General features: G+C 42.5%; 2 protein-coding genes across 2 annotated transcripts; one reads left to right on the forward strand and one right to left on the reverse strand.

Annotated features, from left to right (window-relative positions):
* Positions 1–24685: 24685 nt before the first annotated feature.
* Positions 24686–42758, reverse strand: LOC129841930 (stonustoxin subunit beta-like). Its single transcript, XM_055910302.1, has 5 exons — positions 42177–42758; positions 37149–37247; positions 27736–27852; positions 27368–27414; positions 24686–26830 (listed from the first exon to the last, which is right to left on the reverse strand). The coding sequence occupies exons 2-5, from the start codon at positions 37229–37231 to the stop codon at positions 26298–26300; spliced, it is 780 nt and encodes a 259-aa protein (XP_055766277.1). The 5' UTR covers positions 37232–37247; positions 42177–42758; the 3' UTR covers positions 24686–26297.
* Positions 42759–65930: 23172 nt separating this feature from the next.
* Positions 65931–94457, forward strand: LOC129841938 (NACHT, LRR and PYD domains-containing protein 3-like). Its single transcript, XM_055910310.1, has 8 exons — positions 65931–66045; positions 66329–66413; positions 66543–66771; positions 67888–69685; positions 76653–76826; positions 92520–92693; positions 93145–93191; positions 93709–94457. Exons 1-8 carry the CDS (start codon positions 65978–65980, stop codon positions 94233–94235), a joined length of 3102 nt encoding a protein of 1033 aa, XP_055766285.1. The 5' UTR covers positions 65931–65977; the 3' UTR covers positions 94236–94457.
* Positions 94458–126536: the final 32079 nt, after the last annotated feature.

Consider the following 126536-nt stretch of genomic DNA (forward strand, 5'->3'; position numbering starts at 1 on the left):
TGCAGCACGGTGGCCAAGACCATACAGCGGTTGAACTGGACAGGTTCCACTCAGAACAGGCCTCGCCATGGTCGACCAAAGAAGTTGAGTGCACGTGCTCAGCGTCATATCCAGAGGTTGTCTTTGGGAAATAGACGTATGAGTGCTGCTAGCATTGCTGCAGAGGTTGAAGGGGGGTCAGCCTGTCAGTGCTCAGACCATACGCCGTACACTGCATCAAATTGGTCTGCATGGCTATCGTCCCAGAAGGAAGCCTCTTCTAAAGATGATGCACAAGAAAGCTGAAGACAAGCAGACTAAGGACATGGATTACTGGAACCATGTCCTGTGGTCTGATGAGACCAAGATAAACTTTTTCAGACGGTGTCAAGCGTGTGTGGCGGCAACCAGGTGAGGAGTACAAAGACAAGTGTGTCTTGCCTACAGTCAAGCATGGTGGTGGGAGTGTCATGGTCTGGGGCTGCATGAGTGCTGCCGGCACTGGGGAGCTACAGTTCATTGAGGGAACCATGAATGCCAACATGTACTGTGACATACTGAAGCAGAGCATGATCCCCTCCCTTCGGAGACTGGGCCGCAGGGCAGTATTCCAACATGATAACAACCCCAAACACACCTCCAAGACGACCACTGCCTTGCTAAAGAAGCTGAGGGTAAAGGTGATGGACTGGCCAAGCATGTCTCCAGACCTAAACCCTATTGAGCATCTGTGGGGCATCCTCAAACGGAAGGTGGAGGAGTGCAAGGTCTCTAACATCCACCAGCTCCGTGATGTCGTCATGGAGGAGTGGAAGAGGACTCCAGTGGCAACCTGGGAAGCTCTGGTGAACTCCATGCCCAAGAGGGTTATTTCATTGCTACCAACCCCGGATCCGGGATCCCCCCCATCACAAAAGCTGACTAGCATAGCCTAGCCTAAAGCTACAGGGATATCATATAATCAAATGTTCATGAAATCACAAGTCCAAGACACCAGATGAAAGATACAGATCTTGTGAATCCAGCTATCATTTCTGATTTTTTAAATGTTTTACAGACACAATATGAAGATTATAAGACACAATTATAAGACACAATATGTAAATCTATTAGCTAACCACCATAGCAAAAGCCACCACTTTTTTTACTCCATCAGTAGCTATCACTAATTCGACTAAATAAAGATATATATAGCCACTAACCAAGAAACAACTTCATAAGATGACAGTCTGATAACATATTTATGGTATAGCATGTTTTTTTAGAAAAATGTGCATTTTTCAGGTATAAATCACAGTTTACTATTGCAGCCACTATCACAAAACTCACCCAAAGCGACTAGAATAACTACAGAGAGCAACGTGTATTACCTAATTACTCATCTTAAAACATTTCTGAAAAATACACAGTGTACAGCAAATGAAAGCCCAACATCTTGTGAATCCAGACAATATTTCAGATTTTCTAAGTGTTTTACAGCGAAAACACAATATATCGTTATATTAGCATACCACATGAGCTAACATCACCCCAGCATTCATTCAAGGCAAAGAGACCGATAACGTTATCGCCACCAAAATATATACATTTTTTCACTAACCTTCTCAGAATTCTTCAGATGACAGTCCTGTAACATCATATTACACAATGCATATAGAGTTTGTTCGAAAATGTGCATATTTAGCATCACAAATCATGGTTATGCAATGTAATTAGTCAAAACATTGCATGCATTCTGGCCGGCGCCATCTTGGAAAGGCACGTAAGTTTACGATTATCTATCGATTAGATTGACTAAAAAAATACAGGTTGGACAGCTAATGAAAGATGCATTAGTTATTAATGCAACCGCTGAGTTAGATTTTTAAAATTAACTTTTCTAGACATACAGTGTGCGTTACAGCCAGACTAGTGCCGCAACAATGGCCGACAAATGCGTTTACATTTTTCCACATAAATACGGAATAAAATCATAAATAGCTCTTACTTTTGGACGAGCTTCCATCAGTATCTTGGGCTTGGTGTCCTTTGTCCAAAAGAATCGTTGCTTTGTTGTAAAACGACCTCTTCAACTTCGGAACTAGCAGCTAACGATAGCTACACGGCACACACATGTCCAAATCCTCAAACGCAATACTAAGGAAATTCCGAAAAATAGCAATATACTCTCATAAACTGATATAAATCGGTTTCAAATAACTTCGTTATGATGTTTCTAACACCTATATCGAATTTGTAAGTCGCTCTGGATAAGAGCGTCTGCTAAATGACTTAAATGTAAATGTAAAACACAGACGGATATATCTTAGCCCGATAACGAGAGCTTTTGAGCATGCCATTCTGATATCCTCTCTTGCGTCCTGGCGAGCGTCCAAAAGAAGGGACATCTCACTCCATTGCCTTTTATAAACTCTGAGAAACACGTAGAGACGCCATTCCACTTCTCATTGGTTACTGACATCCAGGGGAAGGCGGGTGCAGTTAATTTCGATCCATAGGGCACACACAGAGCTTTAAACTGATTCGAGATCAGAGACTATTTTTCAGAGCTTCGCATGTCCTGTCATGATTTTCGCTGTAGAAAGAGTTCTGGTTCACCCACAGACATAATTCAAACGGTTTTAGAAACTAGAGATTGTTTTCTATCCAATAGTAATAATAATATGCATATTGTACGAGCAAGAATTGATTACGAGGCAGTTTAATTTGGAGACGCAAAATGTCGAAGTTGAAACAGCACCCCCTGTAGTGACAAGAAGTTTTAAGGCAGTGCTGGGAAATGATGGTGGCCACACAAAATATTGACACTTTGGGCCCAATTTGGACATTTTCACTTAGGGGTGTACTCACTTTTGTTGCCAGCGGTTTAGACATTAATAGGTGTGTGTTGAGTTATTTTGAGGGGACAGCAAACGTACACTGTTATACAAGCTGTACACTCACTACTTTACATTGTAGCAAAGTGTAATGTCTTCAGTGTTGTCACATAAAAAGATATACTCAAATATTTACAAAAATGTGAGGGGTGTACTCACTTTTGTGATATACTGTATACACCTGTAAGAAATTGTAATAGATACTGGCAACTTGTTTTAACAACTTCTCAACACAAGCTATACTTGACACAACATGCACCCATCCCCCTCTATACCCCCACACTTCGTACCCTTATAATAACCACAGACCCACACACACTCCCCTCCCCCATGAACAGGCCCCTGCTAAAACAAACGCACATGCATTCTGCTCGAGGTTGAGACTCTAAGACAAAGAACTATGTTAAGAGCCAATGGAACTTCGACATCAGGCCCGAACAGGACTACCCACGACCCAGATCGACCAATCGGAAGGCCAGACTACAAGATCAACCTACTTCATTTATTGCATATATAATCAGCACAATATGTTTAGGGGTCTCTTTTCCGACGATTCCATACGAGTCAGACAGAACGGGACCGTGCTGCACGATTACTAAGATATTTTTACCTGTGAATAAACTGCCTTATTATACAAAATCCACCTCGTCCTATGTCTCAACTTGATCTCCTGTCTCCAGTAAACGTTTTATCAACAAAACTTGGTATGCAGAGGATGGTTTGTTAAAACCTTTGAATTCGGTCCATAGAAAGTTGATGAGACGGGAGACGAGTTGGAGAAAGATTCTAGAAGGAGGGGTGACCTGTCCGCAGGAGACATCGGCGATTCAACTCACCCAGGAAACTGATCAAAGAGCTCGAAATTATAAGGTAAGCAGAGCCTGTTTAATCAAAATCTGTATATTGTATTATAGCCAATATCTAAATTGAGATCAGGAGTACTGGCGTGAGTATGAATTGCTGTTAAATTTATGTGAAATTGTTTAGAATCTAAGGCATTGTGTAAAGATATCTAAGTAATAATAGGTCAAAGACTTGTTCACATAGTCTGGCACTAGTCGATATGTTGATCGACTAGATGTACAGTGAGGAATAAGCTTTATAAGGATTCATATAGCCGGGCCATAGGTGAGAGTTGACCACCTAGGGGTTACCGTGAGGAATCCACAAAAAAAAAAAAAAAAGGGGATTCATATAGTCGGGCCATAGCTGATAGTTGACCAGCTAGGGGTTACCGTGAGGAATCCACAATTAAAAGAAAGGATTCATATAGTCGGGCCATAGCTGATAAGTGATCAGCTAGGGGTTACCGTGATGAATCCATAATTAAAAGAAGAGATCCATATAGTCGGGGATTAGTTGATTTGGCAATCAATTAGGTGTTACCGTGAGGACCCATAAAAAATAAATAAAAATAAGATTCATATAGTCAGGGAATTGATTGATCAAATAGGTGTTACCGTGAAGAATCTAATGTGATATTGTATGTTCAAGTTTTGTTAGCAAATCTGGGCCTAGCGGGAATGGCATTCCACTAGAAGCATCAGCAATAAGTCTGAGCTGGACATTTCGAGATTAATGATAGAAGGTATTAAACCTGAAACTCTCCAAATCAATGTGACTGATTGAACGTTCCACGAGACTGATTGCTACTAATTATTGATATGCTAAATTGAGGCTGTGTTGAAAGTGACCGCCGAGTCAAAATGTTTAGGCCGTTGTTAAGCTACCGCGCTGAAAGTTGACTTGATTTTTCCCTCTTGTGATGCTGGTTTTGCCTTAAGGACTAGAAATCATTTGATAATTATTCTAGAAGCGCTAGGATATACTAATATATTGTCCCAAAAGGACACGTTTGAAATACTTTGGGAAAGTATTTAATTAATTAGTTGAATATGTGATAATAATATTTTTTGAGAAAAATTAGTCCTAGAATTAATTAAATAATTATTCTAGAAGCGGTAGGATATACTAATATATTGTTCCAAAAGGATATAGCTGAAATATTGTTGGAAAACGGAAAAAATAATTCGCTAAATATACGGCAATTAAATTCTTTGTGACAAGAGGGTGGGACACCAAAGATAAGTCTGTGTCGGCACCAAGAATACATCGCTGGGCGATCAGTGACGGGCTAAGAGCACCAAAAATAGTATTAGACCCAGACATAGCTTAACGACAAAATGGCCACGACCACCGTCCCCAAACACAAATTCAATGAATACTTAGATCAGAGAATAAAAGACAGAGCAGGGGGAAAAAATACAGTATAAAATAATAAAAAAGGTGTGGGAAGAAGTGAGGCTAAAATGGACACAGGCAGGTTACCTTAGTGGAGCTGCCCCATCAAAAGGGCAACTCCTCACTATGGAGAAAGAATTAGAGGAAGTAGTGAAGGAAGGGATAGAAAGTGAAGTTGAAAGGAATAAGAACCACTTATTCACAAAGGAAGGTACAAAACATAGGGAGAAAGCAGAGGCAGAACTAAAAATAGGCACGTGGGCGATTGAAGAAATCAGAAGGGCACTCCCATACAGAAAACCTGACATGATGGGGGTGGTCACTGGAGCCCCAACTGACACCAAAGAGGGCATGTCCAACAATAATGACGCCCCACCTACCACCACAGCCGCCCCATCGGCCCCAACCCATCTATACCCAGAACTGCCACAGGGAGAGAAAATAACACCACCTCCCATCCTTTTCCAGAAACAAGAGGGGGAGAGAAGAGTGTTGATGTATCACTCCTCCAAACTGGACCACATTGAAGTGGGACAAACCACATGCTCTAGGTATGTGGCTGCAGTGGCAAAAGCTATTGAAAAAACAGCCCACCTGGTAATGTGCCATCCATTGGAAATCCACACCCACCATGGGGTTGCAGCATATCTGATGAACAAAGAATTCACGTTCAGCGCTGAAAGAAAAACATAAATCCAGAATAAATGCACACAATCACACATCACTTTTGTCAATACTGACAAAAACATGGCAGACGCACTCAATGCTGAAGAAGGTCTACCCCACTCCTGTGCAGAAAGAGCTGCAGAAAGAGCTGCACAAGAACTGAAACTGAGATCTGACCTGGGGAACGAACCACTCACTAACCCGGACCTATGGTTATACACAGATGGAAGCTGCTATAGAGGAGAGGAAGGGAACATAGCAGCATACGCAGTGGTACAACAGCTTCCAGACGGGTCACACATGACCTTGGAATCTGCCATCATCCCACAACCTGCATCGGCCCAACTGGCAGAAATCATAGGTTTAACACAAGCTTTGGAAAAGGCTGAAGGAAAGACTGTAAACATCTACACCGACTCAGCGTATGCTCATGGAGCAGTCCATACTGATGGACCACAATGGGTTAGACGCAACTTCAGCACCACAGGAAACCTTCCAATCAAACACAAGGCACAGATGGAAAAACTGATTAAATCGGTCTCACTACCTGAAAAGGTGGCCATCATGAAGTGTAAAGGACATCAACAACTGAAAAAACAGAGTCAGCGAGGGAAATGATGCAGCTGACAAAGCAGCCAAGAAGGCTGGTGGATACACCCCGAGACAAATGATACTTCAGATCCAACCAGCTCGGACTGAGCTCACAGGGCAACACATAAAAGAACTCCAGTTTTCAGCAGGACCCTATGAACACTCAGTATGGGGACAGAAAGGGGCCACCAAAGGACCTGATGAACTGTGGAGATGCCATGATGGCAGACTAGTGGCCCCTGCAAACCTCTGTCCAGAACGAATACGAGAAGCTCATGGGCCCACACACAAACTGAAAACTTTACAGAAGGTGTCCCACATCTGGTGGCACCCCCACATGAAAGACATGACAGATTTGTTTTGTGACAAGTGTAGCATTTGTGGTAGCCACAATCCAAAGAAACCATATCAAACGCCCATGGGTTCATACCCAGTCCCAAATGCTTGTTTTCAGGACATCAACATAGATTACACAGATATGGGGCAAGACAATGTGACAAATGGAAAAAGGTACCTGTTAGTTATGGTAGACAGGTTCTCTAAATGTGTTGAGGCAATACCAACAGCAAGGGAGGATGCAAAATCGGTCATTAAGTGGCTGCAAACCGAACTCATACCAAGGTATGGAGTTCCAAGGCAAATCCGATCCGACAAACGGGTCCCATTTCAGTAACCAACACCTGAGACAGGTGGAGGAAAGATTGGGTATTGTGCACAAGTTTGGGTTAGTGTACAGGCCACAATCTCAAAAGTCTCGTGGAACGCGTCAATCAAATGTATGTGCAGGTTTGAAGTTGATTTGGGTTGAAGTCCTGCCCCTGGCGTTGCTGGCCATGAGAGCCTCTCCAGGTGTAGGCACCCATCTCTCTCCTCATGAAATAATGGCTGGAAGAGTCATGCTTGGTCCACCAAGGGAGGGAGGTCATATGCCCGCCCTTGATGTACAACAAATTGTAATGTCTGATAATTGACGGAACTTTCTGCAGCTCTCTCCACACAGATTCACAAGGTCCATATGGGGGAGCTGACGGGAGATCCGCCATCACTGAAGGTAAAAAAAATAAATAAATTGGTGACTGGGTGGGGTAAAAGTCCACAAGAGAAAGTGGCTAGAACCCAGGTGGACTGGACCGTACGAAGTGAGGGAGGTTACTTCACACTCAGTCCAGGTCAAAGGTAAATCAGGCGCACCTTGGCACCACCTCACACATTGCACTCCAGCCCCAATCCCTTCTAGAACACTGACAGAAGTCAGAGCTGATTTATACAGCTAAATTCGATTTTAAATGAAGACATTCCTGACTCAGGAGATGCGGCATCAAACTCCGCCTCCCCTGCAAAAAGAAACCTCGCCCAGTTAGAGGGACATTTCTCCCTCCCTGGGCAAGGCTAGGGATATCTGGCCCCTTATTTGTGATATTCCTACTGATATTTGGGGTGTCCCTGGGCACTTTCACATGGTTAATAGAATAACTATAACCGGATCCCCATGGATGTATGTCACGAACACTCTAGTATAACTAGGTAATAACAGATCAAAAAATAAAAAAAAATAAAAATTTGTAAAACAACAGTTAAAATAAGAAACTAATATGGCTCAAATTGAGAAGGTTGAATAAGAGCGGGTGCAGAGAATGGACAGAAGATGGCAGTATTGCAGCACTCAACGGTCTCCCAGCTGACGGGGAGCCTGGTTGAATGCTGGTGACATAATTTTGTTTTTTGGAGTAAACATTAAGGTTAAGGGTTTCCGTGTTCCCAGAGACAAGATATCTTAAAAGAATACACTCATATTGGAATAGGAGTTTTACTTTCTGAGTTTACTTAGGCAAGGGACTTAGAGAAGATAAAGGGTTCTTTTGGTATGTCTAGATATGGTATGGAACACGAATGTAGGTGAAACCTTTTGACCTATTTTCTGTTTTTGTTGCATTTTCCGGTGACTTGATCACTCACGGGGAAATGTAGTGAGAATAATGAATTTGTGTCATTTGGGATACTAGTTTTGAGGTAAATTGATTATAATAGAGTTTATAACTCTTGACCATAAGGTAAGCATTTGTATTGGCCATTAGAAGATAGAGATAGGTTTATTAAGGTTATGTAAGGACTTTAGAGATTGACACTATAAGACATGTTGTTGTTATTAAATCCATGATTTCAGATAAAGTCAAAACAGTGAGACACTTAGTTAATATTGCAAAGGAACACATAGTTGTTATTGACTATTATTAGAAAAAGGGCAGACAGAGGGGTCTACCCCGCAATGTTGAGACCTTGAAGGTTTGAGAGCAGAGTGGGGAGGGTGGACCAGGAAATGAGCAAGGTAGGCTGTGAAATAAGATAGGAGAGAAAGGGGTTAACATATATAAGCAGCACAGATACATTTCAGAGTAGATAAGTCACTTGACAGAGAATTGGAAAAGAATAGATATGAATGTACGCCCAAGGGAGAATTGGATATGCGGCGAATAAAAGGGACGTTCCTATAATATGATGTACTAAGTCATTATTTAGAGTAGGTAAGGTTGATACCTGGCCAGAGCCAGGTATCAAACGGGGGAGGGTACATTGTGGTCTAGGATAGGATGGGGCCTATTGGATAATAAACTTATTTAAAATTAAACATTTCTAGCTAAAAAATAGGCATAGAAGTTAAATATATAATCAGATAGAACAAATGAGAAACTGTTTGTTAACCAAACCTGTATGTCCAAGATTTTATGCATTGCAGGTGAATTAACTTCTTGAGAATACAGGGGGTGCTATTTCGCATTAGCATAATTGCCTCTACAGACTAAACTGCCTCTTATTCAATTATTGCTGTTACTATATGCATATAACCATATAGCATTGGATAGAAAACAATCTATGGTTTCTAAAACCGTTCCAATTGAGTCTCTGAGTCAAACACAGGTCATTTCACAGCACTTTCCCTGAGCCTGAAAAAGATTGCAAGATGTGTATGCTCGCTTCAAAGCTCTGCCTATATATGGTCACGCCACCTATGACCCGAATGACACTTCCTACTTCTTCCTATGGGTGTTTGGAAGACGTCAGAGGAGAAATTTTTTGTTTATCTTGTACTGACGTGAAATAAGACTTATTTCTTTAGCGTGACCGACAACTTCCGGTTTCTGAGATGCGCGTTTTCAGAGGTGGCATTGTCTTTTGTTATGCTGACGTTATGGATGAAAACTATCTCCGTGTCGAAGTTTGTTTGCTACATGTGACCATATCACCGTAATGTATGTTTTTTCAATATAGTTTAATCAGATTATTAGAATTTTTTCGGGAGTTTTGCCGTGTTCCGTTCTTTGAGTTTTTTAACTTTGGGAATTGACCGTGCCAGTCGACCAGTACCCAGGCTGAATGAAGAGGGGAGGTTGCCATTGTGAATGGATTGAACGACTCATCAGGACTAAGGACACCTTGATCAACATTCTGATGAAAGACCAGCAATAGTAAGACCCAATTTACGATGTTATTTCATATATCTGTCGTGCATGTGAACTGGTCGCGCGCGTCCAGCTGGTTTTGGCTGGCCTTGTTATGCTAATTAGCGATACATTTTGTTTTCGCTATAAAACATTTAAAAAATCTGAAATATTGTTTGGATTCACCAGATGTTGGGCTTTCAATGTCTGTACGCTGTGTATTTTTTCTGAAATGTTTTAAGACAAGTAATTAGTTATATAACGTTGGTCTCTGTAATTGTTCTAGCTGCATCAGCACTATATCAGATTGCAGCTGCAATGTAGAACTGTGATTTATACCTGAAAAATGCACATTTAAAAAAAAAAAACTATGCTATACCATAAATATGTTATCAGACTGTCATCTTATAAATTTGTTTGTTGGTTTGTGGCTATCAATATCTTAGTTTAGCCGAATTGGTGATAGCACCTGATGGAGTAAGAAACTGTTGGAGTAAGAAAATGGTGTCTTTTGCTAACGTGTTTAGCTAATAGATTTACATATTTTGTCTTCCCTGTAAAACATTTAAAAAATCTGAAATGGTGGTTTTATTCACAAGATCTGTGTCTTTCATTGGGTGTCTTGGACTTGTGATTTAATGATATTTAGATGCTACTATTTAATTGTGACGCTATGCTAGCGATGCTAATCAGTGTGTGGGGGGGGGGGGGTGCTCCCGGATCCGGGTTAGGTACTCTGTAGAGGTTAATCAGATTATTGTAACTTTATTCGGGAGTTTTGCCGTGTTCCGTCGTATGACTGTGTTTACGTTGGGCCACGGCTACTGGAAACGCTAAATGAACAGGGATATTTCTCATTCTGAATCCAAACAACGACTCATCAGGACAGAGGAAGCCTGTTTCAACATTCTGATGAAAGATCAGCCAAAGTAAGAGTCATTTTATGATGTTATTTCATATATCTGTTGTGCATGTGAACGGGTCGTGGGCGCCCAAATGTGTCTCTCTATTGTGGCTACGCTAATATAGCGATACATTTTGTTTCCGCTGTAAAACATTTCATAAATCGGAAATATTGTTTGGAATCACAAGTTGCCTATCTTTCAATTGCTGCAAACTATATATTTTTCGGAAATGTTTTATAATGAGTAATTAGCTATTTGACGTTGGTGTCTGTTGGTGTCTGTAAATATTATGGCTGCTTTCGGTGCACTTTCTGATTTGTAGCTGAAATGTAAAATATGATTTATACCTGAAATATGCAAATTTTTCGAAAAAAAATATGCTGTACAATAAATATGTTATCAGACTGTCATCTGACGAATTAGTTTCTTGGTTAGTGGCTATTTATAGCTTTATTTGGTCGAATTTGTGATAGCACCTGATGGAGTAAGAAACTGATGGAGTTAGAAAAGTGGTGTCATTTGCTAACGTGGTTAGCTAATAGATTTACATATTTTGTCTTCCCTGTAAAACATTTTAAAAATCGGACATGTTGGTTTGATTCACAAGAAGTTTATCTTTCATCTGGTGTCTTGGACTTGTTAATGTGTGAAAGTTAAATATTTTTAAAACCTAGCTTTTGAATTTCGCGCCCTGCACTTGAGCTGGATGTTGTCATAAGTGTACCGGTGTCGGGCTTGCAGCCCAAACAGGTTAAACTATATTGAAAAAACATACATTACGATGATATGTTCACATATATCCAAAAAAAATCGAGCCGGAGCTGTTAGCCGTTCGTTAGGAACGCGAAACAAAAGTCCATCCGACTTCCTCCAGAATACCGGAAGTGGGTGCTCAGGTCAAAGAAATAGGTTTTTTTCCACCATAGACCAAGAGGAGCAAAAAAAATTCTTCTCTGACATCCTCTTTACACCAATAGGAAGGCGTATAGACTGTCAGCAGACTCCTAGATGATACGACCATGTATAGGCATCCGATTGAAAAGAGCAAAGATTTCTGACATTTCACTTCCTGGTCAGGAAAAGTGCTGCAGAAGGTCTTCTGTTTCACTCAGAGAAATAATTCCAACTCTTTTAGAAACTAGAAAGTGTTTTCTATCCAAAAAGAATAATAATATTCATATTGTATAAGCAAGATTTGAGTAGGAGGCCGTTTGAAATGGCCACCTCTTCCAGGTTACTCAGTGCTGCCAGTTGCAGCCATAAGAGGTTTTAAGGGAGAAGGTGATTCACTCGACCTGGGGGCATATCGCACTTGGAGGGTGAGACACACTGACACTGCCGAATGATCACAGAGTTAAGGAGAAGAACCGTTACTAATAGAGTTCGGGGATCAACTCCTTAATGAAGATTTCCTGCCCCCGACCTTTCCTCACTGTGTACGTCAATATAAGTGAAAGTGTTGCTTGATCTCTGGCTGGTGATGTGTTCTCTGGGAGAGGATGGGGCTTTACAGGACTGCTTGTGGTTCTGAGCTGTCTGTTTGGGATACGATGGGGATGATACTATCACAGTACCGCCAGAACCACCACCAGTTCCAACAGACCAGGGTTCAGCCGGCCTCCTCCACCACTTCAAGACCAAGTCCCACGCCATCACCTAAGCTCTCCAATCTGGTACAGGTAATAAATGTAAAAAACATCTCAGATAGTGACCAATTGGGGACTGAAACTGGTTATGAGGGAAGGGAGAATATGTGGTTGGCCTACAAAACACTTAATAGAAAGGACTGTGTCGTATGTGGACATGCCAGACCTATTCTGGCTGCTCACCCATTTGTCCTAAGTAATGGGGAAGGTTGGATGTGCATATTGGAAAGCTTAAGCCAAATTCAACCCTGTGTAAGACTCTGAGTCTTGTGTTCCCAGAAGTCCCTCCCCAGAAGGCACCGTGGGGAGTTAAGGCATATGGGGGATTTTACAGCTGTATCACTGGTACAGGTAGAGGTATAGACTATGGGAGGCTCCCTACTACTACCTGCATCACTAATGCCACTATTAACTAGAGGTGTTGCTGATGTATGGTGGATGTGTGGACCTGCCAGGCGGTTGACCCCATTTTGAAAGGAAATTGTCATTGCACATGTGCTTTGGCCAGTCTGATACCACCATTGCCTATTATTGAGGTTATAGCTAATCAACTTCTGGGAGCTGCACATGACACAGAGGCTTGGGACCAACCCAGGAGACGGCAGAAACGTGACGCTCCTTGGTCCGAGGGTACAGATAACATTCACACCAACCTGTTGGGGGTCCCAATAGGGGTCCCCCACGAATTCCAGACATTAAACAGGAAAGATGGCCTGTGGCATCTGATGCCCATCATTGGTCCAGCTATTGTTGATGCTAAAACAAAAGGTCTGGATCAATTATATCTACTATAATTAATGATGATTTGTTAAACACACCCACACAGCACTTACAGGGATGGCTGAACAATTGGATGCTACCTCTCAAACCAGTAGACACAATAGACTAACACTGGACATAAGTCTGGCCAACCAGGGAGGTGTATGTAAAAAGATTGTAGAACAGTGTTGCACGTTTGTTCCTAACAATACTAGTCCGGATGGGAGCATTTCAAAAGCTCTGAGTGGGTTGGCAAGGTTATCAGTGGAGATGAAGGGTCTTGCAGGTGTGGAGGAGAGTGGACTGTTCCCCTGGCTGGGTGGTTGGTTTGGTAAGTACGCTGCAATGATGAATACTGGATTTCTGACACTAGTTGTTGTTTTTCATTTCTGTGTTGCCTGTATCATACCTTGTTTGAAGAAGTCTGTTACAGATGTGTAAGGGGCCTCTGGTATGATGCCGTTGCTTGATGCTCCAGTTGGAGAGGCTGATACGAAAACAAGCTTCCGCAGGAGAGTGGGCTTGACAGAGGAGGACCCTTGGTTTGCTGTAGTTGATGTTGTCGAATGAATAAAAAGTGATGTTTGTCCTCCCTGTTGTGAAGGTTTGAAGTTCCCGGGTGGCGACGAGCCCACCTGGTACAGGTTGTATAGAGGGATGGACCTGAGGGTTTAACATATTCTCGTTTTTTGGGTTACTAATGTGTGGTTGGCCACTCCAGGTGTAGTTATTGGAGTGGTCTCCTTTTTGGTCCTTGCTCATTTACGACTCAACTTACATTGATGCTATTGGTGTCCCTAGGGGGTGCCAGATGAATATAAACTGGTGGACCAAGTGGCAGCTGGGTTTGAATCTTCTGTCTGTTGGTGGTGTACAGTTAATAAAAATGTGGACAGAATTAACTACATTCATTTTAATGTCCAGAAACTGGGCTTCGAGGCGGTCCATGGACAATTGGCAGCCACATCCCTGATGGCATTTCAAAATAGAATCGCAGTTGATATGTTATTGGCTGAACGCGGGGGGGGGGTCTGTGCAAAGTTTGGTGAGCAGTGTTGTACTTTCATTCCCAATAACACAGCTACGGATGGGAGTCTGACTGTAGCATTGGAGGGACTTCGTACCCTTAACTTCTTGAGAATACAGGGGGTGCTATTTCGCATTAGCATAATTGCCTCTACAGACTAAACTGCCTCTTATTCAATTATTGCTGTTACTATATGCATATAACCATATAGCATTGGATAGAAAACAAGATATGGTTTCTAAAACCGTTCCAATTGAGTCTCTGAGTCAAACACAGGTCATTTCACAGCACTTTCCCTGAGCCTGAAAAAGATTGCAAGATGTGTATGCTCGCTTCAAAGCTCTGCCTATATATGGTCACGCCACCTATGACCCGAATGACACTTCCTACTTCTTCCTATGGGTGTTTGGAAGACGTCAGAGGAGAAATTTTTTGTTTATCTTGTACTGACGTGAAATAAGACTTATTTCTTTAGCGTGACCGACAACTTCCGGTTTCTGAGATGCGCGTTTTCAGAGGTGGCATTGTCTTTTGTTATGCTGACGTTATGGATGAAAACTATCTCCGTGTCGAAGTTTGTTTGCTACATGTGACCATATCACCGTAATGTATGTTTTTTCAATATAGTTTAATCAGATTATTAGAATTTTTTCGGGAGTTTTGCCGTGTTCCGTTCTTTGAGTTTTTTAACTTTGGGAATTGACCGTGCCAGTCGACCAGTACCAGGCTAAATGAAGAGGGGAGGTTGCCATTGTGAATGGATTGAACGACTCATCAGGACTAAGGACACCTTGATCAACATTCTGATGAAAGACCAGCAATAGTAAGACCCAATTTACGATGTTATTTCATATATCTGTCGTGCATGTGAACTGGTCGCGCGCGTCCAGCTGGTTTTGGCTGGCCTGGTTATGCTAATTAGCTAGTTATGCTAATTTCGCTATAAAACATTTAAAAAATCTGAAATATTGTTTGGATTCACCAGATGTTGGGCTTTCAATGTCTGTACGCTGTGTATTTTTTCTGAAATGTTTTAAGACAAGTAATTAGTTATATAACGTTGGTCTCTGTAATTGTTCTAGCTGCATCAGCACTATATCAGATTGCAGCTGCAATGTAGAACTGTGATTTATACCTGAAAAATGCACATTTAAAAAAAAAAAACTATGCTATACCATAAATATGTTATCAGACTGTCATCTTATGAATTTGTTTGTTAGTTAATTGCTATCAATATCTTAGTTTAGCCGAATTGGTGATAGCACCTGATGGAGTAAGAAACTGTTGGAGTAAGAAAATGGTGTCATTTTGCTAACGTGTTTAGCTAATAGATTTACATATTGTGTCTTCCCTGTAAAACATTTAAAAAATCTGAAATGGTGGTTTTATTCACAAGATCTGTGTCTTTCATTGGGTGTCTTGGACTTGTGATTTAATGATATTTAGATGCTACTATTTAATTGTGACGCTATGCTAGCGATGCTAATCAGTGTGGGGGGTGTGGGGGGTGCTCCCGGATCCGGGTTAGGTACTCTGTAGAGGTTAACCTCTACAGAGTACCTAACCCGGATCCGGGAGCACCCCCCCCCCCCCCCCACACACTGATTAGCATCGCTAGCATAGCGTCACAATTAAATAGTAGCATCTAAATATCATTAAATCACAAGTCCAAGACACCCAATGAAAGACACAGATCTTGTGAATAAAACCACCATTTCAGATTTTTTAAATGTTTTACAGGGAAGACAAAATATGTAAATCTATTAGCTAAACACGTTAGCAAAAGACACCATTTTCTTACTCCAACAGTTTCTTACTCCATCAGGTGCTATCACCAATTCGGCTAAACTAAGATATTGATAGCCACAAACCAACAAACAAATTTATAAGATGACAGTCTGATAACATATTTATGGTATAGCATAGTTTTTTTTTTTTAAATGTGCATTTTTCAGGTATAAATCACAGTTCTACATTGCAGCTGCAATCTGATATAGTGCTGATGCAGCTAGAACAATTACAGAGACCAACGTTATATAACTAATTACTTGTCTTAAAACATTTCAGAAAAAATACACAGCGTACAGACATTGAAAGCCCAACATCTGGTGAATCCAAACAATATTTCAGATTTTTTAAATGTTTTATAGCGAAAACAAAATGTATCGCTAATTAGCATAACCAGGCCAGCCAAAACCAGCTGGACGCGCGCGACCAGTTCACATGCACGACAGATATATGAAATAACATCGTAAATTGGGTCTTACTATTGCTGGTCTTTCATCAGAATGTTGATCAAGGTGTCCTTAGTCCTGATGAGTCGTTCAATCCATTCACAATGGCAACCTCCCCTCTTCATTTAGCCTGGGTACTGGTCGACTGGCACGGTCAATTCCCAAAGTTAAAAAACTCAAAGAACGGAACACGGCAAAACTCCCGAAAAAATTCTAATAATCTGATTAAACTATATTGAAAAAACATACATTACGGTGATATGGTCACATGTAGCAAACAAACTTCGACACGGAGATAGTTTTCATCCATAACGTCAGCATAACAAAAGACAATGCCACCTCTGAAAACGCGCATCTCAGAAACCGGAAGTTGTCGGTCACGCTAAAGAAATAAGTCTTATTTCACGTCAGTACAAGATAAACAAAAAATTTCTCCTCTGACGTCTTCCAAACACCCATAGGAAGAAGTAGGAAGTGTCATTCGGGTCATAGGTGGCGTGACCATATATAGGCAGAGCTTTGAAGCGAGCATACACATCTTGCAATCTTTTTCAGGCTCAGGGAAAGTGCTGTGAAATGACCTGTGTTTGACTCAGAGACTCAATTGGAACGGTTTTAGAAACCATAGCTTGTTTTCTATCCAATGCTATATGGTTATATGCATATAGTAACAGCAATAATTGAATAAGAGGCAGTTTAGTCTGTAGAGGCAATTATGCTAATGCGAAATAGCACCCCCTGTATTCTCAAGAAGTTAATGGTAAGATGAAACAGCATTCTGGAGTGGACACTTCTATGTGGAACTCATGGATGGATGCTTTTGGTAAATATAAGACGCTGGTTTCCTCTATCCTAGTATCTATTTCCGTTTTTGCGGGCATTCTTGTACTTTGTGGATGCTGTTGCATTCCATGTGCGCGCACACTTGCTAGCCGTGTTATCACTGCCGCCATAGACCCTGATCAGGAAAGGGCCCAAATGTTCCCATTGCTTGATGATGGGGAAGCTGGACCTGTCTATCCATTTGAGGACTAAGAAACTTTTATGTCACGTCTCTTGTGAGACGTGAAGAGGGGGAATTAAAAAATTTGTCTTCTGACAAATTTTATCCCATAGTTTTGTTTTTTTACTTTGATTCCCCCTCAGCCAAGAGGGGGAATCAAAAATTTGTCTTCTGACAAATTTTAACTAGTTTATTCACGTCTATAAGACGTGAAGAGGGGGATTTGTAAGAAATTGTATTAGATATTGGTAACTTGTTTTAACAACTTCTCAACACTAGCTATACTTGACACAACATGCACCCATCCCCACTATACCCCCACACTTCGTACCCTTATAAATAACCACAGACCCACACACAACTCCCCTCCCCCATGACAACCACAGACACACACAACTCAAGGTTGGAGCACAAGACAAAGAACTGTGTGAAGAGCCAATGGAATGTCGACATCAGGCCCGGACAGGACTACCCACGACCCAGATCGACCAATCGGAAGGCCAGACTACAAGATCAACCTACTTTGCTTGTTGCCTATATAATCTGTATGAACTGTTTAGAGCGCTCTCTTTTCCGACGATTCCATACGAATCAGACAGAAGGGGCCGTGCAGCACGATATACTAAGATATTTTTACATGTGATTAAACGGCCTTATTATACAAATATCCACCTCGTCCTATGTCTCCACTTGATCTCCTGTCTCCAGTAAACGTTTTATCAACAAGGGCGATAGAGAGAACGGGTTGAGCTGCCACGAAGAGCAAAAAGGAGCAGCTTGGACAAGACACTCCGCGGACGAAGGAGAAACTCAGGCCAGCCAGAGATAGGGTTACTTTGGTAAACTTCAAGTAATGAAGTTCCGAGTTGAGGAGGACCCGTGATCTTTACACCAGCAAAAATAAAATAGTTTGCACTACGCAACAACGAAGTTACGCAACCATAAATAAATAGATTATTAGTAGGTTAAAATGTACTAGTCACAAACAAACGACTTGACATGCTGCCATCTTGGATTTTGGATTAGTCATCATCGCTAGTGTGAACAGAGTCACTGGAGGAACTTGTGTTGCTTTCATCTCCGCTATCATCTGCACCGGGTTCTGTAGGTACTTTAGCCCCGATTCCACTGCTGGAGTCATCGCTTTCATCTCCGCTATCATCTGCACCGGGTTCTCTAGGTACTTTAGCCCTGATTCCACTGCTGGAGTCATCGCTTTCATCTCCGCTATCATCTGCACCGGGTTCTGTAGGTACTTTAGCCCCGATTCCACTGCTGGAGTCATCGCTTTCATCTCCGCTATCATCTGCACCGGGTTCTATAGGTACGTCAGCCTCCTCATTGGTATCCGTCACATGGTTTTGAACCTCAGATGTGATATTGTCTACATTGTCACTGTTGTTCGGTCTCCTGTTGAACGTCCAGGCCCTCTTTCTGCAACCACTTTTAACGCGCGACTGAGAAGCAGGCTGATTGTAGGACATGTCGACCGATCTCTTCTTAACTTCTTATGGCTGCATGCCCGACGTCGGTACACTTATGACAACAGCCAGCTCAAGTGCAGGGCGCGAAATTCAAAAGATATTTTTTTTAAATATTTAACTTTCACACATTAACAAGTCCAATACAGCAAATGAAAGGTACACATCTTGTGAATCCAGCCAACATGTCCGATTTTTAAAATGTTTTACAGCGAAAACAGCACGTATATTTATGTTAGCTCACCACCAAATACAAAAAAGGACAGACATTTTTCACAGCACAGGTAGCATGCACAAAGCCAACCTAACTAACCAAGAACCAACCAAACTAACCAAGAAACAACTTCATCAGATGACACTCTTACAACATGTTATACAATAAATCTATGTTTTGTTCGAAAAATGTGCATATTTCAGGTATAAATCATAGTTTACATTGCAGCTACAATCAGAAATTGCACCGAAAGCAGCCAGAATAATTACAGACACCAACATCAAATACCTAATTACTCATCATAAAACATTTCTGAAAAATACATAGTGTACAGCAAATGAAAGACAGGCATCTTGTGATTCCAGCCAATATTTCCGATTTATTAAGTGTTTTACAGCGAAAACACAATATAGCGTTATATTAGCTTACCACAATAGCCAGAAACACAAGCCATTTCCCAGCAGCAAAAGTTAGCGATCGTAACAAACCAGTAAAAGATATATAATGTTTGACTAACCTTGATATTCTTCATCAGATGACAGTCCTATAACATCAGGTTACACATACACTTATGTTTTGTTCGAAAATGTGCATATTTAGAGCTGAAATCAATGGTTATACATTGTGCTAACTTAGCTACTTTTTACACAACGTCCAGATATTTTTCTGACACTTTTTCTGACACACATATTCTGACCAAATAGCTATTCATAAACATAACTAAAAAATACATGTTGTATAGGAAATGATAGATCCACTAGTTCTTAATGCAATCGCAGTGTTAGAATTCTAAAAAATGACTTCATTACGACATCCAGCTTCGGTATAGCTAGAGTACCCAAAAGTTGGGCGCCGACGACTACTACACATGTACGACAGATATATGAAATAGCATCATAGAATGGGTCCTACTTTTGCTGATCTTCCATCAGAATGTTGGACAAGGGGTCCTTTGTCCAGAACAATCGTTGTTTGGATTTAGAACGGCCACTTTCCCTCTTGAATTAGCAAGCACACTAGCCAAGTGGCACGAATCTCTCCATGTCAACAAACGGAATAGAAAGGAACACGGCAAAACTCCCGAAAAAATTTCAATAATCTGATTAAACTATATTGAAAAAAACATACTTTACGATGATATGGTCACATGTATCAAATAAAATCAAAGCCGGAGATAGTAGTCGCCTATAACGACAGCTTTTCAAAAGGCAAATCCATGTCCCTCTTCGCACCTTCCTGAAAACAGGAAATGGAGGATACGTCATTCCATGAGCTGTAATTCGACTCCGGATCAAGTTACACAGTCCATTTCTTCTCTCACTCCTTGTCGACATCTAGTGGAAGACGTATGAAGTGCATCTAAACTAATAAATAACATGGACTTTAATAGGCAGCCCCTGGAACAGAGCCTCAATTTCAGACTTTCCACTTCCTGCCAGGAAGTTTGCTGCAGAATGAGTTCTGTTTCACTCACAGATATAATTCAAACGGTTTTAGAAACTAGAGAGTGTTTTCTATCCAATAGTAATAATAATATGCATATTGTACGAGCAAGAAATGAGTACGAGGCCGTTTGAAATGGGCACCTTTTATCTGGCTACTCAATACTGCCCCTGCAACCATAAAAAGTTAATATTGTCCACAGTCACAGGTTTCTGATGTGGGCCAGTGGGCGATCTATGCGATCTAGGCATGCTGTTGCGTTGTGAAGCAAACCTGTTTTCATATCTGCCAATCTTTGCTGATGTGACGCTGCTACCAAGACCACCATTGCGGCCGCTGCTACAGGAGACTTCGGGACACAACCTTTGAGCATTAAGGCCTGTATTGGGTTCTTTGCTTCGCCTACTGTTGACAGAATTATCGTTCATGTCTCTGCTGCCGCTGGTGGTGTGAGCTCGGCTGTGGTCCCTGGGAGACTGGGCCCTGATGCTGTCCCTTGGGGGGTGGGACCGACGGCTGCCCCTGGTGGGCTGGGGCCGGCTGCTGACATTGTCATGATGTCCGTGTCTTTCACCAGTCTTGCGTTGTGTTTTGGCAGGTTGTCCTTCACAGGGATCCATTCCAGAGGTATACGGCGTTTCACCTTTGCTGTAGTAGGAGCATGACAAACGTTTTGTGGCCGTTTGTTGTACCGAGTTGGCGGTCCATCGTAACCCTTGGTCTTCGGTGACAGAATAAACGTCATGTGATATTCTATCTTTTGTTTCTAATTCTTGTTGTTTTGTAAAGTACTTCACACCATCTTCATGGTTCAGCTGCAAAATATACACTGGAGTTAGCACTGTCTGTGTAACTGATCTTTATATATAGCTGAGGCTCCTCCTAAAAGCTTCAAGGCCATTTGAAGAAATCACCACAATGTGTCATCAGGTAGACTATATGTATCTTTATATGACTATATGTAGCTTAGGTGTCAACCTGAGGTGACCTAGTTTCAATGTCTCACTGTGGGTTGTGTATCCAACCACTGCACAGGTAACTGGTCATGTTGAACATGTTCCTTCAGCACTTTTTGCAGGTCAGTTGGTGTTTCTGATAAGCTCAGCCGTGCTGCTTGGTAGTTTCAATGTCCATATGAACCTTTTCAACTGTCCTCTGTCAAGGTCGCAAAGTATATTCAACACCTTCTCTGTCACCTTGATGTTTATTGATAACCTTGCCGCGTGTAGCGAAGGCCACAGGTTGTAGCTGACTTGAGGTGTGAGTACAGTCACTGTCTTTGACCTGCTTCACCAGGTCATTGCGACTGATTTTCTTGAGCAGGGTGTTCATCCCTGCCCGTGCTCCGTAATGCAATGCCATAACATCTGCTAACCCGGTTCTATCTGTCACATATTGCAGGTCCAGAGCACTGATGCGGTGTCGATGCGTGATCTCTATCTCGCTCATAACAAACTTCATCTTCTCAATATCATCACGGGTTATATTGTCCCAAAAAATGTAGACTATTTCCTTAGGTGACATAACATTACCATTACCTACTGAGGATGATCCAGGGTAATTTTCCCATGTTGCCATCAAGCTATTACTAGTAATACCTCCCTTACTTCTGGCAGTGTCAATCAGGGCCCGGCCCTTGTCATGAGTACCTCCTATAGACTGGATACTGTCCAACTCTCCATTGTTTAGCATCCTTTGTGCAAAGAGAACATCTGCAATATGGTCCAACATCTTCATCTTAGCAGCATCTATGTAGCTGAGTCTTTTCTTGTAAAGGACATTCATGGTATCGGCTATTCGGTATGTGACACAGGAACAGCTTGTTGAAATATACAACTGCACGTTGGCTTTGCTAGACCTCTGCTTATGACCAACTTTAGTGTTCTGTGTTTCAGAGAAACATGACCAACTTTAGTCTTTACTGTTTTAGAGAAACATCATGACCAACTTTAGTGTTCTGTGTTTCAGAGAAACATCATGACCAACTTTAGTGTTCTGTGATTCAGAGAAACATCCTGACCAAGTTCTGACCTTGAAGCAGTTCAGACTTTCTGCCCCCCTCTCTCTCTTTCCCTCTGTTCTGACTCTCTCTCTTCCCTCTCTCTCTTTTTCCCTCTGTTCTGACTCTCTCCCCTCCCTCTCTCTCTTCCCCTCTGTTCTGACCCTCTACCCTCCATCTCTCTCTCTTTCCCTCTGTTCTGACTCTCCCTTCCCTCTCTCTTTTTCCCTTTGTTCGGACTCTCTCCCCTCCCTCTCTCTCTCTCTTTCCCTCTGTTCTGACTCTCTACCCTCACTCTCTCTCTCTTTCACTCTGTTCTAACTCTACCCTCCCTCCCTCTCTCTTACCTCTGTTCTGACTCTCCCCCCTCCCTCTCTCCCTCTGTTCTGACTCTCTACCCTCCCTCTCTCTCTCTTTCCCTCGGGGCTCCAGATCCTCTATCTGTTCTGACTCTCTACCCTCCCAGTATAGTATACACAGACTGGACAACAGGACAATGATCCTAAGCCCGGACTTGAACCCGATCGAACATCTCTGGAGACCTGAAAATAGCTGTGCTCCCCATCCAACCTGACAGAGTTTGAGAGGATCTGCAGAGAAGAATGGGAGAAACTCCCCAAATACAGGTGTGCCAAGCTTGTAGCGTCATACCCAAGAAGACTCAAGGCTGTAATCACTGCCAAAGGTGCTTCAACAAAGTACTGAGTAAAGGGTCTGAATACTTATGTAAATGTGATATCTAAGTTTAAAATAAAAATGTGCACACATAAAATAAACAGTTTTTGCTTTGTAATTCTGGGTTATTGTGTGTACATCGATGAGGGGAAAAAACAATGTAATCCATTTTAGAATAAGGCTGTAACGTGACAAAATGTGTAAAAAGTCAAGGGGTCTGAATACTTTCTGAATGCACCTGTATATCAGTATATTAGACTCTCTCTCTGCAGTGATGTTGTTTTCATCACTTCTTGTTTAACACTGACATCAAGTGGCGATTGTCCAAACTGCACCCCTGTTAAGATATTAAAAGCGAGAGATGCAGAGAGAGAGAGCAGAGAGCAGAGAAAAGAGAGAGCAGACAGCAGAGAAGAGAGCAGAGCACAGAGAGAGAGCAGACAGCAGAGAGAAGAGAGCAGAAAGAGGCAGAGAGCAGAGAGAGAGCAGAGAGCAGGGAAAAGAGAAAGCAGAGAAAAGAGAGAAAGCAGAGAGGGTGAGAGCAGAGAGAGAGCAGGCTGAGAGAGCATTAGAGAGGAGAGAGCATTAGAGAGAGAGGGAGAGACCGGAGAGCAGGCTGAGAGAGCAGAGAGAGAGGAGAGAGAGAGAGAGAGGGTAGAGAGCAGACAACAGAAAGAGAGCAGAGGGAGAGAGAGCAGAGAACAGAGAGAAAAGAGAGAAAGAGCAGAGAGAGTAGAGCAAGAGCAGAAAGAGCAGAGGACAGAGAGCAGAGATAGACAGCAGAGAGAGCAGAGATAGACAGCAGAGAGAGAACAGAGAGGGCAGAGAGAGAGCAGAGAGTGCTGAGAGAGAAGAGAGAGCAGAGAGAGAGCGAGAGCAAGCAGAGAGAGCAGAGCATAGAGAAAAGTGAGAGCAGAGAGAGATAGCAGGGAGAGCAGAGCAGAGATAGCAGAGACCAGAGAGAGAGAGAGCTTAGGGAGAGACAGAGAGCAGATAGAAAAAGCAGAGAGAGAGCAGAGGGCAGAGGGAGAGCAGAGAGAGAACAGAGCGTGCTGAGAGAGCAGGCTGAGAAAGCAAAGAGAGCATAGAGTGAGCAGAGAAAAGAGAGAACAGCAGAGCAGACAGAGAGCAGGCTGAGAGAGAAGAGAGAGCAGAGAGTGAGAGATAGAGCAGAGAGAAGAGAGGGCAGAGAGAGCAGAGAGAAGAGAGAGCAATAGAGGGCAGAGAGAGCAGAGAACAGAGAGAGCAGAGGGAGAGAGAACTCTGTTGCTATAGTGACCCTGCATCACAACACTCTGTTGCTATAGTGACCCTGCATCACAACACTCTGTTGCTATAGTAACCCTGCATTACAACACTCTGTTGTACAATTTGTTTAATTCAATTCCACATATTTAATTGTTTTGTATTTCATTTCATATTAGTTTCATGTTTCAACCAGTCGCAGGTTAACGTCAACCTGACAGAGGAAACGTAACATCAATAACCAAACTGTTTTCACAATTAACATGCTTTTCTTGTTTCAACTATGTTTTATTATGAAAAGTACAATATATCCTTGTATACTTGTACAACTATGGAGCGTATGTCCATATATAATTATACAATTTGTTATTCAACATAAAGACAACAAATGATCACATTGGTATTTTAACGATGTTATTGTCAGAATTATAGGAAGACACGCATGTGTGTGTGTGTGTGTGTTTCTACAGTGTGTGTGTGTGTGGGTGTGTGTGTTTGTCCAGTGTGTGTGTGTGTGTGTCCAGTGTGTGTGTATATCTGTCCAGTGTGTGTGTGTGTGTGTGTGTGTGTGTGTGTGTCCAGTAAGTGTGTGTGTGTGTGTGTCCAGTGTGTGTGTGTCCAGTGTGTGTGTGTGTGTGTGTGTCCAGTGTGTGTGTATCTGTCCAGTGTGTCTGTGTGTGTGTCCAGTGTGAGTGTGTGTGTGTGTCCAGTGTGAGTGTGTGTGTCCAGTGTGAGTGTGTGTGTCCAGTGTGTGTGTGTGTCCAGTGTGTGTGTATCTGTCCAGTGTGTGTCCAGTGTGAGTGTGTGTGTTTGTCCAGTGTGAGTGTGTGTGTGTCCAGTGTGAGTGTGTGTGTGTCCAGTGTGTGTGTGTGTGTCCAGTGTGTGTCCAGTGTGTGTGTGTCCAGTGTGTGTGTGTGTGTGTGTGTGTGTCCAGTGTGTGTCCAGGGTGAGTGTGTGTGTCTGTGTGTGTGTCCAGTGTATCTGTGTGTGTGTCCAGTGTGTCTGTGTGTGTGTCCAGTGTGTCTGTGTGTGTGTCCAGTGTGTGTGTGTGTTTCCAGTGTGTGTGTGTGTCCAGTGTGTGTGTGTGTGTCCAGTGTGTGTGTGTGTGTGTGTGTGTGTGTGTGTATGTGTGTGTTTCCAGTGTGTGTGTGTGTCCAGTGTGTGTGTGTGTGTGTGTGTCCAGAGTGTGTGTGTCCTGTGTGTGTCCAGTGTGAGTGTGTGTGTCCAGTGTGTCTGTGTGTGTGTCCAGTGTGAGTGTGTGTCCAGTGTGAATGTGTGTGTTTTCAGTGTGTGTGTGTGTCCAGTGTGTGTGTGTGTGTCCAGTGTGTGTGTGTGTGTGTGTATGTGTGTGTTTCCAGTGTGTGTGTGTGTGTCCAGTGTGTGTGTGTGTGTGTGTGTGTCCAGTGTGTGTGTGTGTGTGTGTGTGTGTCCAGTGTGTGTGTGTGTGTTTCCAGTATGAGTGTGTGTGTGTGTGTGCATCCAGTGTGTGTCCAGTGTGAGTGTGAGTGTGTGTCCAGTGTGAGTGTGTGTCCAGTGTGTGTGTGTCCAGTGTGTGTGTGTGTGTCCAGTGTGTGTGTGTCCAGTGTGTGTGTGTGTGTCCAGTGTGTGTGTATCTGTCCAGTGTGTGAGTGTGTGTGTGTCCAGTGTGAGTGTGTGTGTGTCCAGTGTGAGTGTGTGTGTGTGTCCAGCGTGAGTGTGTGTGTGTGTACAGTGTGTGTGTGTGTCCAGTGTGTGTGTGTGTGTGTGTCCAGTGTGTGTGTGTGTGTGTGTGTCCAGTGTGAGTGTGTGTGTGTGTGTGTGTCCAGTGTGAGTGTGTGTGTGTGTCCAGTGTGAGTGTGTGTGTGTGTGTGTGTATCCAGTGTGTCCAGTGTGTGTATCACTGACAGAGGGACACTGAGTCACCATCATCCCAAAGCCCAAACCCTGGATAGAGGGGCTCAGTGAATGTGGAGGTGAATGTGTACAGGTGGGTCAGTGTGTCAGAGAAGGCTCTATAGAAGGACAGAGTGCCGGCTGGCCAGTCCAGATACACTCCTACTCTGTGGGAGCCGGAGGGGTGGACGTCTATGGTAGTGGAATTATTATTGTGCCAGGCAATGTAACCGTTGTCATAGCAGAACAGACTCCAGGACTTGTCATTGTGTCCAAGACCACAGTCATTACCCCCTCCACTCCTGCTGATTCCTTCATATGTCACTCCTATATTAGCCCCTCCCCCACTCCACTCTACCTCCCAGTAACAGCGCCCAGTCAGACCCTCTCTACACAGCACCTGTCTCCAGTACTCAAATCTCTCTGGGTGATCAGGATACGGCTGCTCCTCTCTCCTACATGTCACCTTTCTGTTCTCCTCAGACAGAGAGAAGAATCTGTTTACTGTGTTTGGGTCCAGTGTGAGATCACAGACATCTGATGGATGAAACCAGACACAATATTAGAAATCATCATCATTCACATTAGAATGTTAACTCACTTTTCACTAATTCATTTAATGTAGATGTTTCTAGGTATCAAAAGGAGAAGTTAAGGTAACTTGAGACTTGTTGAATGATCATATGTTATACTGTATGGTAATATAAAACACACTTATTCCCATTAATTACACACACACACACACACACACACACACACACACACACACACACACACACACACACACACACACACACACACACACACACACGTCACACAGACACACAGACACACACACACACACACACACACACACACACACACACACACACACACACACACACACACACACACACACACACACACACACACACACACATTGTCAAAGCAACTCTTTGTAAACCTTGGTGTCCCTGATTTCTGCTTCTGTAGAACCACAGCTGATATATGGTGATATATGGTGGTCTTTGACTTTGACTTAACTTGAATTAAGACTTATTCTTAGTCATATTCTTCACAGCAGTCAACACTCACATTTTCTAAGCCCAGGTTTCATTCTGTTCTCTCCACCATGTTCCACACTGTAGCGGTAAACAGAAGAACAGACAGTCATTGAGTGATACACCTGAACACACACACACACACCACCACCACCACCACCACCACCACCACCACACACACACACACACACACACACACACACACACACACACACACACACACACACACACACAGGGAGGGAATACTGTGTGTGTTTAATATTGTTTTAGGACTATGAAAATGGACAAAATGATTAGCCTATGGATTATGAAAACAACAAAAATAAATGTGAAAATGGGAGAGGAGAAATGACTAGACAGTGTTGTTTAACTCACTGACCATGACCCATGAGTTCTTCTTACCTTTGTTCAGTAGAAAAGTCTCCCTCTCTAAAGTGTATAGGTTGACTCATAGACCAGTCACTCTTCATGGACACACAGCTGGGTACAGGGGAGGCTGGTCTCTCCTGCTTGATTGGACTTCAACACAACAGAGACAAACATTACACCTCTCATTTACTCTGAGCTCAGATGGGGAAACATAAGAACAGTTTCATTCCAAAACTCTATATAACCATTTTCAGAAATGTTTGAGAATTTGCTTTTATTGTTTAAAGAAATTATGAAAGAGATTGGTGTGTTTTTCACTAGCTCATCATGGAATGCGATTGTTCAATGACAGCCATTTATTTGCATAAAATCTTTCAATTGATGTTTTCATTTCAGAGGGACAAATCGTCATGTTTTTTTTGCTAAATGCTATATATCTGCCTAACTCTCAGAGGAATATGTAGTACTGCTAGGTTTTACACAGTAATACTATATATCTGCCTAACTCTCAGAGAAATCAGTAGTACTGCTAGGTTTTACACAGTAATACTATATATCTGCCTAACTCTCAGAGGAATATGTAGTACTGCTAGGTTTTACACAGTAATACTATATATCTGCCTAACTCTCAGAGAAATCAGTAGTACTGCTAGGTTTTACACAGTAATACTATATATCTGCCTAACTCTCAGAGGAATATGTAGTACTGCTAGGTTTTACACAGTAATACTATATATCTGCCTAACTCTCAGAGAAATCAGTCGTACTGCTAGGTTTTACACAGTAATAATATATATCTGCCTCACACGAAGAGAAATCAGTAGTACTGCTAGGTTTTACACAGTAATAATATATATCTGCCTCACTCTCAGAGAAATCAGTAGTCCTATTAGGTTTTACACAGTAATAATATATATCTGCCTCAGCCTCAGAGGAATCAGTAGTACTGCTAGGTTTTACACAGTAATAATATATATCTGCCTCACTCTCAGAGAAATCAGTAGTACTGCTAGGTTTTACACAGTAACAATATATATCTGCCTCACTCTCAGAGAAATCAGTAGTACTGCTAGGTTTTACACAGTAATAATATATATCTGCCTCACTCTCAGAGAAATCAGTAGTACTGCTAGGTTTTACACAGTCAAATATGACCGACCGGTTCGCTTCAGTCTTATGTAGCAACATTTGAAATTGTGTTTTTCAGATTGGATAAAAGTAGAACCTCACGGCAAAAAATGGTATATCACACACTACAGTTGAGGAACAATGGGAAAGAAATTCTACTATGAAAAATGATAAACTTGTAACCTAACTTTTGAGAAAATGGCCTGTTCTTTGTCTACAGGGCTGAATGTGTTGGTTCCTACTGGAGAGCTCTTCTTTGTCTACAGGGCTGAATGTGTTGGTTCCTACTGGAGAGCTCTTCTTTGTCTACAGGGCTGAATGTGTTGGTACCTACTGGAGAGCTCTTCTTTGTCTACAGGGCTGAATGATTTGGTACCTACTGGAGAGCTCTTCTTTGTCTACAGGGCTGAATGTGTTGGTTCCTACTGGAGAGCTCTTCTTTGTCTACAGGGCTGAATGTGTTGGTACCTACTGGAGAGCTCTTCTTTGTCTACAGGGCTGAATGATTTGGTACCTACTGGAGAGCTCTTCTTTGTCTACAGGGCTGAATGTGTTGGTTCCTACTGGAGAGCTCTTCTTTGTCTACAGGGCTGAATGTGTTGGTTCCTACTGGAGAGCTCTTCTTTGTCTACAGGGCTGAATGTTTTGGTACCTACTGGAGAACTCTTCTTTGTCTACAGGGCTGTTACTTTGGCAGATAATGTCACTATCTACATAAATATATTTTGATATATAATTAACTAAATGTATGATGTTTTTAGTTTAACCTCTAACACCTCCCAAACCCAGATCCGGGAGCACCCCCATCAGTAGAAAAGCTACTAGCATAGCCTAGCATAGCGTCACAAGTAAATACTAGCATCTAAATATCATTAAATCACAAGTCCAAGGCACCAGATGAAAGATACACATCTTGTGAATCCAGCCATCATTTCTTATTTTTAAAATGTTTTACAGGGAAGACACAATATGTAAATCTATTAGCTAACCACGTTAGCAAAAGACACCACTTTTTTTTACTCCACCAGTTTTTTACTCCATCAGTAGCTATCACAAATTCGACCAAATAAAGATATAAATAGCCACTAACCAAGAAACAACTTCATCAGATGACAGTCTGATAACATATTTATTGTATAGCATATGTTTTGTTAGAAAAATGTGCATATTTCAGGTATAAATCATAGTTTACCATTGCAGCCACCATCACAACTCTCAGCAAAGCGACTAAAATAACTACAGAGAGCAACGTGTATTACCTAATTACTCATCATAAAACATTTCTTAAAAATACACAGCATACAGCAATTGAAAGACACAGATCTTGTGAATCCAGACAATATTTCAGATTTTCTAAGTGTTTTACAGCGAAAACACAATATAGCGTTATATTAGCATACCACAATAGCAAACATCACAACAGCATTGATTCTGGCCAAATGTAGCGATTACGTATAAACCACCAAAAGATATTAATTTTTTCACTAACCTTCTCAGAATTCTTCAGATGACAGTCCTATAACATCATATTACACAATGCATATAGAGTTTGTTCGAAAATGTGCATATTTAGCGGCACAAATCGTGGTTATACAATGAGAAAAGTAGCAAAGCTGCCCAGAAAATGGCAGGAGAAATCTTTGAAGAGGCACCTATTCTAATCAGTAACTATTCCAAAACTTGACTAAAAAATACAGGTTGGACAGCAATTTAAAGACAAATTAGTTCTTAATGCAATCGCTGGGTTACATTTTTTAAATTAACGTTACTTCAAGCATACAGCGTGCGCTAAAGCGAGACCGCACCATAATTCATGGCAGAATAATTATTTGACATTTGTCAACATAAGTACGAATTAACAGCATAAAGACTGCTTACTATTAGCTGGGCTTCCATCAGAATCTTGGGCAAGGGTTCCTTTCTCCAGAACAATCGTCTTTGGGTTGAAAGATGTCCACTTGTCCGGTCGAAATAGCCGCTAATGTTAGCCACCAACTGGAGAGGTGTCCAACTCGTGAACGCGCATGACAAAGAAATCCCAGAAAATCGCAATAAACTGCTATAAGTCGGTTTAAATTAACTACCTTATGATGTCTTTAACACCTATAACGAATAAAAACATGACCGGAGATATAGAACTACTAAAACGAAAGCGTTTGCAGGACGCCATTGTGATGTCTTCTTGCGTCAGGCGCACCGCTGAAAAGGACGGTACTTCCGTTCCACGGTCTTATAAAGGGCCCCAGATTGCGCAATCCACTCCATTCAAAATCTCCCCGCTTACTGACATCTAGAGGAAGACGTATGCAGTGCATGTTTTCATTGTTTGTTATGCTATAAATGGTTATTTTATGGCTGTAAGTGGTAAAATGAACTAGAAAATGTTATATTTTGCAATTCTGAGAAATTACTACTTTAGTAAGGAATTACACATTATTCAGTACTACTGCAGTTACAACATAATTCCAATAGATGGCAGCTTAAGACCACAAATGACATTTCAGAAGATTAGTTTAGTTTTCTCCCTGGATACACCACCACTCCCCCTCACAGGAAAACTCCTGTGTGCTTCTTTCTGTCCCTTTCCACACTGCTAACGCAAGAGGAAGGACTGAAAAAGCATTTAACAGATTACTGTGAAGTAATATAATGATGATTCATGTTTATTATCACCTGTTTTTATCTGAAAGCGAAGGGCATGTTGAGGTAAATTTATTAACCGGGAGGGTTGAATTATGTAATTTATTGGTGGGCTGGAAGACACACTCTTGTCTTTTCTATTCTGAGGTTGTTTAATCGCAATATCAGATATTAAAATATATTTTTCAATAATGTATGTATACTGAGGTTGAGGTTCTGACTAGTGTGATTATTTACCCAGGGTTCAATACCTGCTATAGTCACTATTTCTTTGCTCTCCCAAAAGCAACACAGCCCTAATACGAGATATATAGCTGACTAAAGTAATGAGTGACCATTTTAGAAAATCATGGGACATATAGTCTGTGGTTTCATGCTATTTTATGTCAATCATATTGCTGCTTGTAGCCTATAACTGATGCTTTGTGGTCTTATGCTGCCATCTATTGGAAATATTTAGCAATTAAAAGTTATTAATTCACCTACAGACATTGGTGATGCAGCTGAGGAAATAAACTGTTTTTTTCTTGTTAATTCCTTAGATAAGTCTCAAACCTGCCCCATCTATCCCAAGACAATTGCTGGACTTTCACATAGAGGTTTCCAGGTCACCCAGTTCAAAACACATTTGAAAAATATAACTAATTTGGCTTGTTTATCAAGTGTTCTGCCTTGCAATAATAAATATCATAAAAGGGCCCTAGAATTAGGGTTAAGGGTTAAGGGTTAGGGGTTAAGGCTAAAATAGGTAATACATAGGGTTAGAGTTTCTGTATAGCACTTTGTGACATCTGCTGATGTAAAAAGGGCTTTATAAATACTTTTGATTGATTGTTAGGTTTAGGGGTTTTAAGGCAAAAAACAGTATGGGTTTATAGCTCTCTTGCTATAGACCTGTGGCCTTCTGTGGGTACTACATAACTCATTTGCGACACCTGCTAGGCTCATAATCTGAGGTAGCAACTGAGTCAGATCTACAAATCAATGAGCTAGACCTGTCCATTTGGTTTGTACCTCAGTGAACCTGCGCAGCATTTGCTCAATTTGATGCCTACAAACGAACATTTCGATACATATCAAATTACCCAGCAGCCATTTAGAAACAACAAGTCGTCAAAAAGAGCGTAATTTCTTCATTAAAACATTTCTTCAGGCTGTTTAAATCTGCCACATCTTGAAAAATACGACATGTGTTTTGTTTTGATTGTTCTGAAAACAAATATGGTTCAAATGCTTAATGTTTGATGGCGCCAGGCATCACAACTGGGTTACCTGACCCTTTAAGGGAACGAGGGCAGTATTAAAAAGTTTGGATGAAAAGCGTGCCCAAAGTAAACTGCCTGTTACTCAGGCCCAGAAGCTAGGATATGCACACGCATGGTAGTATTGGATTGAAAACACTCTAAAGTTTCCAAAACTGTTCAAATAACTGTTTAAATAATAAAACACTGATATGGAAAACCTGAGGAAAATCCATCCAGGAAGCTTATGATTATTTTGATGTGAGTGTTTTTCCATTGAAAGCCTATTGACCATATACGTGGATAGGACCCAGATTGCAGTTCCTATGGCTTCCACTAGATGTCAACAGTCTTTAGATAATGTTTCAGGCTTGTATTCTGAGAAATGAAGAAGAATGACAGCATTTCATGAGTGGTCGGGTCGAACTAGAGCTTTTTTCGTGCGTAACTGGGAGCGAGACCGGGAGCGAGACCTCTTCTTTTTCCTTTGTATTGAATTTTTGGGGAGGATATAAAGAAGGACTTTATCGGAAAAAAACAACATTTATTGTGTAACATGGAGTCTTGTGAGTGCAACCATATGAAGATCATCAAAGGTAAGTGATTAATTTTATCGCTATTTCTGACTTTCGTGACTCCTCTACTTGGCTGAAAAATGATTGTATGCTTTTGTATGCGGGGCGCTGTCCTCAGATAATCGCATGGTGTGCTTTCGCCGTAAAGCCTTTTTTATCTGACAAAGCGGCTGGATTAACAAGTTCATCTTTATTTTGATGTATGAAAGTTAAATATTAATATTTCTGTAATTTGAATTTCGCGCTCTGCAATTTCACCAGATGTTGTCGAGGTGTCCCACTAGCGGGATGCCTATCCCAAAGAGGTTTTAACGTGTACACAGTTGAACAGGGAGTTCTCACAAAGTAGCCTTGTTTAACCTTGTTAATAATAAGCTGAGGTCAATGTTCACGGTTAATGCAGACAGGTTTCATTGCCAACAATAGCAAAGCTGCCATTGTGATGCAGAACAATGATCTGGGAATAGAACGTTCAGAAGGTGAGTTGGTGCCACGGTGCTCAATACAACTAATAGGAGCTGGCAGGGTGATAAATGACCTGAAATAAGGTCTGTTTTTTCACAATTACCTCATAACTAGGGACATATGGTAATGTTATGAAACTGGGCTCCATGGCGGATGCAATGAACTAGTCATCAGGAAAAAAAAGTAATGTGTCCAGCCTACTTGAGGCACCCCGAAAATAATATCAAAAAGTTTGGTCCTTGGACACAGAGGGGTTAAACACTAAAGTTACCGTCCATTTAGTGAAGAGAGGAGAACCGGACAGAGGTAGCCAGCATTCGTCAACGAGAGAGGCAGAAGCTCTCAATGGGATTTAACAGGTGGAAGAAACAACCGGGGAGCTCCATCGGTCCACAAGAAATGCAGGCAGCCAGAAATGATGTAGTGGTAGCTTGGATAACTAGGATGCTGCTGGTATAGTAGCTAGCTAGCTTATCTAGCTGTACTGACTAACTTGGCTAGCTAGCAGGTCTTTCGGCCTACCCTCGTCTCGAGGATGATGACGAATCCAGTGAACCACAAAATGAAACAAGGATAGAGAGTGAAAAGGATCTGGCTACACTCATACTGTCCCTGACTGTAAAGCAAAAAGCTAATTGAACAATAGACTTCACCGTCTCAACACTGTAGTGAACTCCGTCGTTATTCTGAGATCTGGGACCATGTCCACAAAGCGTCTCAGAGTAGAGAATTGGTCGTATAAGTGCTGAGAGTAAAGACATTTTACACTTATGGGTATAAATTAAAGCTATGCATGAAGTCTCTAGTCCCACCTAGTCAGCAGATATTTGGATACCTTGTGAGCTGTCCTAAGAAGTTAAGAGTTAACAGCAGGTGTCTTGATAATACTATAGAATAATGCAGCGAGTCAGTGGTTCCTGCGCCACATGTAATTGCTCTCTGGGATATGTGGGACGCTACCTGGCCAAAAGCCAGTGAAAATGCAGAGCGCCAAATTCAAATAAATTACTATAAAAATCAAACTTTCATTAAATCACACATGCAAGATAGCAAATTAAAGCTACACTTGTTATGAATCCAGCCAACATGTCAGATTTCAAAAAGGCTTTTCGGCGAAAGCAAACAATGGTATTATCTGAGGATAGCACCCCAGTAAACAAAGAGAGAGAAGCATATTTCAACCCTTCTGGCGCGACACAAAACACAGATATAAAAATATAATTCATGCCTTACCTTTGACGAGCTTCTTTTGTTGGCACTCCAATATGTCCCATTAACATCACAAATTGTATTTTTGTTCGATTAATTCCGTCGATATATATCCAAAATGTCAATTTATTTGGCGCGTTTGATCCAGAAAAACACCGGCTCCAACTTGCGCAACGTGACTACAAAATATCTCAAAGGTTACCTGTAAACTTTTCCAAAACATTTCAAACTACTTTTGTAATACAATTTTAGGTATTTTTTAACGTAAATAATCAAAAAAATTGAAGACGGGATGATCTGTGTTCAATACAGGAGGAAAACAAACTGTAGCTAGCTTTCTGGTCACGCGCCTCTATCTAACAGTACACTTGAAGTTACCCTCGTTCTGAACAGTGCTACTTCTTCATTACACAAAGGAAAAACCTCAACCAATTTCTCAAGACTGTTGACATCCAGTGGAAGCGGTAGGAACTGCAAGAACGTCCCTTAGAAATCTGGATTCCCAATGAAAACCATTGAAAAGAGAGTGACCTAAAAAAAGAAAAATCTGAATGGTTTGTCCTCGGGGTTTCGCCTGCTAAATAAGTTCTGTTATACTCACAGACATGATTCAAACAGTTTTAGAAACTTCAGAGTGTTTTCTATCCAAATCTACTAATAATATGCATATCTTATCTTCTGGGGATGAGTAGCAGGCAGCTGAATTTGGGCATGATTTTCATCCAAAATACCGAATGCTGCCCCCTATCCTAGAGAAGTTAAAAATAATGTTTTGTATATCTATATGATCAATCCATAATTAAAAAAGACCTACATGCAACAGTATGTCTTGTGCTTTTGGCAATGATTTATGTATAATAAGTGATACCATTTTGTCTTAATTTTGGCAGATTAACTCAGGTTTTCGCCCAGCGGCTAAGGAGTAGGAGCTGTGGCAGGAGTTGGACTTGTGGTTGAAAGGTGGCTGGTTCGAATCCCTGGCCGGGTGTCGTAAAAAACAGGCGAAATTGATCTAACCACTGTAGGGCTGCTGGGTTCACATCCTCAAAACATTCACCTTTCGTTGATCAGAACTCTAGAGGTTTTTCTTCACTGAACCCAAAAATATTATTAAGGAAGGGATAGAAGCCTTTTTGGTTCTATAAGGAACCTTCTTTTCTAAGAGTGTAAAATAAACACGTTTTTCTTTTGATTATTTAATTATCTACATCATGTTATTTCAAGTTCTCCCTTTGGAGCGCAACATCACATTGTTAAAAAATAATCCTAAATTGGGCATGGCTATAAATTGGGAGATTGAAGGCATCTAAGGTGTAATATGTGTTCGATGAAAATGAACATTGTTGCAACGTTGTAGACCACATTATTGGCAAGGGACTTGATGCCTACTATGCCAAAGATATTTAGAGTTGTTAAACGGGTGTGAAGAGTGTGTTGATATAACGGTTATATTGTCAAAAGTCCCCAGATTGAGAACCCCTGCAGTACCTCCACAGACCCCGGATTGAGAACCCCTGCAGTACCTCCACAGACCCCGGATTGAGAACCCCTGCAGTACCTCCACAGACCCCGGATTGAGAACCCCTGCAGTACCTCCTCAGACCCCGGATTGAGAACCCCTGCAGTACCTCCACAGACCCCGGATTGAGAACCCCTGCAGTACATCCACAGACCCCGGATTGAGAACCCCTGCAGTACCTCCTCAGACCCCGGATTGAGAAGCCCTGCAGTACCTCCTCAGACCCCGGATTGAGAAGCCCTGCAGTACCTCCTCAGACCCCGGATTGAGAACCCCTGCAGTACCTCCACAGACCCCGGATTGAGAACCCCTGCAGTACCTCCACAGACCCCGGATTGAGAACCCCTGCAGTACCTCCTCAGACCCCGGATTGAGAACCCCTGCAGTACCTCCTCAGACCCCGGATTGAGAACCCCTGCAGTACCTCCACAGACCCCGGATTGAGAACCCCTGCAGTACCTCCACAGACCCCGGATTGAGAACCCCTGCAGTACCTCCACAGACCCCGGATTGAGAACCCCTGCAGTACCTCCACAGACCCCGGATTGAGAACCCCTGATTTAGCAGATGCTCTTATCCAGAGTGATTTACAGTAAGTGCATTCATCTTAAAAAAGCTATTTGTTTTGGAAATAAACTTAATCAAATCTTCATAAAATTGTCATCTTACCTCTTAGCTTTGGTGTCATGTCCCCCAGAGAGATGCATTTTAGAGGCAGGGCCCCCCTCCTCTCTCTCCCCAGAGAGACTCATTTTAGAGCACTGTCCCCTAAACAGAGATCCAGCATGTTGATTGTGGTTAACATGGTGACAACTAATTATTGATTGTCAATTGTTCTTATTTATTCATTATCTCTTTGATAAATAAAACATTTACTAACAGACATATCGAAACAGTCAGGTGATTTAATGCATCACATGAATATGTAGTTGTGACATTTCATCTCCATGGTAACTGTCAATAATAATAATAATAAGTCACTGTTTGTTAAGGTAGTTATAGACAGTACAGCAACAATAATAATAATAATAATAATAAGTCACTGTTTGTTAAGGTAGTTATAGACAGTACAGCAACAATAATAATAATAATAATAATAAGTCACTGTTTGTTAAGGTAGTTATAGACAGTAGAGCAACAATAATAATAATAATAATAATAATAATAATAATAAGTCACTGTTTGTTAAGGTAGTTATAGACAGTACAACAACAACAATAATAATAATAATAATAATAATAATAATAAGTCACTGTTTGTTAAGGTAGTTATAGACGGTACAACAACAATGATAATAATAATAATAATAAGTCACTGTTTGTTAAGGTAGTTATAGACAGTACAGCAACACAAGGCCATGTCTCACAATTATTTGTATTAATTAAAAGTAGGATATTTATTGTCTTTCAATCTGTTATTTTCTAAATGTATCTGAGAATGTAGACAGAAGGGCTAAAACGGACATGAATGATCTGAGGGGGAAATCATTGATCCATTCAGAAAGGTTTTTTGGAACAAGTAAGAGATTTTATATTATGTAAAGTAGACTAGGTTATAATGTATAGTAGTGGGTTGTTAGTGATATGTAGATGTTATATTATGTAAAGTAGACTAGGTTATAATGTATAATAGAGGGTTGTTAGTGATATGTAGATGTTATATTATGTAAAGTAGACTAGGTTATAATGTATAATAGTGGTTGTTAGTGATATGTAGATGTTATATTATGTAAAGTAGACTAGGTTATAATGTATAGTAGTGGGTTGTTAGTGATATGTAGATGTTATATTATGTAAAGTAGACTAGGTTATAATGTATAGTAGTGGGTTGTTAGTGATATGTAGATGTTATATTATGTAAAGTAGACTAGGTTATAATGTATAGTAGTGGGTTGTTAGTGATATGTAGATGTTATATTATGTAAAGTAGACTAGGTTATAATGTATAGTAGTGGGTTGTTAGTGATATGTAGATGTTATATTATGTAAAGTAGACTAGGTTATAATGTATAGTAGTGGGTTGTTAGTGATATGTAGATGTTATATTATGTAAAGTAGACTAGGTTATAATGTATAGTAGTGGGTTGTTAGTGATATGTAGATGTTATATTATGTAAAGTAGACTAGGTTATAATATATAGTAGAGGGTTGTTAGTGATATGTAGATGTTATATTATGTAAAGTAGCCTAGGTTATAATGTATAATAGCAGTTGTTAGTGATATGCAGATCAAGGTCTATACCTCGGCTATAGCCTACATATCATAGATGACCAGTCTAAACCTGTTCAGACCAGTTCACATAATGTTATAGTCCTACCAGTAGCAGGACAGAAAACGTACTGTATATAACCTACATATCATAGATGACCAGCCTAAACCTGTTCACGTCAGTTCACATAATGTTATAGTCCTACCAGTAGCAGGACAGAGAATCTACACTATATATACAAAAGTATGTGGACACCCCTTCAAATTAGTGGATTCGGTTATTTCAGCCACACCCGTTGCTGACAGGTGTATAAAATTGAGCAGACAGCCATGCAATCTCCATAGACAAACATTGGCAGTAGAATGACCTGTACTGAAGAGCTCAGTGACTTTCAACGTGGCACCGTCATAGGATGCCACCGTTCCAACAAGTCAGTTCGTCAAATTCCTGTCCTGCTAGAGCTGCCCCGGTCAAATGTGAATGCTGTTATTGTGAAGTGGAAACATCTAGGACCAAAAACGGCTTAAACCGTGAAGTAATAGGCCACACAAGTTCACAGAACGGGCCTGCCGAGTGGGGAAGCGCATAAAAATGGTCTGTCCTCGGTTGCAACACTCACAACCAAGTTCCAAACTGCAACGTCAGCAAAATAACTGTTCGTCGAGAGCCAAGCATCGGCTGGAGTGGTGTAAAGCTCGCTGCCATTGGACTTTGGAGCAGTGGAAATGTGTTCTGGGTTTGGCGGATGCCAAGAAAACGCTACCTGCCCGAATGCATAGTGCCAACTGTAAAGTTTGGTGGAGGAGGAATAATGGTCTGGGGCTGTTTTTCATGGTTCCGGCCCCCAAGTTCCAGTGAAGAGAAATCTTAACTCTACAGTATAAAATTACATTCTAGACGATTCTGTGCTTCCAACTTGGTGGCAACAGTTTGGGGAATGACATTTTCTGTTTCAGCATGACAATGTCCCTGTGCACAAAGTGAGGTCAATACAGAAATGGCTTCTCGAGATCGGTGTGGATGAACTTGACTGGCCTGCACAGAGCCCTGACCTCAACCAATCGAACACCTTTGGGATGAATTGGAACGCCGACTGCGAGCCAGGCCTAATCGCCCAACATCAGTGTCCGACCTCCCTAATGCTCTTGTGGCTGAATGGAAGCAAGTCCCTCCAGCAAGGTTCCAACATCTAGTGGAAAGCCTTCCCAGATGAGTGTAAGCTGTTATAGCAGCAAAGGGGGGACCAACTCCATATTAATGCCTATGATTTTGGAATGAGATGTTCGACAATCAGGTGTCTACATACTTTTGGTCATGTTGTATATATAGCCTAATCTAAATAAAATAAAATAATATAGTGTAATCTAAATCAAGTCAAATGTTAATTGAGTCATTTTCTATTACGGTATCTTTACTTTTACTCAAGTATGACAATTCAGTATTTTTTCCACCACTGTTCTAACGTTCCATATGAGACACAGTTTCAACAGACATTCTGGAACTGCGTCGGATACAAAGTTACTTTACATTTCATATCAGGAACTAAAGTAACGGTCACTGGGTGAATTAGTTTTGCATTGCCCGGTTCCCCGGGTGAGCAGAATTTGCGCATTTTACACCATTCTATTGGTCCTTAAAATAAATGTCCACTCCCCTGTAGCACCGGGCCATGCAAAACGAACTTCCCACTGTCGCAGCGCACTGAGACACAGAGTTCTGAACCCAGACGCGTTTCTTCAAGACATCCCTCTTACATTATTTTTGATAAACATATAATTTACTCGAAACCAAGTTTAGCTGTGTTTTTTTCCTCCAACATGTGAGTTACTGTCGGACTTTAATGATTTATTAACAGCAGTGGCGTGCCGTGGGCATGGGGCCTAGGCCTTCAGTGAGGTACTACACAGTCCCACCCGAATTAATCCACCTCTTATTACCATCATTATGATACCATGGCTCTAGACACTATACATTTAGACAGAAACGCAGTATAACCAGGCGTTGCGTCACCTTGAAATTGACAAATTGACATTTTTGGGTAAACAGTGTTTAACAGACAACTCAAGTTTGCAAAGCCAGTGTGGCTCCAAACACCAAATCGATCACTTGCAAATAATAGGCATTCCCAGCAGTACAGTTTGCAGTGCTTCTCAGAGCCTGTGAGCCATTGACAGCGCTCGTAGTTGAAACTTTGAAAGTGGCGAGCGAACGAACCCCTTTCCCGCCTGTGACAGGCTTTGTGGCGTCGGGCGACCTCTCCTTACAATGTCGAACTTTTCTTGAAAAGTTCGTCTTGAGAATGGCGTTATAATTATATCCTAGACCAAATCGATATCTTCTCCTCCTTCCGCCATTGGGTTGAAAAAACAGTTTAGTAGAACGCGAATTAATTCGTTTATCAAATTTAGTTTCCTAGATCTGCATAGACCTGCCCATAGGACCTGCCTCTCAATATTGGTAATCCAATCAAAAGACGTGCACGCACTACGCCTGCTAGCTGGCTCCTGTGTAACACTGGAGCCAGCCAGCAGGCGTACAATAGCCAACTCTAAAGCTGATTGGTTGACACAAAATTTTTATTTCCATTCACTTTAAGCTACAAGCGCCCGCACTGTTGATTCTGAAGGCCTGAGGGCAGATTTTAGACCCCTGGCAACACACGATGGCTGAATATGATTGGATAAAAGATCTAACATAAAGACCAGCCCTCCAAATCTCAACCTGGGGCTGGAAGCAGTGCAACCAAGAGGAAAGCTATGAAATGAAGAGTATAACTCTTACTCTGGGGAATAATTTAATACATATTTGTGGGAAAATATATTTAAAAAATATATATATTCTGATGATGTTTAGGCCAGCAGAGAAGGCCTTGCAGGCCCTGGCGGCCCACCACTGATTAACAGGCCTAAAAACCCAAAAGTTTTTAATTTGAGAATGTTCATTTGTATGCCTCAAATATCAAACTGTCTTAAAATATGTGATGATTAGTTGAATCAGGTGTGTAAGTGCTGGTAAGAACAAAAGGATTGAGAAACCCTGAGATAAACATAAAACCATATAATTGAAAAGCTCCTCCACCATCTTTACCAGACGTTTTACTGATAACATGTCGGCCTACTGATTAGTTTACACTTTGAAAACTGCTGTCTGTCAGCAACTCAGCTCAAGTAGCAGTTCTACTAACTAGTAATATCTCATTCCAGGTATTCATTCTCTTACTCTGTCCTTTAGAATTCATTATTGTTCAAAGATACTTAGAGATCGTTTACGCATCTTTTAATTTGTAAAATATTGTTTACTCAACTTTGTATTTTGATAATTATCGTTTTCCCACTTATTATTCGTTTCCAACGTTAAGTCTAAATTCCATCGTGGAAACCGGGTCCAGGTTGGTCAGCATGATAAGAATCATATCTCAAACCTACTCTGTCTATTGAATGTCTGACGACAACCTAACTTTATAATAGTTATATGTAGCCAAGACTTACCAGAGTCTGTCCGTCTGTGCTTCAAATCAACACATTTATCCTGCTTCTAATGTTGCCGAGAAACGTGCGCTACAGTTTCAACAGCTGTTTTATAAAGGCGTAGACCACACCCTTACTTTCACTTTCATCTGAGGAAATCACGTCCCTTCTGACGTCACTGGTGTATGGTAAAATAATGACGACAGAACCCTGTGAGATCTACTAACTAGTAATAAAATGTCTTTCCAGGTATTTATTCTCTTTCTCTGTCCTTTATTGTTCACAAATACTTTATTTGTACTTCTCTCCATACAGTGTTTTCTGCTCTGTCATCTCACCATGGATCCTGCACTCAGCCATCTCCCCACCCTGATAATAAAGGGTTGTATTGGTATCTTCCACTAGATGGCAGTAAATACCTGCTGTAACTAGACTTTACAACAGCATTCCTTATTCATACAGGCAGTGTCTCAGATGAGGAGTGCTAATCTAGGATCAGGTCCCCCCTGTCCATGTAATCTGATTCATTATGATCTAGGATCAGGTCCCCCCTCTCCATGTAATCTGATTCATTATGATCTAGGATCAGGTCCCCCCCCCTGTCCATGTAATCTGATTCACTATGATCTAGGATCAGGTCCCCCCTCTCCATGTAATCTGATTCATTATGATCTAGGATCAGGTCCCCCCTCTCCATGTAATCTGATTCATTATGATCTAGGATCCGGTCCCCCTCTCCATGTAATCTGATTCATTATGATCTAGGATCAGATCCCCCCCTGTCCATGTAATCTGATTCATTATGATCTAGGATCAGGTCCCCCTCTCCATGTAATCTGATTCATTATGATCTAGGATCAGGTCCTCCTCTCCATGTAATCTGATTCATTATGATCTAGGATCAGGTCCCCCTATCCATGTAATCTGATTCATTATGATCTAGGATCAGGTTCCCCTCTCCATGTAATCTGATTCATTATGATCTAGGATCAGGTCCCTCTCTCCATGTAATCTGATTCATTATGATCTAGGATCAGGTCCCCCCTCTCCTTGTAATCTGATTCATTATGATCTAGGATCGGCAGGTAGCCTAGTGGGTAGAGTGTTGGGCCAGTAACTAAAACGTTTCTAGATTGAATCCCCGAGCTGACAAGGTGAGGGTGTCATGGTTGGGATGGCCTGAACTCAGAGCCTGATAGAATACCAAGGAAAAGGACAGTAAATTACAGCAAATTTGACCCTCCAGTTTCCCTGAAACAGAAGGTAATTGAACCAGGAAACTTTGTCCCAAGATATAACAGAAGGTAATTGAACCAGGACACTTTGTCCCAATATATAACAGAAGATAATTGAACCAGGACACTGTCCCAAGATATAACAGAAGATAATTGAACCAGGACACTGTCCCAAGATATAACAGAAGATAATTGAACCAGGACACTTTGTCCCAATATATAACAGAAGATAATTGAACCAGGACACTTTGTCCCAATATATAACAGAAGATAATTGAACCAGGACACTTTGTCCCAAGATATAACAGAAGGTAATTGAACCAGGGCACTGTGTCACAAGATATAACTGAAGATAATTGAACCAGGACACTTTGTCCCCAGATATAACAGAAGATAATTGAACCAGGACACTTTGTCACAAGATATAACAGAAGATAATTGAACCAGGACACTGTCCCAAGATAAACAGAATATCATTGAACCAGGACACTTTGTCCCCAGATATAACAGAATATAATTGAACCAGGACGCTTTATCCCAAGATATAACAGAAGATAATTGAACCAGGACACTGTCCCAAGATATAACATAAGATAATTGAACCAGGACACTGTCCCAAGATATAACAGAAGATAATTGAACCAGGACACTGTCCCAAGATATAACTGAAGATAATTGAACCAGGACACTTTGTCCCCAGATATAACAGAAGATAATTGAACCAGGATACTTTGTCCCCAGATATAACAGAAGATAATTGAACCAGGACACTGTCCCAAGATAAACAGAATATCATTGAACCAGGACACTTTTTCCCAAGATATATCAGAATATAATTGAACCAGGACACTTTGTACCCAGATATAACAGATACTAATGCTGGTTTCAGTCTGACCTCGTCTTTGACCAAATGTGTAACAGCAGTTTGTAACTGTATAGCAGAATAACTGTGTACATAATCCTAATAGTATGGACTACATTTAAACACTTAAACATTGTCTTATTTTAGGGAGTGGACTGGTGTGGTCAGATAGCCTAGTGGTCAGACTGTTCAGTAAGCCGTTTAAATCTGTCGGTGCCCTTAACTTAAGCAAGGCACTTACACCTAATTTGCTCCATGGGCACCGTACTACTATGGCTGACCCTGTAAAACAACACCTATCATACTACTATGACTGACCCTGTAAAACAACACCTATCATACTACTATGACTGACCCTATACAACAACACCTATCGTACTACTGTGACTGACCTTGTAAAACAACACCTATCATACTACTATGACTGACCCTGTAAAACAACACCTATTATACTACTATGGCTGACCCTGTAAAACAACACCTATCATACTACTATGACTGACCCTGTAAAACAACACCTATTATACTACTATGGCTGACCCTGTAAAACAACACCTATCATACTACTATGACTGACCCTGTAAAACAACACCTATCATACTACTATGACTGACCCTGTAAAACAACACCTATCATACTACTATGACTGACCCTGTAAAACAACACCTATCATACTACTATGACTGACCCTGTAAAACAACACCTATTATACTACTATGACTGACCCTGTAAAACAACACCTATTATACTACTATGGCTGACCCTGTAAAACAACACCTACCATACTTCTATGACTGACCCTGTAAAACAACACATTACACTGCACCTATCATACTACTATGACTGACCCTGTAAAACAACACCTATCATACTACTCTGACTGACCCTGTAAAACAACACCTATCATACTACTATGACTGACCCTGTAAAACAACACCTATCATACTTCTATGACTGACCCTGTAAAACAACACATTACACTGCACCTATCATACTACTATGACTGACCCTGTAAAACAACACATTACACTGCACCTATCATACTACTATGACTGACCCTGTAAAACAACACCTATTATACTACTATGACTGACCCTGTAAAACAACACCTATTATACTACTATGTCTGACCCTGTAAAACAACACCTACCATACTTCTATGACTGACCCTGTAAAACAACACATTACACTGCACCTATCATACTACTATGACTGACCCTGTAAAACAACACCTATCATACTACTATGACTGACCCTGTAAAACAACACCTATCATACTACTATGACTGACCCTGTAAAACAGCACCTATCATACTACTATGTCTGACCCTGTAAAACAACACCTATCATACTACTATGACTGACCCTGTAAAACAACACCTATCATACTACTATGTCTGACCCTGTAAAACAACACATTACACTGCACCTATCATCCTACTATGACTGACCCTGTAAAACAACACATTACACTGCACCTATCATCCTACTATGACTGACCCTGTAAAACAACACCTATCATACTACTATGGTTGACCCTGTAAAACAACACATTGCACTGCACCTATAATACTACTGTGGCTGACCCTGTAAAACAACACCTATCATACTACTCTGACTGACCCTGTAAAACAACACCTATCATACTACTATAGCTGACCCTGTAAAACAACACATTACACTGCATCTATCATACAAATCAAATGTATTTATATAGCTCTTCTGACAGCTGATATCTCAAAGTGCTGTACAGAAACCCAGCCTAAAACCCCAAACAGCAAGCAATGCAGGTGTAGAAGCACGTAGTCTAGGAAAAACTCCCTAGAAAGGCCAGAATCTAGGAAGAAACCTAGAGAGGAACCAGGCTAAAAGGGGTGGCCAGTCCTCTTCTGGCTGTGCCGGGTGGAGATTATAACAGAACATGGCCAAGATGTTCTAATGTTCATAGATGACCAGCAGGGTCAAATAATAATAATCACAGTGGTTGTAGAGGGTGCAACAGGTCAGCACCTAAGGAGTAAATGTCAGTTGGCTTTTCACAGCCAATCATTCAGAGTATCTCTACTGCACATGGTGTCTCTAGAGAGTTGAAAACAGCTGGTCTGGGACAGGTAGCACGTCCGGTGAACAGGTCAGGGTTCCATAGCCGCAGGCAGAACAGTTGAAACTGGAGCAACAGCACAACCAGGTGGACTGGGGACAGCAAGGAGTCATCAGGCAGGTAGTCCTGAGGCATGGTCCTAGGGCTCAGGTCGTTCGAGAGAGAGAAAGAAAGAAAGAAAGAGAGAATTAGAGAGAGCATACTTAAATTCACACAGAACACCGGATAAGACAGGAGAAATACTCCAGATATAAAAGACTGACCCTAGCCCCCCGACACACAAACGACTGCAGCATAAATACTGGATGCTGAGACAGGAGGGATCGGGAGACACTGTGGACCCATCCGACGATACCCCCGGGACAGGGCCAAACAGGCAGGATATAACTCCACCCACACCCTGTAAAACAACACCTATCATACTACTATGACTGACCCTGTAAAACAACACCTATCATACTACTATGGCTGACCCTGTAAAACAACACCTATCATACTACTATGACTGACCCTGTAAAACAACACCTATCATACTACTATGACTGACCCTGTAAAACAACACCTATCATACTACTATGACTGACCCTGTAAAACAACACCTATCATACTACTATGACTGACCCTGTAAAACAACACATTTCACTGAACCAATCTGATGTCTGTGACAATCAAACATGTTAAAAACTAACCAACATAAAGAAAATTTCAGCATTGATTTATTTTATGACAACAGTTAATAGAACAATGCTGTTTATAAATCTAGTTGACCTTCATCCAATGACACCTTGACATGCATTACCCTCTCACTGCAGAAACATATTCTCATGAAATCACATGACTTCTAGTTAGAGAAAAGGACTCCTGTAAACATGGCCTGCTACAAGCAGGAAACAAGTTATGGACGAACCAGAAATGTCACATGTCTGTTTGACAGTTACCCTGAAAGATGCATGTGTGAACTATCTTGTCATCTCTTTGGTTAACCACATTGGAACATTCTAGTCTTTAAGGACATGAACTGGCAGAACAGGTTTCAGCAAAGGATGGAGTCAATGTTTTCAGGAAGGTGTAACCATGACGATAGGAGCGACAGACTAAGGGCAAGGGCAACCACCTGAATTACTGCCCTATAAATGCAAAGAGCAGTCTACACAAACAGTTACCTGAACTACTGTCCTACAAAGACAAAGAGCCACCTGAACTTCTGTCCTACAAAGACAAAGAGCATCTACACAAACAGCCACCTGAACTACTGTCCTACAAAGACAAACAGCCACCTGAACTACTGTCCTACAGAGACAAAGAGCATCTACACAAACAGCCACCTGAACTACTGTCCTACAAAGACAAACAGCATCTACACAAACAGCCACCTGAACTACTGTCCTACAAAGACAAAGAGCATCTACACAAACAGCCACCTGAACTACTGTCCTACAAAGACAAAGAGCATCTACACTAACAGCCACCTGAACTACTGTCCTACAAAGACAAAGAGCATCTACACAAACAGCCACCTGAACTACTGTCCTACAAAGACAAAGAGCATCTACACAAACAGCCACCTGAACTACTGTCCTACAAAGACAGCCACCTGAACTACTGTCCTACAAAGACAAACAGCCACCTGAACTACTGTCCTACAAAGACAAACAGCCACCTGAACTACTGTCCTACAAAGACAAAGAGCATCTACACAAACAGCCACCTGAACTACTGTCCTACAAAGATAAAGAGCAGTCTACACAAACCGTGAATCTGAGAAAAATGGCTTCAAGTTAGTTTTTAGTCCATGCATATCAACCATGACCACTGATCTGACCTATGACCCCTAAAACGCAAAAGAAAAGGGAAATATCTAGAAATCTGAATGTGTTTATCCAGCTTTCTTGTTGTTTTTCTGTTTGATGGTACCATAACAAGTTGTCATTTACAACTGGGACCTGGCCAAGATAGAGCAAAGTAGTGCGACACAAACAACACAGAGTTACACATGGGATAAACAAACGTACAGTCGATAACATAATAATAAAGTATATATACAGTGTGTGCAAATGAAGTACGATTATGGAGGTAAGGCAATAAATAGGTAATAGTGGCAAAATAATTACAATTTAGCAAATAAACACTGGAGTGATAGATGTGCAGAAGATGAATGAGCAAGTAGAGATACTGGGGTGCAAAGGAGAAGAAAGAAAATAACAATATGGGGATGAGGTAGTTGGGTGGGCTATTTACAGATGGGCTATGTACAGGTGCAATGATCGGTAAGCTGCTTTGACATCTGATGCTTAAAGATAGTGAGGGAGATATAAGACTCCAGCTTCAGTGATTTTTGCAATTCGGTCTAGTCATTGGCAGCAGAGAACTGGAAGGAAAGGCGGCCAAAGGAGGAATTGGCTTTGGGGGTGACCAGTGAAATATACCTGCTGGAGCGCGTGCTAGGGGTGGGTGCTGCTATGGTCACCAGTGAGCTGAGATAAGGCGGGGCTTTACCTAGCAAAGACTTATAGATGACCTGGAGCCAGTGGGTTTGGCGACAAATATGAAGCGAGGGCCAGCCAACGAGAGCATACAGGTCACAGTGGTGGATTGTACATGGGGCTTTGTGACAAGGTGGATGGCATTGTGATAGACTGCATCCAATTTGTTGAGTAGAGAGTTAGAGGCTATTTTGTAAATAACATCACCGAAGTCAAGGATTGGTAGGATAGTCAGTTTTACGAGGGTATGTTTGGCAGCATGAGTGAAGAATGCTTTGTTGCGAAATAGGAAGATGATTATAGATTTAATTTTGGATTGGAGATGCTTAATGTGAGTCTGGAAGGAGAGTTTACAGTCTTACCAGACACCTAGGTATTTGTTGTTGTCCACATATTCTAAGTCAGAACCATCCAGAATAGTGATGCTAAATGGGTGGGAGGGTACGGGCAGCGATTGGTTGAAAAGTATGCATTTAGTTTTACTTGCATTTAAGAGCTGTTGGAGGCCACAGAAGGAGTGTTGTATGTCATTGAAGCTCTTCTGGAGGTTTGTTAACACAGTGTCCAAAGAAGGGCCAGAAGTATACAGAATGGTGTCGTCTGCGTAGAGGTGGATCAGAGAATCACCAGCAACAAGAGCGACATCATTGATGAATACAGAGAAAAGAGTCGGCACGAAAATTGAACCCTGTGCCACCCCCATAGAGACTGCCAGAGGTTCGGACAACAGGCCCTCCAATTTGACACATTGAACTCTATCTGAGAAGTTGATGGTGAACCAGGCAGGGCAGTCATTTGAGAAACCAAGGCTGTTGAGTCTGCCGATAATTTAAGGGTCCTTTGTGTAGCTGGTGTAGAGAGTCAGGCGCAGGACAGCAGAATTGAGTAATCAACGTACTTTACTCAAAAAGACAAATATACAAAGTAACATTATGAGCCCACAAAGACGGACCGAATTACAATAAACAATCACTCACAAACACAACATGGGGAACAGAGGGTTAAATAATCAACAAGTAATTGGTTGAGTGAAGCCAGGTGTGTGAGACAAAGACAGAACAAATGGAAAATGAAAAGTGGATCGGCGGTGGCTAGAAAGCCGGTGACATCGACCGCCGAACGCCGCCCGAACAAGGAGAGGAACCGACTTCGGCGGAAGTCGTGACAGATAAGAATGCCAGAGTCGAAAGCCTTGGCCAGGTCGATGAATACGGCTGCACGGTATTGTCTTTTATCGATGGCGGTTATGATATCGTTTAGTACCTTGAGCGTGACTGAGGTGCACCCGTGACCAGCTCGGAAACCGGATTGCATAGCGGAGAAGGTACGGTGGAATTCGAAATGGTCGGTGATCTGTTTGTTAACTTGGCTTTTGAAAACTTTAGAAAGGCAAGGTAGGATAGATATTGGTCTGTAACAGTTTGGGTCTAGAGTGTCACCCCATTTGAAGAGGGGGATGACCGCGGCAGCTTTCCAGTCTTTAGGGATCTCAGACAATACGAAAGAGAGGTTGAACAGGCTAGTTAAGTAGTTGTGTTTTAATGTTTTGAATGTTGTATTGTAGTAGGCCTAACCCTCACCAATTGTTCTGGTTATGGAGAGAGACACCAGACAAGACACAGAGACAGAAACAGAAGAATAGGATATGATGGAGAGAGACACCAGACAAGACACAGAGACAGCAACAGAAGAATAGGATATGATGGAGAGAGACACCAGACAAGACACAGAGACAACAACAGAAGAATAGGATATGATGGAGAGAGACACCAGACAAGACACAGAGACAGAAACAGAAGAATAGGATATGATGGAGAGAGACACCAGACAAGACACAGAGACAACAACAGAAGAACAGGACATGATGGAGAGAGACACCAGACAAGACACAGAGACAGAAACAGAAGAATAGGATATGATGGAGAGAGACACCAGACAAGACACAGAGACAGCAACAGAAGAATAGGATATGATTTAGAGAGACACCAGACAAGACACAGAGACAACAACAGAAGAACAGGATATAATGGAGAGAGACACCAGACAAGAGACGGAGACACCAAGGAGGGGAGGGGAGAGCACACAGTAGACTGTATTACTTAATGCTGCTATAGGGATTCTAAATACTGCACTGTTTGTGTGTGTGTGTGTGTGTTTGTGAGTTTGTGTCTGTGTGAGTGAGTGAGTGTGTGTCTGTTTGTGAGTTTGTGTCTGTGTGAGTGTGTGTGTGTGTGTGTGTGTGTGTGTGAGTGTGTGTGTGTTCGGGTAATGTGGGATTATTTCATTGGTTTGGCTCATTGGACAGGTCAGAGTCTGTTTGAAGATGTTGAGGGTATTTGGCAAAACACTGGTGTTGTATTCATGGGTTTAGCTGGAAATTCCCTCCCGGACCACTGTACTGGCTATGGGCTAAGCCACCAATGTCTTCAAATCCTAGGGGAGAGAGGAGCTGCTACCCCTGGGGAGAGAGGAGCTGCTACCCCTGGGGAGAGAGGAGCTGCTACCCCTGGGGAGAGAGGAGCTGCTACCCCTGGGGAGAGAGGCGCTGCTAACCCTGGGGAGAGAGGAGCTGCTACCCCTGGGGAGAGAGGAGCTGCTACCCCTGGGGAGAGAGAGGAGCTGCTACCCCTGGGGAGAGAGGAGCTGCTACCCCTGGGGAAAGAGGAGCTGCTACCCCTGGGGAGAGAGGAGCTGCTACCACTGGGGAGAGAGGAGCTGCTACCCCTGGGGAGAGAGGAGCTGCTACCCCTGGGGAGAGAGAGGAGCTGCTACCCCTGGGGAGAGAGGAGCTGCTACCCCTGGAGAGAGAGGAGCTACTACCCCTGGGGAGAGAGGAGCTGCTACCCCTGCGGAGAGAGGAGCTGCTACCCCTGGGGAGAGGAGCTGCTACACCTGGGGAGAGAGGAGCTGCTACCCTTGGGGAGAGAGGAGCTGCTACCCCTGGGGAGAGAGGAGCTGCTACCCCTGGGGAGAGAGGAGCTGATACCCCTGGGGAGAGAGAGGAGCTGCTACCCCTGGGGAGAGAGGAGCTGCTACCCCTGGGGAGAGAGGAGCTGCTACCCTGGGGAGAGAGGAGCTGCTACCCCTGGGGAGAGAGGAACTGCTACCCCTGGGAAGAGAGGAGCTGCTACCCCTGGGGAGAGAGGAGCTGCTACCCCTGGGGAGAGAGAGGAGCTGCTACCCCTGGGGAGAGAGGAGCTGCTACCCCTGGGGAGAGAGGAGCTGCTACCCCTGGGGAGAGGAGCTGCTACCCCTGGGGAGAGGAGCTGCTACCCCTGGGGAGAGGAGCTGCTACCCCTGGGGAGAGGAGCTGCTACCCCTGGGGAGAGAGGAGCTGTTACCCCTGGGGAGAGAGGAGCTGCTACCCCTGGGGAGAGAGAGGAGCTGCTACCCCTGGGGAGAGAGGAGCTGCTACCCCTGGGGAGAGAGGAGCTGCTACCCCTGGGGAGAGAGGAGCTGTTACCCCTGGGGAGAGAGGAGCTGCTACCCCTGGAGAGAGAGGAGCTGCTACCCCTGGGGAGAGAGGAGCTGCTACCCCTGGAGAGAGAGAGGAGCTGCTAGCCCTGGGGAGAGAGAGGAGCTGCTAACCCTGGGGAGAGAGGAGCTGCAACCAGGAGAGACAGTGACCCTGTTCGGGAAGAGCTTGACGATTGGTGATTGTTGGGGCGCGTTTGGCAGGAGCTTCAGTGATGAAAACTACTCAACTTGCTGATGTTTTACAGTATGTCATGTCTCAGTCACCAGGTCTCAACACAATATGGCATGTCTCAGTCACCAGGTCTCAACACAATATGCCATGTCTCAGTCACCAGGTCTCAACACAATATGTCATGTCTCAGTCACCAGGTCTCAGTCACCAGGTCTCAACACAATATGTCATGTCTCAGTCACCAGGTCTCAACACAATATGCCATGTCTCAGTCACCAGGTCTCAACACAATATGCCATGTCTCAGTCACCAGGTCTCAACACAATATGTCATGTCTCAGTCACCAGGTCTCAGTCACCAGGTCTCAACACAATATGTCATGTCTCAGTCACCAGGTCTCAACACAATATGCCATGTCTCAGTCACCAGGTCTCAACACAATATGTCATGTCTCAGTCACCAGGTCTCAACACAATATGTCATGTCTCAGTCACCAGGTCTCAACACAATATGTCATGTCTCAGTCACCAGGTCTCAACACAATATGTCATGTCTCAGTCACCAGGTCTCAACACAATATGCCATGTCTCAGTCACCAGGTCTCAACACAACATGTCATGTCTCAGTCACCAGGTCTCAACACAATTCAACTCTTTTGGGAGATTCTGAAGTGGCACCTGAAACAGTGTTTTCCACCAGCCAAACACCAAATTATGAATTTTCATCCCTCTAATAGAGTACCAGACAGTTGTAGAATGTATTCCAAGGCACATTGTAAGAGCTGTAAAGAGAGAGGGAGGGGAGAGAGAACAGGCAGAACCTGATATGTAAATGAGCAGAGCAAACAAAAGTAACTTTCGACGACCGAATGATCATTCAGACTCTGTTTCTATTGAGAGATAAAAGGTAAGACGACGATTGTTATGTGTATTCATATAGTTGATGATATTGTTATGTGTATTCATATAGTTGATGATATTGTTATGTGTATTCATATAGTTGATGATATTGTTATGTGTATTCATATAGTTGATGATATTGTTATGTGTATTCATATAGTTGATGATATTGTTATGTGTATTCATATAGTTGATGATATTGTTATGTGTATTCATATAGTTGATGATATTGTTATGTGTATTCATATAGTTGATGATATTGTTATGTGTATTCATATAGTTGATGATATTGTTATGTGTATTCATATAGTTGATGATATTGTTATGTGTATTCATATAGTTGATGATATTGTTATGTGTATTCATATAGTTGATGATATTGTTATGTGTATTCATATAGTTGATGATATTGATATGTGTATTCATATAGTTGATGATATTGTTATGTGTATTCATATAGTTGATGATATTGTTATGTGTATTCATATAGTTGATGATATTGTTATGTGTATTCATATAGTTGATGATATTGTTATGTGTATTCATATAGTTGATGATATTGTTATGTGTATTCATATAGTTGATGATATTGTTATGTGTATTCATATAGTTGATGATATTGTTATGTGTATTCATATAGTTGATGATATTGTTATGTGTATTAATATAGTTGATGATATTGTTATGTGTATTCATATAGTTGATGGTATTTTTGGTGGACAGTGTTATAATAGTCCTACTCTCCTTAAAATGTTTTCGATATTAATTAGATGCGTGGGGTGAATTCATTCTGTGCCCATCTGTGTGCCCCAGGGTGATTGCTCCTACACTATCTAGAATCTAAAAGGGTTATTTGGCTGTCCTCATAGGAGAACCCTTTGTAGAACCCTTTTGGGTACTAGGTAGAACCCTTTTGGGTTCCATACAGAACCCTTTCCACAGAGGGTTCTACATGGAAGCCAGAAGGGTTCTCCTGGATCCCAAAATAATCTCCTATGGGGACAGCCGGAGGACCCGTTTGGAACCCTTTATTCTAAGAGTGTACTGTATCATAGGTCTATAGACTTGTCTTCTCAAAACAGACTTAAAACACAACAAGCAACAAACAAACATTTTCTCTTTCTAATCTACTGTTAAAGCTTTTCACTCAGGAAGGTATGTTGTGTGAAAGAGACAAATAAATATTGTGGAAAGCCTAACAACAAATTACACTTCCTCAAAACAGGTTGTGTGTATTCATTAGTGCCCATCGTAGCAAAATGTTTGGCAACAGAAACTGTTTAGGTCACGTTGTACAGAGTTTGGAGTAAACTGTTTCTGTAACATTTTAAAACTGTTGGCTGTGGAGTAAACTAATGAATACAACCCAGGTTGTAGCCTACGACTCGGCATGTTTATACCTGCCTGATGCTGAAACCTGAACGTACTATGATACAGGCTTGATATACTGGTTTTCTAAAAATAGCCAGCTTCAGTTAGCTTCACATTCCAGCTCAGACCTCACCCGTAAGAAAATACAGAGCAGAACAGAAAATATCTCAATGACTTGACATGTTCTGTGTGTGAATTCAGGCTACAAGGTAAGAATCCTGCCAGGGATTATTGTAAAGTGTGTAGATAAATTAAATGTATGGTGTAATGTTAGTATAGTGAAGTAGAACACTCCTAACAGTAGATAAATTAAATGTATGGTGTAATGTTAGTATAGTGAAGGAAAACACTCCTAACAGTAGATAAATTAAATGTATGGTGTAATGTTAGTATAGTGAAGTAAAACACTCCTAACAGTAGATAAATTAAATGTATGGTGTAATGTTAATATAGTGATATAGTGAATATAGTGAAGTAAAACACTCCTAACAGTCTACTTCTACTGAGACAGGTTGGTGTCAGTTTAATCAAACAACATGGAGCTGACTGGACCTGGTCAAGTCAAATTCAATACATCAATATTCAGATATTATAGTACTACATTTAACATTTCATATGATAATGTAATTGTACCATAGTTCCTCTATAGTGTAGTGATCCTCTACATTTCATATGATAATGTAATTGTATCATAGTTCCACTATAGTGTAGTGATCCTCTACATTTCATATGATAATGTAATTGTATCATACTTCCTCTATAGTGTAGTGATCCTCTACATTTCATATGATAATGTAATTGTATCATAGTTCCTCTATAGTGTAGTGATCCTCTACATTTCATATGATAATGTAATTGTACCATAGGTCCTCTATAGTGTAGTGAGCCTCTACATTTCATATGATAATGTAATTGTATCATAGTTCCACTATAGTGTAGTGATCCTCTACATTTCATATGATAATGTAATTGTATCATAGATCCTCTACATTTCATATGATAATGTAATTGTACCATAGGTCCTCTATAGTGTAGTGAGCCTCTACATTTCATATGATAATGTAATTGTACCATAGGTCCTCTATAGTGTAGTGAGCCTCTACATTTCATATGATAATGTAATTGTATCATAGTTCCTCTATAGTGTAGTGATCCTCTACATTTCATATGATAATGTAATTGTACCATAGTTCCACTATAGTGTAGTGATCCTCTACATTTCATATGATAATGTAATTGGATCATAGGTCCTCTATAGTGTAGTGATCCTCTACATTTCATATGATAATGTAATTGGATCATAGGTCCTCTATAGTGTAGTGATCCTCACTATATGAGCCACGTCACAATTCCAACCAAGTAACCCAATTGGTGCCAATGGCGCGATGCGTAGGTTGTTTGCCTTTAACACATGCAACCTGGGTTCGCTTCCCTGCCCCACTGTTTGCTACATTGGTGTCTGAGACATGCTCTTATGTGAGCCAGGTAACAATTCCCACCATGTGGGTTAACCCTATTGGTGCAATACGTAGGGTGTTAACTTCCCTGCCCACTGTTTTCAACTACATTCAGAGCATAGGCTGCCCGACATTCGTTGAACAAAGAGACACAATAATATGAGGTAAAGGATGTCAGGATAATATCAGTAAGTGTTGATTTAGAGTTGTCTTCTGGGTTCAGCCTCTTTTATCAACAATAATAATATCATATACAACCTGTTGAACAAAGAGATACAATAATATGAGGTAAAGGATGTCAGGATAATATCAGTAAGTGTTGATTTAGAGTTCTGGGTTCAGCCTTATTTTATCAACAGGTTGAAATGTAGTAAATGACATCACAATGACATCTCCTCAGAGTTCTGGGTTCAGCCTCTTTGATCAACAGGTTGACATGGAGTAAATGACATCACAATGACATCTCCTCAGAGTTCTGGGTTCTTTGATCAACAGGTTGACATGTAGTAAATGACATCACAATGACATCTCCTCAGAGTTCTGGGTTCTTTTATCAACAGGTTGACATGTAGTAAATGACATCACAATGACATCTCCTCAGAGTTCTGGGTTCTTTTATCAACAGGTTGACATGTAGTAAATGACATCACAATGACATCTCCTCAGAGTTGAGATCATCTGTTCACATTATTTAACATGGTGACATGGTGCTGCTAGTGATAGAAAACATTAAGAGACAGGATACAGGCGGTGGAGTTTGCACAAAGTTTACGTACAACATTATATTGAACTAGGTAGAGTGAGCATAGAGCTAAAAGCTATAAGCACGGGGAAGAACATTTTCAGATGGGGGTCTATAACATCCAATCACTTAGGTTTACAGCAGCTGACAGTTGTAACTTCATCGATACTAACTCAAACTGCCTTTTTCAGATTAAGACATCATCTCTGTACAGATGTAGGATCTGAAATTGATCACTCTGTTGCAGGAAAACTAAAATTTGTAGTGTATTTGATGTTTTAAAAGGCTTCTGAAGTTTGTCATTTCCACTTTCCACTTTAAAATGTTAATTATAATCCACATAATTTTTATGCTGTAGTAAACTGTCTCAAATTAATATCCTACATCTGTAGCAAATACCTGTCTTTCATGTATTCTCCTTTGACCGTTTGACATCTTTTATTTACTGTTGTTTAGGCTGGTTGAATGAGTTGTCTATGAAAGCTACTTCATCTGCCAGAAAACAGGCGGCTGCACCAGTGACTGTAAGTTATGTGATTTCCTCATATGAAATTAAAAGTATGTTTGTAGCCTACGCAGTTACAAAATGGCTGTTGAAACTGTGGCACATATTTCTCTGTAACATTAAATAAATGTGTTGGTATGTAGGAAAGACGGGCAGACTCTCGTACTGTAGGTCTAGGCTACCTACAAACTATTATAAGGTTAGGTCGACGTCAGACATTCAATAGTCAGAGTAGGTTGGAGCTATAATCACCTACAAACTATTATAAGGCTATGATCACTTATCATGATGACAAACCTGTTGGTCTCTGTGAACTGATCTGAACAGGTTTAGTCTGGTCATCTATGATATGTAGGTTATATACAGTACATTCTCTGTCCTGCTACTGGTAGGACTATAACATTATGTGAACTGATCTGAACAGGTTTAGACTGGTCATCTATGATATGTAGGCTATAGCCGAGGTATATACCTGATCTGCATATCACTAACAACCCACTATTATACATTATAACCTAGTCTACTTTACATAATATAACATATACATATCACTAACAACCCACTATTATACATTATAACCTAGTCTACTTTACATAATATAACATCTACATATCACTAACAACCCACTACTATACATTATAACCTAGTCTACATTACATAATATACCATCTACATATCACTAACAATCCACTATTATACATTATAACCTAGTCTACTTTACATAATATAACATCTACATATCACTAACAACCCTCTATTATACATTATAACCTAGTCTACTTTACATAATATAAAATCTCTTACTTGTTGCAAACCTTTCTGAATGGATCAATGATTTCCCCCTCAGATCAATCATGTCTGTTTTAGCCCTTCTGTCTACATTCTCAGATACATTTAGAAAATAACAGATTGAAAGACAATAAACAGCCTTCTTTTAATTAATATAATTAATGGTGAGACATGACCTTGTGTTGCTGTACTGTCTAGAACTACCTTAACAAACAGTGACTCATTATTATTATTATTATTATTATTATTGTTGCTGTACTGTCTAGAACTACCTTAACAAACAGTGACTTATTATTATTATTATTATTATTATTGTTGCTGTACTGTCTATAACTACCTTAACAAACAGTGACTTATTATTATTATTATTATTATTATTATTGTTGTACTGTCTATAACTACCTTAACAAACAGTGACTTATTATTATTATTATTATTATTATTATTGTTGTACTGTCTATAACTACCTTAACAAACAGTGACTTATTATTATTATTATTATTATTATTATTATTATTATTATTATTATTGTTGCTGTACTGTCTATAACTACCTTAACAAACAGTGACATATTATTATTATTATTATTGTTGCTGTACTGTCTATAACTACCTTAACAAACAGTGACTTATTATTATTATTATTGTTATTATTATTATTATTATTATTATTATTGTTGTTGCTGTACTGTCTAGAACTACCTTAACAAACAGTGACTTATTATTATGATTGACAGTTACCATGGAGATGAAATGTCACAACTACATGTTCATGTGATGCATTAAATCACCTGACTGTTTCTATGTCTGTTAGTAAATGTATAATTTATATATTTATATAATTATCTGTTAGTAGATGTTTTATTTATCAAAGAGATAATGAATTCATGAGAACAGTTGACATTCAATAATTAGTTGTCACCGTGTTAACCACAACCAACATGCTGGATCTCTGTTTAGTTGTCACTGTGTTAACCACAACCAACATGTTGGATCTCTGTTTAGTTGTCACTGTGTTAACCACAACCAACATGTTGGATCTCTGTTTAGTTGTCACTGTGTTAATCACAACCAACATGTTGGATCTCTGTTTAGGGGTCAGTGCTCTAAAATGAGTCTCTCTGGGAAGAGAGAGGAGGGAGCCCTGCCTCTAAAATGAGTCTCTCTGGGGAGAGAGAGGAGGGGGGCCCTGCCTCTAAAATGAGTCTCTCTGGGAAGAGAGAGGAGGGGGGCCCTGCCTCTAAAATGCATCTGTCTGGGGGACATGACACCAAAGCTAAGAGGTAAGATGACAATTTTATGAAGAATTTATTACGTTTATTTCCAAAATAAATATCTATTTTAAGATGAATGCACTTACTGTAAATCTCTCTGGATAAGAGCATCTGCTAAATCAGGGGTTCTCAATCCGGGGTCTGTGGAGGTACTGCAGGGGTTCTCAATCCGGGGTCTGTGGAAGTACTGCAATGGTTCTCAATCCAGGGTGTGTGGAGGTACTGCAGGGGTTCTCAATCCGGGGTCTGTGGAGGTACTGCAGGGGTTCTCAATCCGGGGTCTGTGGAGGTACTGCAGGGGTTCTCAATCCGGGGTCTGTGGAGGTACTGCAGGGGTTCTCAATCCGGGGTCTGTGGAGGTACTGCAGGGGTTCTCAATCCGGGGTCTGTGGGGGTACTGCAGGGGTTCTCAATCCGGGGTCTGTGGAGGTACTGCAGGGGTTCTCAATCCGGGGTCTGTGGAGGTACTGCAGGGGTTCCACGGCACCCTGACTGTACTCGTTGCAATGTAAGACATTTGATAGAATTTTCACGACACGACCACTTTTCCTACTCTTAATTATTGACTAATATAATGGAATGCATATTTTTTTAATCAATTCTGATCGTTGTTACAAGCAGAATTTGGACAATATTACCGTTATATCAACACACTCTTCACACCCGTTTAACAACTCTAAATATCTTTGGCATAGTAGCATCAAGTCCCTTGCCAATAATGTTGCCTACAATGTTCATTTTCATCGAACACATATTACACCCTAGATACCTTCAATTGCCCAATTTATAGCCACGCCCAATTTAGGATTATTTTTTAACAACGTGATGTTGTGCTCCAAAGGGAGAACTTGAAATAACATGATGTAGATAATTAAATAATCAAAAGAAAAACGTGTTTATTATACACTCTTAGAAAAGAAGGTTCCTTATAGAACCAAAAAGGCTTCTATCACTTCCTTAATATATGGAACCACTAAAAGTTATATATATGTTTTGGTTCAGTGAAGAAGAACCTCTAGAGTTCTGATCAACAAAAGGTTCATGTTTTGAGGATGTGAACCCAGCAGGCCTCCAGTGGTCAGATCAATTCCGCCTGTTTTTTCCAGCGCCGGCCAGGGATTCGAACAAGCCACCGTTCAGCCACAGCTCCAACTCCTTAGCCGCTCAGCAAAAACCTTGAGTTAATCTTCAGAAATAAACATGAGTTAATCTGCCAAAATGAAGACAAAATGCTTTAGGTACATACATGGTATCACTTGTTATTCATAAGTATTATACATAAATCATTGCAAAAAGCACAAGACCTACTGTTGCATGTAATGTAGGTCTATATTATGTATGGATTGATCATATAGAAATATTTAAACATTATTTTTAACTACTACAAAGCAATTACATGTGGCGCAGGAACCACTGACTCACTGCATGATTCTATAGTATTATCAAGACACCTGCTGTTAACTCTTAACTACTTAGGACAGCTCACGAGGTGTCCAAAATATCTGCTGACTAGGTGGGACTAGAGACTTCATGCATAGCTTTAATTTCTACCCATAAGTGTAAAATGCCTTTATTCTCAGCACTTATACGACCAATTTTCTACTCTGAGACACTTTGGCGATATGGGCCCAGATCTCAAAATATTGTTTAAAAAAAACTTAGAATGTTTCTTTAATATAATAATAAAAAATGAATATTACTAATGTAACCCACTGTAAAGACTGGGTTTAGTTGATTGTGTTGCACTGCTCATGTCCGCGTTCTGGAACTGTCCGCGTCCACGTACAGAACTGTCCGCGTCCCCGTACAGAACTGTCCGCGTCCCCGCACAGAACTGTCCGCGTCCCCGTACAGAACTGTCCGCGTCCCCGTACAGAACTGTCCACGTACGGTGTGGCGCCAAGCATATTGTCCGGTTACGCGCAGAGTTGGCTGAGGTGCTCTTGGGGAATAACGACGGAGTTTGTTACAGTGTTGAAACGCCAAATATTATTGGTCAATTTGCTTTTTGCTTAATGGTCAGGGACAGGATAAGTGTAGTCAGATCCGTTTCACTCGCTATTCTTGTTTCATTTTGTGGTTCACCGGATTCGTCATCATCATCGAGACGAGGGACAGACGAACGACCTGCTAGCTAGCCAAGCTAGTTGGTACAGCTAGGTAAGCTAGCTAGCTACTATACCAGCAGCATCCTAGTTATCCTATCCTCCCTCTCTCGTTGGCGGATGCTGGCTACCTCTGTCCGGTTCTCCTCTCTTCACTAGATGGACGGTAACTTTAGTGTTTAACTTGTTAACTTGTTGTTGGCTAGCGGAACCCCTCGACAACATCCGCTGAAAAGGCAGAGCGCGAAATTCAAAAATATATTTTCGAAATATTTAACTTTCATACATTCACAAGTGCAATACACCAAATTAAAGCTTGACTTATTGTTAATCTACCCATCATGTCCGATTTCAAAAAGGCTTAACAGCGAAAGCACACCATATGATTATGTTAGGTCAGCACTTGGTCACAAAAACACATACAGCCATTTTCCAGCCAAAGACAGGAGTCACAAAAAGCAGAAATAGAGAAAAAAATATTCACTAACCTTTGATCATCTTCATCAGATGACACTCATAGGACTTCATGTTACACAATACATGTATGTTTTGTTCGATAAAGTTCATATCTATATCCAAAAATCTTTGGATTTTACATTTGCGCGTTATGTTCAGTAATGTTGTGCCTCGAAAACATCCGGCGAATTTGCAGAGAGCCACATCAATTTACAGAAATACTCATAATAAACATTGATAAAAGATACAAGTATTTTAAACATGGATATTTAGATAAACTTCTCCTTAAGGCAACCGCTGTGTCAGATTTCAAAAAAGCTTTACGGAAGAAACAAACCATGCAATAATCTGAGTACAGCGCTCAGACACAAAATCAAGCCATACAGATACCCGTCATGTTGTGGAGTCAGTAAAAGTCAGAAATAGCGTTATAAATCTTCACTTACCTTTGATGATCTTCATCAGAATGCACTCCCAGGAATCCCAGTTCCACAATAAATGTTTGTTTTGTTCTATAAAGTCCATCATTTATGTCCAAATACCTCCTTTTGTTAGCGCGTTTAGTTCATAAATCCAAACTCACGAGGCAAGGTAAGTCCAGTCGAAAGTTCAGACGAAAAGTCAAAAAAGTTATATTACAGTTCGTAGAAACATGTCAAACAATGTATAGAATCAATCTTTATGATGTTTTTAATTTAAATCTTCAATAATGTTCCAACCAGACAATTCCTTTGTCTTTAGAAATGTAATGGAACGCAGGTCGCTCTCACGTGTGCACGCGTGATCAGCTCATGGCATTCTGCCGGACACCTGGCTCAAACAGCTCTTATTAGCCCCCACTTCACATTAGAAGCCTCAAACAAGGTTCTAAAGACTGTTGACATCTACTGGAAGCGTTAGGAAGTGCAATATGACCCCAAAGACAATGTATATTCGATAGGCAATGAGTTGAAAACCTACAAACCTCGGATTTCCCACTTCCTGGTTGGATTTTTCTCAGGTTTTCGCCTGCCATATGAGTTCTGTTATACTCACAGACATCATTCAAACTGTTTTAGAAATTTCAGAGTGTTTTCTATCCAAATCTACTAATAATATGCTCTGTGTCCATGGACCAACCTTTTGAATATTATTTTCGGGGCGACTCAAGTAGGTTGGACACATGATATTTTTTTACTTTCTCAGCTGCCTCACCAATGTCTGTAAGTGAATTAATAACTTTAATTGCTAAATATTTCCAATAGATGGCAGCATAAGACCATGAAGCATCAGTTATAGACTACAAGCAGCAATATGATTGACATAAAATAGCATGCAACCACAGACTATATGTCCCATGATTTTCTAAAATGGTCACACATTACTTTAGTTAGCTATATATCTTGTATTAGGGCTGTGTTGCTTTTGGGAGAGCAAAAAATAGTGACTAGCAGGTATTGTAAATAATCACTAGTCAGAACCTCAGTATACATGCATTATAAAAAATCATCTTAATATCTGATATTGCGAGGTAACAACCTCGGAAAAGAAAAGATGAGAGTGCGTCTGCCAGCTCACCAATAAATGACATAATGAAATCCTCACTGTTAGTAAATTTACCTCAACATGCCCCTCATTTGCTCGAGAAGGCAGAGTGGGTCGATGCTGGTTGATGAATTTGACAATGAATATGCAAGGAAAATACGTTTTTCTCGACTGAATTAATGTTCAGTATAATTTCAAAACATGAGCATAAAAACAGGCAATAATAACCATGAATCATATTTATATTACTTCACAGTAATCTGTTAAATGCCTTTTCAGTCCTTCCTCTTGCGTTAGCAGTGTGGAAAGGGACAGAAAGAAGCGCACAGGAGTTTTCCTGTGAGGGGGAGTGGTGGTGTATCCAGGGAGGAGACTAAACTAATCTACTGAAATGTCATTTGTGGTCTTATGCTGCCATCCATTGGAATTATATAGCAACTGCAGTAGTACTGAATAATGTGTAATTCCTTACTAAAGTTAAGCTGGACAATAGAACGAGTCAAAGTTCACCCAAGGCTGAGAAAACGGCCGCAGAGCCTGTTTTGACTGGAGTGATGCTAAGCTGGAACACTAGTGCGAGCCCATAGCAAATGAATGGAATCGAACGTTCGCAGAGCCTGTTTTGACTGGAGTGAAGCTTGGAATTCCATTTAGCCTAAATGGCACCAAAAAATGAATCCCTCTTTATTTTACCCAACAATCTGTTTTTAGGACGAAACTGAAATATAACAACTCGTGTAGAAAGTTAACATCCGCACCTCGATGGTGCCAAGTGTGCCTATGTCTGCATAACGAGGACGTAGGGAAAAAATGTCAACTTCTGACTATTTCTGGTTTTGCGTTTGATGACAACGAGATACACTGTCCAGCCTTCATAATCCATCATTCGAAAGAGGAGATTCTCATGATCTAACAATCTAAATATACACATTGGGAGATATTTGGCGAAATATACCAGCATGCTTCTCCATAGGAAATCAATGGGGGGAGCTCAGCATTCCACTGGTTGATCTGGTCCTGTAGAAGCTCTGTGTCTGGGCCGGTGGTGGTGTAGCTGGGGGACAGCTCCTTCTCCATAGGAAATCAATGGGGGGAGCTCAGCGTTCCAAGGGCAAAATAAATTTCTGGCGTTTGATGACAATGAGATACACTGGCCAGCCTTAGAAAGACTAAAATGGTGTCCAATTTTAAAAATCTAAATATACACATTGCGAGATATTTGGCAAAATAGACAGACATACCCATTTTCCCTATAGCAAACAATGGGACGACCCCAGAGTAACATGAGTCATTTGTTGTTGTTTACATTTTAACTATAAACAACGTGAGCACGTCTCCATTGCCAACTATAGCGAAGCTGCCATTGTGACATAGTACAATAAACTGATATTAGAACGTTGAGAAGGTGAGTTGGTGCCACGGTGTTCAATAAAACTAATAGGAGCTGGCAGGGTGAAAAATGCCCTAAAATAAGGCCTGTTTTTTCGTGATTACTTCCAAACTACGGCAGGCAGCTGGGATATATGGAAATATTATGAAACTGGGCTCCACCGCGGTTGCAATGAACTACTTTTTATTAGAAAAAAGAATTGTTAAAAATATAATCTGTCCAGCCTACTAAAGTAGTAATTACTCAGAATTGCAAAATATAAAATTTTCTAGATCATTTTACCACTGACAACCATGAAATGACCACATATTTTAACTTATTAACAATGAAACATACTTAAACCAAAACACCATACATTTAGTTAATTAAATATAAACAATGTATTTAGATGGGTGACATTATCTGCCAAAGTAACAGCCCTGTAGACAAAGAAGAGCTCTCCAGTAGGTACCGAAACATTCAAAGGCCATTTTCTCAAACGTGAGGCTACAAGTTAATCAACTTTCAAAGCAGAATGAGCAACTTTCCCATTGTTCCTCAACTGTAGTGTATGATATACTATTTTCTATCCCTCAGTCTCTACTTATATCCAATGTAAAAAAACACCCTTGCAAATTTTGCTAAACAAGACTGAATCGAGCCAGTAGGTCACATTTGAGAGTCAGGCAGATATATTATTACTGTGTAAAACCTAGCAGTTCTACTGATTTCTCTGAGAGTGAGACAGATATATATTATTGAACAACCCCATGCCATGATTAGATAGTGAAAAAACACACCAGTATCTTTCAAAATGTCTTTAAACAATAAAAGCTAATTTACAAACATTTCTGAAAATTAACAAATAACGTTTTGGAATGAAACTCTTATGTTTTCCCGATCTGAGCTCAGAGTAGATGAGAGATGTAATGTTTGTCTCTGTTGTGTTGAAGACCAATAAAGCAGGAGAGACCAGCCTCCCCTGTACCCAGCTGTGTGTCCATGAAGAGTGACTGGTCTATGAGTCGTCCTATAAACTTTAGAGAGGGAGACTTTTCTACTGAACAAAGGTAAGAAGAACTCATGGGTCATGGACAGTGAGTTAAACAACACTGTCTCTAGTCATTTCTCCTCTCCCATTTCCCCATTTATTTTGCTTGTCTTCATAATCCATAGGCTAATCCTTTTGTCCATTTTCATAGTCCTAAAACAATATTAAACAAACACAATATTCCCTCCCTGTGTGTGTGTGTGTGTGTGTGTGTGTGTGTGTGTGTGTGTGTGTGTGTGTGTGTGTGTGTGTGTGCGCGCGCTCCCTGGATGAGGAGATGTAATCTCATGTTTTGTCCACAGAAACCAACAGGAGAGATCAGAGTCAGAGATTCTCAGTGGTCAGTCTTCCCAGAGTCATCAAACAGACCTGGCCTCCATATTCAGTGTATGTGATCCTGTTATGTACATTTGTTTTTGTTTACCTCAAGTAAAGTTGATCTGTCAATCATTCATTAATGTGTTAATGAGAAAGCATTTCTTCTCTTGCTTAACTTATTTACTTTATTTATTTCAGTTGCTTGAAGAGAATATTATTACATTTGTGAAGAACGAGCTGAAGATGTTCAAGAGGATTCTTAGTCCAGAACTCCCAGAAGGCTTTGAGAGTCAGAAGCAGGATAAGGAAGTGGTCGATGCTGAAGATGAGAAGCAGGAGAGCAGTGCCAGAGAGGGGGCTCTGAAGATCACACTGCACGTCCTGAGGAAAATGAACCAGAAGGAGCTTGCTGACACACTGGAGAAATGTAAGATCTGTCTGACTCATGTTGAATGATGTTTTATAACATTTAAAAGCTGTAGCTAAAGTACAGCTAAAGTAGCTGTGTAACTCAATGATATTGTAGCAGCCTTAACACAACACCTAGTGACCTCATCAAGTAGCAGCAGGGATGTGTTGTGGTGATTAATTTAGAGAGAGACAACATTAATAATACCATCAATAATACCAATAATAATTTAATCAGTCTGTTAAGCGTGTGTAGCGGAGGCAAAGTCAGGTGCAGGAGAGCAAACAGGCGCACTTTAATTCCGTTCCAAATAGACAGCACAATAAAAACATACAAGTGCCAAAACCACGGAAATAACAAAAGTAATGCGCCTGAACAAACCACATAACAATAAACAACACAGACAAAGACATGATGGGAAACAGAGGGCTAAATACATTATTTATTCTCTGTCGCAGCCGGCCGCGACCGGCAGGTCCGTGGGGCGACGCACAATTGGCCTAGCATCGTCCGGGTTAGGGAGGGTTTGGCCGGTAGGGATATCCTTGTCTCATCACGCACCAGCGATACCTGTGGCGGGCCGGGCGCAGTGCGCGCTAACCAAGGGAGCCAGATGCACAGTGTTTCCTCCGACACATTGGTGCGGCTGGCTTCCGGGTTGGAGGCGCGCTGTGTTAAGAAGCAGTGCGGCTTGGTTGGGTTGTGCTTCGGAGGACGCATGGCTTTCGACCTTCGTCTCTTCCGAGCCCGTACGGGAGTTGTAGCGATGAGACAAGATAGTAATTTACTAACATTTGGATACCACGAACATTGGGGGTAAAAAAATAAATAAATACATGACAGATTACGGAATGAAAACCAGGTGTGTATGGGACAAAACAAAACAACTGGACATATGAAAAATGGATCGCCGAACGGCTCCCGAAGACACAGTTAACCCACCGTTCCTAGGCCGTCATTGAAAATAAGAACAGGGAAAGGAGCCGACTTGACACAGTCAGCATTATGAAAACATTTACACATTTATACAGTCAGTTAAGAGAATAAATAATTATAATGTAAAACTTTATAACAGTCCTACAATACTGTAGGCATTAAAACAGACGTAATATTAATATCCTCTGTTATTTCTAGATTCAGATGATCCTGCTGTGATTTGCCAACGTGAACTCAAATCTAATCTAAAGAAGAAGTTTCAATGTGTATTTGAGGGGATCGCTAAACAAGGAAACCCAACACTTCTCAATAAGATCTACACAGAGCTCTACATCACAGAGGGTGGAGCAGGAGAGGTCAATAATGAACATGAGCTGAGACAGATTGAGACAACAACTAGGAAACAAGCAAGACCAGAGACTGCAATCAAATGTAACGACATCTTCAAACCCTTAACTGGACAATACAAACTTATCAGAACTGTGCTGACAAAGGGAGTCGCTGGCATTGGAAAAACAGTCTCTGTGCAGAAGTTCATTCTGGACTGGGCTGAAGGAAAAGCAAATCGGGATGTCCAATTTGTATTTTCATTCCCTTTTCGGGAGCTGAATTTGCTGAAAGGGGACAAACACACTTTGATTGAACTTCTCAATCACTTCTCAATGGAAACCAAACAATCAAGAATCTCCAACTACAACAAGTACAAAGTTCTGTTCATCTTTGATGGTCTGGATGAGTGCCGACTGCCCCTAGACTTCAAGAATAACAAGATCTGTTGGGACGTCACAGAGTCAACCTCAGTGGATGTTCTGCTGACAAATCTCATCAAGGGAAATCTGCTTCCCTCTGCTCTCCTCTGGATAACTACCCGACCTGCAGCAGCCAATAAGATCCCTTCAGGGTGTGTTGACCAGGTGACAGAGGTACGAGGGTTCAATGACCCACAGAAGGAGGAGTACTTCAGGAAGAGATTCAGTGATGAGGACATGGCCAGCAGGATCATCTCACACTTAAAGACATCAAGGAGCCTCCACATCATGTGCCACATTCCAGTCTTCTGTTGGATTTCTGCAACAGTCCTTGAACACATCCTGAAACATAAGAGAGAAGAGATGCCCAAGACTCTGACTGAGATGTACACACACCTTGTGGAGTTTCATACCAAACAGAAGAATGAAAAGTATCTTGGGAAAGAAGAGACAGGTCCACTCTGGATTAAAGAGAGCATTCTGTCACTGGGAAAACTGGCTTTTCAACAGCTTGTGAATGGCAATCTGATTTTCTATGAAGAAGACCTGAAGGAGGCTGGCATTGATGTCAATGACGCCTCAGTGTACTCAGGATTGTACACACAGCTCTTTAAAGAGGATTGTGGTCTGTACCAGGACAAGGTGTACTGCTTTGTTCATCTGAGCATTCAGGAGTTTCTGGCTGCTGTATATGTGTTCCTCTCATTCATCAACAGCAATGAGAATCTTATGGACAAACTGCAAACAAAGTCCAGTATATTTTCTTCGCTGTTCAGAGACAAGCCTGAAGTTAATGTCTACAAGAGTGCTGTGGATAAAGCCTTACAAAGTGAGACGGGAAACCTGGACCTTTTCCTCCGCTTCCTTCTGGGCCTCTCACTGGAGTCCAATCAGAAGCACTTACAAGGTCTACTGACAAAGACAAGAAGCAGCTCACAGACCCATGAAGAAACAGTCAAGTACATCAAGAAGAAGATAAGGAAGAATCTCTCTCTGGAGAGGAGCATCAATCTGTTCCACTGTCTGAATGAACTGAATGACCATTCTCTAGTGGAGGAGATCCAAAGCTTCCTGAGCTCAGGAAGTCTCTCAGAAGCCAAACTGTCACCTGCACAGTGGTCAGCTCTGGTCTTTGTGTTGCTGACTTCAGAAAAGGAGCTGGATGTGTTTGACCTGAAGAAATACTCCAGATCAGAGGAAGGTCTTCTGAGGCTGCTGCCAGTGGTCAAAGCCTCCAGAGTTGTTCTGTGAGTAAATAAAATTATATATAAGAACAAATTATCAGGAAGAAATATTCAGTTTAGAGAAAAATATGTATTATAATACATATATAATATTATATTGAAAAACATATTGAATAAATGCATTGATTTTCACATTAGTATAACATTATGACCATACAATTCTAGGAGACGGAAGATGAATCTATATGTTGTTTGGGAGAATAAACCAAATGCATCTGCCATTGTCCTTCTACACTACTCGTTAATTTAACAATGTGTTTGTGAAGTCATGATCAAATCAAATCAAATCACATTTATTTATATAGCCCTTCGTACATCAGCTGATATCTCAAAGGGCTGTACAGAAACCCAGCCTAAAACCCCAAACAGCAAGCAATGCAGGTGTAGAAGCACGGTGGCTAGGAAAAACTCCCTAGAAAGGCCAAAACTTAGGAAGAAACCTAGAGAGGAACCAGGCTATGAGGGGTGGCCAGTCCTCTTCTGGCTGTGCCGGGTGGAGATTATAACAGAACATGGCCAAGATATTCAAATGATCATAAATGACCAGCATGGTCAAATAATAATAATCACAGTAGTTGTCGAGGGTGCAGGAAGTCAGCACCTCAGGAGTAAATGTCAGTTGGCTTTTCATAGCCGATCATAGCCGATCATTAAGAGTATCTCTACAGCTCCTGCAGTCTCTAGAGAGTTGAAAACAGCAGGTCTTGGACAGGTTGCACATCCGGTGAACAGGTCAGGGTTCCATAGCCGCAGGCAGAACAGTTGAAACTGGAACAGCAGCACAGCCAGGTGGACTGGGGACAGCAAGGAGTCATCATGCCAGGTAGTCCTGAGGCATGGTCCTAGGGCTCAGGTCCTCCGAGAGAGAGAAAGAAAGAGAGAAAGAGAGAATTAGAGAGAGCATACTTAAATTCACACAGGACACCGGATAAGACAGGAAAAGTACTCCAGATATAACAAACTGACCCTAGCCCCCCGACACATAAACTACTGCAGCATAAATACTTGAGGCTGAGACAGGAGGGGTCAGGAGACACTGTGGCCCCATCTGATGATACCCCCGGACAGGGCCAAACAGGAAGGATATAACCCCCCCCACTTTGCCAAAGCACAGCCCCCACACCACTAGAGGGATATCTTCAACCACCAACTTACCATCCTGAGACAAGGCCGAGTATAGCCCACAAAGATCTCCACCACAGCACAAACCAAGGGGGGGCGCCAACCCAGACAGGAAGATCACGTCAGTGACTCAACCCACTCAAGTGACGCACCCCTCCTAGGGACGGCATGAAAGAGCACCAGTAAGCCAGTGACTCAGCCCCTGTAATAGGGTTAGAGGCAGAGAATCCCAGTGGAGAGAGGGGCCCGGCCAGGCAGAGACAGCAAGGGCGGTTCGTTGCTCCAGAGCCTTTCCGTTCACCTTCACACTCCTGGGCCAGACTACACTCAATCATATGACCCACTGAAGAGATGAGTCTTCAGTAAAGACTTAAAAGTTGAGACCGAGTCTGCGTCTCTCACATGGGTAGGCAGACCATTCCATAAAAATGGAGCTCTATAGGACAAAGCCTTGCCTCCAGCTGTTTGCTTAGAAATTCTAGGGACAATTAGGAGGCCTGCGTCTTGTGACCGTAGCGTACGTGTAGGTATGTACGGCAGGACCAAATCGGAAAGATAGGTAGGAGCAAGCTCATGTAATGCTTTGTAGGTTAGCAGTAAAACCTTGAAATCAGCCCTTGCATTAACAGGAAGCCAGTGTAGGGAGGCTAGCACTGGAGTAATATGATAATTTTTTTTTGGTTCTAGTCACTTACTTACTCACTTACTTACTTACTTACTTACTTACTTTATTGTCCCCATGGGGAAATTTTGTTGCAGTGTCATATACACGTTTAAAGTGGCGTTAAATACAAAACAAGATCGACAATACAACTTTCAATAACAGTCACGCACAAAAAAATAATAATAATAATAGTAAGAAATAAGAAATAAGAAATAAAACATTTAAAACAAAGACTAGCCTGCTGGCCTTACGGGGTCAATGGGAACATTTGCCCGAGCTATTTAAGAGGGATATCACACCTGGCACAAATGATTGTCTCGTTCTATTTTTCCTGCTGAGGGGTGCCCTATACCTGCGCCCAGAGGGGAGTAATTCAAAGTCCTGGTACAGGGGGTGGCTTGGGTCTAAAATGATTTTGTGAGCCTTACGGAGGGCCCTGACCTTAAAAATCTCATCCAGGCCTGTCTGTTTGACTCCAAGTACCTTGCTTGCTGTGGTAATAATCCTTCTCAGCATGTTTCTCTGACTGACAGTGGCATTGCCAAACCAACAAACAATACAAAAAGTTAAAATACTCTCAATAAAGGATTTGTAAAACAGAGTCAATATGTTACAGTCTATATTAAAAGAACCCAACTTTTCTAGAAAGTACAGTCTCTGTTGGCTCTTTTTGTAGATCTGGTCTGTACATTTACTCCACTGAAGCTTACTGTCCAAAAAGACACCCAGAAATGTATATTCCTCTACAATTTCTATATTCTGGCCTCTGATAGATGTTGCAGAGGTAGGTGTTGTACGCTTCCTGAAGTCTATGCACATCTCTTTGGTCTTGTTAGTATTGAGGACCAAGTGTGATTCCTCACACCACTCTACAAAGTCATCTAGGACCGGGCCATGATGTTCCTCGTCATCATGCAACAGGCTGATCAAGGCAGTGTCATCAGCGAACTTAACGAGGTGTCTGTCAGTATAGGAACTAGTACAACTATTAGTGTACAAGATGTACAGGAGTGGGGACAAAACACATCCCTGAGGAGAGCCTGTGTTGGTATTGCGTATATCCGACACATGGGGACCTATTTTGACTCGCTGTGAGCGTTGGCTCAGGAAGTCCAACAGCCACAAAACCAGCCCCCCATCTAAGGAAAAGTCCCGAATGAGTCTCTGTGCCAGAATGTAGGGCTGGATTGTGTTGAAGGCAGAAGAAAAGTCAACAAACAGAACCCTGACATGGGATTTGGCACCTTCTAGATGTCTATAGACCATGTTAAGGAGGGTAAGAATGGCATCATCAACTCCTCTGCTGGTCTGATAGGCAAACTGAAATGGGTCGAGGAGCTTCTGGGTGACACTGAGAATATGACTTTTCACAATTTTCTCAAGGCATTTCATAACTAAGGATGTCAAAGCGACAGGGCGATAGTCATTCAGCACAGAGGGATTCGATACTTTAGGAATTGGTATAATTATAGATTTTTTCCACAATACTGGAACGTGTTGCTGGTTGAGTGAGGATTGAAAAATGTCTGTAAAAACACCAGCCAGTTGTTCAGCATAGTGCTTTAACACATGCCCACTTATTTTGTCTGGGCCTGGGCTTTTGTATGTGTTACATCCCCTGAACAACTTTAGAACATCAGACTGTTGAACAACAACTCTCTCAAACATTTGTAATGATGCTTCCATTTGTTTTACCTCCGACACGAAGTTGTCTGATTCAAATCTTGAGAAGAAAACATTCAGTTCATTAGCCATGTTCTGGCCCTCATATCCCCCAAGGTCAGCACTGGTTTTTCCCCTGCCTATATGGGGGGCGCTAGCCATGGATTTAATCCCTTGCCAGGCCACCCTTGCGTTTCCTGAGGAGAGGGTCCTCTCCACCCTTTGCTTGTATGCCTCCTTGTCCACCAGTATCTGTCTTTTTATCTCACGTTGTACATCTCTTAAAGCCTGTCTATCACCCCCAGCATAAACTGCCTTCTTCCTATCAAGTAGTGATTTTAGATGTTTTGATACCCAAGGCTTGTTGTTAGGGAAGATTTTACAGGTCTTAGTAGGCACAACTGACTCAACACAGAAGTTTACATAGTCTGAAATAACCTCTGTGAGTTCATCCAGATAAGAGCTGCTGTCCTCAAATACCTCCCACATTATACAGTCAAAACACCCCTGGAGACAGTTTTAACTGTGGGTTTCTCCCTCTCCAGGAGGCGACAGTAAGTTGGCCTAAGGTAGACCACATTGTGGTCTGATGTCCCCAGAGGAGGTCTGGTGGTGGCAGAGAACGCCTTTGATATTGTCCATAGCACAAATCAAGAGTCCTATTTTTCCTAGTGTGACATTTCACATTCTGATGGTATGTGCGCAAGACTTTGCGCAAGGTACAGTTGTTAAAATCCCCTAAAATAAATTTGGGTGCGTCGGGGGAGATGGATTCCAGTTTCTGTGACAGATTATAAATAATCTCTGATGCCTTTGTTATATTAGCTTTTGGTTGAATGTACACAACGGTAACAAACAATTGGGGGAACTCACGGGGCAGATAGTAAGGTCGTAGTGACACAGAAAGCAGTTCAATGTCGGGGGTACAGAGTCGATCTCTTACCAGGATCGATTTACACCACTGGTCCCTGACAAGCAGGCAGACGCCCCCGCCGTGAAGTTTCCCTGTGACTGTCAGATCGCGGTCCGCTCTGACCAGGGTGAAGCCGGCGGGCTCCACTTCTCTGTCCGGCACTCTATCATCCAGCCAAGTCTCAGTAAATGCCAGCAAACAGGCCTCCCGATATTCGTGTTGGAAGCGCAGATTCGCTGACAACTCATCCGCTTTCCCCCTCAGTGACTGGGCATTAATCAGCAAGGTGGTGGGTAAGGGAAGTTTGTTCTTAAAGTCGTTGTCTGATTCCCCCGCGTTTTCCACGTTTGCATTTGGGTTTGTAATCCACTCGCAGACAATCAGGTATTAGATGGGCCATTGGGATATCCATCGCGTTCGTATTTGAGTTGCATTGTAGTAAAAACTCCCTGCTGTATTGGATTCCGCTGCCAGCAGCGTTTTCATTATTTAGTCCGTTCGTAGCGGGTATGTACACGATCAACAAGATCAGTCCAACACCCCACCACTGGAAATCCATGGTTGGCAGAATGTTTGTAAACTAAGTGTACAAATTAAAAACATAAAATAACGCCACACCAAACGTCACACACACTGCAGGTCGCAACAGAGCCGCGCCCATTATACCTCCGTAGGTATAATTCCCGATTATAGATCGGGAATTATAGTCAGGATTCTAGCAGCCGTATTTAACACTAACTGAAGTTTATTTAGTGCTTTATCCGGGTAGCCGGAACGTAGAGCATTGCAGTAGTCTAACCTAGAAGTAACAAATGCATGGATTAATTTTTCTGCATCATTTTTGGACAGAAAATTTCTGATTTTTGCAATGTTACGTAGATGGAAAAAAGCTGTCCTTGAAACAGTCTTGATATGTTCGTCAAAAGAGAGATCAGGGTCCAGAGTAACGCCGAGGTCCTTCACAGTTGTATTTGAGACGACTTTACAACCATCAATATTAATTGCCAGATTCAACAGAAGATCTCTTTGTTTCTTGGGACCTAGAACAAGCATCTCTGTTTTGTCCGAGTTTAAAAGTAGAACGTTTTCAGCCATCCACTTCCTTATGTCTGAAACACAGGCTTCTAGTGAGGGCAATTTTGTCGCTTCACCATGTTTCATTGAAATGTACAGCTGTGTGTCATCCGCATAGCAGTGAAAGTTAACATTATGTTTTCGAATGACATCCCCAAGAGGTAAAATATATAGTGAAAACAATAGTGGTCCTAAAACGGAACCTTGAGGAACACCGAAATGTACAGTTGATTTGTCAGAGGACAAACCATTCACAGAGAAAAACTGATATTTTTCCGAAAGATAAGATATAAACCAGGCCAGAACTTGTCCGTGTAGACCAATTTAGGTTTCCAATCTCTCCAAAAGAATGTGGTGATCGATGGTATCAAAGGCAGCACTAAGGTCTAGGAGCACGAGGACAGATGCAGAGCCTCGGTCTGACGCCATTAAAAGGTCATTTACCACCTTCACAAGTGCAGTCTCAGTGCTATGATGGGGTCTAAAACCAGACTGAAGCATTTCGTATACATTGTTTGTCTTCAGGAAGGCAGTGAGTTGCTGCGCAACAGCTTTTTCAAAAAAAATTGATAGGAATGGAAGATTCGATATAGGCCGATAGTTTTTTATATTTTCTGGGTCAAGGTTTGGCTTTTTCAAGAGAGGCTTTATTACTGCCACTTTTAGTGAGTTTGGTACACATCCGGTGGATAGAGAGCTGTTTATTATGTTCAACATAGGAGGGCCAAGCATAGGAAGCAGCTCTATCAGTAGTTTAGTTGGAATAGGGTCCAGTACGCAGCTTGAAGGTTTAGAGGCCTGATTATTTTCATCATAGAGGCCATGATTATTTTCATCATTGTGTCAAGAGATATAGTACTAAAACACTTGAGTGTCTCTCTTGATCCTAGGTCCTGGCAGAGCTGTACAGACTCAGGACAGCTGAGCTTTGGAGGAATACGCAGATTTATTAAAATACCCTCAAATAAAATGTGACATTATATATTGTCACCTCATATGAAACATTTGATCTGAAATCCAAAATGCTGGAGTATAGAGCCACATTTAAAATGTTAGCTTCACTGTCAAAGTAGATATGGTGTGGACTGTATACTCAATACAATCTAAATCTGATACCTCACTGTCTGTCTTTTGACTGATACTGCTTTTTACTCTGGTCTGGTCAGTCTACTCAAATATTTGTACTATACATGTTTCTATCTGCAGGCAATACTTTGATCATTTGTCATATTTAATGATACATTAATTTATGAAAATATATGGCAGGTTTCAGGACGCTGATGTATCTGAATATGTTGAAAAAATATACTACCACTATTTTCACCACCAAAGAATATCAGTGTGATTTTAATATGATTTGACTCTTTGCAGGCTGTCAGGGTGTCTAGTCACAGAGGAGGCTGTGCTTCTCTGGTCTCAGCTCTGAGGTCAAACCCAACACATTATTTGTGCACAGGTTACAGTGTAAGCAGGGAAAGCTAAGCGTAACATTTTAATACAACCTGTCTGTCATTGTATTTCTTCTGTGTTGGCAGACTCACTGGCTGTAAACTCACAGACACATCCTGTAAAGTGTTGGCCTCAGTTCTCAGTTCAAACCCCTCACACCTGAGAGAGCTGGACCTGAGTAACAATGACCTGAAGGATTCAGGAGTGAAGCTGCTCTCTGCTGGACTGGGGAATCCCCACTGTAAACTGGAGACTCTGAGGTCAGTATTCCTGTAGTTGGTCAACAAGTATTTGTATTTGTATTGTATTTATTATGGATCCCCATTAGTTCCTGCCAAAGCAGCAGCTACTCTTCCTGGGGTCCAGCAAAATTAAGGCAGTTTATACAATTTTACAACATTACAATACAATCACAGATTTCACAACACACTGTGTTCCCTCAGGCCCCTACCACATATCTACAGTACTAAATCCATGTTTATAGTGAGTATGTTGGTGTGTGTGTGTGTGTGTGTGTGTGTGTGTGTGTGTGTGTGTGTGTGTGTGTGTGTGTGTGTGTGTGTGTGTGTGTGTGTGTGTGTGTGTGTGTGTGTGTGTGTGTGTGTGTGTGTGTGTGTGTGTGTGTGTGTGTGTGTGTGTGTGTGTGCCAATGTGTGTATCTCTTCACAGGCCCCACTGTTCCATAAGGTGTTTTTTTAATCATTTTTTAAAAACAAATTTTACTGCTTGCGTCAGTTACTTGATATAGAATATAGTTCCATGTAGTCATGGCTCTATGTAGTACTGGGTGTCTCCCATAGTCTATTCTGGACTTGGGGACTGTGAAGAGACCTCTTGTGGCATGTCTTGTGGGGTATACATGGGTGTCCGAGCTGTGAGCTAGTTGTTTAAAAAGACAGCTCGGTACATTCAGAATGTCAGCACATTTTACAAATACTGGTAGTGATGAAGTCAATCTCTCCTCCACTTTCAGGCAGGAGAGATTGACATGCATATTATTAATGTTAGCTCTCTTTATACATCCAAGGGTCAACCGTGCTGCCCTGTTCTGAGCCAATTGCAACTTTACTAAATCCTTTTTTGTGGCACCTGACCACACGAATGAACAGTAGTCAAGATGCAATAAAAATAATGCCTGTAGGACCTGCCTTGTTGATAGTGTTGTTAAGAAGGTAGAAACTAGGGCCTGTAGGACCTGCATTGTTGATAGTGCTGTTAAGAAGGTAGAAACTAGGGCCTGTAGGACCTGCCTTGTTGATGGTGTTGTTAAGAATATAGAAACTAGGGCCTGTAGGACCTGCCTTGTTGATAGTGTTGTTAAGAAGGTAGAAACTAGGGCCTGTAGGACCTGCCTTGTTGATAGTGTTGTTAAGAAGGTAGAAACTAGGGCCTGTAGGACCTGCCTTGTTGATAGTGCTGTTAAGAAGGTAGAAACTAGGGCCTGTGGGACCCGCCTTGTTGATAGTGTTGTTAAGAAGGTAGAAACTAGGGCCTGTGGGACCTGCCTTGTTGATGGTGTTGTTAAGAAGGTAGAAACTAGGGCCTGTGGGACCCGCCTTGTTGATAGTGTTGTTAAGAAGGTAGAAACTAGTGCCTGTAGGTCCTGCCTTGTTGATAGTGTTGTTAAGAAGGTAGAAACTAGGGCCTGTAGGACCTGCCGTGTTGATAGTGTTGTTAAGAAGGTAGAGACTAGGGCCTGTAGGACCTGCCTTGTTAATAGTGTTGTTAAGAAGGTAGAAACTAGGGCCTGTAGGACCTGCCTTGTTGATGGTGTTGTTAAGAATGTAGAAACTAGGGCCTGTAGGACCTGCCTTGTTGATAGTGTTGTTAAGAAGGTAGAAACTAGGGCCTGTAGGACCTGCCTTGTTGATAGTGTTGTTAAGAATGTAGAAACTAGGGCCTGTAGGACCTGCCTTGTTGATAGTGTTGTTAAGAAGGTAGAAACTAGGGCCTGTAGGACCTGCCTTGTTGATAGTGTTGTTAAGAAGGTAGAAACTAGGGCCTGTAGGACCTGCCTTGTTGATAGTGTTGTTAAGAAGGTAGAAACTAGGGCCTGTAGGACCTGCCTTGTTAACAGTGTTGTTAATTAAGAAGGTAGAAGCAGGACCTGCCTTGTTGATAGTGTCCTCTCTGGGATCGTGGGACGCTAGCGTCCCAACAGCCTGTTAAAATGTAGAGCGCCAGATTCCAAAAAAAATCTATAAAATCAAACTTTATTAAATTACACATATAAGATACCAAATTAAAGCTACACTCGTTGTGAATCCAGCCAACATGTCAGATTTCAAAAAGGCTTTTCGGCGAAAGCATAAGATGCTATTATCTGATGATAGTACAGAGGCTACACTCTCTTTTTTGACAATTTCAACCATGCCGGCGCTACTCAAAACGCAGAAATAAAATATAAAACATGCATTACCTTTGACGAGATTCTTTTGTTGGCACTCCAATATGTCCCATAAACATCACAAATGGTCCTTTAGTTCGATTAATTCCGTCCATATATATCCAAATTGTCCATTTATTTGGCGCCGTTGTCCCAGGAAAAATAGCGTTCAATTTGCGCAAAATCACGACAAAATATCTAAAAAAGTACCTCTAAACTTTGCCAAAACATTTCAAAGTACTTTTGTAATACAACTTAAGGTATTTGTAAACGTTAATAATCGATCAAATTGAAGACGGGTCAATCTGTTTTCAATACAGGATAACAACAAACTCACGGTACTTTTCAAGTCTTGCTCAACTCTCAAACATAAACAAACGACGTCACTCCACTTCCGGGTCAATATCTTTCTCAGTTCACTAAGGAAAAACCTTAACCTTTTTCCATACAATGGCGACATCCAGTGGAAGCAGTAGAAACTGCGTGGATAGTAATTAGAATTCTGGTGTGCCCATGAAAACCCATTGAACATACAGGAAATTAACAATAAAAAAGTTAGTCCTCAGGGTTTTGACTGCTATATAAGTTCTGTTATACTTACAGATATGAATCAAACAGTTTTAGAAACTTCAGAGTGTTTTCTATCCAAATCTACTAATAATATGCATATCTTATATTCTGGGGATGAGTAGCACGAAGTTGAAATTGCGCACGCTATTTTTCCCAAAGTGAAAACTCTGCACCCTATCCTCAAGAAGTAGAAGGTAGAAGCTAGGGCCTGTAGGACCTGCCTTGTTGATAGTGTTGTTAAGAAGGTAGAAGCTAGGGCCTGTAGGACCTGCCTTGTTAATAGTGTTGTTAAGAAGGTAGAAACTAGGGCCTGTAGGACCTGCCTTGTTGATAGTGTTGTTAAGAAGGCAGAGCAGTGCTTTATTATGGACAGACTTCTCCCCATCTTAGCTACTGTTGTATCAATATGTTTTGACCATGACAGTTTACAATTCAGGGTTACTTCAAGCAGTTTAGTCATCTCAACTTGCTCAATTTCCACATGATTTATTACAAGATTTAATTGAGGTTTAAGTTTTAGTGAGTGATTTGTCCCAAATACAATGCTTTTAGTTTTTGAAAAATGTAGGGCTAAGTTATTCCTTGCCACCCAGTCTGAAACTAACTGCAGCTCTTCGTTAATTGTGGAGGAGAGGATTGTAATGTCTGGGGGGAATAAGTGGAATGGTATCAAACACGTGGTTTCCATGTGTTCCATTTCATTCAATCTGTTCCAGACATTATGAGAGGTTAAGTGTTGCAGTCATTTCAGTCGCTGACGTGTTGAGTCATCCACATACATAGACACACTGGTCTTACTCAAAGTGGCATGTTGAGTCATCCACATACATAGACACACTGGCCTTACTCAAAGTGGCATGTTGAGTCATCTACATACATAGACACACTGGCCTTACTCAAAGCCAGTGACATGTTGAGTCATCTACATACATAGACACTCTGGCCTTACTCAAAGTGGCATGTTGAGTCATCCACATACATAGACACACTGGTCTTACTCAAAGTGGCACGTTGAGTCATCCACATACATAGACACACTGGCCTTACTCAAAGTGGCATGTTGAGTCATCTACATACATAGACACACTGGCCTTACTCAAAGCCAGTGACATGTTGAGTCATCTACATACATAGACACTCTGGCCTTACTCAAAGTGACATGTTGAGTCATCTACATACATAGACACACTGGTCTTACTCAAAGCCAGTGGCATGTTGAGTCATCTACATACATAGACACACTGGTCTTACTCAAAGTGGCATGTTGAGTCATCCACATACATAGACACACTGGTCTTACTCAAAGTGACATGTTGAGTCATCTACATACATAGACACACTGGTCTTACTCAAAGCCAGTGGCATGTTGAGTCATCTACATACATAGACACACTGGCCTTACTCAAAGTGGCGTGTTGAGTCATCCACATACATAGACACACTGGCCTTACTCAAAGTGGCATGTTGAGTCATCTACATACATAGACACAATGGCCTTACTCAAAGTGGCATGTTGAGTCATCTACATACATAGACACACTGGCCTTACTCAAAGCCAGTGACATGTTGAGTCATCTACATACATAGACACACTGGCCTTACTCAAAGCCAGTGGCGTGTTGAGTCATCTACATACATAGACACACTGGTCTTACTCAAAGTGGCATGTTGAGTCATCCACATACATAGACACACTGGCCTTACTAAAAGCCAGTGACATGTTGAGTCATCTACATACATAGACACACTGGCCTTACTCAAAGTGGCATGTTGAGTCATCCACATACATAGACACACTGGCCTTACTCAAAGCCAGTGACATGTTGAGTCATCTACATACATAGACACACTGGCCTTACTCAAAGCCAGTGACATGTTGAGTCATCTACATACATAGACACACTGGTCTTACTCAAAGTGGCATGTTGAGTCATCCACATACATAGACACACTGGCCTTACTCAAAGTGGCGTGTTGAGTCATCCACATACATAGACACACTGGTCTTACTCAAAGTGGCATGTTGAGTCATCTACATACATAGACACACTGGCCTTACTCAAAGTGGCATGTTGAGTCATCCACATACATAGACACACTGGCCTTACTCAAAGCCAGTGACATGTTGAGTCATCCACATACATAGACACACTGGTCTTACTCAAAGTGGCATGTTGAGTCTCCACATACATAGACACACTGGCCTTACTCAAAGTGGCATGTTGAGTCATCCACATACATAGACACACTGGCCTTACTCAAAGTGGCATGTTGAGTCATCTACATACATAGACACACTGGTCTTACTCAAAGTGGCATGTTGAGTCATCCACATACATAGACACACTGGCCTTACTCAAAGCCAGTGACATGTTGAGTCATCCACATACATAGACACACTGGCCTTACTCAAAGCCAGTGGCATGTTGAGTCATCTACATACATAGACACACTGGTCTTACTCAAAGTGGCATGTTGAGTCATCCACATACATAGACACACTGGCCTTACTCAAAGCCAGTGGCATGTTGAGTCATCCACATACATAGACACACTGGCCTTACTCAAAGCCAGTGGCATGTTGAGTCATCCACATACATAGACACACTGGCCTTACTCAAAGCCAGTGGCATGTTGAGTCATCCACATACATAGACACACTGGTCTTACTCAAAGCCAGTGGCATGTTGAGTCATCCACATACATAGACACACTGGCCTTACTCAAAGTGGCATGTTGAGTCATCCACATACATAGACACACTGGCCTTACTCAAAGTGGCATGTTGAGTCATCCACATACATAGACACACTGGTCTTACTCAAAGTGGCATGTTGAGTCATCCACATACATAGACACACTGGCCTTACTCAAAGTGGCATGTTGAGTCATCTACATACATAGACACACTGGCCTTATTCAAAGTGGCATGTTGAGTCATCCACATACATAGACACACTGGCCTTACTCAAAGTGGCATGTTGAGTCATCTACATACATAGACACACTGGCCTTACTCAAAGTGGCATGTTGAGTCATCTGCATACATAGACACTCTGGCCTTACTCAAAGTGGCATGTTGAGTCATCTACATACATAGACACACTGGCCTTATTCAAAGCCAGTGGCATGTTGAGTCATCCACATACATAGACACACTGGTCTTACTCAAAGCCAGTGACATGTTGAGTCATCCACATACATAGACACACTGGCCTTACTCAAAGCCAGTGACATGTTGAGTCATCCACATACATAGACACACTGGCCTTACTCAAAGCCAGTGGCATGTTGAGTCATCTACATACATAGACACACTGGCCTTTCTCAAAGTGGCATGTTGAGTCATCTACATACATAGACACACTGGCCTTACTCAAAGCCAGTGACATGTTGAGTCATCCACATACATAGACACACTGGCCTTACTCAAAGCCAGTGGCATGTTGAGTCATCTACATACATAGACACACTGGCCTTACTCAAAGTCAGTGGCATGTTGAGTCATCTACATACATAGACACACTGGTCTTACTCAAAGCCAGTGACATGTTGAGTCATCCACATACATAGACACACTGGTCTTACTCAAAGCCAGTGACATGTTGAGTCATCCACATACATAGACACACTGGCCTTACTCAAAGCCAGTGGCATGTTGAGTCATCCACATACATAGACACACTGGTCTTACTCAAAGCCAGTGGCATGTAGAGTCATCTACATACATAGACACACTGGCCTTACTCAAAGCCAGTGACATGTTGAGTCATCCACATACATAGACACACTGGCCTTACTCAAATCCAGTGACATGTTGAGTCATCCACATACATAGACACACTGGCCTTACTCAAAGCCAGTGGCATGTTGAGTCATCCACATACATAGACACACTGGTCTTACTCAAAGTGGCATGTTGAGTCATCCACATACATAGATACACTGGCCTTACTCAAAGTGGCATGTTGAGTCATCTACATACATAGACACACTGGCCTTACTCAAAGTGACATGTTGAGTCATCCACATACATAGACACACTGGCCTTACTCAAAGCCAGTGACATGTTGAGTCATCCACATACATAGACACACTGGCCTTACTCAAAGTGGCATGTTGAGTCATCTACATACATAGACACACTGGCCTTACTCAAAGCCAGTGGCGTGTTGAGTCATCTACATACATAGACACACTGGTCTTACTCAAAGCCAGTGGCATGTTGAGTCATCCACATACATAGACACACTGGCCTTACTCAAAGCCAGTGGCATGTTGAGTCATCCACATACATAGACACACTGGCCTTACTCAAAGTGGCATGTTGAGTCATCCACATACATAGACACACTGGCCTTACTCAAAGTGGCATGTTGAGTCATCTACATACATAGACACACTGGTCTTACTCAAAGTGGCATGTTGAGTCATCCACATACTTAGACACACTGGCCTTACTCAAAGCCAGTGGCATGTTGAGTCATCTACATACATAGACACACTGGTCTTACTCAAAGTGGCATGTTGAGTCATCTACATACATAGACACACTGGCCTTACTCAAAGTGGCATGTTGAGTCATCTACATACATAGACACACTGGCCTTACTCAAAGTGGCTAGTTGAGTCATCTACATACATAGACACACTGGCCTTACTCAAAGTGGCATGTTGAGTCATCTACATACATAGACACACTGGCCTTACTCAAAGTGGCATGTTGAGTCATCCACATACATAGACACACTGGCCTTACTCAAAGTGGCATGTTGAGTCATCTACATACATAGACACACTGGCCTTACTCAAATTGGCATGTTGAGTCATCTACATACATAGACACACTGGCCTTATTCAAAGCCAGTGGCATGTTGAGTCATCCACATACATAGACACACTGGTCTTACTCAAAGTGGCATGTTGAGTCATCTACATACATAGACACACTGGCCTTACTCAAAGTGGCATGTTGAGTCATCTACATACATAGACACACTGGCCTTATTCAAAGCCAGTGGCATGTTGAGTCATCTACATACATAGACACACTGGCCTTACTCAAAGTGGCATGTTGAGTCATCTACATACATAGACACACTGGCCTTACTCAAAGTGGCATGTTGAGTCATCCACATACATAGACACACTGGCCTTACTCAAAGTGGCATGTTGAGTCATCCACATACATAGACACACTGGCCTTACTCAAAGTGGCATGTTGAGTCATCTACATACATAGACACACTGGCCTTACTCAAAGCCAGTGGCATGTTGAGTCATCCACATACATAGACACACTGGCCTTACTCAAAGCCAGTGGCATGTTGAGTCATCCACATACATAGACACACTGGCCTTACTCAAAGCCAGTGGCATGTTGAGTCATCTACATACATAGACACACTGGTCTTACTCAAAGCCAGTGGCATGTTGAGTCATCCACATACATAGACACACTGGCCTTACTCAAAGCCAGTGACATGTTGAGTCATCCACATACATAGACACACTGGCCTTACTCAAAGCCAGTGACATGTTGAGTCATCCACATACATAGACACACTGGCCTTACTCAAAGCCAGTGGCATGTTGAGTCATCTACATACATAGACACACTGGCCTTACTCAAAGCCAGTGGCATGTTGAGTCATCCACATACATAGACACACTGGCCTTACTCAAAGTGGCATGTTGAGTCATCCACATACATAGACACACTGGCCTTACTCAAAGTGGCATGTTGAGTCATCCACATACATAGACACACTGGCCTTACTCAAAGTGACATGTTGAGTCATCCACATACATAGACACACTGGCCTTACTCAAAGCCAGTGACATGTTGAGTCATCCACATACATAGACACACTGGCCTTACTCAAAGCCAGTGACATGTTGAGTCATCCACATACATAGACACACTGGCCTTACTCAAAGTGGCATGTTGAGTCATCTACATACATAGACACACTGGCCTTACTCAAAGCCAGTGGCATGTTGAGTCATCCACATACATAGACACACTGGTCTTACTCAAAGTGGCATGTTGAGTCATCCACATACATAGACACACTGGCCTTACTCAAAGTGGCATGTTGAGTCATCTACATACATAGACACACTGGCCTTACTCAAAGTGGCATGTTGAGTCATCTACATACATAGACACACTGGCCTTACTCAAAGCCAGTGGCATGTTGAGTCATCCACATACATAGACACACTGGCCTTACTCAAAGCCAGTGGCATGTTGAGTCATCCACATACATAGACACACTGGCCTTACTCAAAGCCAGTGGCATGTTGAGTCATCCACATACATAGACACACTGGCCTTACTCAAAGTGGCATGTTGAGTCATCCACATACATAGACACACTGGTCTTACTCAAAGTGGCATGTTGAGTCATCTACATACATAGACACACTGGCCTTACTCAAAGCCAGTGGCATGTTGAGTCATCCACATACATAGACACACTGGCCTTACTCAAAGTGGCATGTTGAGTCATCCACATACATAGACACACTGGTCTTACTCAAAGTGGCATGTTGAGTCATCTACATACATAGACACACTGGCCTTACTCAAAGTGGCATGTTGAGTCATCCACATACATAGACACACTGGCCTTACTCAAAGTGACATGTTGAGTCATCTACATACATAGACACACTGGCCTTACTCAAAGTGGCATGTTGAGTCATCTACATACATAGACACACTGGCCTTACTCAAAGTGGCATGTTGAGTCATCCACATACATAGACACACTGGCCTTACTCAAAGTGGCATGTTGAGTCATCTACATACATAGACACACTGGCCTTACTCAAAGTGGCATGTTGAGTCATCCACATACATAGACACACTGGTCTTACTCAAAGCCAGTGGCATGTAGAGTCATCTACATACATAGACACACTGGCCTTACTCAAAGCCAGTGACATGTTGAGTCATCCACATACATAGACACACTGGCCTTACTCAAATCCAGTGACATGTTGAGTCATCCACATACATAGACACACTGGCCTTACTCAAAGCCAGTGGCATGTTGAGTCATCCACATACATAGACACACTGGTCTTACTCAAAGTGGCATGTTGAGTCATCCACATACATAGATACACTGGCCTTACTCAAAGTGGCATGTTGAGTCATCTACATACATAGACACACTGGCCTTACTCAAAGTGACATGTTGAGTCATCCACATACATAGACACACTGGCCTTACTCAAAGCCAGTGACATGTTGAGTCATCCACATACATAGACACACTGGCCTTACTCAAAGTGGCATGTTGAGTCATCTACATACATAGACACACTGGCCTTACTCAAAGCCAGTGGCGTGTTGAGTCATCTACATACATAGACACACTGGTCTTACTCAAAGCCAGTGGCATGTTGAGTCATCCACATACATAGACACACTGGCCTTACTCAAAGCCAGTGGCATGTTGAGTCATCCACATACATAGACACACTGGCCTTACTCAAAGTGGCATGTTGAGTCATCCACATACATAGACACACTGGCCTTACTCAAAGTGGCATGTTGAGTCATCTACATACATAGACACACTGGTCTTACTCAAAGTGGCATGTTGAGTCATCCACATACTTAGACACACTGGCCTTACTCAAAGCCAGTGGCATGTTGAGTCATCTACATACATAGACACACTGGTCTTACTCAAAGTGGCATGTTGAGTCATCTACATACATAGACACACTGGCCTTACTCAAAGTGGCATGTTGAGTCATCTACATACATAGACACACTGGCCTTACTCAAAGTGGCTAGTTGAGTCATCTACATACATAGACACACTGGCCTTACTCAAAGTGGCATGTTGAGTCATCTACATACATAGACACACTGGCCTTACTCAAAGTGGCATGTTGAGTCATCCACATACATAGACACACTGGCCTTACTCAAAGTGGCATGTTGAGTCATCTACATACATAGACACACTGGCCTTACTCAAATTGGCATGTTGAGTCATCTACATACATAGACACACTGGCCTTATTCAAAGCCAGTGGCATGTTGAGTCATCCACATACATAGACACACTGGTCTTACTCAAAGTGGCATGTTGAGTCATCTACATACATAGACACACTGGCCTTACTCAAAGTGGCATGTTGAGTCATCTACATACATAGACACACTGGCCTTATTCAAAGCCAGTGGCATGTTGAGTCATCTACATACATAGACACACTGGCCTTACTCAAAGTGGCATGTTGAGTCATCTACATACATAGACACACTGGCCTTACTCAAAGTGGCATGTTGAGTCATCCACATACATAGACACACTGGCCTTACTCAAAGTGGCATGTTGAGTCATCCACATACATAGACACACTGGCCTTACTCAAAGTGGCATGTTGAGTCATCTACATACATAGACACACTGGCCTTACTCAAAGCCAGTGGCATGTTGAGTCATCCACATACATAGACACACTGGCCTTACTCAAAGCCAGTGGCATGTTGAGTCATCCACATACATAGACACACTGGCCTTACTCAAAGCCAGTGGCATGTTGAGTCATCTACATACATAGACACACTGGTCTTACTCAAAGCCAGTGGCATGTTGAGTCATCCACATACATAGACACACTGGCCTTACTCAAAGCCAGTGACATGTTGAGTCATCCACATACATAGACACACTGGCCTTACTCAAAGCCAGTGACATGTTGAGTCATCCACATACATAGACACACTGGCCTTACTCAAAGCCAGTGGCATGTTGAGTCATCTACATACATAGACACACTGGCCTTACTCAAAGCCAGTGGCATGTTGAGTCATCCACATACATAGACACACTGGCCTTACTCAAAGTGGCATGTTGAGTCATCCACATACATAGACACACTGGCCTTACTCAAAGTGGCATGTTGAGTCATCCACATACATAGACACACTGGCCTTACTCAAAGTGACATGTTGAGTCATCCACATACATAGACACACTGGCCTTACTCAAAGCCAGTGACATGTTGAGTCATCCACATACATAGACACACTGGCCTTACTCAAAGCCAGTGACATGTTGAGTCATCCACATACATAGACACACTGGCCTTACTCAAAGTGGCATGTTGAGTCATCTACATACATAGACACACTGGCCTTACTCAAAGCCAGTGGCATGTTGAGTCATCCACATACATAGACACACTGGTCTTACTCAAAGTGGCATGTTGAGTCATCCACATACATAGACACACTGGCCTTACTCAAAGTGGCATGTTGAGTCATCTACATACATAGACACACTGGCCTTACTCAAAGTGGCATGTTGAGTCATCTACATACATAGACACACTGGCCTTACTCAAAGCCAGTGGCATGTTGAGTCATCCACATACATAGACACACTGGCCTTACTCAAAGCCAGTGGCATGTTGAGTCATCCACATACATAGACACACTGGCCTTACTCAAAGCCAGTGGCATGTTGAGTCATCCACATACATAGACACACTGGCCTTACTCAAAGTGGCATGTTGAGTCATCCACATACATAGACACACTGGTCTTACTCAAAGTGGCATGTTGAGTCATCTACATACATAGACACACTGGCCTTACTCAAAGCCAGTGGCATGTTGAGTCATCCACATACATAGACACACTGGCCTTACTCAAAGTGGCATGTTGAGTCATCCACATACATAGACACACTGGTCTTACTCAAAGTGGCATGTTGAGTCATCTACATACATAGACACACTGGCCTTACTCAAAGTGGCATGTTGAGTCATCCACATACATAGACACACTGGCCTTACTCAAAGTGACATGTTGAGTCATCTACATACATAGACACACTGGCCTTACTCAAAGTGGCATGTTGAGTCATCTACATACATAGACACACTGGCCTTACTCAAAGTGGCATGTTGAGTCATCCACATACATAGACACACTGGCCTTACTCAAAGTGGCATGTTGAGTCATCTACATACATAGACACACTGGCCTTACTCAAAGTGGCATGTTGAGTCATCTACATACATAGACACACTGGCCTTACTCAAAGTGGCATGTTGAGTCATCTACATACATAGACACACTGGCCTTACTCAAAGTGGCATGTTGAGTCATCTACATACATAGACACACTGGCCTTACTCAAAGTGGCATGTTGAGTCATCTACATACATAGACACACTGGCCTTACTCAAAGTGGCATGTTGAGTCATCTACATACATAGACACACTGGCCTTACTCAAAGTGGCATGTTGAGTCATCCACATACATAGACACACTGGCCTTACTCAAAGTGGCATGTTGAGTCATCTACATACATAGACACACTGGCCTTACTCAAAGTGGCATGTTGAGTCATCTACATACATAGACACACTGGCCTTACTCAAAGTGGCATGTTGAGTCATCTACATACATAGACACACTGGCCTTACTCAAAGTGGCATGTTGAGTCATCCACATACATAGACACACTGGCCTTACTCAAAGTGGCATGTTGAGTCATCTACATACATAGACACACTGGCCTTACTCAAAGTGGCATGTTGAGTCATCTACATACATAGACACACTGGCCTTACTCAAAGTGGCATGTTGAGTCATCCACATACATAGACACACTGGTCTTACTCAAAGTGGCATGTTGAGTCATCTACATACATAGACACACTGGCCTTACTCAAAGTGGCATGTTGAGTCATCTACATACATAGACACACTGGCCTTACTCAAAGTGGCATGTTGAGTCATCTACATACATAGACACACTGGTCTTACTCAAAGTGGCATGTCGTTAGTAAAAATGTAATAAAATAATATAAAAAATAAAAACCTGCTCACTCAATGACTAACTGTTCACCAGATCCACATGTGTTTACCAGACACACATATAGTCCACAACATATGTGTTTGGACAGTGAAGCTTACAGTTTTAAATGTGGTGTTATGCTCCAGCATTTTGGATTTGAGATACAATGTTTCATATTAGGTGACAGGACAGAATGTCACCTTTTATTTGAGGTTAAAGGTGAGAGGTTAGTATGTTTTGTTGTAGCCTCTGTTATTGGTAATGGTGAGAGGTTAGCATGTTTTGTTGTAGCCTCTGTTATTGGTAATGGTGAGAGGTTAGCATGTTTTGTTGTAGTCTCTGTTATTGCTAATGGTGAGAGGTTAGCATGTTTTGTTGTAGTCTCTGTTATTGGTAATGGTGAGAGGTTAGCATGTTTTGTTGGAGCCTCTGTTATTGGTAATGGTGAGAGGTTAGCATGTTTTGTTGTAGCCTCTGTTATTGGTAATGGAGAGAGGTTAGCATGTTTTGTTGTAGCCTCTGTTATTGGTAATGGTGAGAGGTTAGCATGTTTTGTTGTAGCCTCTGTTATTGGTAATGGTGAGAGGTTAGCATGTTTAGTTGTAGTCTCTGTTATTGGTAATGGTGAGAGGTTAGCATGTTTTGTTGTAGTCTCTGTTATTGGTAATGGTGAGAGGTTAGCATGTTTTGTTGTAGCCTCTGTAACTCTCTCACTCATTATTATTCATGATTCATTCATGATCTTTCTCAATCATGGCAGTCACCGGCTTGATGTAGTCATTGTGTTCAAAGAATATGGGACCAAATACTATACTTTTGACCACTTTAATACACTATAAGTGAATTGGTCAGAATACTTATGACTTCTTCAAATAGGGGGACAAGATACATAAAGTGTTTTATTTATTATTATTTTTGTAAAGGGTGAAACAGACATGTATTAAACTACCCTCAAATAAAAGGTGACACCCTCAAATAATAGCAATGTGGTTTAAGGCACAAGGCGAGACCCAGATGGCACGGGAGGCAGATGGTTAGAGTCTGTGATATTTATTAATATACTAAAAGGGGTAGGCAAGAGAATGGTTGTGGACAGGCAAAAGGTCATAACCAGATCAGAGTCCAGGAGGTACAGTGTGGCAGGCAGACTAGAGGTCAGGACAGGCAGAATGGTCAGGCAGGCTAGAGGTCAGGACAGGCAGAATGGTCAGGCAGACTAGAGGTCAGGACAGGCAGAATGGTCGGGCAGACTAGAGGTCAGGACAGGCAGAATGGTCAGGCAGGCTAGAGGTCAGGACAGGCAGAATGGTCAGGCAGGCTAGAGGTCAGGACAGGCAGAATGGTCAGGCAGACTCGAGGTCAGGACAGGCAGAATGGTCAGGCAGACTCGAGGTCAGGCTAGAGGTCAGGACAGGCAGAATGGTCAGGCAGGCTAGAGGTCAGGACAGGCAGAATGGTCAGGCAGACTCGAGGTCAGGACAGGCAGAATGGTCAGGCAGACTCGAGGTCAGGACAGGCAGAATGGTCAGGCAGACTCGAGGTCAGGACAGGCAGACTGGTCAGGCAGGCTAGAGGTCAGGACAGGACAGGGATATATACACCAGGGAAACACAGGGATATATACACCAGGGAAACACAGGGATATATACACCAGGGAAACACAGGGATATATACACCAGGGAAACACAGGGATATATACACCAGGGAAACACAAGGATATATACACCAGGGAAACACAGGGATATATACACCAGGGAAACACAGGGATATAAACACCAGGGAAACACAGCGATATATACACCAGGGAAACACAGGGATATATACACCAGGGAAACACAGGGATATATACACCAGGGAAACACAGGGATATATACACCAGGGAAACACAGGGATATATACACCAGGGAAACACAGGGATATATACACCAGGGAAACACAGGGATATATACACCAGGGAAACACAGGGATATATACACCAGGGAAACACAGGGATATATACACCAGGGAAATAAGCGACACCTGGAGGGGGTGGAGACAATCACAAGACAGGTGAAACAGATCAGGGTGTGACATGAATATGGAGAAAAATATACTGCCACTATTTTCACCACCAAAGAATATCAGTGTGATTTTAATATGATTTGACTCTTTGCAGGCTGTCAGGCTGTGGAGTCACAGAGGAAGGCTGTGCTTCTCTGGTCTCAGCTCTGAGGTCAAACCCCTCACACCTGAGAGAGCTGGACCTGAGCTACAATCACCCAGGAGACTCAGGAGTCAGACTGCTCTCTGCTGGACTGGAGGATCCACACTGCAGACTGGAGAAACTCAAGTATGTAGAGGGTTTATGTCCATGTTCATATCAGACATGTTTGACTTATCAGGCTATAAGACAAACATTCTGACCACCACTTGGACAAAGTTATATGCTGACTGTGTGTGTGTGTGTGTGTGTGTGTGTGTCCAGGGTGTGTGTCCAGGGTGTGTGTCCAGGGTGTGTGTCCAGGGTGTGTGTCCAGTAAGTGTGTCCAGTATGTGTGTCTCCAGTTTGTGTCCAGAGTGTGTGTATTTGTGTGTGTGTGTGTGTGTGTGTCCAGTGTGTGTGTGTGTCCAGTGTGTGTGTGTGTGTGTGTGTGTGTGTGTGTGTGTGTGTGTGTGTGTGTGTGTGTGTGTGTGTGTGTGTGTGTGTGTGTGTGTGTGTGTGTGTGTGTGTGTGTGTGTGTGCGTGTGTGAGTTCAGGTGTATCCCTCAATGACTGTCTGTTCTTCTGCTTACCGCTACAGTGTGGAACATGGTGGAGAGAACACAATGAAACCTGGGCTTAGAAAATGTGAGTGTTGACTGCTGTGAAGAATATGACTAAGAATAAGTCTTAATTCAAGTTAAGTCAAAGTCAAAGACCACCATCATTACTTACTTGGTCATATTAAATATCAGCTGTAGTTCTACAGAAGCAGAAATCAGGGACACCAAAGTTTACAAAGAGTTGCTTTGACAATGTGTGTGTGTGTGTGTGTGTGTGTGTGTGTGTGTGTGTGTGTGTGTGTGTGTGTGTGTGTGTGTGTGTGTGTGTGTGTGTGTGTGTGTGTGTGTGTGTGTGTGTGTGTGTGTGTGTGTGTGTGTGTGTGTGTGTGTGTGTGTGTGTGTGTGTGTGTAATTAATGGGAATAAGTGTGTTTTATATTACTATATAGTATAACATATGATCATTCTACAAGTCTCAAGTTACCTTAACTTGTCCTTTTGATACCTAGAAACATCTACATTAAATGAATTAGTGAAAAGTGAGTTAACATTCTAATGTGAATGATGATGATTTCTAATATTGTGTCTGGTTTCATCCATCAGATGTCTGTGATCTCACACTGGACCTAAACACAGTAAACAGACACCTCTCTCTGTCTGAGGAGAACAGAAAGGTGACATGTAGGAGAGAGAAGCAGCCGTATCCTGATCACCCAGAGAGATTTGAGTACTATAGACAGGTGCTGTGTGGAGAGGGTCTGACTGGGCGCTGTTACTGGGAGGCAGAGTGGAGTGGGAGAGAGGCTGTTATAGGAGTGACATATAAAGGAATCAACAGGAGAGGATGGGGTAAGGACTGTTGTCTTGGATACAATGACAAGTCCTGGAGTCTGGACTGCTCTGACAACAGTTACTCTGCCTGGCACAATAATAATCACACTACCATAGACGTCCCCTCCTCCAGCCCCCACAGACTAGGAGTGTATCTGGACTGGCCAGCCGGCACTCTGTCCTTCTATAGAGCCTCCTCTGACACACTGACCCACCTGATCACATTCACCTCCACATTCACTGAGCCCCTCTATCCAGGTTTTCGGGTTTATGATGTTGACTCCTCAGTGTCCCTGTAAATAATAAACTGACACACACACACACACACACACACACACACACACACACACACACACACACACACACACACACACACACACACACACACACACACACACACACACACACACACACACACACACACTGGACACACACACACTGGACACACACACACTGGACACACACACACTGGACACACACACACTGGACACAAACACATACTGGACACAAACACATACTGGACACAAACACACTGGACACACACACACTGGACACACACACACACACACACTGGACACGTACGCACAGTGGACACGTACGCACAGTGGACACACACACAGACGGTGGATACACACACTGGACCCACACACACACTGGACACACACACACACACACTGGACACGTACACACACTGGACACACACACACACTGGACACGTACACACACGTAGCTCCTTAATTAACCACATTAACGAGCCAACCCCTCTTTCAACACCACCCCCCACACCTAACCCTCCTACAGCCCCTGCAGGCCATGAGGACCCCTCACCCTCCTACAGCCCCTGCAGGCCATGAGGACACCTCACCCTCCTACAGCCCCTGCAGGCCATGAGGACACCTAACCCTCCTACAGCCCCTGCAGGCCATGAGGACACCTCACCCTCCTACAGCCCCTGCAGGCCATGAGGACACCTCAACCTCCTACAGCCCCTGCAGGCCATGAGGACACCTCACCCTCCTACAGCCCCTGCAGGCCATGAGGACACCTCACCCTCCTACAGCCCCTGCAGGCCATGAGGACACCTCACCTTCCTACAGCCCCTGCAGGCCATGAGGACACCTAACCCTCCTACAGCCCCTGCAGGCCATGAGGACACCTAACCCTCCTACAGCCCCTGCAGGCCATGAGGACACATCACCCTCCTACAGCCCCTGCAGGCCATGAGGACACCTAACCCTCCTACAGCCCCTGCAGGCCATGAGGACACCTAACCCTCTTAGAGCAGGTGATGAGGACACCTAACCCTCCTACAGCCCCTGCAGGCCGTGAGGACACCTCACCCTCCTACAGCCCCTGCAGGCCATGAGGACACCTAACCCTCTTAGAGCAGGTGATGAGGACACCTCACCCTCCTACAGCCCCTGCAGGCCATGAGTACACCTAACCCTCTTAGAGCAGGTGATGAGGACACCTAACCCTCCTACAGCCCCTGCAGGCCATGAGGACACCTCACCCTCCTACAGCCCCTGCAGGCCATGAGGACACCTAACCCTCCTACAGCCCCTGCAGGCCATGAGGACACCTCACCCTCTTAGAGCAGGCCATGAGGACACCTCACCCTCTTAGAGCAGGTGATGAGGACACCTAACCCTCCTACAGCCCCTGCAGGCCATGAGGACACCTCACCCTCCTACAGCCCCTGCAGGCCATGAGGACACCTAACCCTCTTAGAGCAGGTGATGAGGACACCTAACCCTCCTACAGCCCCTGCAGGCCATGAGGACACCTAACCCTCCTACAGCCCCTGCAGGCCATGAGGACACCTAACCCTCTTAGAGCAGGTGATGAGGACACCTAACCCTCCTACAGCCCCTGCAGGCCATGAGGACACCTCACCCTCCTACAGCCCCTGCAGGCCATGAGGACACCTAACCCTCTTAGAGCAGGTGATGAGGACACCTAACCCTCCTACAGCCCCTGCAGGCCATGAGGACACCTAACCTTCCTACAGCCCCTGCAGGCCATGAGGACACCTAACCCTCCTACAGCCCCTGCAGGCCATGAGGACACCTAACCCTCTTAGAGCAGGTGATGAGGACACCTAACCCTCCTACAGCCCCTGCAGGCCATGAGGACACCTAACCCTCTTAGAGCAGGTGATGAGGACACCTAACCCTCCTACAGCCCTGTAGGCCATGAGGACACCTAACCCTCTTAGAGCAGGCCATGAGGACACCTAACCCTCCTACAGCCCCTGCAGGCCATGAGGACACCTAACCCTCTTAGAGCAGGTGATGAGGACACCTAACCCTCCTACAGCCCCTGCAGGCCATGAGGACACCTAACCCTCTTAGAGCAGGTGATGAGGACACCTAACCCTCCTACAGCCCTGTAGGCCATGAGGACACCTAACCCTCTTAGAGCAGGTGATGAGGACACCTAACCCTCCTACAGCCCCTGCAGGCCATGAGGACACCTAACCCTCCTACAGCCCCTGCAGGCCATGAGGACACCTAACCCTCTTAGAGCAGGTGATGAGGACACCTAACCCTCCTACAGCCCCTGCAGGCCATGAGGACACCTAACCCTCTTAGAGCAGGTGATGAGGACACCTAACCCTCCTACAGCCCTGTAGGCCATGAGGACACCTAACCCTCCTACAGCCCCTGCAGGCCATGAGGACACCTAACCCTCTTAGAGCAGGTGATGAGGACACCTAACCCTCCTACAGCCCCTGCAGGCCATGAGGACACCTAACCCTCTTAGAGCAGGTGATGAGGACACCTAACCCTCCTACAGCCCCTGCAGGCCATGAGGACACCTAACCCTCTTAGAGCAGGTGATGAGGACACCTAACCCTCCTACAGCCCCTGCAGGCCATGAGGACACCTAACCCTCTTAGAGCAGGTGATGAGGACACCTAACCCTCCTACAGCCCTGTAGGCCATGAGGACATTGAGCAACCATATTATGATTTTGACGAATTTGAAAAGTGTGTAATCAATCAGCAGGGGGACGGTATTGATAGAAGTGTGCACGTTTTGTACTGAAATACATTTATCAATAAAGAGATTTGTCCATTTTTTTATTTCACCAGAATGAATCAGAGACTTCATTATGCAGTTTTTTATGTGATGATTTTGGATAATCTAGGAGAACTTTTCGAAAGGGCTACAGATTTAAATGAACCTCGTGACGTCTTACAGCTGGAAATATGTGGGGATAGTCTGCAAAACACAGAATCTCTTGTTTTACATAAGGGTGAAGCAGATCTTGAACAGTTTTTAGCCCTGCTGGAACGTCTTGTTCAATCTAATGTATCCATCATAGCTGATAGAACCTTTGAACTTGTTGTACAAATAATCCTCCAACCCCTAGGTGGAGGTGGTCAGAGAAGGAAACTTGATAGTCTCATGCAGTCAGAAATCTTAAACAATGAGAAGGCATATCTCATAAATGTTAACAATCCTGGTAATCAGTTATGCTTTGCAATATGCCCATCACATTTACTCCTTCCTGGATGTACTGACCTGGTAGCTTTACAAAAGGCTAGTGACCTCCAAAAGGCTGTAGGTCTGTCACATTTACTCCTTCCTGGATGTACTGATCTAGAAGCTTTACAAAAGGCTAGTGACCTCCAAAAGGCTAGTGACCTCCAAAAGGCTGTAGGTCTGTCACATTTACTCCTTCCTGAATGTACTGATCTAGTAGCTTTACAAAAGGCTAGTGACCTCCAAAAGGCTGTAGGTCTATCACATTTACTCCTTCCTGGATGTACTGATCTAGTAGCCTTACAAAAGGCTAGTGACCTCAAATGCTGTAGGTCTATGTAAACAGAAGCCTGTGGCTTTCTCTGACATAGTCATATTAATTTCTTAGGAGCTCCCTATGTTTGTGTTATGGGATTTTTATGAATAATGACTAAATGAGGTATACATTTAACGTAGAATTATAACTAATATAATTTTACCCTGTCTTTCTAGTAGTGTTAAATAATGTTTGTTCATTAGGAAGGGGTTATGTAGCATAGATCTAGGAAGAAAGGAATGTATGTGGGTGTAGAAAGAGAACGAAGAGGAGCATTAACCTATGTTTGAACCGACCCGGCTGTAAATCTGGAGAGATAAGATAGGACAGGGAGAGCCCCTCCAGAGCTCTCGTATCTGGGGGAGACTGGAACTGTCAGCTGACTGGTTATAAACTGTGGTGAGACTCATGAGAAAATCCCTATGTTGGTGTGCATGTATGTGCATAGGTTAGAATGGTATAAAAGGAATGTATTGGTGTATGCACGAGAGAGCTCTCGCAAATAAACCTGGATCTGATCAATTGTGAGCTGGGAATTCTGTCTGTTTTATTTAAGACCAGAACTTTACAACCTCTGGGTATCAGACAGATAAATATAATTGGAATTTATGAACATTGATTACAAAATTACTTAACAGTTTGTCCATCATGTCATTCAGGCTACACCAGACAGGGGGGGACACTCTTGTCAGTATAACTGTTCAGTGTGTCAGGATAAAAAACGTCTGATGCAAACCGTACATCTAATGCATTGTGAGGATTGTCATCTAACACGTCGTTCCTCCTACTGCTACGAAAAACACAACATTGAAACATGGCATCCCAAGGCCTGTAAATCTGTCAATTGGTGTGACCTCAACAAGAAATGTCCAAAATGCCATCGCAATTACAACCTTAAAATAGACAACCCCCCAACCTCACGTATGTTGTATCCTACACTGTCCTGTCTGTAAAGGTATGTGGTATCCTACACTGTCCTGTCTGTAAAGGTATGTTGTATCCTACACTGTCCTGTCTGTAAAGGTATGTTGTATCCTACACTGTCCTGTCTGTAAAGGTATGTGGTATCCTACACTGTCCTGTCTGTAAAGGTATGTTGTATCCTACACTGTCCTGTCTGTAAAGGTATGTTGTATCCTACACTGTCCTGTCTGTAAAGGTATGTGGTATCCTACACTGTCCGGTCTGTAAAGGTATGTTGTATCCTACACTGTCCTGTCTGTAAAGGTATGTTGTATCCTACACTGTCCTGTCTGTAAAGGTATGTGGTATCCTACACTGTCCTGTCTGTAAAGGTATGTGGTATCCTACACTGTCCTGTCTGTAAAGGTATGTTGTATCCTACACTGTCCTGTCTGTAAAGGTATGTTGTATCCTACACTGTCCTGTCTGTAAAGGTATGTGGTATCCTACACTGTCCTGTCTGTAAAGGTATGTGGTATCCTACACTGTCCTGTCTGTAAAGGTATGTGGTATCCTACACTGCCCTGTCTGTAAAGGTATGTGGTATCCTACACTGCCCTGTCTGTAAAGGTATGTTGTATCCTACACTGCCCTGTCTGTAAAGGTATGTGGTATCCTACACTGTCCGGTCTGTAAAGGGCCTTTGAAAAGCAGAGACCCCGAAGTGGCTCAAGAAGTGGAACATGAGTGCTACCTTCAGCCATTGGATGGAGAGGAACATTCAGAGAAATATGTGTGTTATGACTTTGAGAGTAATCAGCAATCAGGGGTTCATCTGCCTATTGTTGTATCTACCATGACTTTCAATGGTTGTGCACTACTCTTTCTAAAACATTTATAAAACCCCAGTACAAAAACGTCACTTTTGTAGCTCACGATCCTAGAGCCTATGATTCCTATCTTCTGTTGAACCCCTTGATACAACAAGGTGTTGCACCCAGTGTCATAGCCCAAGGTAGTAAAATCTTGTGTTTTGTAGACTCAGTCTTCAACCAGAGATACTTTGACAGTTTAGGTTTCTTACCCATGAGATTGGCTCAAATGCCAGAGGCATTAGGTTTTGAAAACTCTGTCAATTGATGGTTTCCTCATTTTCTTCACATCTACATTATATTGGATCTTATCCTGGTCCCGAAATGTACGGGTGTGATCAAATGGCTCCCAAAGAGACAGAGATTCATGACTTGGTATGAGACAGTACGTCATAATACCTTTGATTCCCATAAAGAGATGGAGTTATATTGTGATAATGATGTGGTTATACTGCGTGAAGGATGCCTCAGATTCAGAGAAGAGGTATTCAAAGATTAAAAACCGTGGAAGAAACAACTGTTGTACTCAAACACTGTTTAAGTTCTGGAGCTCCTTCTCATAAAAGGACCCCTCTATTTGCTCCCCATCATAATCTTTTAACTTGTAGACAGGAGGTATACGGGGTAAACATTCTGTAACTTTGAACAGCTCATCGCTGTAACCTTGCTCTTAGTTTTTGTCAAATACACCCGGCAAATTGGAGATACGTACAAAATTACCAAGTTATGAAGAGTGAATCATCCGTACAGATTTTTTAAGACTTGAAAAGAGATTTCCGAAAACATCCCAGAGGGCTTCATACGGATACTCTTATGGTAGCTGTAGTTATAACCCTTTACTAAAACTATATCCTCATATCTACGAGTGTTGTGAGCCATAAAGTATTTCCACATCCTCTCCTTCAAAGTCCTGTTAAAGCATTCAACCACTGAAGATTTCAAATCTGAGCCTGTATCAAAATGTCTGATATTGTGCTTCTTCTTGAGTTTCTGAAAAGTCTTATTAAAAAATGGTTTACAGCCGTCAATCTGCACTTTCTTGGGTGCTCCTCCTTCCTTCAAGATAGAGACAAAGGCCAGGGTCACCTCTGCCACACTCTTATGTTATAAGACCCTTACAAAAGCTATTTTAGAGAAAATGTCTATAACCGTTAGCATGTATCGATTTCCATCATTTTTATCGGCAATTTCCTGCATGTCACATAGGTAAACCTAAAATTGTGACAAGGGATGAGTAGAACAAACTATATTTAGGGGAAATTGTTTTCGCCCAGGTGTGTACAAAGTGTAAGCGTCCTGCTCTGCTAGCCAATCGTTCACTTGATCATCGCTTAACCTGCTGCCTGTTCCTCAGCTATAGCTTCATGGAACCTCTCCTTTCCACCTAAATACCCTGTTCCTCAGCTATAGCTTCATGGAACCTCTCCTTTCCACCTAAATACCCTGTTCCTCAGCTATAGCTTTATGGAACCTCTCCTTTCCACCTAAATACCCTGTTCCTCAGCTATAGCTTCATGGAACCTCTCCTTTCCACCTAAATACCCTGTTCCTCAGCTATAGCTTCATGGAACCTCTCCTTTCCACCTAAATACCCTGTTCCTCAGCTATAGCTTCATGGAACCTCTCCTTTCCACCTAAATACCCTGTTCCTCAGCTATAGCTTCATGGAACCTCTCCTTTCCACCTAAATACCCTGTTCCTCAGCTATAGCTTCATGGAACCTCTCCTTTCCACCTAAATACCCTGTTCCTCAGCTATAGCTTCATGGAACCTCTCCTTTCCACCTAAATACCCTGTTCCTCAGCTATAGCTTCATGGAACCTCTCCTTTCCACCTAAATACCCTGTTCCTCAGCTATAGCTTCATGGAACCTCTCCTTTCCACCTAAATACCCTGTTCCTCAGCTATAGCTTCATGGAACCTCTCCTTTCCACCTAAATACCCTGTTCCTCAGCTATAGCTTCATGGAACCTCTCCTTTCCACCTAAATACCCTGTTCCTCAGCTATAGCTTCATGGAACCTCTCCTTTCCACCTAAATACCCTGTTCCTCAGCTATAGCTTCATGGAACCTCTCCTTTCCACCTAAATACCCTGTTCCTCAGCTATAGCTTCATGGAACCTCTCCTTTCCACCTAAATACCCTGTTCCTCAGCTATAGCTTCATGGAACCTCTCCTTTTCACCTAAATACCCTGTTCCTCAGCTATAGCTTCATGGAACCTCTCCTTTCCACCTAAATACCCTGTTCCTCAGCTATAGCTTTATGGAACCTCTCCTTTCCACCTAAATACCCTGTTCCTCAGCTATAGCTTCATGGAACCTCTCCTTTCCACCTAAATACCCTGTTCCTCAGCTATAGCTTCATGGAACCTCTCCTTTCCACCTAAATACCCTGTTCCTCAGCTATAGCTTTATGGAACCTCTCCTTCCCCCATAAGACCCTGGGTTAGAGGGGGTATAGTTAAAGACCCTGGGTTAGAGGGGGTATAGTTAAAGACCCTGGGTTAGAGGGGGTATAAATACCCTGGGTTAGAGGGGGTATAGTTAAAGACCCTGGGTTAGAGGGGGTATAGTTAAAGACCCTGGGTTAGAGGGGGTATAGTTAAAGACCCTGGGTTAGAGGGGGTATAGTTAAAGACCCTGGGTTAGAGGGGGTATAGTTAAAGACCCTGGGTTAGAGGGGGTATAGTTAAAGACCCTGGTTTAGAGGGGGTATAGTTAAAGACCCTGGGTTAGAGGGGGTATAGTTAAAGACCCTGGTTTAGAGGGGGTATAGTAAAAGACCCTGGGTTAGAGGGGGTATAATAAATGTTTTTCATCAGCTGCTCAGCCATCCTTCCTGCCTCTTTGATGACCATAACAATGATGCACCCTTTTCAAATAACGAGAACATTTAATTTTCGTTTCAATATTTTTGATGTATTATGTATCCATACAATTTAGGATACGTAGCAAGAGATTATGACCAAGGCATGCAATACATGGTATACTTGGTTTACATTTACAGGCTTATAGCTCAGAATTTTTTTAACGCACATCCGTTAAATAAGTATATAAACAAAACATATGATTCATGTTACAATTAAATGATGGTTAAAACAAATTAACTAAAATCTGAGACAAGGATGTTTGTAGTTCTTCACAGTCATTAACAAGACGGGATACCAGTTGTGACCAGTGTAGAGTCTTCCCTATATGTCTTACATGACTCAAGATTTGTTCCATTTTTAACACACGCTCTGCATTAACCCCTGTAATGTTGGCTGTGTAGAGCTCTACATTAACCCCTGTATTGTTGGCTGTGTAGAGCTCTACATTAACCCCTGTATTGTTGGCTGTGTAGAGCTCTGCATTAACCCCTGTATTGTTGGCTGTGTAGAGTGAGGCATTAACCCCTGTATTGTTGGCTGTGTAGAGCTCCACATTAACCCCTGTATTGTTGGCTGTGTAGAGCTCTACATTAACCCCTGTATTGTTGGCTGTGTAGAGCTCTGCATTACCCCCTGTATTGTTGGCTGTGTAGAGTGAGGCATTAACCCCTGTATTGTTGGCTGTGTAGAGCTCTACATTAACCCCTGTAATGTTGGCTGTGTAGAGTGAGGCATTAACCCCTGTATTGTTGGCTGTGTAGAGTGAGGCTTTAACCCCTGTATTGTTGGCTGCGTAGAGCTCTGCATTTGGGGCGGCAGGGTAGCCTAGTGGTTAGAGCGTTGGACTAGTAACCGGAAGGTTGCAAGTTCAAATCCCCGAGCTGACAAGGTACAAATCTGTCGTTCTGCCCCTGAACAGGCAGTTAACCCACTGTTCCTAGGCCGTCATTGAAAATAAGAATTTGTTCTTAACTGACTTGCCTAGTTAAATAAAGGTAAAAAAATAAATAAAAAATAAATAAAATTAAATTAACCCCTGTAATGTTGGCTGTGTAGAGCTCTGCATTAACCCCTGTATTGTTGGCTGTGTAGAGTGAGGCATTAACCCCTGTATTGTTGGCTGTGTAGAGCTCTGCATTAACCCCTGTAATGTTGGCTGTGTAGAGCTCTACATTAACCCCTGTATTGTTGGCTCTGTAGAGCTCTGCATTAACCCCTGTATTGTTGGCTGTGTAGAGTGAGGCATTAACCCCTGTATTGTTGGCTGTGTAGAGCTCTACATTAACCCCTGTATTGTTGGCTGTGTAGAGTGAGGCATTAACCCCTGTATTGTTGGCTGTGTAGAGCTCTACATTAACCCCTGTATTGTTGGCTGTGTAGAGCTCTACATTAACCCCTGTATTGTTGGCTGTGTAGAGCTCTACATTAACCTCTGTATTGATGGCTGTGTAGAGCAAGGCATTAACCCCTGTAATGTTGGCTGTGTAGAGCTCTGCATTACCCCCTGTATTGTTGGCTGTGTAGAGCTCTGCATTAACCCCTGTATTGTTGGCTGTGTAGAGCTCTACATTAACCCCTGTAATGTTGGCTGTGTAGAGCAAGACATTAACCCCTGTATTGTTGGCTGTGTAGAGCTCTACATTAACCCCTGTATTGTTGGCTGTGTAGAGCTCTGCATTACCCCCTGTATTGTTGGCTGTGTAGAGTGAGGCATTAACCCCTGTATTGTTGGCTGTGTAGAGCTCTACATTAACCCCTGTAATGTTGGCTGTGTAGAGTGAGGCATTAACCCCTGTATTGTTGGCTGTGTAGAGCTCTACATTAACCCCTGTAATGTTGGCTGTGTAGAGTGAGGCATTAACCCCTGTATTGTTGGCTGTGTAGAGTGAGGCATTAACCCCTGTATTGTTGGCTGTGTAGAGCTCTGCATTAACCCCTGTAATGTTGGCTGTGTAGAGCAAGGCATTAACCCCTGTATTGTTGGCTATGTAAAGTGAGGCATTAACCCCTGTATTGTTGGCTGTGTAGAGCAAGGAATTAACCCCTGTATTGTTGGCTGTGTAGAGTGAGGCATTAACCTCTGTATTGTTGGCTGTGTAGAGCTCTGCATTAACCCCTGTAATGTTGGCTGTGTAGAGCTCTACATTAACCCCTGTATTGTTGGCTGTGTAGAGCTCTGCATTGCCCCTGTATTGTTGGCTGTGTAGAGCAAGGCATTAACCCCTGTATTGTTGGCTGTGTAGAGCTCTGCATTAACCCCTGTATTGTTGGCTGTGTAGAGCTCTGCATTAACCCCTGTAATGTTGGCTGTGTAGAGCTCTAGATTAACCCCTGTATTGTTGGCTGTGTAGAGCTCTGCATTAACCCCTATATTGTTGGCTGTGTAGAGTGAGGCATTAACCCCTGTATTGTTGGCTGTGTAGAGCTCTACATTAACCCCTGTATTGTTGGCTGTGTAGAGCTCTACATTAACCCCTGTATTGTTGGCTGTGTAGAGCTCTGCATTAACCCCTGTAATGTTGGCTGTGTAGAGCTCTGCATTAACCCCTGTATTGTTGGCTGTGTAGAGCTGTACATTAACCCCTGTATTGTTGGCTGTGTAGAGCTCTACATTAACCCCTGTATTGTTGGCTGTGTTGAGCTCTACATTAACCTCTGTATTGATGGCTGTGTAGAGCAAGGCATTAACCCCTGTAATGTTGGCTGTGTAGAGCTCTGCATTACCCCCTGTATTGTTGGCTGTGTAGAGCTCTGCATTAACCCCTGTATTGTTGGCTGTGTAGAGCTCTACATTACCCCTGTAATGTTGGCTGTGTAGAGCAAGGCATTAACCCCTGTATTGTTGGCTGTGTAGAGCTCTGCATTAACCCCTGTAATGTTGGCTGTGTAGAGCAAGGCATTAACCCCTGTATTGTTGGCTATGTAAAGTGAGGCATTAACCCCTGTATTGTTGGCTGTGTAGAGCAAGGAATTAACCCCTGTATTGTTGGCTGTGTAGAGTGAGGCATTAACCTCTGTATTGTTGGCTGTGTAGAGCTCTGCATTAACCCCTGTAATGTTGGCTGTGTAGAGCTCTACATTAACCCCTGTATTGTTGGCTGTGTAGAGCTCTGCATTGCCCCTGTATTGTTGGCTGTGTAGAGCAAGGCATTAACCCCTGTATTGTTGGCTGTGTAGAGCTCTGCATTAACCCCTGTAATGTTGGCTGTGTAGAGCTCTACATTAACCCCTGTATTGTTGGCTGTGTAGAGCTCTGCATTACCCCCTGTATTGTTGGCTGTGTAGAGCTCTACATTAACCCCTGTATTGTTGGCTGTGTAGAGCTCTACATTAACCCCTGTATTGTTGGCTGTGTAGAGCTCTACATTAACCCCTGTATTGTTGGCTGTGTAGAGCTCTACATTAACCCCTGTATTGTTGGCTGTGTAGAGCTCAACATTAACCCCTGTATTGTTGGCTGTGTAGAGCTCTGCATTAACCCCTGTATTGTTGGCTGTGTAGAGCAAGGCATTAACCCCTGTATTGTTGGCTGTGTAGAGGTCTGCATTAACCCCTGTATTGTTGGCTGTGTAGAGCTCTGCATTAACCCCTGTATTGTTGACTGTGTAGAGCAAGGCATTAACCCCTGTAATGTTGGCTGTGTAGAGCTCTACATTAACCCCTGTATTGTTGGCTCTGTAGAGCTCTGCATTAACCCCTGTAATGTTGGCTGTGTAGAGCTCTGCATTAACCCCTGTATTGTTGGCTGTGTAGAGCTCTACATTAACCCCTGTATTGTTGGCTGTGTAGAGCTCTACATTAACCCCTGTATTGTTGGCTGTGTAGAGCAAGGCATTAACCCCTGTATTGTTGGCTGTGTAGAGCAAGGCATTAACCCCTGTATTGTTGGCTGTGTAGAGCTCTGCATTAACCCCTGTATTGTTGGCTGTGTAGAGTGAGGCATTAACCCAGGTATTGTTGGCTGTGTAGAGTAAGGCATTAACCCCTGTATTGTTGGCTGTGTAGAGCTCTACATTAACCCCTGTATTGTTGGCTGTGTAGAGCAAGGCATTAACCCCTGTATTGTTGGCTGTGTAGAGCAAGGCATTAACCCCTGTAATGTTGGCTGTGTAGAGCTCTACATTAACCCCTGTATTGTTGGCTGTGTAGAGCTCTACATTAACCCCTGTAATGTTGGCTGTGTAGAGCTCTACATTAACCCCTGTATTGTTGGCTGTGTAGAGCTCTACATTAACCCCTGTAATGTTGGCTGTGTAGAGCTCTACATTAACCCCTGTATTGTTGGCTGTGTAGAGCAAGGCATTAACCCCTGTATTGTTGGCTGTGTAGAGCTCTACATTAACCCCTGTAATGTTGGCTGTGTAGAGCTCTACATTAACCCCTGTATTGTTGGCTGTGTAGAGCAAGGCATTAACCCCTGTATTGTTGGCTGTGTAGAGCTCTACATTAACCCCTGTATTGTTGGCTGTGTAGAGCTCTGCATTACCCCCTGTATTGTTGGCTGTGTAGAGTGCGGCATTAACCCCTGTATTGTTGGCTGTGTAGAGCTCTACATTAACCCCTGTAATGTTGGCTGTGTAGAGTGAGGCATTAACCCCTGTATTGTTGGCTGTGTAGAGCTCTACATTAACCCCTGTAATGTTGGCTGTGTAGAGTGAGGCATTAACCCCTGTATTGTTGGCTGTGTAGAGTGAGGCATTAACCCCTGTATTGTTGGCTGCGTAGAGCTCTGCATTTGGGGCGGCAGGGTAGCCTAGTGGTTAGAGCGTTGGACTAGTAACCGGAAGGTTGCAAGTTCAAATCCCCGAGCTGACAAGGTACAAATCTGTCGTTCTGCCCCTGAACAGGCAGTTAACCCACTGTTCCTAGGCCGTCATTGAAAATAAGAATTTGTTCTTAACTGACTTGCCTAGTTAAATAAAGGTAAAAAAATTAATAAAAATAAAATAAAATAAAATTAACCCCTGTAATGTTGGCTGTGTAGAGCTCTGCATTAACCCCTGTATTGTTGGCTGTGTAGAGCTCTGCATTAACCCCTGTATTGTTGGCTGTGTAGAGCTCTGCATTAACCCCTGTAATGTTGGCTGTGTAGAGCTCTACATTAACCCCTGTATTGTTGGCTGTGTAGAGCTCTGCATTAACCCCTGTATTGTTGGCTGTGTTGAGCTCTACATTAACCTCTGTATTGATGGCTGTGTAGAGCAAGGCATTAACCCCTGTAATGTTGGCTGTGTAGAGCTCTGCATTACCCCCTGTATTGTTGGCTGTGTAGAGCTCTGCATTAACCCCTGTATTGTTGGCTGTGTAGAGCTCTACATTACCCCTGTAATGTTGGCTGTGTAGAGCAAGGCATTAACCCCTGTATTGTTGGCTGTGTAGAGCTCTGCATTAACCCCTGTAATGTTGGCTGTGTAGAGCAAGGCATTAACCCCTGTATTGTTGGCTATGTAAAGTGAGGCATTAACCCCTGTATTGTTGGCTGTGTAGAGCAAGGAATTAACCCCTGTATTGTTGGCTGTGTAGAGTGAGGCATTAACCTCTGTATTGTTGGCTGTGTAGAGCTCTGCATTAACCCCTGTAATGTTGGCTGTGTAGAGCTCTACATTAACCCCTGTATTGTTGGCTGTGTAGAGCTCTGCATTGCCCCTGTATTGTTGGCTGTGTAGAGCAAGGCATTAACCCCTGTATTGTTGGCTGTGTAGAGCTCTGCATTAACCCCTGTAATGTTGGCTGTGTAGAGCTCTACATTAACCCCTGTATTGTTGGCTGTGTAGAGCTCTGCATTACCCCCTGTATTGTTGGCTGTGTAGAGCTCTACATTAACCCCTGTATTTTTGGCTGTGTAGAGCTCTACATTAACCCCTGTATTGTTGGCTGTGTAGAGCTCTACATTAACCCCTGTATTGTTGGCTGTGTAGAGCTCTACATTAACCCCTGTATTGTTGGCTGTGTAGAGCTCAACATTAACCCCTGTATTGTTGGCTGTGTAGAGCTCTGCATTAACCCCTGTATTGTTGGCTGTGTAGAGCAAGGCATTAACCCCTGTATTGTTGGCTGTGTAGAGCTCTGCATTAACCCCTGTATTGTTGGCTGTGTAGAGCTCTGCATTAACCCCTGTATTGTTGACTGTGTAGAGCAAGGCATTAACCCCTGTAATGTTGGCTGTGTAGAGCTCTACATTAACCCCTGTATTGTTGGCTCTGTAGAGCTCTGCATTAACCCCTGTAATGTTGGCTGTGTAGAGCTCTGCATTAACCCCTGTATTGTTGGCTGTGTAGCGCTCTACATTAACCCCTGTATTGTTGGCTGTGTAGAGCTCTACATTAACCCCTGTATTGTTGGCTGTGTAGAGCAAGGCATTAACCCCTGTATTGTTGGCTGTGTAGAGCAAGGCATTAACCCCTGTATTGTTGGCTGTGTAGAGCTCTGCATTAACCCCTGTATTGTTGGCTGTGTAGAGTGAGGCATTAACCCATGTATTGTTGGCTGTGTAGAGTAAGGCATTAACCCCTGTATTGTTGGCTGTGTAGAGCTCTACATTAACCCCTGTATTGTTGGCTGTGTAGAGCAAGGCATTAACCCCTGTATTGTTGGCTGTGTAGAGCAAGGCATTAACCCCTGTAATGTTGGCTGTGTAGAGCTCTACATTAACCCCTGTATTGTTGGCTGTGTAGAGCTCTACATTAACCCCTGTAATGTTGGCTGTGTAGAGCTCTACATTAACCCCTGTATTGTTGGCTGTGTAGAGCTCTACATTAACCCCTGTAATGTTGGCTGTGTAGAGCTCTACATTAACCCCTGTATTGTTGGCTGTGTAGAGCAAGGCATTAAACCCTGTATTGTTGGCTGTGTAGAGCTCTACATTAACCCCTGTAATGTTGGCTGTGTAGAGCTCTACATTAACCCCTGTATTGTTGGCTGTGTAGAGCAAGGCATTAACCCCTGTATTGTTGGCTGTGTAGAGCTCTACATTAACCCCTGTATTGTTGGCTGTGTAGAGCTCTGCATTACCCCCTGTATTGTTGGCTGTGTAGAGTGCGGCATTAACCCCTGTATTGTTGGCTGTGTAGAGCTCTACATTAACCCCTGTAATGTTGGCTGTGTAGAGTGAGGCATTAACCCCTGTATTGTTGGCTGTGTAGAGCTCTACATTAACCCCTGTAATGTTGGCTGTGTAGAGTGAGGCATTAACCCCTGTATTGTTGGCTGTGTAGAGTGAGGCATTAACCCCTGTATTGTTGGCTGCGTAGAGCTCTGCATTTGGGGCGGCAGGGTAGCCTAGTGGTTAGAGCGTTGGACTGGTAACCGGAAGGTTGCAAGTTCAAATCCCCGAGCTGACAAGGTACAAATCTGTCGTTCTGCCCCTGAACAGGCAGTTAACCCACTGTTCCTAGGCCGTCATTGAAAATAAGAATTTGTTCTTAACTGACTTGCCTAGTTAAATAAAGGTAAAAAAATTAATAAAAATAAAATAAAATAAAATTAACCCCTGTAATGTTGGCTGTGTAGAGCTCTGCATTAACCCCTGTATTGTTGGCTGTGTAGAGCTCTGCATTAACCCCTGTATTGTTGGCTGTGTAGAGCTCTGCATTAACCCCTGTAATGTTGGCTGTGTAGAGCTCTACATTAACCCCTGTATTGTTGGCTGTGTAGAGCTCTGCATTAACCCCTGTATTGTTGGCTGTGTAGAGTGAGGCATTAACCCCTGTATTGTTGGCTGTGTAGAGCTCTACATTAACCCCTGTATTGTTGGCTGTGTAGAGCTCTACATTAACCCCTGTATTGTTGGCTGTGTAGAGCTCTGCATTAACCCCTGTAATGTTGGCTGTGTAGAGCTCTGCATTAACCCCTGTATTGTTGGCTGTGTAGAGCTCTACATTAACCCCTGTATTGTTGGCTGTGTAGAGCTCTACATTAACCCCTGTATTGTTGGCTGTGTAGAGCTCTTCATTAACCTCTGTATTGATGGCTGTGTAGAGCAAGGCATTAACCCCTGTAATGTTGGCTGTGTAGAGCTCTGCATTACCCCCTGTATTGTTGGCTGTGTAGAGCTCTGCATTAACCCCTGTATTGTTGGCTGTGTAGAGCTCTACATTAACCCCTGTAATGTTGGCTGTGTAGAGCAAGGCATTAACCCCTGTATTGTTGGCTGTGTAGAGCTCTGCATTAACCCCTGTAATGTTGGCTGTGTAGACTAAGGCATTAACCCCTGTATTGTTGGCTGTGTAAAGTGAGGCATTAACCCCTGTATTGTTGGCTGTGTAGAGCAAGGAATTAACCCCTGTATTGTTGGCTGTGTAGAGTGAGGCATTAACCTCTGTATTGTTGGCTGTGTAGAGCTCTGCATTAACCCCTGTAATGTTGGCTGTGTAGAGCTCTACATTAACCCCTGTATTGTTGGCTGTGTAGAGCTCTGCATTGCCCCTGTATTGTTGGCTGTGTAGAGCAAGGCATTAACCCCTGTATTGTTGGCTGTGTAGAGCTCTGCATTAACCCCTGTAATGTTGGCTGTGTAGAGCTCTACATTAACCCCTGTATTGTTGGCTGTGTAGAGCTCTGCATTACCCCCTGTATTGTTGGCTGTGTAGAGCTCTACATTAACCCCTGTATTGTTGGCTGTGTAGAGCTCTACATTAACCCCTGTATTGTTGGCTGTGTAGAGCTCTGCATTAACCCCTGTATTGTTGGCTGTGTAGAGCTCTACATTAACCCCTGTATTGTTGGCTGTGTAGAGCTCTACATTAACCCCTGTATTGTTGGCTGTGTAGAGCTCTACATTAACCCCTGTATTGTTGGCTGTGTAGAGCTCTGCATTAACCCCTGTATTGTTGGCTGTGTAGAGCAAGGCATTAACCCCTGTATTGTTGGCTGTGTAGAGCAAGGCATTAACCCCTGTATTGTTGGCTGTGTAGAGCTCTGCATTAACCCCTGTATTGTTGGCTGTGTAGAGCTCTACATTAGCCCCTGTAATGTTGGCTGTGTAGAGCTCTGCATTAACCCCTGTATTGTTGGCTGTGTAGAGTGAGGCATTAACCCCTGTATTGTTGGCTGTGTAGAGTAAGGCATTAACCCCTGTATTGTTGGCTGTGTAGAGCTCTGCATTAACCCCTGTAATGTTGGCTGTGTAGAGCAAGGCATTAACCCCTGTATTGTTGGCTGTGTAGAGCTCTGCATTAACCCCTGTATTGTTGGCTGTGTAGAGCACTGCATTGTACACTTTATTTTCAATAATTTGTTTCATAAGAGTTGTAAATTCTCTCAAAAGAAAACATGTAGTCATTCTCTCTAGCATATTATGTAAATAGTTACCCATTACTTGATATGTAATGTTTTTTATTTATGTATTTTTATAAATAAATAAATATTATTAATACAAACAAAATACGTTATTATTAAAACCTCTTAGGATCCCTTCACCCCCATTCCCGCTCAAATCCCGTTAACGGGATTGACTTGACAACATCCAAGGAAATTGCAGCGCGCCAAATTCAAAAACAGAAATACTCATAATAAAAATTCTCAAAACATACATGTGTAATACTTAAAAATACTTAAAAATAAAGCTTAACTTCTCTACACAGCCACAGTGTCAGATTTCAAAAAGGCTTTACGGCGAAAGCAAACCATGCGATTATCTGAGGACAGCACCCCGCATACAAACACATACAAAATCATATGGCAACCAGCCAGGCGCGACACAAAAGTCTGAAATAACTATATAATTCTTACCTTTGAAGAACTTCTTATTGTTGGTACTCCAATATGTCCAGTAAACATCACAAATGGTCCTTTTGTTCGATAAATTCTGTCGTTATATCCCCAAAATGTCCATTTATTTGGCACGTTTGATTGAGAAAATACACCGGTTACAACTCGTCCAACTCTAATAAGTTACCTGTAAACTTGAACCAAACATTTCAAACAACTTTCCTAATCCAACTTTAGGTATTTTCTCATTGAAAAGAGAGTGAATTCACCAACATCAAAAATTCCTGGATGGTTTGTACCTCGGGGTTTCGCCTGCCAAATAAGTTATACTCACAGACATAATTTTAACAGTTTTAGAAACGTTAGAGTGTTTTCTATCCAAATCTACCAATTATATGCATATCCTAGCTTCTGGGCCTGAGTAGCAGGCAGTTTACTTTGGGCACACTTTTCATCCGGACGTGAAAATAGTGCCCCCTACTCTTAAGAAGTTGTAAATGTATAATAATAAAAAATGTAAAAATGGTATTGGTTTTCCTGGGGTTTATTGAGCCAGAAAGTCACCAATCCACCACCAAAGCTTCCTTGTCTTTGTTGTTGTCCTCCAGTGAATGCTTGATTTCTTTGAGTTTCTCATGGATGATGATCGCCTCCTTCAGTTCATGTAGACATGCCTCTGTTACCCCATAAACCCTGGGAATAGATGGCACCAGACCCACAGACTCCATGGCTCTGACCATCGGACCACAGTCTTTTCACCAGTTCATCAAAGCAGTTGAAGAAGTACTTGGGTGGGATGTATAAACAAGGATGTCGTCACTGGCTGGGATGATTGATCATACAACCTTGGCATCTGTCTCTTATATATTCTCCAATCACCACATCTAAAAGTGCTGCTACATAGGCCTTGATGGTGTCCACAAAAAATAGTACTGACCACCCCATCATACACATCCTCATGCTGTGTAAAGGTTTAACCTTTATTTAACTAGGCAAGTCAGTAAAAAAAAAATTCTTATTTACAATGATGGCATGGGTTAACAGATTTTTACCTTGTCAGCTCGGGATTCAATCTAGCAACCTTTAGGTTACTGGCCCAACGCTCTAACCACTATGCTACCTGCCGCCATGAATATCCATTGTATATGATGAAATGAAGAACCATAGGGGTTGGTCCCCACGCCATGTTGGAGTCCTCAGATGGTATATGATGAAGTGATGTTCCGGTAGACTACATGTTCTACTGGACTACATGTTCTGGTAGACTCCATGTTCTGGTAGACTACATGTTCTACTGGACTACATGTTCTGGTAGACTACATGTTCTGGGAGACTACATGTTCTGGTAGACTACATGTTCTACTGGACTACATGTTCTGGTAGACTACATGTTCTGGTAGACTACATGTTCTGGTAGACTACATGTTCTGGTAGACTACATGTTCTACTGGACTACATGTTCTGGTAGACTACATGTTCTGGTAGACTACATGTTCTGGGAGACTACATGTTCTGGTAGACTACATGTTCTGGTAGACTACATGTTCTACTGGACTACATGTTCTGGTAGACTACATGTTCTGGTAGACTACATGTTCTGGTAGACTACATGTTCTGGTAGACTACATGTTCTGGTAGACTACATGTTCTGGTAGACTACATGTTCTGGTAGACTACATGTTCTGGTAGACTACATGTTCTGGTAGACTACATGTTCTGGTAGACTACATGTTCTACTGGACTACATGTTCTGGTAGACTACATGTTCTGGTAGACTACATGTTCTGGTAGACTACATGTTCTACTGGACTACATGTTCTGGTAGACTACATGTTCTGGTAGACTACATGTTCTACTGGACTACATGTTCTGGTAGACTACATGTTCTGGGAGACTACATGTTTTACTGGACTCCATGTTCTGGTAGACTACATGTTCTGGTAGACTACATGTTCTGGTGGACTACATGTTCTACTGGACTACATGTTCTGGTAGACTACATGTTCTGGTAGACTACATGGTCTGGTAGACTACATGGTCTGGTAGACTACATGTTCTGGTAGACTACATGTTCTGGTAGACTACATGTTCTGGTAGACTACATGTTCTACTGGACTACATGTTCTGGTAGACTACATGTTCTGGTAGACTACATGTTCTGGTAGACTACATGTTCTGGTAGACTACATGTTCTGGTAGACTACATGTTCTGGTAGACTACATGTTCTACTGGACTACATGTTCTGGTAGACTACATGTTCTGGTAGACTACATGGTCTGGTAGACTACATGTTCTGGTAGACTACATGTTCTGGTGGACTACATGTTCTACTGGACTACATGTTCTGGTAGACTACATGTTCTGGTAGACTACATGGTCTGGTAGACTACATGGTCTGGTAGACTACATGTTCTGGTAGACTACATGTTCTGGTAGACTACATGTTCTACTGGACTACATGTTCTACTGGACTACATGTTCTGGTAGACTACATGTTCTACTGGACTACATGTTCTGGTAGACTACATGGTCTGGTAGACTGCATGGTCTGGTAGACTACATGTTCTGGTAGACTACATGTTCTGGTAGACTACATGTTCTGGTAGACTACATGTTCTGGTAGACTACATGTTCTGGTAGACTACATGTTCTGGTAGACTACATGTTCTACTGGACTACATGTTCTGGTAGACTACATGTTCTGGTAGACTACATGTTCTACTGGACTACATGTTCTGGTAGACTACATGTTCTGGTAGACTACATGTTCTACTGGACTACATGTTCTGGTAGACTACATGTTCTACTGGACTACATGTTCTGGTAGACTACATGTTCTACTGGACTACATGTTCTGGTAGACTACATGTTCTGGTAGACTACATGTTCTGGTAGACTACATGGTATGGTAGACTACATGTTCTACTGGACTACATGTTCTGGTAGACTACATGGTCTGGTAGACTACATGTTCTACTGGACTACATGTTCTGGTAGACTACATGTTCTGGTAGACTACATGTTCTGGTAGACTACATGTTCTGGTAGACTACATGTTCTGGTAGACTACATGTTCTACTGGACTACATGTTCTGGTAGACTACCTGTTCTGGTATACTACATGTTCTGGTAGACTACATGTTCTGGTAGACTACATGTTCTGGTAGACTACATGTTCTACTGGACTACATGTTCTGGTAGACTACATGTTCTGGTAGACTACATGTTCTACTGGACTACATGTTCTGGTAGACTACATGTTCTGGTAGACTACATGTTCTGGTAGACTACATGTTCTGGTAGACTACATGTTCTACTGGACTACATGTTCTGGTAGACTACATGTTCTGGTAGACTACATGTTCTACTGGACTACATGTTCTGGTAGACTACATGTTCTACTGGACTACATGTTCTACTGGACTACAAGTTCTGGGAGACTACATGTTCTACTGGACTACATGTTCTACTGGACTACATGTTCTGGTAGACTACATGTTCTGGTAGACTACATGTTCTGGTAGACTACATGTTCTGGTAGACTACATGTTCTGGTAGACTACATGTTCTGGTAGACTACATGTTCTGGTAGACTACATGGTCTGGTAGACTACATGTTCTGGTAGACTACATGTTCTGGTAGACTACATGTTCTGGTAGACTACATGTTCTACTGGACTACATGTTCTGGTAGACTACATGGTCTGGTAGACTACATGTTCTGGTAGACTACATGTTCTGGTAGACTACATGTTCTGGTAGACTCCATGTTCTGGTAGACTACATGTTCTGGTAGACAGCATGTTCTGGTATACTACATGTTCTGGTAGACTACATGTTCTGGTAGACTACATGTTCTGGTAGACTACATGTTCTACTGGACTACATGTTCTGGTAGACTACATGTTCTGGTAGACTACATGTTCTGGTAGACTACATGTTCTGGGAGACTACATGTTCTGGTAGACTACATGTTCTGGTAGACAACCTGTTCTGGTAGACTAAATGTTCTACTGGACTGCATGTTCTGGTAGACTACATGTTCTGGTAGACTACATGTTCTGGTAGACTACATGTTCTGGTAGACTACATGTTCTGGTAGACTACATGTTCTGGTAGACTACATGTTCTGGTAGACTACATGTTCTACTGGACTACATGTTCTGGTAGACTACATGTTCTGGTAGACTACATGTTCTGGTAGACTACATGTTCTACTGGACTACATGTTCTGGTAGACTACATGTTCTGGTAGACTACATGTTCTGGTAGACTACATGTTCTACTGGACTACATGTTCTGGTAGACTACATGTTCTACTGGACTACATGTTCTACTGGACTACATGTTCTGGTAGACTACATGTTCTGGTAGACTACATGTTCTGGTAGACTACATGTTCTACTGGACTACATGTTCTGGTAGACTACATGTTCTGGTAGACTACATGTTCTGGTAGACTACATGTTCTACTGGACTACATGGTCTGGTAGACTACATGTTCTGGTAGACTACATGTTCTACTGGACTACATGTTCTGGTAGACTACATGTTCTGGTAGACTACATGTTCTACTGGACTACATGTTCTGGTAGACTACATGGTCTGGTAGACTACATGTTCTGGTAGACTGCATGTTCTGGTAGACTACATGGTCTGGTAGACTACATGTTCTGGTAGACTACATGTTCTGGTAGACTACATGTTCTGGTAGACTACATGTTCTACTGGACTACATGTTCTGGTAGACTACATGTTCTGGTAGACTACATGTTCTACTGGACTACATGTTCTGGTAGACTACATGTTCTGGTAGACTACATGTTCTGGTAGACTACATGTTCTGGTAGACTACATGTTCTGGTAGACTACATGTTCTGGTAGACTACATGTTCTGGTAGACTACATGTTCTGGTAGACTACATGTTCTACTGGACTACATGTTCTGGTAGACTACATGTTCTGGTAGACTACATGTTCTGGTAGACTACATGTTCTACTGGACTACATGTTCTGGTAGACTACATGTTCTGGTAGACTACATGTTCTGGTAGACTACATGTTCTACTGGACTACATGTTCTGGTAGACTACATGTTCTACTGGACTACATGTTCTGGTAGACTACATGTTCTGGTAGACTACATGTTCTACTGGACTACATGTTCTGGTAGACTACATGTTCTACTGGACTACATGTTCTGGTAGACTACATGTTCTACTGGACTACATGTTCTACTGGACTACATGTTCTGGTAGACTACATGTTCTGGTAGACTACATGTTCTGGTAGACTACATGTTCTACTGGACTACATGTTCTGGTAGACTACATGTTCTGGTAGACTACATGTTCTGGTAGACTACATGTTCTGGTAGACTACATGTTCTGGTAGACTACATGTTCTACTGGACTACATGTTCTGGTAGACTACATGTTCTACTGGACTACATGTTCTACTGGACTACATGTTCTGGTAGACTACATGTTCTGGTAGACTACATGTTCTAATGGACTACATGTTCTACTGGACTACATGTTCTGGTAGACTACATGTTCTGGTAGACTACATGTTCTGGTAGACTACATGTTCTGGTAGACTACATGTTCTACTGGACTACATGTTCTGGTAGACTACATGTTCTACTGGACTACATGTTCTGGTAGACTACATGTTCTACTGGACTACATGTTCTACTGGACTACATGTTCTGGTAGACTACATGTTCTGGTAGACTACATGTTCTGGTAGACTACATGTTCTGGGAGACTACATGTTCTACTGGACTACATGTTCTGGTAGACTACATGTTCTGGTAGACTACATGTTCTACTGGACTACATGTTCTGGTAGACTACATGTTCTGGTAGACTACATGTTCTACTGGACTACATGTTCTGGTAGACTACATGTTATGGTAGACTACATGTTCTGGTAGACTACATGTTCTACTGGACTACATGTTCTACTGGACTACATGTTCTGGTAGACTACATGTTCTGGTAGACTACATGTTCTGGTAGACTACATGTTCTACTGGACTACATGTTCTACTGGACTACATGTTCTGGTAGACTACATGTTCTACTGGACTACATGTTCTACTGGACTACATGTTCTGGTAGACTACATGTTCTGGTAGACTACATGTTCTGGTAGACTACATGTTCTACTGGACTACATGTTCTACTGGACTACATGTTCTGGTAGACTACATGTTCTACTGGACTACATGTTCTACTGGACTACATGTTCTGGTAGACTACATGTTCTGGTAGACTACATGTTCTGGTAGACTACATGTTCTGGTAGACTACATGTTCTGGTAGACTACATGTTCTGGTAGACTACATGTTCTGGTAGACTACATGTTCTGGTAGACTACATGTTCTGGTAGACTACATGTTCTGGTAGACTACACGTTCTGGTAGACTACATGTTCTACTGGACTACATGTTCTGGTAGACTACATGTTCTGGTAGACTACATGTTCTGGTAGTCTACATGTTCTGGTAGACTACATGTTCTGGTAGACTACATGTTCTGGTAGACTACATGTTCTGGTAGACTACATGTTCTGGTAGACTACATGTTCTAATGGACTACATGTTCTGGTAGACTACATGTTCTGGTAGACTACATGTTCTGGTAGTCTACATGTTCTGGTAGACTACATGTTCTGGTAGACTACATGTTCTGGTAGACTACATGTTCTGGTAGACTACATGTTCTGGTAGACTACATGTTCTGGTAGACTACATGTTCTGGTAGACTACATGTTCTGGTAGACTACATGTTCTGGTAGACTACATGTTCTGGTAGACTACATGTTCTACTGGACTACATGTTCTGGTAGACTACATGTTCTGGTAGACTACATGTTCTGGTAGACTACATGTTCTGGTAGACTACATGTTCTGGTAGACTCCATGTTCTGGTAGACTACATGTTCTACTGGACTACATGTTCTGGTAGACTACATGTTCTGGTAGACTACATGTTCTGGTAGACTACATGTTCTGGTAGACTACATGTTCTGGTAGACTACATGTTCTGGTAGACTACATGTTCTGGTAGACTACATGTTCTGGTAGACTACATGTTCTGGTAGACTACATGTTCTGGTAGACTACATGTTCTGGTAGACTACATGTTCTGGTAGACTCCATGTTCTGGTAGACTACATGTTCTGGTAGACTACATGTTCTGGGAGACTACATGTTCTGGTAGACTACATGTTCTGGTAGACTACATGTTCTGGTAGACTACATGTTCTGGTAGACTACATGTTCTGGTAGACTACATGTTCTGATAGACTACATGTTCTGGTAGACTACATGTTCTGGGAGACTACATGTTCTGGTAGACTACATGTTCTGATAGACTACATGTTCTACTGGACTACATGTTCTGGTAGACTACATGTTCTGGTAGACTACATGTTCTGGTAGACTACATGTTCTGGTAGACTACATGTTCTGGTAGACTACATGTTCTGATAGACTACATGTTCTACTGGACTACATGTTCTGGTAGACTACATGTTCTGGTAGACTACATGTTCTGGTAGACTCCATGTTCTGGTAGACTACATGATCTACTGGACTACATGTTCTGGTAGACTACATGTTCTGGTAGACTACATGTTCTACTGGACTACATGCTCTGGTAGACTACATGTTCTGGTAGACTACATGTTCTGGTAGACTACATGTTCTGGTAGACTACATGTTCTACTGGACTACATGTTCTACTGGACTACATGTTCTGGTAGACTACATGTTCTGGTAGACTACATGTTCTACTGGACTACATGTTCTGGTAGACTACATGTTCTGGTAGACTACATGTTCTACTGGACTACATGTTCTGGTAGACTACATGTTCTGGTAGACTACATGTTCTGGTAGACTACATGTTCTACTGGACTACATGTTCTGGTAGACTACATGTTCTACTGGACTACATGTTCTGGTAGACTACATGTTCTACTGGACTACATGTTCTGGTAGACTACATGTTCTGGTAGACTACATGTTCTACTGGACTACATGTTCTGGTAGACTACATGTTCTACTGGACTACATGTTCTGGTAGACTACATGTTCTACTGGACTACATGTTCTGGTAGACTACATGTTCTGGTAGACTACATGTTCTGGTAGACTACATGTTCTACTGGACTACATGTTCTGGTAGACTACATGTTCTACTGGACTACATGTTCTGGTAGACTACATGTTCTGGTAGACTACATGTTCTGGTAGACTACATGTTCTACTGGACTACATGTTCTGGTAGACTACATGTTCTGGTAGACTACATGTTCTGGTAGACTACATGTTCTGGTAGACTACATGGTCTGGTAGACTACATGTTCTACTGGACTACATGTTCTACTGGACTACATGTTCTGGTAGACGACATGGTCTGGTAGACTACATGTTCTGGTAGACTACATGTTCTGGGAGACTACATGTTCTGGTAGACTACATGTTCTGGTAGACTACATGGTCTGGTAGACTACATGTTCTACTGGACTACATGTTCTGGTAGACTACATGTTCTGGTAGACTACATGTTCTACTGGACTACATGTTCTGGTATACTACATGTTCTGGTATACTACATGTTCTGGTATACTACATGTTCTACTGGACTACATGTTCTGGTAGACTACATGTTCTGGTAGACTACATGTTCTGGTAGACTACATGTTCTGGTAGACTACATGTTCTGGTAGACTACATGTTCTGATAGACTACATGTTCTGGTAGACTACATGTTCTGGTAGACTACATGTTCTACTGGACTACATGTTCTGGTAGACTACATGTTCTGGTAGACTACATGTTCTGGTAGACTACATGTTCTGGTAGACTACATGCTCTGGTAGACTACATGTTCTGATAGACTACATGTTCTGGTAGACTACATGTTCTGGTAGACTACATGTTCTACTGGACTACATGTTCTGGTAGACTACATGTTCTGGTAGACTACATGTTCTGGTAGACTACATGTTCTACTGGACTACATGTTCTGGTAGACTACATGTTCTGGTAGACTACATGTTCTGGTAGACGACATGTTCTGGTAGACTACATGTTCTGGTAGACTACATGTTCTGGTAGACTACATGTTCTACTGGACTACATGTTCTGGTAGACTACATGTTCTGGTAGACTACATGTTCTGGTATACTACATGTTCTGGTAGACTACATGTTCTACTGGACTACATGTTCTGGTAGACTACATGTTCTGGTAGACTACATGTTCTGGTATACTACATGTTCTGGTAGACTACATGTTCTACTGGACTACATGTTCTGGTAGACTACATGTTCTGGGAGACTACATGTTCTGGTAGACTACATGTTCTGGTAGACTACATGTTCTGGTAGACTACATGTTCTGGTAGACTACATGTTCTACTGGACTACATGTTCTGGTAGACTACATGTTCTGGTATACTACATGTTCTGGTAGACTACATGTTCTGGTAGACTACATGTTCTGGTAGACTACATGTTCTGGTAGACTACATGTTCTGGTAGACTACATGTTCTACTGGACTACATGTTCTGGTAGACTACATGTTCTGGTAGACTACATGTTCTACTGGACTACATGTTCTGGTAGACTACATGTTCTACTGGACTACATGTTCTGGTAGACTACATGTTCTACTGGACTACATGTTCTGGTAGACTACATGTTCTACTGGACTACATGTTCTGGTAGACTACATGTTCTGGTAGACTACATGTTCTACTGGACTACATGTTCTACTGGACTACATGTTCTGGTAGACTACATGTTCTGGTAGACTACATGTTCTGGTAGACTACATGTTCTACTGGACTACATGTTCTGGTAGACTACATGTTCTACTGGACTACATGTTCTGGTAGACTACATGTTCTACTGGACTACATGTTCTGGTAGACTACATGTTCTGGTAGACTACATGTTCTACTGGACTACATGTTCTGGTAGACTACATGTTCTGGTAGACTACATGTTCTGGTAGACTACATGTTCTGGTAGACTACATGGTCTGGTAGACTACATGTTCTGGTAGACTACATGATCTACTGGACTACATGTTCTGGTAGACTACATGTTCTGGTAGACTACATGTTCTACTGGACTACATGTTCTGGTAGACTACATGTTCTACTGGACTACATGTTCTGGTAGACTACATGTTCTGGTAGACTACATGTTCTACTGGACTACATGTTCTGGTAGACTACATGTTCTGGTAGACTACATGTTCTGGTAGACTACATGTTCTGGTAGACTACATGGTCTGGTAGACTACATGTTCTGGTAGACTACATGATCTACTGGACTACATGTTCTGGTAGACTACATGTTCTGGGAGACTACATGTTCTACTGGACTACATGTTCTGGTAGACTACATGTTCTGGTAGACTACATGTTCTACTGGACTACATGTTCTGGTAGACTACATGTTCTGGTAGACTACATGTTCTGGTAGACTACATGTTCTACTGGACTACATGTTCTGGTAGACTACATGTTCTGGTAGACTACATGTTCTGGTAGACTACATGTTCTGGTAGACTACATGTTCTGGTAGACTACATGTTCTGGTAGACTACATGTTCTACTGGACTACATGTTCTGGTAGACTACATGTTCTGGTAGACTACATGTTCTACTGGACTACATGTTCTGGTAGACTACATGTTCTGGTAGACTACATGTTCTGGTAGACTACATGTTCTGGTAGACTACATGTTCTGGGAGACTACATGTTCTGGTAGACTACATGTTCTGGTAGACTACATGTTCTGGTAGACTACATGTTCTGGTAGACTACATGTTCTGGTAGACTACATGTTCTGGGAGACTACATGTTCTGGGAGACTACATGTTCTGGGAGACTACATGTTCTGGTAGACTACATGTTCTACTGGACTACATGTTCTGGTAGACTACATGTTCTGGGAGACTACATGTTCTGGTAGACTACATGTTCTGGTAGACTACATGTTCTGGTAGACTACATGTTCTGGTAGACTACATGTTCTGGTAGACTACATGTTCTGGTAGACTACATGTTCTGGTAGACTACATGTTCTGGGAGACTACATGTTCTGGGAGACTACATGTTCTGGGAGACTACATGTTGTTACCTCTTTGTTGTTTGATATCCATTGAATTGTGCCCATTTTCTTTTTTATAAAGTTTTGCACAAATATGGAAAGACTTATCATCTTAAAACAATATAAATGTAGATCATAGAAGGGACAAAACTAACCTTACATTGAGGAGATCTTTACAGTTTCAGTTTAGTGCCTGAACCTGCTGTCCTTTCACATCCAAATGTTTCAGTTGGGCTGCTAGGTTCCTGCAAGATCCCCCCCAACTAAAGAGGTTCCTCGATGAACCCCACCAACTAAAGAGGTTCCTCGATGAACCCCCACCAACTAAAGAGGTTCCTCGATGAACCCCCACCAACTAAAGAGGTTCCTCGATGAACCCCCACCAACTAAAGAGGTTCCTCGATGAACCCCACCAAGTAAAGAGGTTCCTCGATGAACCCCCACCAACTAAAGAGGTTCCTCGATGAACCCCCACCAACTAAAGAGGTTCCTCGATTAACCCCCACCAACTAAAGAGGTTCCTCGATGAACCCCCACCAACTAAAGAGGTTCCTCGATGAACCCCCACCAACTAAAGAGGTTCCTCGATGAACCCCACCCTCTCTCTTTCCCTCTGTTCTGACTCTCTACCCTCCCTCTCTCTCTCTTTCCCTCTGTTCTGACTCTCTACCCTCCCTCTCTCTCTCTTTCCCTCTGTTCTGACTCTCTACCCTCCCTCTCTCTCTCTTTCCCTCTGTTCTGTCTCTCTACCCTCCCTCTCTCTCTTTCCCTCTGTTCTGACTCTCTACCCTCCCTCTCTCTCTTTCCCTCTGTTCTGACTCTCTACCCTCCATCTCTCTCTCTTTCCCTCTGTTCTGACTCTCTACCCTCCCCCTCTCTCTCTTTCCCTCTGTTCTGACTCTCTACCCTCCCCCCTCTCTCTCTCTTTCCCTCTGTTCTGACTCTCTCCCCCCTCTCTCTCTCTTTCCCTCTGTTCTGACTCTCTACCCTCCCTCTCTCTCTCTTTCCCTCTGTTCTGACTCTCTACCCCCTCTCTCTCTCTTTCCCTCTGTTCTGACTCTCTACCCTCCCTCTCTCTCTTTCCCTCTGTTCTGACTCTCTATCCTCCCTCTCTCTCTCTTTCCCTCTGTTCTGACTCTCTACCCTCCCTCTCTCTCTCTTTCCCTCTGTTCTGACTCTCTACCCCCTCTCTCTCTCTTTCCCTCTGTTCTGACTCTCTACCCTCCCTCTCTCTCTCTTTCCCTCTGTTCTGACTCTCTACCCTCCCTCTCTCTCTTTCCCTCTGTTCTGACTCTCTATCCTCCCTCTCTCTCTCTTTCCCTCTGTTCTGACTCTCTCCCCTCCCTCTCTCTCTCTCCCCCTCAAGGCTCCAGATCCTCTACCAGTTCTGACTCTCTACCCTCCCAGTATAGTATACACAGACTGGACAACAGGACAATGATCCTAAGCCCGGACTTGAACCCGATCGAACATCTCTGGAGAGACCTGAAAATAGCTGTGCAGCTACGCTCCCCATCCAACCTGACAGAGCTTGAGAGGATATGCAGAGAAGAATGGGAGAAACTCCCCAAATACAGGTGTGCCAAGCTTGTAGCTTTATACCCAAGAAGACTCAAGGTTGTAATCGCTGCCAAAGGTGCTTCAAAAAAGTACTGAGTTAAGGGTCTGAACACTTTTTTAAATATTCATTTGCACACATAAAATAAAGAGCTTTTGCTTTGTAATTATGGGTTATTGTGTGTAGATTGTTTTTTTCCCTCATCAATGTAATACATTTTATAATAAGGCTGTAACGTGACAAAATGTGTAAAAAGTCAAGGGGTCTGAATACTTTCTGAATGCCCTGTATATCAGTATATTAGACTCTCTCTCTCTCTGCAGTGATGTTGTTTTCATCACTTCTGGTTTAACACTGACATCAAGTGGGGATTGTCCAAACTGCACCACTGTTAAGATATAAAGCGAGAGAGAATGGGGGAAAGAGCAGAGACAGCAGAGAGCAGAAAGAGAGCAGAAAGCAGAGAGTGTGAGAGAGAGAAGAGAGCAGAGCACAGAGAGAGCAGAGAGCAGAGAGAGAAAGAAGAGAGCAGAGCAGAGAGTGCGAGAGGGCGAGAGCAGAGAGAGAGCAGGCTGAGAGAGCAGAGCAAGAGAGCAGAGCGAGAGAGGGAGAGACCGGAGAGCAGGCTGAGAGAGCAGAGAGACTGTAGAGAGAGCAGAGAACAGAAAGAGAGAGATCAGAGAGAGCAGAAAAAAGAGAGAGAGCAGCAGAGAGAGCAGAGAGAGAAGAGAGCAGAGAACAGAGAGAAGAGAGAGAGCAGAGGGAGTGAGAGAGCAGAGAGAGCAGAGAGCGAGAGCAGAGAACGAGAGCAGAAAGAGAGAGAGCAGAGAACAGAGAGAGCAGAGAAGGAGCAGAGGGAGAGAGCAGAGATAGAAGAGAGAGGGCAGAGTGAGGGAGAGAGAGCAGGGGGAGAGAGAGCATAGAGAGAGCAGAGAGAGCAGTAGAGAGCAAGAGAGCAAAGAGAGCGAGAGAGAGCAGAGAGAGAGAGAGCAGAGAGATAGAGCAGAGAGAAGAGAGAGGGCAGAGAGAGCAGAGAGAGCGAGAGAGAGCAGAGAGCAGGCTGAGAAATCAAAGAGAGAGTGAGAGAGCAGAGAGAGAGAGCAGAGAGAGAGCAGAGCAGAGAGAGCAGAGAGCAGAGAGCAGGCTGAGAGAGAAGAGACCAGAGAGCGAGAGAGAGCAGGGAGGGATAGAGCAGAGAGAAAAGAGAGCAGAGAGAGAGAGAAGAGAGAGGGCAGAGAGAGCAGAGAGCAGAGAGAAGAGAGAGCAGAAGAGCAGAGCAGAGAGAGCAGAGAACAGAGAGAAGAGAGAGGGCAGAGAGAGCAGAGAACAGAGAGAAGAGAGAGGGCAGAGAGAGCAGAGAACAGAGAGAAGAGAGAGGGCAGAGAGAATAGAGAGGGCAGAGAGAGCAGAGAGAAGAGAGAAGAGAGAGGGCAGAGAGAGCAGAGAGCAGAGAGAAGAGAGAGGGCAGAGAGAGCAGAGAGCAGAGAGAAGAGAGAGAGCAGAGAGCAGAGAGAAGAGAGAGGGCAAAGAGAGCAGAGAACAGAGAGAAGAGAGAGGGCAGAGAGCAGAGAGAAGAGAGAGGGCAAAGAGAGCAGAGAACAGAGAGAAGAGAGAGGGCAGAGAGCAGAGAGCAGAGAGAAGAGAGAGGGCAGAGAACAGAGAGAAGAGAGAGGGCAGAGAGGGCAGAGAACAGAGAGAAGAGAGAGGGCAGAGAGCAGAGAACAGAGAGAAGAGAGAG

Source organism: Salvelinus fontinalis, unplaced genomic scaffold, assembly GCF_029448725.1.
Source record: "Salvelinus fontinalis isolate EN_2023a unplaced genomic scaffold, ASM2944872v1 scaffold_0004, whole genome shotgun sequence".
NCBI lineage: Eukaryota > Metazoa > Chordata > Actinopteri > Salmoniformes > Salmonidae > Salvelinus > Salvelinus fontinalis.

Coding starts and splice junctions, on each gene's coding strand:
- LOC129841930 (XM_055910302.1), bottom strand. CDS start 37,231: ATGAGTCTCTCTGGGGAGAGAGAGGAGGGGGGCCCTGCCTCTAAAATG. Junction 27,853..37,148: donor CATGACACCAAAGCTAAGAG/GTAAGATGACAA, acceptor GTTGTGTTGAAG/TCCAATCAAGCAGGAGAGAC. Junction 26,831..27,367: donor GAAACCTGGGCTTAGAAAAT/GTGAGTGTTGAC, acceptor TTCATCCATCAG/ATGTCTGTGATCTCACACTG.
- LOC129841938 (XM_055910310.1), top strand. CDS start 65,978: ATGAAGAGTGACTGGTCTATGAGTCGTCCTATAAACTTTAGAGAGGGA. Junction 69,686..76,652: donor AAAGCCTCCAGAGTTGTTCT/GTGAGTAAATAA, acceptor CTGTGTTGGCAG/ACTCACTGGCTGTAAACTCA. Junction 76,827..92,519: donor TGTAAACTGGAGACTCTGAG/GTCAGTATTCCT, acceptor GACTCTTTGCAG/GCTGTCAGGCTGTGGAGTCA.